The sequence below is a fragment of the Candoia aspera genome, chromosome 2 (genome assembly GCF_035149785.1).
Source record: "Candoia aspera isolate rCanAsp1 chromosome 2, rCanAsp1.hap2, whole genome shotgun sequence".
In the NCBI taxonomy this organism is placed as follows: domain Eukaryota; kingdom Metazoa; phylum Chordata; class Lepidosauria; order Squamata; family Boidae; genus Candoia; species Candoia aspera.
This window is the reverse complement of record NC_086154.1, coordinates 235,646,130-235,790,308: the sequence shown is the minus strand read 5'-3', so window position 1 is coordinate 235,790,308 and position 144,179 is coordinate 235,646,130. Positions and strand designations below refer to the sequence as shown.

Here is a 144,179-nt window from a genome sequence, read left to right as displayed (position 1 = left end):
GACTATGAGTTCTAGTCCCACTTTACGCATGAAGCCAGTTAAATTACTTTGGCCATTTAACGACCACTCACTCTCAGCCCCAGGAAGAAGGGAATGGCATATCACTTCTGAAAATCTTGCCAAAAAAACAGCAGGGACTTGTCCAGGTGGTCACTAGGTGTCAACACTGACTCAAAGGCTCATGCATGCACACACATACACACACACACACACCAAAAGGCAGAAAAGCAGTCTTAACTAGATTTATATAATAAGGTAAGATGCACTAGTCCAGTAAACATACTCAGGGATATGGATGTCATAGCATTTTAAGTACAGTATTGACCTCTGTTTCATTCAGTGAATTAGCCAGGGACCCTAGGAACAGATAGGACCAACTGGACCAAAGAGGAATTTGCTAGGCTAATGCTAATCAAAAGGAGTGATTTTGTCATTATTTTTTACAATGAGCAATAATATGCATAAGCAGAAGGCTCACCATCACATATTACCTGAGTTTATCCTAAGTAGTTGAAAATAAACAAGAAAAGTAGAAATCTTCATATCAAACAATCTTGTGTGCTTACAAAGAAATGCTGGCTGGAGTGTGATGAGAGGGAGGGAATGTAGCAGTTCTCCCATCCAACTCAGAACACTGCAGGAGTGTCAGGACTGGACTGCATCATAGTTAATTGGAAAAAAAGAAACCCCTTGCTTTGTTGGGGAGGACAAAGGTCAGATTTAAATACAGCATTTCAGAAGAACAGACACTGAAGATGTTTTTGACACTAATTTAGTTTAACACTAAAGTGAAAACAGACTAACCTCCACATTAGCTGAATATAAATACAGTAAATTATATGGTGGTACATTAAAAAACAGAGCCTAATTTATGATGATAGTACAACATTAAATATTTTGTATTTTCAGATCCTGGGATAGATGAACATTCTAACCATTGTTTTCTCTTGTTACAATGTATAATAATGCTCTCAAAGAACCTTTTCCAATTCCTATTGCTGAATTGGAAGGTTTAGGTTCTTGCCAGATTAGTAAACAGAGATTAAGATCCTTTTTAAAATTTTAGTCTACTACTTTATTAGTAGACTTCATGTATAGTCATGCAAAAAAGTAAGTTCACCCCACTGAAATTTTTGACTTTTTCAACATATTTCCACGTACAGGTATTTGATCTTTATTCCAACAATATTGATAGATAAAGGGCATATAATATAACAAGTATCATGTACCATTTACATTTTGTAGTCCATTGTATATAAACATAAATGCAAATTTTGCATGTGGAAAAAATACACCCTTACATTTATTATTATCTCAAATACTGAAAATTAGAATCAGGTACACCAGATCAGGTACAAATGATTAGAACATTGTTAGAGAGTCTGGGAGGAACCTGTCTTATTTAAAACTCAGACTTTTAGTTTGATTTGGCCTTTGTTATTGAAGCATGTGGTATCACCATTCCTAGATTGAAAGAGCTCTCTGAGGCCTTCAGAAAGAAGGTTATAGATGCCTATGAGTCTGGGAAGGGATTTAAAAAGATTGCCAAACAATTGGACGTCAATCATTCTATTGTCCAGAAGATCATCTGCAAGTGGAGAAGATCTCAAACAACTGCCAACTTGCCTGGGCCAGGCCATCCTATCAAGGTAGCCCAAGAGCAAACCACAAGATGCTAAAAGAAGTCTCTCAGAACCGTAGAGTTTCATCACATGACCTAGAGGTAGCTCTTACCACTATTGATGTCAAAGTGCATGAGTCTACTATTAGAAAGAAGCTGCTTAAATTACACAGGAGGTGTGCCAGAAGGAAACCTTTGCTGTCCAGAAAGAACATCAGGTCAAGACTAAAGTTTGCTCATGAACACCTAAGCAAAGACCAGGACTTCTGGAACAACATGCTCTGGACAGGCGAGGCAAGGATTTGGCCACAATACTAGAAGACATGTTTGGCGAAAATCAAAGAGAGCATTTCACTAGAAAAACCAGATACTAACTGTAAAGCATGGTTTTGGAAATGTTATGGTTTGGGGCTGCTTTGCTGCATCAGGGCCTGGGCAGCTCACCACCATAGAATCCACTATGAATTCTCCCTTGTACAAGAGGGTGCTTGGGGATATTGTGAAACCATATGTCAGATGATTGAAGCTCAGCCGAAAGTGGACCTTGAGACATGACAGCGGCCCTAAATGTTCCAGTAAATCAATCAAGGAACAGCCAAAACAAAAAGGAAAGGAAAGAAAAAAGAAATGGAGGGTTCTGGAATGTCCAAGTCAAAGGCTCGATCTAAATCCCATTGAGATGCTATGGTGATTTGAAAGGGGGTTGTGTGTGCAAGAAACTTCTCAAACATTGCACAGTTGAAAAAGTTCTGCATGAAGGAGTGGGGAAAAATTCCTCCCACTCAGTGTTAGAGACTGATAGAAAATTATAAGAAATGCCTCTTTGGGGCTGTTTCTGCCAAAAGGGACAATACCAGGTATTACAGCCAAGAACGTACTTACTTTTTTCACAGATGGAAATGGCAATGTTGATTTTTTTTTTAATGAAAGATTGCAGTCAATTTTTTCATAGGTTTGTTGTTATTGTTCATGTGTATTTACTTTTTCACATGACTATTTGGTAGGAAATGGGCAACAGTATGTTGGTTTGCAAGATAGTCTCTGCAATAGATTCCTGGCTTGCAGAGAATAATGTGAGCATGCTTGGAATAAACCTGGTCTTTGGTTGTACTTGTGGCATACTGGGCAAAATGCAACAAAAACTGACTTCTCCTTACAGTTAGAAAGATATTCTATATGTGGCATGGGTACAACTAAGGCTTGCACCTTCTCTGTCTTACAAATAATGCTATGTGAAAGTCTTGATGGACCAAAGCCATTGGGGGGGTATCAATATTTATGGGCCCATCTGATTATAACCATGACTTATGGTTGTGACTTGGAATGTAAGGACAATGAATAGTACAAAGCATGAATTAATAAATGAAAGAAAGAAAAAGGTAGGTACATTGTGTGTCAGAGCAACTAAGAGAAAGATGATGGATTTAATAGATCTGGGGGGAAAAAGTGGTCTAATCTTGGGGAATGCAGTTGATAAATGCATGTAGGAAAGTGGTATAGATTTAATTATGAATGAAAGACTTAAAATATATGTCAGAAAGAATGAATTGAAGTAATTTAGGCTGTTGTGAGTGTGTATGAAAGTAGGAATCCATAGGTGGTTGTTAGTGACATGTTACATTCCACTGAATGGTGGTTTTAAAAAAAAATGAATTTTGGAGAAAATTGTGCAACATTTTAAATGAATGCAAATGAGGGGAAAATTATTCCGTTAAATGATAATGAACAAATGGGAGGACCAAGGCAAGAAAGTATGGGGAAAACAATTGGTCTATGAGGTGACCTAAAAATGAATGAGAAAGGCAGATGGTGAGAATTAGTTAGACAAATGTCTGTCTGTTTTGAATATGTGGTTAAGCTTAAATTAAGCATAAATAAGTTTATGCCAAGCATATACACTTGGCAAAGAAAGTACAATTCTAAAAATATGATTGATGTGATTGTGATGAAGGATTGAGAGGATTAGTGAAGGATACAAGGGTGATGAGAAGTTTTGAATGTGGGAGACACCATTTTTTGGTAGTGTCAAGAGTGGATCTTGGGGGGGAAATGGACATGGAATTAAAATGAGTAAGTAGAATGACTGCAGACAGAGAACGTACAAGTCCTGTATGAAAAAAATAATCTCCCAATATAATAAATGGAAAGTTAATAAAATGTGCCAACTGCTGTGTATCTGCTTTGTTATGTGAGAGTTGAATATGCATCTTTTCTATACAACAATCACTTACCAATAAGGGTTTGCATTCTTCTGAAAACTTTCAGTGCTTGTGTTAATTCAGAATTATCAAATATTTTTATACTGGTAATTTCAGTTAGGACTCATTTAGCCTAATGGTGAATTTAAGTTGAATTAAATTCTGAGGTTCTCTAGAAGCACTGTTTTTGAAGATTTGGTATTAATGGTATTAATTATAGTGTTCAGCACTATTTTTCTTCAACTCTTTTTTCATATATTTTCAAGTTAATTTTAAGGTACTAATGTGTAGGGAAGGTCTTCTTAAATAAATAGAAAATATTTGTCTTTAGACACAAAATGAACACGTTTGTAGGTTTTCTGTGTACCTATTTTGATTATGAAATGGATATGAAATATCTTATGCCATGATATGCTTTTAATGATATACTAGAATATATTATTCATATATGATTTTTTTAAGGTTTGTTGACTATCCACCCAAATTTTGTTTATATTTGCTTTCTTATCTGCATTAGCTGTTCTTTATATTGTTTTAAACTTGTACTTTGAAAAAAATGGTCAGATTTGTGCTTTAAATCTTATGTATGCCTTTTCAATGAAGAAAAACAATGTAGCCTGATTCTTACCTGTTTTACAGGTGGTATCGAGCACCTGAACTACTGTTTGGAGCTAGAATGTATGGAGTGGGTGTGGATATGTGGGCAGTGGGCTGCATCTTGGCTGAATTGCTTCTAAGGGTAAGGCCTGAGAGTGGTTGACAGATTAAACTTTCTTCAGTTCTTGCACCATTGTTCAGTCTGTTGGTGCTTTACAAATAAGACTTGATACTGTCAGCCTTTCAAGGTAAACCATAGTAGGAAACCAAAGTCATGCTGGCCAATGCTACTTTTATTATAAAGTTATGGTAACAGAATCTTGTAAGTCTGAATGTGCTTCCCTCCCCCCTGCCTTTATTATCGTGAGAACTAGGGAGGGTCTTGTCTGAGAGGTTTTCTCAGGTTACAGTTCTGCCCCGGACTCAGGTTTCTTTTAGCTAACCATTGTCTTGGTAGAGGCTGTTCCTCGAGGTTATTCCTTCTTCCCATTACAAATACAACTGGCCAACTGTGGGGAATGTATAGAAGCAAGCAGGACAGAACATCCTCATTACTAAAACAGAAAATCAGTTGTCATACTTCTCATAATGACAAAAAATAAAAAATAAAAATAAAACCAAAGCCAGATGAACCCCACCAATTACTCCAGGTCCCAAAGGCCCACTAAAATAGAACTGCTTTGAGGGTAAGAGTCACACCTTTGGGGGTGGGAGAGTATTCCATAATCATCTTTGGTGGCATGAAGTAACAGTGTCTCCAAAAAGCCTAAGGACTTTCTTCTGTTGAGGGTTGCTTCCCTCAGCTCATACTGATAATGGGTGGAGCCTGAGCCACATCTGAGTGGGACCACCCTGTCTTTCCTTTTGGCATGCTCTTTTCTTTCTCACATCACTCTTAAGTGAGGCGGTGAACAGATTGCTTGCAGAGGCCTTTTCTTCCTCCTCCTACCACTCCAATCATTCCAGGTTTCTCTCCTTCCTCCCCTCATCTGTATGAAATTAAATCAGGAGCTGCAGATTCCCCAATTGTTGCATAAAAGAAAATCTCTCAATGTAGAGAATATATTGCCAGGGCTTGAATTTATTGCCCAGAAAACCTGAGACTTGTTAAGCCAAACAATCAAAACATTTTGAACGCCAGTGTATTCATCTTACTATAGGTTCCATTTTTGCCAGGAGATTCTGATCTGGACCAGCTCACCAAGATTTTTGAAACCCTTGGTACTCCAACAGAGGAGCAGTGGCCAGTAAGTTGCTTGATTGGCTGAAGAATTAAATTATACTTACAGATGGGGGACTATTTATTCTATAGTAGCTGACCTTTTCTTCTTCTCTTTGTTTCCTTTTCTTCCAACAGGGTATGACAAATCTTCCAGATTATGTTACTTTTAAAAGTTTCCCTGGAATGCATTTTCAGCACATCTTCAGTGCTGCTGGTGATGATTTGCTGGAATTACTGCAAGGCTTATTTCGGTTTGATCCTTGTACTAGGCTTACAGCTACTCAGGTATTTAAATTTACCCTATACATTACTGCTAGTGTACTAAAATATTTTTTTGTTGGCAAAACTGCCCTATTTTTAACTGCGTGTTATAAAAAACAATACACCTTCCATGCCTATTGCACTTTTCAGGGTGTCCTCTTGGCAGTGAGCTTGTTTCTGATATTATCAGCGAGTGAGTAGCCTCTCAGTTTGCATTCTGACAATTGATTCTCAAGATACAGGTAAAGTGGGTAGGTGAAAGGCCAGTTTGAATCAGGGTGGTGGCTAAACTGTTATTCAGTCAAAGTGAAAGAAAAACAGGACCACTTCAGCCAATGTCTAGGGCAGTGTTCCTCAACCTTGGGACTTTAAGATATGTGGATTTCAGCTGCCACAATTCTGGGAGGGGGTGGCTGCATGGGGAACTCTAGGAGTTGAAGTCCAGACATCTTAAAAGTTCCCAAGCTTAAGGAACACTGGTCTAGGGTCACAAACTCAAGCAACGGGTTGGGTAAAGCAGCTGAGTTATGGAGAGGAGAGAGAAGGCAGCAAGGCTTGGTTCTTGTTAGTGGAAAGGAGGAGGAAGCCTGACCTGTCAGCACTTAGTGGCAAGGAACCTTTCTCCCTTGGCTCAGGCTGCAAAGAAGAAGAATGGGCACTGAACCAATAACTTCCCTTTCTCTGAAGCCCCATAAGTGGCTAGAGTGCTTGCAACAGAGTTTTATCCCATGGGGATGCAAGTAGCACTGAATTTAGAGACATTTATTCCCTTGTTGGGTTTGAAATTGAAAGCATGTGTTTTAAAATCTTGGTTTGGTGTGTTTTTAAATTAACGCTACTGAAATGAAGGGCCGTTTCAGACCTTTTTCCTAAACCACTCCTTGAGAACTCTACATGAACCAATGTTTCCAAATAGAGCTGCTTTTTCTTTTTTAAGACTGGGAACCGCCCAGGATCCCCTGTGTTGGGGAGATGGGCGGTGGTAAAAATATAATAAATAAATAAATAAAACTTCTAATTATATACTCCAGCTGTTCTTGTGGTCTTCACTGTTTCTCATGTCACACTAAAAGTTTTTCCTGGCATAGATTAAATATTTAGAAATGTATTTCAGTTCTGTAGGCCCCACCAGAAAGAAAGTATGAGGGGTATAGTTGCAACAAACTTGTCTGTTAAACGTATATAAATAAACTATTCTTTTATGAGCACAGCTTTTTGTATCGCACTGATTTTATACAAAATGTTTCGCGGTATACAGACTCTTGCTGCTTTTGTCAGAATGGTGAAAGCAGTGCTCTGGCACTGCACAACAAACCCTGCCTTTTTTGGAGCATACATGCAATATCACAACACACATAGAAAAGGGACCTGCACTGTGACACTACTTTTGTTAGTCCCTGCAGACACCACTGAGTATGCAGTGCTCCTCTACTTTATTCCATGCCCTGCCCTCGCAGTCATTCAGCATCTTATGCCCCCTTAGCTTTTTCAGCCCTCTTTGGATGTTGGGTGGGGAGAATACAATATTTTGTCAACTTGGCAAATCTGTTCATTTCCCCATTCTGATATTTCTGTCATGTATAAGAGCTGTTGGTTACATAAAGAATAGCACTGAAAGGAGCTTCAGTTTTTGTTGTATAGCATGTATTAGCACATACCAGTAACTTAGTTTGTTCATAGTTAATTAATTAGCTAACCTGCCTATTTCTAGTTTCCTGAGAATGAACAGGCTTTGATGTGCTCTGCCTGCTCAGTCTTACATTTGTATTGAGGTAAAACTATCAACACAATAGATAGTTGTTTAGTGCAAGTTAGCTGGAGATTAAAGATATCTTTAATCTTAATTAATTAAATTATTAATTAATTAGCATATCTGGAGGGCACAAAGTTGCTGGAGGCTATGCTAGTATGATAATCAACTCTGTGTTCCTAGCTTGCCCCAAACAAGTCCAGACTCTCCAGCTCTGACTGCAGCAAATATTGGCAACATGTTTTTAAGTGTGTCAAGGCTATAAACTTGCTGCTATTAACATTTGGACTTCTTATTGCCTTCTTTCTTTTACAATGATGCCATATTCAAACCCTGTGCCACTTCTTATTCTAAATGGAATATATAGAACTGAGGCTGTACTCTCTCTTATTGCCACCATATTTCTTTCCAACTCAGGCAAAAACTTTTTAATTAACAAAAAAAAAAAGTTCATACAACCAACACATTAAATACAGCTCGTATAGAGAAAACTCTTGCTTCAAAGATGCACCTTACTTTGTTCTTTTGCCTTTAAGGCACTGAAACATGATTATTTTAGTAATCGACCAGCACCAACACCTGGAAGTCAGTTGCCAAGACCCAACTGCCCTGCAGAAGCTTTGAAGGAGCAACAAAATCCTGTTCCTAATTTAAAAAGAAAAAGGACGGATGGAAAAGATCAAGGTAAAAATATGAATAGTTGTTTCTTCAATTTTGTGTTAATCTAATTTATATCCTTTTTCTTTTTCATATGGAGAATTTTATCTCCACAGCAGCCCTGTGGGTGGGGCTGAGAGGGGTGGCTGGCCCAAAGTCTCCATGCCTGAACTTAAACCTGAATCTCCTCTGTTATAAATATCTTAACTACCACATCCAGAGGTGTCTACAAGGAAGGGTTAAGAAAGTCATGATTGCAGCTGCATCCCCATCTATTTTTATGTGTGCTGCATATTCGACACCCATTTTATTTATTTATTAAATTTATAAGGCCGCCCAACTCACACACGGTGACTCTGGGCAGCTTACAGAATTAAAAACCATAAAAACAATAGACACCCCCCAGCGGCAGCAAACACAGTCATATCAGCCATTTGATTGGCTCCGAAACAGCCTGGAGTCCACACACACAAATAGGAACAGAGCTTTGATCACACAGTTGTCATCTCTACTTTTCATGCATACGCACACATACACACAAAAGTTGTTGACTGCATCATTCTAGTGTTTAAAATAAACATTTTTTATGATTTACCCAAAGTAAGGGAGTAGAAAAATGGGTTTTCCATTCCTGGTTTAAAAGTTCAAGTAGTGCTGCCATTAGTTAAAATGTTTTTGTGTAAAACATTTCTAGGGTACTTTTTATCAGAAACTTGCTAGAAGTCCTTACAGTTTGATCTGTATGAGAGAATATAAGAGGAATTTAGCCATGCTCTGCTTAGATTCGATTAAATGTTGATGCATTATGTTTCAGAAACGGGGGGAAAATCCATAGATTACATATCTGTTTCCAGTCCTAAAACTAGAGAATCTTTGCTGGCATTGTTGAAAGAGCAGTAAATTTTATCACTTGGAAGCACACTATATTGGACTTCATGAGAGTACAGATATAAAGCAGGAGAGCATTTGTATTTGTTGAGTATAATCTTTTTATTTTAAGATCAGGAGGGAAATTCCTCATCTCCACAGTCCTACATTCAGATTGGGAATGGATAATAAAACCTGTATTTCATATATTCCCAACTGATTGTAAAGATTAGCAAGAATACATAAATATAATAAAATTTTGAGAAGGATCAGAAATAGTAATTTGCTAAACTATGTATATATACTTTTTCCACCCAGGGTTACCCAAAAAACTGGTTTTTTGACAACTATGGAAATGAGGATCTTGAATATTTCTGCTGCTATGAAATCTGAAAAGACCAAATGTGAGAACTGAGGTGTCAATTAAAAATGGGTGAAAGCTACATTTGTAAATGTATGTAATATGTGTGTAGTATTTCAATACATAACAACCATGTATTATCACTTTTTTTAAAAAGGAAAAATAAAAATACTAAAAATGACTTGGTGAGTAAAAATGTTTTAAGTGTGAATACACAACACTCAGTATAGTTTTCTGCTGAATGAATTGGAAAATTTTAAATAAATTGCAAAGGCGAAGATTAGAAATGAAACTTTTTTCCAGATACTCATGTTAGGCAAAGAGAAGGCCAAAATATTTTTGTTCTAACAGTATGCTCCAGTATATATGATAAAGCTGCTTGCTTCTTGAGCAACGAGATTACCAAGCAGAAACTCAAATATTTTGAACATGATGTAGAGCAGATGTTGGATCAGAAAAAAGAACTGTTTCACAAGGTTGAGGAAAGTAGAGATATAAGAATGGATAAAATGGATGAACTAAATCAGAGAGATTACTGGAATGTCCCTGGAAAATCTGTGGATGTATTTATTCCATAACAATTTTATGCTTCCCGCTCAAGACACTCTAGGATTTTCATGTCTATGAAATAGGGGTTTCTTCACTGGGATTTATTAGGCCTGTGCCAAATATTTGTAAGAGATGTTTTGCAGCTCATGGGAGCAAGAATGGAGCACTTTTCAAATCATCAAAGCAACATTTTTGGCAAGGCTTCCACAGATATTTCAGAAGCTTCTCCTTATGCATGTGCACAGTCACTTCACGTTCTTCCTATGGAAGCAGCCACTCCACTCCATTCTCTTGGTAGTATAGTGAAGTGATGGCAGATGCTGGTGATGAGAAGACAGCTGGGAGCAGCTTCTGAAGCATCCACAAAAGCCTTGCAAAAAAGTAGCCGCTTTAATTATTTGGAAAGAGGTCTGTTATACATATTCCTGTGCATTACAAAGCATCTCTTTGCTCAGCTTTAGGAATTGTGTAGCATACATTGAAAGAGGTTAAGTTTTTGATTTCTCCATGTGGGAGGAGATCAGATTACCTTACCTACACTAAAGTGGAATGCCAAATTCTCACAAGCTAATGTTTATGGTTTTGATTTGGTTTACCATGACATGTAAACCTGTTGTTATAGTTTATGGCTTAGCACATTGAATAAACTCAGCCATTTGTGGTTTATTCCACAAATCATGGTTTGTTTTAACACTACTACTCAAGTATATACGTAAGCATTTTTTTTTTTCTGTAGAAACAGCATTGGCTTGTTTTCAATATTTAAATTTCATTCCCAGGAGTTAAATTGAATGGCACAGGGCTGTTAGCTTGATTGCATATTGGAACTGTGATCCATCTTGCCTTTTCAGGGAATAATATCCCAATAGTATTTATATGGTTTCCTCACTAAAACCAATAGGGCCTGACTATGAAGAATTTACTAACCATGCTTGAGTGACAGAAAAAATAACAGGAAAGAGGAGGAAAGGATAAGATTTAGGTTCTACCACTGAATAAATAGAACCTAATTCATACATTTTCTACTTGTTCCATTTTTTTTTTCAAAAATATCACACATATTTTCACGGCCAAGTATTGAACATGTATTTATTTATCTACTTCTTTGCAGTGTATCTTGTATTGTGATCTCGATTAATTACTTTGTTCTTTGGGGTTTTGCTCCATTAATAGGCATGGTGCAATTTAAGATGTGTTTGCTTGACAGTATGTTTTTCATTAAGGAGAGCATAAAACTACCATGCTAGATCAAGCAGAGGCCTAATTAGGGCAATATTTTGTGCCATACAGTACAACCTTATGCATGCATTAAGCCCCAAAACAGGCTGGGGGATTGATCAGCCATCTTCCACTGCTATCTCTAGCAATTGGTATTTAATTACTATAATTCAAAATGTAATTACAGAATTGTTTGTTCAATTTATATGGCCGCCTACTTGTCAAGCAACTCCGGGCAACAGACTAGGGTTAAAACAAATACAAAGCAAAATGATAATTAAACATAATAAAACATATTGCACCAGGGGACAGACTCACAACTCCCATAGTTACAACAGGTATATATACCATCTTGGGCCAGTGCCTGGGAGAAGAATCAAGTCTTCAGAACATTCTTAAAGGCCAGCAGGGCCAGGATGAACTGAATCTGCAACGGGGAGGGAGAGAGGTTATTCCATAGGTCAGGTGCTGGGAAGGAAAGGGCATTCTTGGATCCCATAAGCAGACACACTTTAATTGATGGTACCTGAAATGTACTAACCCTGTCAGATCTTACAGGACCAGCAGAGAGAACTGGAGATAAATGGTCTCACAAACATCCAGAAGCCAGTAGAGCCAGTAGTGGTGTTACATGAAGATACTGAGGTGAACCAACTGTAGCTTCTGAGTAGTCTTCAAGGGCTGCCCCATGTAAAGCACAATGCAGTAGTCCAAGTGAGAATTAAGGCACGAGTGACTGAGTAGCAGCCCAATTCAGGAATGTAAAAAGTTGAGACACAAGATGAATATGTACATAGGTCACAGCTGCCATCTGCTCTTTTAAGCAGGAGACAGAAGTCTAGAGGACACCCCAAACTGCACATCAGTTCTGTCTAGGGTAGTGTAACCCCATCCAGAATTAACAATGAAAGCATCAGAAGTAGCCACTGATGCTATTGTCCATGAATGGTCTGATTCCCTTTTAAAAGCATCAGTATTGGTGGTGCTCATCACATTGGAGGTCGACAAATTCTATAGTTCACTAGGTGTTGGCTAAAGAAGCATTTCGTTTTACTAGTCCCGAACATCCCTGCATTTACTTTTAACCTGTTCTAATCTGGTGAAAACATTGTAATATTTCCCACTGCATGCACCTATTTCCTTAGCTGCTGTCTAGTCTGAGCCCAACACTGTAGTTTTTCCTTGAAGGGGATCTTTCTAATGCCTTCTGCTACATTTTTGAGGTATATAGTATTCTTTTATGGTTACTCTTTAGAGCAGTGTATTCCCAACCTGGCAACTTTTAAGATGGGTGGCCTTCAACTCCCAGTGCTAGCTGGGGAATTCTGGGAATTGAAGTCCACCCATCTTCAAGTTGCCAAGGTTGAGAAACACTGGTCTAGTCGAAGATACTGAAAACTGTTGAGAGATCCAGGAATAGAAAAACTGACAGTTCTTACATTCAGCGCTTCAGACTGCTCAGAATTCCCTTTGTATCTTTATAATGCACAGAATCAGGGCCGCAACTGGGGGGGGAGGGCAACTGGGGCATGTGCCCCGGGGGCCGCGCTGGGTGGGTCCCAAAATGGGCGTGGAATCCATGTTTGCCCCAGGTGACACAGACCCTAGTTGCGGCCCTGCAAAAGAATTCTCATTTTTTTATAGAACTACGCTGACATTTTCACGTCTTCCTTGACTTGAACATTTTTTTAAATCAGTCATTAAGTTGAGAGCCAATGGAGGAATTAACACCACCAAATACTGTACGTGGAAAAGAAGGAAAATTGTGTAAGGAAGACTGCATTATAACCGAGTCTCAATGCATTTCGAGGAGATACCTCTTTGTCAAGGGACTGAAAAAAAAAACATGCTTACAACACCGTAAAATACACTACAATTGTGAGTAGAATACACAATACATGAAATAATTTAAACAATTATAAGACATATGTACAAAGGGAATACAAAGAGACAGGCTCTATCAAGAGATGGGGTCGTCCCACAAAGCTTGAAAAAATGAGAAGCTCCGAAGCTTTCCTTGCAAAAAAAAAATACAGACCGAGAGAAGCAAGCTCCTGCCTCACCCAGCAGAAAGGCGCTTTCAGATGTAAAATAAAATGCAAGGAGTGAAGCGAGTCGCCTTACTAGCGGGGTCCGCCAGGCATTTTCCTCCCTGAAAACGATGGGTGCCCTGACCACCCCAGGAGTAGCCCCACCGCAGAGCGGCAACCACGGAAGCCACCGGCTGACTCTCCCCTTCCCTCTCGTAAACAAGCGCACTCCCCGGCTCCAACTCCTCCCTCTCCCCCCTTCTCTCCCGGGAAGCCCGACCGCCTGGCTTCGCGCCTGCGCTTCACCTCCGAGCCCGCGAGAGTCCCTGGGCGTGTGAACGCGGACAGGTGGCCTGCTGCTGGATTTCCCCGATCCTGATCCTCTCCCTCTTCTCTAACACGGCCCCCGCACCGGAAAGCCATCTAGCTCCTTAGATGCAAACTGACGACAGCGGAAGCCTAATCCCACTGTTTGGGCTGGGCTCGAGCTAGCAGCTCCTCCGCCCTGAAGATTGCACGCAAGAACCGGGTCAGCCTCTGGAAGGCTGCGTGTCGGGGCCACGCCGCAGCAGGCTGCGCTCGTCGTTCTCTGAGCCGGAGGAGACCCCGCAGCTGCCCGCCGTCGCCGACTTGTCGGGCGAGGCCGCCAGGCGCCTGAAGGGTGCGGGCAGGTGCGGGGAAAGCGCTGCGCGGCGGCTACCATGTCTGCGCCTTGCTGTGCCGGCCAGGTAAGGCGCGTGCGAAGGTTTCTCTCTCGGGGTGAGGGAGCCTTGCTAAGAAGCTCCACCCTGGCTGCGTGGCAGGCAGTGTCCTTGGGGGCTGCGCCAACGCTTCTTTTCTCTGGACAATGTTCCCCCGCCGCCTTCGCGTCGGGCAGGGGATGCGCTGGCGGTGCGCCTCTCTGGGCAGAATCCTAACTCCCGACGAGGATTCTCCAAGCAGCGCTAAATGGCTGGGGTCGAACTAGGATCTAGCTGAGCGCGTGATCTGATTTCCCAGCTGCAAATTGCTTTCCCTGTCGGTCGAATGGGCGTCGGGGACCGCTTGGCGTTTTCACAGCCCTGCTAACCGGAAATCAGGGCCAAGCTGATGCTTGCAGACTCGGATTCAGATATTGCTGATTTCGTTTATGCTGCTTTGTTTTTCTCTGTGTCACTTTGCTATATAGTTTATAAAGGATATGTCCTGCTTTATGATGGGAGGGCTGTCAAAGGAATTTATCAAAATAATCAAGAGGATTGCACTAAGGAAGATGCTGCTAAAATCCGTGTGTTTTGATAAAACAAAACAATAGTTACTGTATTTAGTTACACTGATGCTACTCAGTTGTCATCGTGCAAACCAATCCCAATTTAAGTTGCTTGGAATTTGTCTAAATTCAGTCGTATGCATTTTTTGTAACTATACTTCCATGCCTATATTATATTTGCTTAGTATATTATATTTAATTATAACACTGAATCTTTTAGGTCATTGTGCTATGATTTTAAAAGTTGCTAATTAGTAGCAAATTCCGAAGTTTCAGTGGTTATATTTTCTGTTGTTTCCCTGTCAAATAAATCTAATATAGTTTACATATGACACCAGAAGAGCTTGTGATGATATATTTTATTTTTATTTGAATGTTGTTAGTGTCCATCAGGCAACAGAAACCAATAAATTAAAATACTTCTTGCTGTTTATATTAAATGACAGGTAGGAAAATAAGAAAGCACCTTTACAGTATAGTAGTGTCATACACAAAAGTCCTCTTTAATAAGTTAGTTTTTTCTCTAACAAGTATCATAAGAAAATAATTTTTTCCACTGTGGGTGGAGCTTACACATTCTACTGAGCTATAATTTACTGAATAAAGCATAGTTGCTTTCAGTAAAGCACAAATAAAATTTTTGGTTAGAGCGACATGTGAACTAGGTTACTATAATACCTTGATCAAGTGAAACATTGTGTGTAAATGTGCTACCTTCAGGCATCCCTTTTGTACTGTTAAAAATTTACACCCTTTCCCAAACAGGTATTGAAGAAGAAAACTAACCATTCTTTAATCTGAGGAACAGCAAATCTCTACTAAAAAAGATGCATCTACTTCTGTATTATTTCTGTTTCCTATATTGTAGTTAACATAGACCTGTCCTGGAGATGGAAGAACTTGACCGCCCCCCCCCGCCCCCAATTCTCCATTCTGCCTGCAGAATAAGAAATCTTCTAAAATAGAAGCAGGGATTTTCAACTCTAGATCCAATTCTTCCTATTTTCATAAGTCATAATCTAATGAAGGAGTGTATAAGTGCTTACATTTTCTAACTGTGCATGTGAAATATGTTACTATATGAAAGGATGATAGAAATTTGATAGCATCTTAACTTGCAACTGGTGACCACATGTGGTAATGGCTTGTATAGAATTTGGAGTCCTGTTGTTGACAGTCTAGCCATGTGCATTTTTTTACCTTATATATTTCATATCCAGTAAGTATCTACTAAAATTTTAACCCAATGAACAGACTTTTTTTTTGGTAGTAATGTTCTTAAAGTTTATAATTACAACAGTAAAAAACTAATACAAACTAAAAAGTAGAATAAAAAAGGTGCAGAAAAGAAAGGGGAAAAGGAAAAAAAGAAATAGGAAAGTAAGAATATGGTAAAGGAAAAGAAAAGATATAGAAAGAAGTGACTTCCCACCTTCATCAGAAGTATAAACAATTTTAGTAACTTACCACCTCCTCTTAAAGTACAACAAATGATCTCTTCTTCCCATATCCCAATAATATTTTACTGTTGTAATTATAGTCTTTACTACAAAAAGAAAATCTGTTCATGGGTTAAAGTTTTAGTTTTATAAACCAATCCATAAAGCATTGTCATTTCAGTCCTGGTGTTAGCAAGAGTCCATTAAGTTTTACCAGAAAAAACAAATCTATTTTAATCTTGATCAAATAAACCAATTTTATATTCCTTCCTTTTACTTCTAACAATCTTAATCTTTAGTCCACTCAAATAATGTCCTAGAACTTGATTTCTTTTTAGTTTTTCTTTGTCTCTTCTCATGAGATTCTTCAAAACTTTAGCAAGGCTCTTTTGTAAATCCAATATAGGAAAATTATCCAGGTCACTCTCTTGGTTTATTGTTTGTATATCCCTTTTAATTATTAAAACATCAGCTGGCTTCTTTTGTATGTCCAGTGTAGCATCTTTTTCCATGTCATTCTTGTAGCCTGTCATTTGTAAATCCACTTTCAACTCAGTCTCAATCTTGTCAGGTAGAACTTGTTTGTCTTCCCTAAAATTTTTTAGACAGTCTCTCCATAGAGGCAGATGTCTCTGTTGACACTATTAAAATTAACTTCTGAGTCCATTGTTCAAAAACATCCTTCAATTTGTCCAATGTTAAAATATTTTGCTTCATTCTGTAATTGTAAGTTGCGTTTATGTATTCTTCTCCTTTAGTTGTAATCTCTAGTTCCCTCCAATATCCAATTTTTAAAATCTTATTTTTTTTTAAAAAAAAATTCAAAACAAAAGCATTTCCCCCCGGGAAGGATTCTATATAATTAATTTCAAAGTCTTATTTCAGATTTATCTGGACCCTTAGTCCATTTGTAAAGTTTAATCACCCTTTTGCTGTCTATTTGAAAAAAAATATTAAGTTCTTGTAATTAAAATTTTCTTTCACTAAGGATTTAAGGAAACTCACCCAGTGTTGTCAAACTTGTTGATCCAAAGGTTCCTAATAGCTGAAAATCTGTTAACAAGCAATTTCTGAAAGTAATTAGAAAAGGGGAAGTGTGCAAACTCAGTGTCCTTTCAAAGGCACCAACTGCGGTTTGAGCAAGATGGCTGTTCCCTCATCTCCCAGAGCTCTAAACCTGTCGGAGACTGCTGCCTTGTAGTCTCCTTGCGCAGAGCAGCTATCTGGAGTACTTGTGAATGATCTCAAGTCCTCTCCTTATCTGGAGAGGAATTATGTAGAGCTGGTCTACTCACTGGCTCTTCATTCTGCCATGGTCGTCGGCTCTGCTTTTCGGAGCAGTCTTTGGCCACCATTTCTTCCGCCGGAAGTCCGCCACTGAATAGATTTTCTTACATTCTACAGAAATATTTTTTTGCCCATCTCTAAAATCATTTGCGTCAGAATGAAAGGCTAACAAAAAGCCAGAGCAATGGAGGATTAGGGTGACTGTGTTTGTATTTATTGCATTTATAATTGTATTGAATTTTAACGTTTTTATTGTAAACCGCCCAGAGTCCCTCCTTTGGGGGGGAGATGGGCAGTGATAAAATTTGATAGATAAATAAATAAAATAAAATAAAACCTTTGAGTCAGACTTTGTTTTTGGTGACTAGATGGATATGTCATATTGTTTGCTTAGCAACAACAGAAAAGTGGCTTACCATTCTGGGGTGTTATTTCAGCTTACCATTTTGGTTTACATCTCTTTGATTTCCTAGTGGTCTCTCATCCAAATAGTAAATACATCCAACCCTGCTTAGGCTCAGGTCAGTGTTGTGTTGTGTTGTGTTGTGTTAGAAGTTCCCTCATCAAGACTGATTATGCCCATCACAGTAGCCATTTTCTAAATGAACACCTCTCTGCCATGACAGCTATTTTCTGTTAGTACTCAGGATAGATGGACTGGTAAGGCAAGCTTTGCTCTTGAAGACTTCATGGATACATGCATATACTTTTTATGGCAGAAGTATTAAAATGGTTGCCATTGCCGCCTTCCAAGATTTTTGTAGACTCCACAGTCTAGCCTCTAGAGCCCGGATTTCCTTGTGGTCTCCCATTCAAACACTAACCAGGTTCAACCCTGTTTTGCTTTTTGTTCTGAGCCAGCTACCTCTTCTTAATTGGACTGTTGAGTTGTACTTAGTCACAAAATAGTTGACAGCTTTTTCACTATCTTACTGCCACAAGTCTAAATTATGTTGTTTTTCTATCATATGATGACAGAGAACAATTTAAAGCTAGCTTATCTTTTTGGCTACATGCACTGAGCTAAGCCATGCTTTGTTTACCAAAGATTGATGAAAAAGCCGGAATTGAAGGGGTTCAGCCATTGTGCTACACCAGGCAAACCATAATATGGCTTAGGCATTACCTTCTTCTTGACAGAGATCACCTGTCTGCCCTCCAGCTGTAGTGAACCAAATTCCTCCATTGGAGAAAGATTTTTTATCCTTTGAAAGAGAAATAACTGCCCTGTTACTTGCACAGTGGTGATTCGTTTTTGCTTATGTTTCACAGGAAATGGGAATTTACATGTGGCTTTTCTATATAGCGTCTCTTGAGACTAGAAAGTTGACCTCTATCTTAAATAAAGCAGCTGCAGTGGAAAACTTTAGTTAATTTGTTTTTCAGGATTCATTGTATATAAATGTAATATAGACATGAGGTTGGCTGTATGACTATACTTTTATTTACATTACATCTTGATTTATATATTTTTAAAAAGTAAACTGTAAGCTTGCTAGTTTTGCGGTTCTGTTCTTTAGTTAGTATGGGGCTAGAAATAATGCTTTAAGATAAAATTAAGGACATGCATTTGTTTTTAGTAGAAACTTGCAGAAGGAAATCTCTGTTGTGAGTTTTACTCAGGAAATGTTTGTTATACATTTACATTACATGAAGAAAAAAATTTCAGTTCCTTTTTTTGGTTCTGAACATGAGCTCATGCCATACAATTTTTAAGAAATATTCTTAGGAATAGCAAATAAAATTTATCCTCCTCTCCAATTTTTAGTGGTTTTCTAAATCCTGTAGCTCTCATCATTGCTTATACTCCTAAAATAACTACAGTTTTCTCCAAATCCTAACCAGAAAATAAAAAAATGTTCCCCTAGTTATGCCTTCCAAATGTATTGGCACTACAAGTTTTAGAATCCTGAGACATCATGAGAATTGGCTTAGTTGGGGAGATATTAGGTTAAGGAAGAATGGCTTAAAGGAAGAGTGCCAACCTGTAATATTAAGAAGTAAGCCAACTAAAAGTTTAGACAGATGTTAGTACTCAAAATATATAGTCCTCCTGTCTTAGTGAATTGTAGTTAAATAGTTTAGGGCTTGCTGCTGTTTGAAATAAAACGGGTTCTTGATAGTATAGATTGTCTAGTGTTTAAAAGTTTGTATGAATTGTTCTGCTCTCATTTTTTGAGTTGATCCTATGAATGAATGAATTGCCCAGCTAGGTGGCAACACTTAGCCAACTTTGGGTGATCTAGAAAGCTAAGCAGGATTGGTCTCCCCATTACTAAGATCCAAGGCTGTGCATGAGACTGGAAAGTTGAAAAACATTCCAGAAGAATATAATGGCAAGCCATCTCCCTGTCATCTCCAGGAAAACTACATGGATGTGTCCATGTAACTCACCAGGAGTCAAGCTTTAGTTGTAATGCAACTTTTTAAAAAATACTGTGATTTGCTGTGGTTTATTGACTTACTTAAAATAAATACATCCTGTTTAACATTAATGTTCAGTAAAATAGGATATAGGATGAGCAACTGAAAACTTTATTTTTGCGTGGCAAGACCTATAGTCATTCTTTACTATTAAACAATGGTTGCAGAGCTGCATTCTGTTCCGAAACGTAAGTTTAATAGTGTGAGTTGCCTATAGTTTAACAGAAAGGATACTATATTAAACTGAAAATAGATGAGTTTGGGATTTCAGATTTCTTGATAACTGTTCTTGTAGGCTAGCTTTACGTGCAGTGCCAAGCTATGGTTTGTTTTAACTTGGTTATTGACTAAGCCATAATTGGCTCGATTCACATTTTACACTAAGCCAAAACTAACCAAATCACATCATGGCTTAATGCAATGTACAAACCCAGCTATAGAGTCAAATAAATCACTGTTAACCTCCATGAAAGTGATTTGCTGATCTTGCATGTGATAGAAGCCTGAAGGTTATCTTGTATAAGTCCAAATATACTTACTGCCTGATCCCCTGCGGTGAACAAGAATCTCCTCCAAGTAGCCCTGTAGTTGAAAGCTCATAAATTTAATGTAATTCTCAATGATAAATTAATTTTGGATTAGCAGCTTCTATCAGTAATCACAAATTACTGTTCTACACATATGCAAATATGTGGGCTCCTTATACTGTACTAGCAGAGGAGTAGGGAATCTTTGGCCCTTCAGCAGCCTCAACTGCTTAGCCAAGGGTAATGAATGCTGTAAATTGTGGCTGTACAGACTCTAGAGCTCCCCAGGCCTGCCTAGCACTCCAGGAAGTCACTGTGAGAAACTAATGGAATGGTCTCTACAGGTTCCAGTTCTATCACATCTTAAAAGTACTCTACAGCATCCAAGAAATTAATGCCTGTCAACATCTTGAGTCCAAGAACAATAAGGTGTCTGTATTAGGGAAAAGCAGTCTATAATACTGAGTAAAATATCTGCCAGTTTCAAATGTCTAATTCAGCTTCCATAAATTTAGTGTATTTATTGCATTTTTGCACTTAAAGAGAGGCATTTATGACTACACTAAACAGACATGTTTCATGCAAAAGTCTAAGGGCAGAATTCTCCATTTTTCATGGGTTTGAGTTAGGTAGAAACATAACATACATATAGATTCATACACAAATGTGCACAGGTGCACACAATTCACATTTTTAATTTTCACACCTTACTTAATTGGGGATGGTGCGCATGCACACGTCTTCAAGTCAGCATTGACTCCTGGCGATAACCTAGTCTAGTCCCTGCAGTCTTCTTGGCAAGGTTTTTTCGTAAGTGGCTTGCCGTTGCCTCCTTCCTGGGGCTGAGAGAGAGTGACTGGCCCAAGGTCACCCAGCTGGCTTTGTGCCTAAGGCGTACTAGAACTCACTGTCTCCCAGTTTCCAGCCTAGTGCCTTAACCACTACACCAAACTGGCTCTCTTAATAGACCTATATTAGGATTTACTCTACATTTTTTGTATATTTAGAGTTTCAAAATGGTGATGCTGTTTATTAGGAACTGCAGTCAGAGGAGGTTCACAGAAAAGGAATTTTGGGACAATATGCAGCCTGAAACTGAGTTTCCTAGCTCTGCCATAAGCAATTAACAATCAGTCTCAGGAATTTGGCCCAGAAAACAATTACATTTTAATGGGATGACAAAAAGAGTCCTTGAATTTTCTAGATCACACCCATTTATTTGACTGGTAAATCTATTAACTGATACTCCACCTTTCCCCCAGGAGTTCAAGATGGTATACATGGTACTCTCCTCCAGTCCCCCACCCCCCACCCCCCTGGCAACAATCCTGTGAGTAGCTTAAGAGAATTTCATTTATAAAAAAAGGCTCATTTGCACATGCAGTCTGGAAGTAGACAAAACAAATTGCTGGTTCCTTTCTAAAACATAGGAAATATTAATAGTTTTTAGCAAGATATTTCTCTCTTTCCGATAATAGCTATAACAGGAAATCCAGGGAATGCAATTTAATTAGTCTGGTCCAAACATTTGGCTGTGAAAATGGTGCAGGGTGTGACCTATTTCAGGAATGGATCCTGACTTTTGATGTATGGTAGGGCTCAGCTGGCCTTGTGTTTTCAGTTCAGTGTCTGGAGATCCAGGGATACTCGCTAGCTGTATAAGTTCTTGTACTTTACAGCTCAAGGCAGATCAATATAACTCAATTAAAATACTATGTTTAACAAGATTCATCCTTAATGCTAGTTGACAACTAATTTATTTCTGCTGCCATATTAAGGATAGTTTTTCGTATATTGGCCCTTTCAGAAATTAGCCTACATCTCTGAAATATATAACATTCTAAGCAAAATGGTTGTGGAGATGAGATGCATAGTGCTCAGACTGCCAACAAAAATAAATGTAGAACAACCATATTGGATAGAGGCAGAAATTTGGCAGTGAAAGTAACAATTACACATCCTATCAGCTGCCCCTGATATCAAAGGCCAAAATACACTGAAGTTACTTCTAGGTTTTATTTTTAATTCAAGATTGTTCAGATATAATAGATAACCACTGTGTTATGTTCCACAGTAATTTGGACTGCATTAGCTATGACTCATCCCGGCAAGCCATATTTCACTCTAGTACACACCCATAAAAAATAAATATATCATTGTCTCATTCACAACATGAAATTCTCACAAAATTACTTTGAATGTGAAGTACTGTCCTAACAGCCAGGAAACACGCTGAGACAAGGAACTGGTCTTTGAATGGCTGACCAATTCCTCGGTGCTACGCATGCGCTTAACAGTCTGGATGGGAGCCCCCTGCTCGCCATCCTTACTCATGACAAGTACAAATATAAACACATGTTAGTTCAACAAGGTGTACTTCTGAGAAAATAGGGTGCCAACATTCAGTATTCCTATCTGGCTTTGTACATTGTATCAAACTTTAATGTGGTATATTGTTTTTTGCTTAGCGTATTGTGTGAACACAGATAACAGAAGTTTATAAAGCATGGTTTTTTGGATACCCTGTTGTGACATCCACTCAGTTGTGATCTACTCAATCAGCATTCATCACATATTTGTTTAATAACTGAAGCATGTTTTATTGATTTGCTTAATTTTTAGGCTATTGGGCATAGCACTGTGTGTAGACTCAATCACTTGGTGGACTTTTTAAAATTTTATTTTAATCCCGCCTTTATTGTTTTTTTTTATAAATAACTCAAGGCGGCAAACATACCTAATACTCCTTCCTCCTCCTATTTTCCCCACAACAGCAACCCTGTGAGGTGAGTTGGGCTGAGAGAGAGGGACTGGCCCAAGGTCACCCAGCCGGCTTGCAGGACTAGAACTCACAGTCCCCTGGTTTCTAGCCCAGCACCTTAACCACTAGACCAAACTGGCTCCTATTTTCACAGTAATATAGCAAGCTTACATTGAATAAAGACACACTGAATTAGTGGGATTTAATTCTGAGTTGACATACATGCTTATTTTTAAAAAAGAAACCCAGCAAGAAATTTTTTTAAATGTTTCTGAATCCATGGTTTGAGCTATGTTTTAAGTAGTTATACTACTTATGTAAATCTAAATTAGCTTTTGATTTTGTTTTATTTTAATCTGAAATCTGATATTTTTAGACTATTATATGTACCACTCCATGGAGTTCAGATTTTTTTTACTTTTGATGTTAACAAAAAATTGTATGTTTTTAAACTGTTTTTATACAAGAATACAACCATAATGCCTCTTTAAAGAATGCCAGTCATCTTCAGATAGTTATTTTATCACTCTATTAATTTTTGCTTATCTACTGTATGTATTATTTCCATTTTTTTGATGTCTCATTTATTTTTGTAATTTTCTTACATTGAAAGAAGCAGTTCAAAAGGGTCGCCAAGGGCAAGTACTGCTGAAAAACAGGATAAGCAGATGCTTCCAGAGCAGCTCATACCTTGCCCTGTCCTTAGTGTTCCTCTGGAAAACAACCTGGGCAAATTAGCGTTCTTTAAAAAACAATGTACCCAGTTAGAAATGTAACCCAGGAAGTAGTATGTCTTTTGCTGCATTAAGTGTCTTGTTTAACTTAAATTAATTAAAATGTAGATAAATGTCCTGGTGCAACCGGTTAATAAATAGAATATTTGAAAGCAGCAGAGCAACTTTCTTTGTGTGGGTGAAGAGAACAATCTGTTCTCCTCTTGTTCTGATAGGCAAGAGGTGAGAAATATTGCTTAATTTGACAGCCTTTTCGGTTTGAAGGCTTCAGGCCAGCCTATGAGTGCAGTATGTCCTTCCCTCCTTCCTACCTGCCCACATACAGTACAGGCAACATTCCAGACACTCCCACTGAATGCTAAATTAGCAGAGATGCATTTGGATGGAAAAGAAAAAGGCTAAAAAGTACTGTATTGTTTTTGCTACCAATGGTGTGAAAAAACAGTGTTCTTCATTTAAAACGTGAGATGGGGAGACAGAAAACAAACTGCCTGTTCATTCTGTTGTTGTTTATCCGTTCAGTCGCTTCTGACTCTTCGTGACTTCATGGACCAGCCCACGCCAGAGCTTCCTGTCAGTCGATGCCACCCCCAGCTCTCCCAAGGACGAGCCTGTCACCTCTAGAATATCATCCATCCATCTTGCCCTTGTTTGGCACGTCTTCCTTTTGCCTTCCACTTTCCCTAGCAGCAGCATCTTCTCCTGGAGAAGATGCTGTTCATTCTAGCACAAGGAAAAGAGGCTAAAATTGCTGTATGTTTGCTGTTATCATTTAGTTCCTTTTGCCTGGGAAGAAGAAAAAATCTTCCATTTTCCCTGTTTCTCCTAGTGAAAATTGAAGTGTATTTGTATGCTCAGGCATGCATATGAGAGTGAGATCATTATGGGAGGCTGGATTTGTACCTGTCCTAACAGTGAGACACACGCTGAGACGAGGAGTAGTTCTCTAATGTTTATTTCTGCTACATAAACAGAATCCTAACAAACTGAATAAGCGTGGGAAAAACCCAGACATATAAACCCCAAAGGCTAAGGCAGGCCTGATCTGTGTCTCTTTTTGAATGGCTGCTTAATTCCTCAGTACTACGCATGCGCTTTACAGCCTGGATGGGAGCCCCCTGCTCACCATCCTTACTCACGAAAGTACCTTTGAGGGGCAGGTTTGCATGTACGAGGGTAGAGCTTAAGTCCATCTCCTTATACATAAGCTCTTGCAGGTGTGGCTCCCACATGTGAGTCTTCTTTTCTGAAAATCATGTTTTATAAAAGAATGTCCATTTGTTACATAGGTATTGCACCTGCCTGAAAGATTCAGCTTTATTAAGGAAAAAAGAGGGTAACTCAGTACCATTTACTAGCAGCAAACTTGGCATTAGCAAATCAAATTGTCCTTGGATCATGGCAGATTCTTCAGCAGGCAGGAATTTATTTCACCTCAGTAAAGCTTGTAATAGCCTGCTCTTGAATGAGTGGTTGAGAAACCCCAGAGCAAAATTCCAGTTTTTGTGTGCATTTGAGAAAAAAGATTATAGGGTGTGACTTTCTTCTTATACTGTACTACAACATCTGTATTTTAATATCCAGTTTGCCTCTTCTGTGCCATTACAGTAGTTCTGTAGATTGTGTTTTTCCCACTCAGTCTAGATTCATGTATTACGTTGAGCCAAAAACAAACTATGCTATCGCTTTGCTTGATCTTGCCTAGGATTTTATCACTACCTTAACCAATTGGGTGCCAAATGAGATGTGAAGTTATTTGCATGAACAGTTTATTAAAGACAGCAATATTTTTCATATTTGCCTCCTGTCACTTAGGCAACATATTGAGGAACAATGAATAAAATGTGTTCTGTATTTCTTTTTAAATGTTATTTGTGAAAATATGAGTGTAAATTTGCAATATAAATCCCAAAGAAATACAGAATTTGTAAGTCATCTGCTTTTTGATTATTTGGATTGATGTATTCTTTACTTACAAGTGTGGTCCCATTCTTCTGTATTTCATTCATTACAAAAACATAGTAGTGTATAGTGAATAAAAAACATTCAAGAAGATAATTAGTCAATTGCTGCTTGGTTTTAGAAGATGTTTAGCAGAAAAGACAAGCTTCCTGATTTTTGTTTGATCAGTGAAAACCTTGGTGGAATTTTCTGAGTCATAAATACAAAATAACTCTGACACAAAAAAGGCCATCAGATGTGGGGCAGAGTTAATAGGCTTAAACTAAAGAAGTGTTTTGCCTTTCTGTGATGTGGGAGGTAGCAGAGGTATATAAATAGGTATTTTTGCTTTTTTCATGCAAAGAGCACTGAGGAAATAATTATATCTATAAACACCTTAGAAGAACCGTTGCGGAATAACAAATCCTACTTTTTCTAGAAGTTATTAAGACAGTTTCCCTACAAATAGCAGACTATGTAGCTTTGTGTCCTCTTTCCTTGTACAGAAAGGCTGAGAAGCTGCAAAGGCCGGTAAGGGGATAAGCGAGGCATAACAGCCCAGGAGGTAACTAGCCATAACACAGCAGGGAAAGGTGCTAAGATGCCATCAGTTTACTATTTATCACTGTTGGATTTTTTTCCTCTTGGGAAAAGTCAGATTATTAAAGAGGATGGGAAAGTCTATTTTCCTTTCAGATAGTGATAAAACCTCAAGAAAGCAGAGATAAAGGTAGTGTATGCACACTCCCCCCCCCCTTTTTAAAGGCCTGGTAGATGCAGTCTCAGGAATTGGTAGTTTTGAACAGATGTGTAGCTTAGAATGCTTTAATATAGCTTTAAAGCCAGTGGCATGGAGGAATATACAAGATAGTTTAAAGTAATAAAGTAACATATCTCTGCTTTAGTTCCAGGGTTGGGAATTCAGCGTGATTTTTTTTTTCTTATTTCAGTTCCCAGTATCTCTCCAACTATGAAGGCTGAAAACAAACAGTGTATTTTCCCACTGTTGTGAGGAAGACATCACACTAAAACTTGGTGTAAATACTAAAATGGAGATAACATGGTTTAAGAAACCAAAGGCCCTACAACCCAAGGAAAAAATAGTCCCTTCCCATAGGCATAACCCAGCCCTGCCTATGTTGCATTGCACCCTCATTCCTCAAAAACTGTTAAATAGCGCTCCCCCCTCACAGACAGCAAAAGATTGCCCATCCTTGTGGAAGGGTACTTTAGATATACAGAAAACGAGGCCAGCTGAGAATCCATGTTTGAATGGAATGTAACCTCTTTACAGGTTTCCCCTGCAAGTATCCTTTTCTGGTGAACATGATGGATAAAAAACTTAATAAACTATATGAGGCATACTCAGTCTAATGGGGTATATACAGCCCCTCTGAACAACCAGGTGCATGGAAATGCAACAGTGTGCAAGGGATGGAGTAAAACAATTACGTGCCAGAGACCAGGAGCAGATTTAAATATGACTGATGGATAAAAGTACCATGAATCAGGACAGGTTCAAGAATTGCTCAAGATTCCTCCACAAATTGTCCTCTAAATAATAATGCTGTTCTCTGATGGACTGATAAAAACCAGCAGATCAAAGTCCAACTCTTTTGGATTATAAAATAGGAGGCAAAGAGGACCTGCTTATGTAAGCTTGATGAATGTGTACACATGTAGTAGGGAAGAGCCACTCTATTCTATAGCTTGCTATTTTATTTGTTGTTTTTTCCTGTTCCTTCTCTCACTGAGGAATCTTTCTGAAATCAAAGAACTACAAGACAACTTACAGTAACATTCTGATTACTAACGTAGATTACCCCTCTGTTTACATAAGTTGGGAAAATTGCATTGAACAGCAATTGCTGAAACTGGGAATTTATTAAAGCAGAGGTTGGCAACCTACAGCCCATGGGTCAGATCTGGCCTGCCACACAAAATAATTTAGCCTGTAGTCCCAAAAACAAATATCATATCCACCTGGCCCAAGGCGGTACAAAAAAGGAATTCAGGTTTATAATTCTATCTCAGCCCTGATGTAGAACCACAGTATTTTAATAAAATGTAACAGTTTGGATGGTGCTATGAGCCCATATATAAATACCTTTCTTTACCCTTCAAGGACACCCTATTGCTTTGGGTTTTTTTTTTAAAAATCATTTTGGTTTTTTGGACCAAATAAAGCTGTGAAAACATTTCACAACCATTTTAATTTTCATATTTTTATTAAACATTTTTGAGAAAAGAAAAAAAAAAGATAAAGGAAAAAAATAAAAATAAATCAGTGAATAAACAGAAGTTACAAAGACATGTGATTGGGGGATGGAACAGATTTTGCTGTTATTTTGCCATATCAAAATAAAATCTCATTTTTCTTTTTTTCTCCTGTAGTTGGCCTGTTGCTGTGGTACTGCTGCATGTTCCCTTTGCTGCAATTGTTGCCCAAAGATAAAACAGTCGACCAGCACCCGCTTTATGTACGCCTTGTACTTCATCTTGGTGGCCCTCATTTGTTGCATCATGATGTCAGAGACCGTAGCAAAACAAATGAAAGAACATGTAAGTAAAAGCATTTAATTACTGGGGATCCGTGGAGGGAGAAAGAAGGAGCTGGAAAATGTTCTTGAATGGGATATTTATATATAAATTGGATAAATAAATAAAATAAATACTTACACAGTTTGAAGGGAATTTCCAGAATAAACCACTTAATAGGCTTGAGTTTTGTAAAATTTTGGAAGAAATAATGATGAATACTGAATTGTTAGACTCATTATTTATATCGCACTCTAGCATTACAAGTTTTTTCTAAAAAAAAATTAATATATTCATATGCAATTATAATAAACTGTTTCAGGCATTTTGAAAGACCCCAAACTGTGTGTGGTTCAGCAGTGCCAAGTGTTTCATCCTGTGTTTCACTTGGAAAGCTGAAGAGTAGGAAGAGCCATACAAAGGATAATTGTTTTCTCAAAGACAAAAAATTATTGCTCTGAAACTTGAGTGTTTGGCTGCTTTGAATGAGAGAATGCAAATGAATCCTTTGTTGGAGCTCTTGCCTGTTTTCCAGTCCTCTAAGATTACAGTAATTTAGGTTCTACTCCACGATTATTTTTTAAAGTAGTCTCCTTCGAGTCAAGCTCTCAACCTTTTGACACTGAGGAACCCTTAAAATATTTTTCAGGCCTCAGGGAACCCCTGCACATTCAGGCTCAAATATAGGCTAGAAGTCACAAAATTATTATATTCATTTCACGTGTAGGCCTGTATATACGCATTAAGAGTGTTCTTAAACTAAAAATAATGAATGAAATTTACCTCTTTAATGTGAAGCTGCCCAAATTTGAACTAATTTTTTTAATAAATCGAGATCTCCCAGGGAATCCCTAGTGACCTCTCATGGAATCCTGGGGTTCCACAAAATCCTGGTTGAGAAACCGTCCTCTGATGACTTAGATAGATCAACACAGCTTCCTTCGAAACAGCACAGAGGTTGTTCAAGATGGCTTCTGGGATTCTCCTTTTCTTTTCCTTTTCTTTCCTTAGTTGGACTTCTCCACCTAGCCTACAGATTTGGTATTTCCTGGAGCTCTCCTGGAAATTTTCAGATCCATCCCTCCTTAGCTTCCAGGGGCTACTGGAACTGAATATTCAAGGGTTTCCATGGACTGTGTCACTAAATACGATGCACCTACTGTGGAAACAAATAATGGTTTTCCTGCAGTTAGTAACTCGAAAGATTGCCGCAGTAGTTTTTCTGTGAAAAACGTGAGCCGAGCTGACCAGATTGTGCAGACAGCCTTGTATGTAAATGTTGCTGGTGAAGCAGCATGCTATCGATTTCTCACAATGAGTAGCATAGCCAGCTAGTGCTTGTCCTTTTTTGAAATTTCACTGTGTTGAGTCTGAATGTTCAGTTTTCTGCTGTCTTCAGATGCAGGATATCCAGCATTTGGGGGGAACGTTTGCTAATAATATATTTTTATAGTTAGTATATTTTCTCAATTTAGTGCTGAGTATAGTTGCAGCATTAAAGGCCACATGTAGCCAGGACTTTCAGTGAGCCTCTGGCAAGCTCTCCTGGCAGAGAGTAAGCAAAGAGGGCTGTGTGTGTGAGAGAGTGGGGTGGCAGAATAAGGTAAAATGGGTTTCAACCTTCTCCCTCATCTTGGACAGATCTTCTCGTGACAGAACTGAGTTTTGGCAGAAAAAAAAATTCTACTCCTGATCAATTGTTGGATATAAAAAAATCACGAAAACCAGACCAGAGATCTCTGAAAAGGAACTTACTTTATTGAGCGGTTTGCAAACCGCGGTGGGCACCTCGACCAGGCTACGCAGAGTCTGATCGAAAGGAGAGATGCCACACCCAAAATTACAAATACACACTTTCTTATACCTTTCCCTGTCCAGCCTCCCCCCTCCCCTTTCTGGCCTGTTTACCCATTGGCTGGGCATTCAGACGCACAATCTTCCGACCTCCTCATTCCCTGGACCCCTCTATCTTATTTTGCTTTTGCTTGTAAAAGCCTATTTTGAAACATTTGAAACATTCCAAGGTTTTCACACATTGAAATCCTCATAGGACAATATCTCATATGGTTGCATTTACTCTATCTCCTTGCTTAGCACATCCTGGAGGAGCCTTTGTTCATATGTCTCCTCTGTTGGTCAGTGTTAGGCTAATTAGTTAGAGACCAATTGCTTCCCTTTGTTTCTTTTGAAAGCATTCTAAGTTGTTACCTTACTTGTAAGCCTGCCAGTTTTCACCTCATTATCCCAAGGCTTTTACACATTTAAACCTTTACCTGTGTTAACTGTCTCTTTCTGTCTTCGTGTTAGTTTAATTATTTAACATTGTGTTACTCACTAGCTTACACATATTGCTTCTTTGCTATTAGCTAATATTAGTATTTACACCTTAAAATCTCCCCAACCAAGATCTATATGATATTGCCTTATATGGCTATATATATATATATCCATAATAATTGGTATTATTATTATTTTTACAAATTGTATTATTTCATATACCACAAATTAAACGTGGTGTTACTGTGGTATGGTTCTGTATCTGAAAAAGATTAAGAAAACATTAGCTATGTTCCTGGTCTATTACTGTTCTGGAAAAATGTTTCCAGACATTATTAAAACAATTTGGAGCAGTGCACTTTCTCAAGTACATAGCAAGGAGTTGCTAACATTGGCCAAGAGAAGTGGAAATGCATCTAGACTTTGCCTTGCCATCCAGTCTTTTTAAAATTTTCATTTCATCCTTGATATTTTCTTCATTATGCTCTTTAATTTTGTAATTACCTTAATTAATACTCACCGTGAAGTCATTTTGGCTCTTAGCAGGCACATATACTTTTGATAATTGTACATGAAAGTACCCATGATTTTCTGTTTCTCTGTTTAATCCTAACAGTCATTGATAAAGCAGTGTTTCTCAACCTTGCAACTTGAAGATGTGCGGACTTCAACTACCGGAATTCCCCAGCCAGCATTCTGGCTGGGGAATTTGGAAATTGAAGTCCTCACATCTTCAAGTAGTTAACGCTGAAAAGCACTGATCTAAAGTCATCCACTGAGCTGTGTGACTGAATGCATTCTCTCCTTGTCTGACACATTAACCATTACAGTATACTGTGCTGGCTCTTTGCTCACAGAACTTATTTTACGTTTGGGGGGCTGGGGGGAGGTATAGTCAAAGTTTGGATCTGCTGCCCTATATAAAAGAAAACTAGAAGTACTTCTCCTAATTTGCAACAGTATGTTCATTCTATCATGAACTGTCTATAACAGCTTCCACATTTTCTTAATTTACACCCAATTTAAGTTAAATTTATGTTCTGTGTTGTTTTTTCTGGGTCTTTCTGCAAACTGAGTTTAACCATGGAAAATGCTTTGAGCATGGAAGGGTTGTCTCTGTTTATAGTCAAAAAGAAGGAAAGGAAAAAGAAAAAAACCCAGCTATGTTAATGTTCAACTCAGTTGCTGCTTTCAGAACTCTGTCCCTATGAGAATATAGAGAGGTTTTTATTTAACTGTAAATAGCTGTGTGTGTGCATGTGTGCGCATGCGCATATGTATATATGAGTGCATATTTATATATCAATGCATCTATTTACAGACCATTCATTTGTGAGAGGGAGGGTACAAGTTTTCATAGGAGGCACAGCCCAAGGATGTAAGCCAAGGTCACAGAAATGTGCTTTTAAGGTGTTTTCTGAGTGTTGCTGCACATTAGTGTGGTGATCTTGAGGCCAAAAGGGGTGAGCAGCTGATCTTTTTCCATGGGTTAAAGTGTGGCCTCAAAAGCAAATATTTAGCAAGTAAGGAGAGGGCCACAATTTTCCCATTTTTCTGGTATTTTAGTTTTGCAATGTTTTAAAGACATCCTAAGAGTTCACAGAACATCAAGAAATAACACTTTACAGGTAGTCCTTGCTTAACAACGGTAATTGGAACCAGAATTTCCATCACTAAGTGATGCAGTTGTAAAGCACAACATCACATGACCGTGCCACTTAGCAATGGCAGCACCAGCAGCCAGCAGTTACTGTCATTAAGTGAGGACCACATGGGTCATTAAGCGAGGACCTCACGTGATCGTGACTTCCAACTTTCTGCTGGCTTCCCTGTTGACTTTGCTTGTGAGAACCTGGAAGAGAAGGTAGCAAATCATGATCACATGACCATGGCTCACTCCAATGGTCTGAAGTCTGGGTTGGTTGCCAAGCTCCTGGATCATGATTACATGACTGTGGGGGTGCTGCAGTGGCTGGAAGTTCAAGGACTGGTCATAAGTACCACTCATTCAGCACCATCACAAATTCAAACATTCACTGAAGGAGTGGTTGTTAAACAAGGACTACCTGTATAGCAGAGGTTGATAACTTATAGCCCAAAGGATACGTTTTGCCTTCATAATTTTCAAAGTTCTCTGAAAGAGATCAGTTCAGAGAAGAGGGTGGCAGAAAGAAAATGAGACAAGCAACAAAAGTTGTAAGGAAGGAAAATAAAGAGAATGGATGACATGGATGTCCTCAGTTCCTTTTGACTCTGGCTGCACATGCTGCTTGCTTCAAGCTCACTTAGCCTATGGCTGGGTTGCTCGCTCTTGTTTTATAAAACCGAATGGATGAATGAATGTGCATGCAGCCAAATATTATAGAATCTTACAGTCAGCACACACAGAAATAAGTAGAAATCACATTTCTGTAATTAATCATGTAAAGCCAAATACTGAAAACTTTTTAATCCAAGTTCTTAGAAATTAATTTTGTATTAATTATTAATGAAGTTAACTGGCTAATTCATAGAATAATGACATGAAACAATCTCCAAACAGCAGTGAATGCAGCTCCAAATATTTTTAAGCTGAAGGGAACATGGCTATTAATTCAAGGGGGAAAAAGATTTAATTTCTAAAGAGTTAATGTATTTCAATCACCAATTCTCTTTTGCAAAACTCTGGATCATTTTACAAAGCCATAACACACAGGAGTTCATATATAATGCAAAAGCATGTTGTATGAACCAGAAATGCAATTGCTAGGAGATGCAGATGAAGAAGCAGCATGGTGGCTTGACAGACTTGGAAGTAACACAGTTGTCTCCAAACTGCTTAAAATTGGTGTCATCATACGCAGTTATGTATATCTTATCTGCTTCATTGTGTGTTTCAGATTCACTTTTATGAAACAATATGTCAACGTATTCAAGCAGGTGATTCCTGTGAGAAGCTGGTGGGCTACTCTGCCGTTTATCGAGTATGTTTTGGAATGGCATGTTTCTTTTTCATCTTCTTTTTACTCACAATTAAAATCAACAATAGCAAAAGCTGCCGTGCCTACATTCACAATGGGTAAGCTGGATGGATTTTTTTCATTGTGGTTTTAGGGCGATACTCACAATGCTAAGCATTTGCATTTCTTCACAATCTTAATGGCATAATTTATCTCCTCGTTATTTGTTTTACTTTTATTTACTTTCCATGTCCTTTTCTGTGCTCAAGTACTAAAGGTTTATTGGTGTTTTCCTTATAAGGTACATCTGTATATATTCATAGAACTGAATGAAGGTGTATGGCAATAAATGCATAAATGACTGTATTATAACCCTATGACTGTATTATTCCTCTGCATTTCCTCCTGTGTTTGCAGGTATTTGATTTCCTGCATTTTTCAATAAGATCCCTCCCCTCCCTTTAACATGTTTAAAGTACATACAAGGTGAATTTAAGTTTATCTTAAGTTCTGACCATTGATTGACCATTGACTTACAGTCAGAAATGAATGACAGAATTTATGATTATGGGGATTCTTTTCTTATTTTTCCACCCTTTATCCTTGTGTGAAACTGTGGTCCTTTCTAGGCCCTATTTATTAATCTTGCGTGCACAACAAAGGCTATATCCAATCTTGCCTTGTATTCTTAAGATCTATTGGTGATTTCTAGAATTTCAGTATCTTCCCATGCAGCCAAGAAATCCTGGGAATTGAGTCCAAAAATACATTTGTAAGGCACCCAGATCAGGGAAAGTTGTAGTAGGCATATGATATACAGCAGAATACACTGCTTGGCCTATCTATTACTAAAACCCCACATTGATGTAATTTGTAGATCTTATCTCTGCCTACCTATGCTGAAGAAAAGTTTGATGTAGAGAGAACAGGAGTGAACAGTGGCCTTTTTGAAATTGCTTTTGAATGTTTAATGACATTTTTAGAAAGATTTTATCTCATGTGTTTACTAGCACCATCACTTCTCCTACCACAAGTCAATAAACAATAAATTTGAATTTGGGAGTTTTTCACTTTTTGCAGTTCAGTAATTCTATTTTTTTTTCCTCTTTTTTTTTTTCTTTTCCAGATTTTGGTTTATTAAACTTCTCATCTTGGCAGCAATGTGCTCAGGAGCCTTTTTCATTCCAGATCAGGATACCTTTCTTAAAGGTACAAATTTTTTTAAAAATTGTCTTATGTTTTTCTGCGTGGTCAAATATATACAGGTATTGTCCTAACAGCCAGGAAACACACTGAGATAAGGAACTGGTCTCTAATATTTATTGCTAGTACTTAACAGGAATCCTAACAAACTGAAGAAGCGTGGGAAAACCCAGACAAATAAACCCCAAGGGTTAAGGCGGTCCCGATCTGTGTCTCTTTGAATGGCTGACCAATTCCTCAGTGCTACGCATGCGCTTGACAGTCTGGATGGGAGCCCCCTGCTCGCCATCCTTACTCATGACATGTATCATTTTACAGGAGATACATTATAGGAAAAGAACTGTGTTCTTTGGCACTTCCAAAAGTGACAGTTTTGGAAAAACAAAACTAACTGGGCAAGAGATTGCATCATTCACATACATCAAAAAATTTCAGGCAATCTAAGAAGGTTTCAACAAACACACAATTAACACATTACAAATGTTAACTGACAAGGTACTTGTAATCTGTCTCACATGTAATCTGCTTCTAACCCATCTGCCTTCTCCTTCCCCTCTCCACTTTACCCCAATTGAAATCCTTCATCGATCTAGCTACTACATGCAACTGATGAAGTGAGTTACATCTCACACAAGCTTATGCCTTCTAATCCATTTGTTAACAGGAGATACAGGGATGCTAAATGGGTTATAAATTCAGTCTTTCACAACTATTGCAGCTGTTGAGAGAAACAGCCATAGAATGGTGCCTTTTTATACCAGTCCAGTCTCATTCTGGGAAAGATGAACAGAAGTTGGCATCTGTGCTCCAGACACAGACATGGCAAAGGGTCGTTAAGATTGTAGAAGGAAGCAAATTAAACCAAACTTGTGCGTTATTACCATTCACAGTTAAAACCATACAAAAACTGCCTTGGAAATTGTTATTTTTAGTGGGTTTTTTTTTTTTTTTGCAGATGTTACGCAGCTGTTATTCCCCATGTCCATCTCAGTTTAGTTAGAAATTGATTGCAAAAGACTCAGATACAAGAATTTTACAGATAATATATGTCGATTATGTGTACTGTTTGGATTGTGCTCTATCCTTTAAACCATGAAAAATAGCAATATAATAACAGCAACATTAAAATCTCAGTGTAAATTAATTCTTCTCCTTTTGATAATGGTTCAGATGATAGATGCTTCTTGTGAGGCAACATTAAGTATGAGAATATAAATCTCTGGCAAACTTAGACAATTCCAGCTGCAAAAATATAGCCCATATTTCACCTTGGGCCAAACACCCAGGAAATAGCAGAAAATGCAGGATGCTGCAACTAACGATACATGTAGCATTGTATACAAATTCAGAAGGCAAAGCCAATGTAAAGCTCCCTTTTTATTTCATAAATTTGTCTTATCTAAATTAAGCTGTTCTTAGTTTAAAATAGCTTTTCTCCAAAAGGACATAACTTTTTCTTTCTAGGTTGTTTTTCAATAGCACATTTTGCAAAATTCAAACCAGGAAGCCATATAATAGAAGGCCAACTGTACAAGGCATTAAAAGCCTGCCACAAGGGACATGGTGGGGGCAGGGGGAGCCCGAAAGTAAGACACTGCACAAGGGGGAATAGGCTAAGAATCTGTTGGGGAAGTTGTTCTGTTCTCAGCTTAAATCCCCCACTTCCCTAAAAGTCTACTCTGCCTTAGCAAGGAAGCTGCTGTTGAGCCATAACAGCTTCTCTGTCTGGGAAAGAGTATTTAAAGTTGGGGTTTTCATCAAATGAAACACCCTGTCACAGTAATGCTCAGTTACTGTGCAGCTGGGACTATATAGCTTGCAGAAATTAAAGTTTCAATCAGTTCCTGATGTGTATCAATTGAAGCAAACTGCATTTGATCTTCTAATGGGGTAGATCAGTAGCCACTGCACTTAAAGATTCCTGCAGTTCAATTAGTCTTCAATTTGATTACATTTACTTTATAAAATTAGATTTCTTGCATAGCTTCCATTCTGTTACTAAAAGAATCCTTCTCTGTAGCAGTATCTGGCAGCAGTTCCAATTAATCAAGGCAATTTGCTATAGTCACAAATGCTAGTAGATGGCATAATCCAAGCTCTGTGGGAAAAAGAAAATAGAATGCTCAGGAATACATGCAGCACAATCCTGATTCTTGAATTCAGCAATACTTTTATTAATTTAACTTAGAATCTTTCAGGCCAGAAAAGTTTTTCAAACCATTTCCACTTTTAAGTTGAAATAGCTTACAGAAGTTGCAAGATATTATCCTTGCACTAGGGCATTTCTTTGAAAAGGGCAGCTTGGTTCACATCTGAGAGTTGTAGCTCTTGGAACACCAAATGAACTTTAGTTTGTTTCTTTAGTCATTCAGTTCACAGTCCAGGATCTGGAGAGCAAGCCCCTGATACTAGCACAGCATAAAACATCAGCCTTCATTATGAATGCCAACCACAAAGAGCTTTCTCTCTCTCACCTAAATTTATAGGTCCTAATGTCATCGAGCTAAGTGGTATTGCGACCACTCTCTGCATTCAGTTGCTCTTGTAATTGGACAGGCACTTCTTGAATTCTTTTGAAGTATGACATAACATGCATTGCTGATAGCTGATGCCAATTTTATCTGTGAACTAGGAGCTGCTTTAATTGTAGAGTAGCTTTCCATTATGTGGGGCTCTCCAAATGTATTGAAGGCAAGCTCCGGTAATCCCCAGCCAGCGTGGCCAGAAGCCAAAGTATCTTAGAGGCAGAAAGAAGGCTATTTCAGGTTGTCCATTTCTGCATTTTCTACTGTGAATAAACTGTGCAAGTAGATAATGTACTTCATTACAAAGATGGACATACAGTATATTCAGGATGATTTGAGGGTTTCATAAAACAATAAGTAGATGCTTTTTTCTGCTGATTGGATGACAATGCATATATGTGTATGTGTGGGAAAATTTATCAAATTTTAATCCCACACTGTAATGTGGAATGGATTTATATAAAAGCCTTTTAGGGCGCAAGCAGTTTTTTTAAACCTTTCATTCTAAGTATAAAATGCCTAAAGTAGATTTTTAAAAAAAATTCTGCAGTTTTGCAAAATAATTTAATTTGCTATAGGTTTGTCTTCTTTTACAAGATAAGTGTGTGTGTGTTCCTTTAATGTTAGGTGTGCAGTATTCCTTTCTAATATTCATGCATTATATAATGGGAACCTTTGTTTAAAAATATTGATAATTAATTACGCTAATCCTGCTTTTTCTCAATACTTGGTAATAATAGCAGTCCACAGTGCATGGAAGTAGCTGGTAGAAAGGAGCATGATTTTGTGCAATATTTTTTGAGCAAATATATATTCATCTGATGAATCTACTTTAAGTATATCCTCCTTACCATAATTTAATTGCTTTATAAACTTAATGAATAAAATAATCCTTGTATATGTCAAAATTAACCAAACAATCCTTTATGCCTTCTGCAGCATGGCGTTATGTTGGTGCTGTGGGCGGGTTTCTCTTCATCATCATTCAGCTTATCCTCCTTGTAGAATTTGCACACAAATGGAATAAAAACTGGTAGGTTTCTTTCACATACACATGCATGCTTGCATATAAGGGGAAGGGGAGCAACAGTGTCCTTTTAGCTGAATTCTATTTTTAAAAAAATCAGAATCAGAGTTGATCTATTTTAGAGTTTTGCAGCAGGCATTCTCATTCAGTTTCTCTCTTCAATTGTTTCTTGGTTTTTAACCATCCAGCTTCCTCTGTAGCTTTTTATATATATCTCACTTCCTATTTATTGCCTATTGTACTTTTTCCATGGCTAAATAAGCCTGCTCCAATATTCCCTCTGCTGGTTCTCTTAGTTTCAGATATTAAAAATTTGTGAAGTCTATATGAAAACTAAAATCTAAACCTTCATGGAGTTTAAAAGCTAGTGAACTATCCTACCTTGCTTATTATGTCGGAATCTTCCAAGGTTCTTAGATCTTGTTATTGTAATCATCTGTAAATTTAGAAGAAATAGCTTTAGTCTTTCCAAATACATCCTGAAGCAAATTTTTGATCATCTTCATCCTGACAAATACATTTTAATTTTTATAAAGCAAAGCAGTGTCTGTTTTTAGCCTTGGAAGTTTTACTGTCCTGATCCCACAAGTTAATCTGTGTACATATCACACTTTCCTTGCTTCTGATAATGAAGATATAACACCTTCCTTTTTAGAAATATGCATCTTTTAAGCTGAGCTGGGAAGCCACCTATCTGTCCCCTCCAAAGTTTTACTTCCCACCTCCCCAGCATAGTTCAAGACAAACCCAACATTAAGCTGATCAGTAAGTTATATGAGACAATGTTCTTGGAGAGTGAAACAGTTAAATAGTACTCTGCTCCTGCTGGTATAACTAGACGCAGTACAGACTAATACAATACAGTAATCTGAATGGCCTATAAATTTAAAATAATCATTAACACCCATGTCTAAAGAACAATAGCTTTCTGCATAAACAGTTAATTCTTAATCCACTTCACAGAGGCCTAATGAACTAACCTCCTTTGGATGCTTCTTAAGGCAGTTGCTCAGTATAATTTGTTTGAGTTTAATGCATAATGTGCTTTTCTTTCTCAAACAGGACATCTGGCACAAAGCACAATAAACTTTGGTACGGCTCCTTAGCTCTTGTGACTCTCATATTATATTCCGTCGCTGTTGGAGCTCTAGTTGTGATGGCTGTCTTTTATACCCGTGCTGATGGCTGTACATTTAACAAGATCCTGCTTGGCGTCAATGGTGGTTTGTGCTTGCTTATTTCAGTGGTAGCCATCACACCCTGTGTCCAAAACCGTAAGCAAGCTTTTCTTTTACTGTCACTCTGGTCTTGGTTTGGAATTGGAGATAATTTCCTAGACATGATCAGCCCCTGTAGTTTTATCTCAAATCATAGTCTGGGAGAAAATCAAATGACCACTCAAAGAGAGTCAGGTCATGGGGCCAATGACAAAACCCCCCCAACCCCATATTCTCTCTGGACTGATGCAAGCTTGTTGGTGTCCTCCCAACACTGAGACTGCAAACTAAAACATTGTTTTGTTTATAAAATGCAGCATTTGTAAGCTTATACAAGATTAATTTTATTGCTTTAATTTTAAAAATCTATCTTTTTTCCACAACAAAATGGTGTTTATTCTGATGTAATGGAGAGTCCACCGTAAGACCAAACTCTGGAATTACTAACTGCCATATTGCCTGACTTTCAGTAACTCAGTTGAATTTTTAAGTTTTTGTCTTATCAGCCATGGACTCGGACATATTAGCCAAAACCTCTTTGTGCAAGGGAATCATTTTGTATCCACTGGTGGTTTTGTCTGTCCATTCATATAAAGCTGCCATGTGGTAGTTAGGTTATATCATTGTGGTAACTCAGTGGGAGAGAGCATGTTTTCCATGAAGATGGTCTCAAGTTCAATCCCTGGCATCTCCAATTTAAAAAAGACCAAACAGATGGTGATGTAAAATACCTCCTCTAGAGAGCCCAAAGACTGTAGCTAATCAAAAGATACTTAATTGGCAGGTTAAACTAAGGCAGTTTCATATATCCCTATGGGAATTTTTGCATTATTATTTACTATGCAGATATCCCCATGATAACACTAAGTTTTCAAAATTAAAATCAATTCTAATATACAATATATAATTAGAGATGGTTGATACATGTATTGTGGGAAGCAGGTATGTCTTACTGCACCTGGCAATTTATAGCCTAAGACTCCAGATTGTTCTTTAAAATGAGTAGTAGCAGGAATTGAAGATCATTTTAAGGATTGAGGAATGGTGAGGAAACAACTCCTTTACAGATCAAATTCCATTTCTACTTATCCATGTTTAGAATAGTCCAGGAGTACACAGTCTTCTTCAGGTCAAGAGCCATACTTGGGTTTTGAGTTCTGAAGACTACACTCCAAGAAGTGAGTGGAGTGTGAAAAAGAAGTGGGTGAGGCAAATAAAAAAACTGGATTTGATTACTCTTAATTACATTAATTTAAAACAATATGATTACTCCCCATCATTTAATCATTTCCCTTTTGGTCACATTAAAAAGTTTAATTCTGTGCCAATATCTGAAGGGGCTCTGGGGATCTACTAAGACTTGGAAGGAATACCCATCCCTGAAGAAGATCCTTTGAAATCAAAGGGACTTCGGTTAGTCACAACTGCTTCATGTTCACTGATTTCAGGGAGTCTGCTCTAAACATGACTAAATCTATATCTGAACCATAGTGCTTGGTGTGTGTTTAATTTCCCCAACACCCCTCCCCCCAGTATGGTTATTCTGGGGACTGAAAGTATATTTTTGTGTGTTAAACAGAGGTTTAGAGTTCAGATTAGACTTGAATTTTGTCAGCTGTTTGTATTTTCTCAAGATTCATGTTATCCTCTTGAATTTTTTATGTGCCTTTGATGACAGAAAACATAATTCAGGAATTGCAGTGAGTTTTCCCTTCTTTTGATGGGCTGGCAGAATAGCAAGGAGAAGTAATTTAAAGGGTATGTCATTGACAGCTTTCAGAGAGATCTAATTCTCATACATTTTGTCTTGTGACTAAACAGGAACAGTGGTTCCTGTTGCTATTCCCCTAAAGCACTCCTTCCATTCATGAAGGGAATCCTTGAATTTAACTCCACGAAACATTTTTTATAGTATGAACCTTTTTACCAAAGAAAAGCCTACAGATGTATCCCTGTTTTAAAATTATAGGTCAGCCTCATTCTGGCTTGTTGCAGTCAGGTATTATCAGCTGCTACGTCATGTACCTCACCTTCTCATCTCTTTCAAGCAAACCTCCAGAAATCAGTAAGTTACCTTGAACAGGAATTAACATATACATGTGCACAGATTATATGTGTAAAGTTAGCCTTCTCCTAACCTGAAACTTTCCAAATTACATTGTCTGTGCTAATTGGGAATTCTGAAAGTCCAACACACCTTGAAATCACCAGATTGGAAACGCCCAGAAATACCATCAAAAATGTATTGTTTAAGATGTACTATATCAATTAATACCTCTAGTCAAAGGAAAGGGAATAGCAAGTTTACCTTCTCAGTTACGTCTTCAGATGTTTAAATCAAATCAGTTTCAGTGATATTTTCCATATTTAAAAGTAATTTATTTTTAAATAGAATAGTCTCCATCTGCAAAATCAAAGGAGGGGTCAATCCTGCCTCCCCCCAGCAGTCCCCATTCACTTCAGCTGTACAGATTTAGAAGATCTTCAACAAATTGAGGGATGCAGGAAGCTTGAGGGAATTGGACAGAAGGGAACACTCCATTGTCCAAGCCAAAGCATATGTGAATAATTGGATAAAGTCATCATTGAAATATAAAATGAATTGTGCTAATGGTGGGCTTTTTAAAAAGTTTTAGATGGGAATCAGAAGAATATGACAATCTGTGTGCCTGACTTTGGCCAAGAGCTGCAAACGGATGAAAACTTGGTGACTGGGCTGGGAACTACTATTTTGTTCTGTTGCATTTTATATTCCTGGTAAGTCTTGAGTTCAGCTGTAATACAAGCAGAAGTATAGTGTGAAGTTTCCACCTATGTTCTTGGATTAATGCAGACTTACCATCCCAAAGAGTAGATGATACTGGAGGCCTGCACAACTCATAAATTAAAAATCCTCATGGCCCAGAAGTGTCTGTAGTGCTGATCAGCTGTTCCATAGCTGACGGAGCAGTGGAAGCTCTAGAGCTGGTGGCAGCAGCTCTAAATTTAGTACTTTTTAAAAACCGTCAATTGCACACAGCTGCTTGGAAGGCCACATGTAGCCTGTGATACGGGTTTTGTTGAAAGAAAAGGAATAATTTCTTCTAGTATTTTAATTGAAATAATGTAATAGCATTTACACAACCAAATATATTATCTAATGATTCATCATAATGCTGTCGTTTTTCTTGATACTATACAGGGTTGTACCAATGTTGCATTTCCCTTTCCTTGTTGTCAATTTCTCACTATATCCATGGGAACATAATGCACAGAGGAAGCAGCACTCTTGCCAGATACATTTAGTCTTACCAGCAGCTTGGGGGCACATGCGTTTATGCAAATTGCTGTTGAGAAGTAATGGTTGTATCCATAGATTTCTCTACACAGCTGTATCCTTAAAGACTATTTCTTATGGTGTTCAAAGGTGTAAAACCAGCCCAAGACTTTCTGTTTGGTTACATACAGTACTGATTTTATTGAGTCATTTAATTGGCTAAATATCTGCCATCTTCAGCTAGAACTCTATTTAACAGGATTAATTTAAGTAAAAGAAATTCCTTTGTTGGAGAACAGGACAAGTGTGTACTTTGAATCTAGTTTCTCTTATATGTAGCAAACTGTTGATAGAATAGACCATTTTTGTTCAAGTCTGTGCTTGCAGAAGGAATCTGCTCTCCACAGAAGAGGCAACTGCCATGAATCAAGGCTCTTTGAACTTCAGAGCTTCTCAGTTCAGTTTAATTCATAAGAACTGGCATCTTGTTGAAACTGTTTTATAGTGGTTAGGAAAATAAAATGTCCCTTGTACAGCAATATTCAGTATTCCTACAGAACTGTCTTTCCTTTCTGCTTTTTCTCTAGTTTGACCTCAACAACACGAGCAAGCTCTGAAGCACTGAGAGGGATATATGCAACACCTGAAACTGAAGTGAGTGAGCATTTCCCTTTGTCACACAACCCATCTGCTATAGCCAAAAGCAGATGGCTTCTTGGTGAGAGTTCCATGTCTAGTCATTCCTCCCTTTCCCTTCCACTGTTTCTCCATTTTCTGATTAGCTTTTAAGAGATGGCCAAGTCAAATCAGAGTAGATTCTTATTACATCCCAAAATAGAAGACTGTTGAATTACCACTCTTAACATAGAAGCTTCACCAAGCAGGCTAGGCTGAGGTTAACTGGAAAAGGCCCCATCTGAGTAGATGGTTCTTTTCTTAGGCCTTGTCATCTTGTTGGCATAATGCCCCTGTTCCCCCTCCCCAGTAAAACAGAAGTTTGCATAGTGAAGCTTCCCCATTAAAGCTGAATTATTTATACTTATAATACTTTATATTATACTTCATAAATATTTTGTGTAAATATTTTGCACATCTAACAACTGAACAGAGTTTCACAAATTATGAAAACTGGGGAGTGTGTGGGGGAGGATTCTAAATATCCTATAGTTGAAGCAGGCTGTTTGCTTAGAAGAAGAAACAATGGAATAAAGAGAGGTGGAAAATATATTTTATATTGGGGTGTATCTGTAGGTATTGATAGCATTAGTGGTTCATAATCCCTTATTTGTTGTGTGCAGTCACACGTGGAGAAGGAAGAAATAAATGGAGCATTATAATTTGAAGGAGGTCAAACCACAATATTCAGGGTTATAACATTACACCTGTGCTGCTTCATTTTTCCAGTGCAAGTCAAACATACAACTATCTTCATCTTGGTCTGGCTTGTATAAACTCAAATACAAACAAAATTCAGTTTTTAGTATGTGATGTTGCCACCTTGTTTGACCTAACAGAAGATCTAAAACCGGTTTTATGTTAGAATCTCACCAGTTGGGGCTTTCTGCAGGTGCTCCTGAAATGTTAGCACCCAAAGAGACATTTCAAAGAGACTTCAGTGTCTAGTGTAAGCAAGAGCCAACCCAGATGGATGCTGTCTGGAACGATAGTCCGAGCTGCATGGGAGAGCCCAGAAATGTAGCACTACAATGTACCATAATAGCATTATTTTTAGATCATTTGCTCTTAAAGAGCACTACAAGAACCATTGTAGGGAAACATAAAGAAAAGACTAGCAGCAGGCAACTAATTGTAGGTCTTATTCTTCCTTGTGACAGAAGCTCTTTTGTCTCCTGATTAGAAATGTAAACATAATTCTCCAGCTGCTTCTGTTAAATAGAGAGGCTTTCTTGCATCTGAACTTGAATGTTAGTCACATTGTGAAGTGCTGTTTATATGCGTGGCAACATTGCTAATTGCATCTCTCAAGGCTTTCCAAGACCGCGATATCTGCTAAACGTAACTCTTTACATTGCTATTTTAGTGTTCGTGCTTATTTGGAAGGTCTTAATTAGAGATTGTCAAAATTAAGCATGTCCATTTACAGAATTTACTTTCTTGCGTTAATGAACATTTGTCAGAATTGAGGCATATTCCTTTGCTTTTAAAAAATACTTCATACAGCTTTTTAAAAAAATTACAATTAACTTTGGTTTAAAATGTTACTTATTAATATGTATATTAATATGAACAATAAACCATATAGCTAACTAACCACAGGTAGTCGTTGCTTACTGACCACTCATTCAAAGTTATGATGGTGCTGAATGAGGGGGACTTGACCAGTCCTCAAAGTTGCAGCCATCGCAATGTCCCTGCAGTCACATGATTGTGATTCTGGCGCTTTTATCATAGTTGCAGTGTCCCACAGTCACGTGATCGCCATTTGCAACTTTCCTTGCTGGCTTCCCACAAGCAAAGTCAATGGGAAAGCCAGCTGGGAAGTTTGCAAGTTGCTCTGGTAAGTTGGTTCCGCTCCCACCACTTTTTCTCTTAAGTAGCCCCTGGGAGGCAGGCGAGCAGGTGGCCAGGTGCACTCCCGTGCACCCTGGCCCTGCTGTTCTCGCGCCATGCACCCCTGGCCCTGCCACACTCCTGCCTACCCACCCAGCCCCACTGCACTCACACCCCACACTCCATAGCACTCACCTGCCACCCCAGCCCCCTTGTGAGCTGCCTGAGAAAAAAGGCTTGTTGTGACCAGGACTTGAAACTTCCTGCCAGCTTCCCCATTGACTTTGCTTATTGGAAGCCGGCAGGAAGTTGCAAGTCCCGGTCATGTGAGGCCCTAACTTAACAACCTATTATCCTCATTAACAACAGCAGCGGGGACTGCTGGGATTTCCATCGCTAAGTAATGCAGTCATGTGACATCGCGCTTTATGACCTCATTGCTTAGCAATGGAAATTGCAGTTCCAATTATCCTTGTTAAGTGAGGACTATCTGTATATTACTATTGTATAAAACAATCTCTACTGTAAAAGAAAAAAACTAAGAACAAAATCCATTATTTCCAAGCATATAGTCCAAACATTTTCTTTTATTTTTAATGTAAGTATTGACAAATAAAAGAAAAAGTTGCAGGTATAAAAATCATGGCATCATGATCCTTTGTACTGAAATAAATGAATGTACTTCTCAGCAAAATACTATTTATCTAATTTCAGAAAGGCCCCAAAATAATTTGATGTTTTAAATTCATTGTACAGTATTGGATAAATCCAGTGTTGTCCTTCTACTAATAGAATGCTTCATTGAAATATTTTGAAGAGTATCAGTGTTAACTTATTTGTTTCTGAATTAGTGGAAGAAGCCTTTTGGTTTTGTGTCTCTGTTGTAGGTAGCTCGCTGCTGTTTTTGCTGGACTCCAGATGGAGATGGTAAGAATTTCATTCTTTCACACCAGTTTTCCTTCTGTGCAGATCTGTATTTTTTATAACAGAATGAGCATATTCTATATGTGAATGCTCATGCTACATTTCTGATTCTGTTTTGTGGCTTTTGGATTTGCAGTTACTTTATTTTTAAGTTAATAAATTATTGCTACTAACAGAAGTACTACATTTTATTTTTTGGATTAGTTTGGAGTTTTCAACTGCCAGTTATTTGCCTACCCCTGTAGGAATTGATACCTAAAGGCTACATGGGAGTGCTAGTTTAACACTTACCTATTTGGGGTGGTAGAGAGCCTGTTTGGCATATGGCAGCATTTTCAGAAACTTTAAATGCATATAGAATCTCTTAAAACTTGAGATGCTTATACATTAAAAAGATTCTCTTGAAATACTATTTTATTTTTGTCATCCTAAAGCACTTAAGTTTTCTTTTTTAGATTTGCTTCTGTATGTAGAGAAACCATATAATCACACAAGAAGCATAAAACTTAAAATACAAGTCATAACCACAAGCATGTTGATTGCAGGCGCAACTTTAAAAAGAATGTATTTGTGGATGGAAAATGGCATTTTCATTCAATGTGTCAGTGGAATATATTTTCTTCTGGAATTAATTATAACAGATTGCCATTAAATAGAGAAGAAAATTCCCCAAAATGAGAAGGGTTGTAGTTCAGTGGTAAAGCTGGTTGTTTGTATTCTTGTGTCCTCCGTCAAGTGGGAAGGACATCAAGGCCAGGGAAAAATGAACCTGAAGGCTTGCATCAAGCAGAAAGGTAGCCACTTCAGAGAGCTTCCTTTGGCTCTTTTCCAGTCAGTGAGCCTACTAACAATTGCTCTGGATCAGGAGTGCTGAACTGCACTGACTTTGTTCATTGACCAAAAACCAGCAATGATCATTTCAAGCAAAAATACTCTTAAGGGAAGATCAAACTAGCTTGAAAGGGACATAAATAAATAAGGTTTAGTTGTGGCACATCACTTTAAGAATGGATCTTCCTCCTTTTCATTGTTTGTCCAATCTTTTTAGCTGAGTTTCAGTTTCATTCAAGGCAACCCTAGCCATGTTAACACAAAAGTAATCCCACCTGGTTCGTTAGGGATTTTTCCCAGGTAAGTGTGTATAGTATGGGTGCGCAAAACATTCCCAGTTCAAGTGCAAAATGGCTGTATCAGTTTTTTTCAGAAGTGTTTTGAGGTCAAAACAGCTGTTGCAAGCTTGAGACACTTCAAAAGCACCCTGAAACAGCCCATTCCATGCTTAAAACAGCTGTGTCAAACTCAAAGCTGGGTTCTTTTGCATTGTTAACTTTATTCTGAGTGTGTGTTACTGATTTAGATCTAAAGCATATCATATTTTTTATGTCTGTTTTACCCAGCTGAGGTTGAAGAGCATACTCGGAAAAAGAGCGGTCAGAAAGTAATTTATGATGAAAAGAAAGGAACTGTGTACAGCTATGCTTATTTCCACTTTGTATTCTTCCTGGCATCTCTTTATGTGATGATGACTGTTACCCATTGGTTCCAGTAAGTCCTTCAGAAAGAATGTGTATGGTTTGATGTTGTGTGGTTGGAACCCCTCTGTCCTCCTTTCTCCCTTCAGTCCCTTCATAACCACCCCAAAGCAGTCTAGGCTCCTGGAGATGATTTTGGGAGGACTGTGTGGAATTTAATGGGACAAAATGAAATCACACTCCTGACTGGATTGATGGACATAATTTTGTTAGTGGAAAAGCACTGGGCTAGTGATGTATTTATTTATTTCAAGTTTTATAAGGCCGCCCAACTCAAACAGTGGGCAGTGTACAGCATAAAAACAAAGAAGGAAAAAAGCACACAATAAATATATGATATATAAATGCCAAATATAAAATGGCAACCGTGCACATAACAGAACAACCACAAGGGGACTCCCACTCAACTGGCCCCCTAAAGCCTGGGAGAAGAGCCAGGACTTGACAGCATTCCTAAAGGTAAGAAAAGTTGGGGCCTGTCACATTGTGGGGTGGGGTGGGGAATCTTTCCAGAGTAGAGGAGCAACCACAGAAAAGGTGTACTTTCTAGGTCCCATAAGATGACAAGACTTAAAAGAAGGAACTTGGAGCATGCCCTCCCTGTGGGAGCATGTGGGGCAGGCAGATGTTCTTGGGAGAAAGCAGTCCCTCAAGAAACCTGGTCCTATGCCATGTGATGCTTAGGATGACACAGGAGCTTCTCAGTTAAATTTCACCTTCCACACAAACTGCTTGGTGGTTTTAGGCAACCATTTATTCCTTCAGCATAAGCTTCATTCCCTGCAAAGTAAATGGTTCTGGCTAGTCTTATAAAGATTACTTAGATGATGCAATTAGACATTTTAAATGTGCCACATAATAATCCTTGATATAGTACAACTTAAGTATAAATCCACCTTTGTGTTTCTGTAAGCAGGTTACATCAAATAGAAGTTTCAGAGAAAAATGTTTTAGATTTAATTGTTGCATTGCAAATTAACAAATAATTGGTGATGACTCACATTTACAGAACTATAACCTGAAACAATTTATTTTTTAAAAAATTATTAAAATCACATTTTTTATCACAGGTTAACAAGAAATACAATAAAAATTAAATTCTGAAGCCCATCAGTCTGATGTCCAGCCTGCACAAATTAGTTGAAAGCAGAATCCTATTCAGGGATTGTTTTATCTGGGAGAAAGTAGCACTGAAGTTGTTTGAATAAGCACACATTCCTTAGCTAGAATGAGGAAACAGGATCCAGACAAGATCAGTATGGTTTCTCTGAAATGAAGTTCTGCTAGAATTGCACCATCCTTCTAGAATTGATTTGTGTGTCAGCAAATTAGGTAACCTTCACTCCCTTTCATTGTAGCTATGAAAATGCTGCAATTGAAAAATTCTTCGCTGGAACCTGGTCCATCTTCTGGATTAAAATGGCTTCTTGTTGGGTGTGTGTCCTTCTCTACCTGTGGACTCTTCTAGCACCTTTCTGTTGCCCAACCAGAGAATTCTCCGTTTGAAGCTGCCTCTGTTACAACTCCATTGGTTTAATCAAGTTATCTGTATAATCATTTTCCTAACATTGATGGTTAGGATAATGTTTCTCTCATGGAACATTACACCTTGAGACCAATTTTTTTAAAAAATATTTTCATTATCTAAATTTAAAGGAGTCTGAAAAAACACATCTAGTTCAATGTGGCAAGTCAGCCCAGATCTTGAATATATATGCATATTGTTTGATACTCCATAATAAGTAAATAAATCTGATTTTTATTTAGAATTATAAAAAGGAGATAACACTTGACTGGGTGAGATGTCATATTCAGTGGGAAGAGTATGAAGTCAAGGGTTTTTTTTCTGTAATCTCATGGTAAATTATTACAGATCTGGATTGCGAAAGAAAAGGATTTGTGGGTATAAAAATATTTATTTATATTAATGAAAGGCACCTTTTATGAATCATGGGTGACATGACATGGAACCTGAAATTTTGACTGGGATGTGCAACACTGTAAATGTTGGTGCAATTATCTATTATGAGCCACTCTGGGACTAAATGCATCTAATAAAGTATTCAGTGTAGGAATAGTGGACAACAAAATAAGAATTTTATCTCATCAAAGCATTTTTAGTAAGTCTGTGGAATCTTTTCTCTCTCACGCGCACGCGCGCGTCTTTCAGATTTTTGGTTTCATCATTAAATATATTCTGATGCAATTATATTTAAATTCAGTAGTAGATAAAATGGGAAAAACAGTTTAATTCAGTGTAATTTTAATATCTCAGTTTGAACGGAATCTTTAATGGAAATTAACATTTTGTATTTCCAATTCCTAATTTGGCATATGTTCTCCTTCCTGTGCCTATCAAGGTTCATTTGGAGATTCCTTAATTATTACAATCAAAACATGCTTCCTTGTCTGGAAGTAAGTCCCATGGAATGCATCAGAACTGGATTCAGATTAAACATGTTTAGGATAACACTGCAAGCTATTCTAATCATAAATTCAAAGGTTAGCTTGCTAGGAAATGGGCATCATCGCTTCCTTTTGATTCAGCTGTGAAATCTCAGTTGCCGTGTTAGGAAAACTGCACTAGAATTGGTAGTATGATGTTCTCAAGGTTTAGTTCTTACCAATTATATTATTTACAACAGCTGCTTCCATTTAAAATTTTCAGATAGGTGGAAGCCAACCACCTCTTGATGATAAAAGAAGTGCCTGTTTTCAAAGCCAAGCAAACTGTGAAGGACTGAACTAACAGACAGTATCGCTATTTCTTTTTTAGTGTACTTATCTCCCTTTATGTATGCATTTATTTCTTTGGCATTCTATGAATTCAGCCTGTTTAAAAACAACACATCACCTAAATGCCTCTTGCAAAACATGCCTCCCTGTTTCCTTGAATCATTTTTGAATAATTGAAATCTTTGAGCACGAAGGTTTTAAGACTTCCTAGATAATCTGATGTTGTTAACGTGCTTTTTAAAAAGCTGAGATAAGCTCTGACTGAGGAAAGGGTACTATTGCTACAAAAAATTAGACCGTTTCCAGCTCCTTAGATTTATTCCTAGGATGGCTCTTTCAGCCTCTACGTTATTCTGTCTGGTGAGGACAGAATCAACCTTTTAATGCATTATAACTATTTCTCAAAGAAGAGGGGGCAAGGGAGAGAAAATGTCAAAGGGAATCGCAGGGACCATTTTAAAATGTGCTGAACTTTTCACACTACTGTTACCTTCCCTTGGTAACGTGCCTTTGTATTTTACAGCAGCAAAATTCCGCAGATATTAAGGAACAAACATTTTAAGTCTAAAAGGGGCATTAATATACTCAATTGAGTACTGTCCTTTACCGTATGATGGGCAAGATTTGGGGTGTTGGCTTATTCTAAATGGTGTTCAAATGCCTTGAAACTGATCTTTGCGAATAACAAGAACTGGTCATGTGAAGTATGTCATCCCACAAAGTAAAGCTTTATTAAGAAATCACATCCTGAACTTGTTAGGTTCCAAGCAGTTGGTTCCCCCTGCTAAATTCATTTTGCATATGTTAATTATTGTAATTGGTGAAGTATTTCAACAAATGCTTGTAAATCATACACGTTTTTAAAGGTTAAAACCTACTACTAGCCTATTTTGGGTGCCTATTTTAAGGGGGGGAGTCAGTGGTTTGTGGTAAAGCAGTAGTTTTTGCCACAGTTTTGCCAAAAGTTTTTATCAAAAACAAAATTAGGACGGAAAAATAGAAGGTTATCTGTGCAACATTGCACATAAGTCTTAATTACATTTTACTGTACTAGTAAATGTTTCATGACAGTGTTTAGGGCCTGACGTAAAGAAAGCTTGGAGCCCAGGTGTAGCACAAATACTGTTGCAGCCAGGGGCATCTGCAGGGGGATTTCCAAACAAATGAGAGGGTGGCTGCAATTGCAATTGTGTTTGCCATCTTTCCTTTTCTTCTCCCCCCCTCCCCCCTTAGATGCGCCTGATTGCAGCTTTCCCCACACACTGCTGGGGAAAACTGCTCTATTAATGTAAAGGTCAGTTATGAAAGGGGTAAGATTCCTTTCCCTCCATACTCACTCATTTCTATGAAATAAACCTCCTGGTAGATTTATAGCTAGAGAAGGATATCCAATGTGGGTTTTAAAAGTCCAGGTGATCACTGGCTGGCAGCAAGAGTTAATGCTTCCTGCATCTCTTCTGACATCTAGTGGATATCTGGATGTTTGCAGCCCAACTATGGTACAACTAAGCTATGCCATTTCCTAAAGAGTTCTTTAAATATACTACCAGCTTTTAATATTTTAACTTCAGAAATGAATAATTCCTTTACTATTTTTATTTACAGCATTTTCATCTTGGGATAGTTCTTCATAAGCAATTATTTTTTAAAAAAATTTAACTTTTGATACAATGTTGATCTTTTCTAAATACCTGGGGATTTTATTCAGAATTGTACCTAAAACATTACTGTTTTTACTGCATCAAATTTAAGGCTATATTATGGGGTTAATGGTTGAGACTTCGAGATGAGTCCATAGTATAAGTCAAGCAACTTGTGTTTTTAAAGCATTTTGTTGGGTTTTTCAAAAATAAATTCATATTCAAAAAGTATTATAGATGTACTTCTTTGATCAATAAACTTCAGTTTGTTAGAAATTTCTGTTAGTGGTATGTCATATATTCATTGCTGCGTTCATTCATTTATCATATTTTTAATCCAATTATCTCTTGGTAGCTTATCTAGAAATCATTTGAACAATTTTAATCAAAGAAACCGTTTCCAGTAGAGCAAATATTTCACTGGGAGGGGGATGTAAAATTCAAATAAGTTTCAGAGGACTCCTCTTAAATATGCCCAAGATTAAAGAGCAAAAATAAAATTACCATTTTAAAATCCCACTTTGCAGCAAGTTGTTGGGTTTTTCAGTCCTTTGAGGCTTTAATTCATAAGTCAAAAAACTAAAATGATCAACTCTACAACTTGTGTTCTCTCATCAATGTTGCAACAAAACTTTTCTGTCTTCCATTGTATATTTAGACCTCTGAATCTCTTTCAAACTTTGATATCTTTAATAATAATAAAGTATATATACATATCTGAATAAAGTATTAGCAAGATTTTTATTCATGTGGTGATTGATGACATGATATAACAAACGATACCATACCATTGTTGATCTGCACTTATTCCTAATGAATACAGGTAGTCCTTGTTTAGTAACTGCCTCGTTTAGTTACCTCACAGTTATGACAGTGATGAAAAAGTAACATTGCTACCAGTCCTCGCATTTACAACTGCAGGTCTGTAAAGCAAAGGAAAGCTGAAATAACATCATAAACACAGTTTGGAGCTTCCAGGGGAGGTATGTCAAACTGAAGACGGCTCTGCAAAAGCGGCGCCAATGACCATGGCAAAGACCAAAGAACCGGTGAGTAGACCGGTTCCTTGGAACTCCTCCGAATAAGGAGAGGAGGAAAGATTGCCCACATTTGCTCTGGACAATTGCTCCTTGCAAGGAGACCCCAGAACATCAGTTTTCCATGAGTTTGAGCGCTGGGAGACAACAGGATCAGCCATCTTGCAACCACAGCTGAAACTTTTCAGGGACACGAAGTTCGCAAACCTCACTTTCTAATCACTTTTGGAAATAGCCTGTTAACTATTCCAAAGCTATTAGAGAACTTCAGAAGGACAGGTTTGAAAAGTCTCCGTCGGGTGATCTCCAGAGTTGATCTTCAACTCTGAACAAAAGAAAAATTAATTACAAGCTTAAGAACTTAATTTGAAATAAAACCACAAAAAGCAAGTAAGATTTTGATCTAAGAAAGTTAAAAACATTAAGGGTCCAGATAAATTTGGAATATTGACCTTTGCACTAAGATTTTGGAATTAACTATAAAAAAGTAAACCTCATGGGAAACAGACTTATTTTGATTATCCTGGCAATTGCAAGTCAACAAAGTGTTTATTTTTAGAAACTGGACACTAGAGGGGACTAAAGGTTTTAAGCAGAAGAAAAAAAAAATACAAGCCTGATGTTAATTAATACTGGGAATTACAGAACAATACAAAACATCAGAAATACTACAGGAGATCTTTGAAGAATGGAGCCAGAAGTTAGTAACTACAATATCAACACTATCAGTAATGATGTCTACATCAATGGTTCGACTCTGTCTAACGGATGTTAATGAAGGAATGACAGATAAGGAACAATTTTTATCTGATAAGACAGAGAAAGCATCAAAAATGGAACTACAAATGACAGGCTAAGAGAATGATTTAGAAAAGGATGCTTTACAGGATATACAAAAGAAACTGCCTGAAGTTTTAAAAATTAGAAGGGAAATACAAATGATAAACCAAGAGAATGGAAAATGTTTTCTTATTGGATCTACGAAAGGCTTATTAAAGCCTTGAAAAAATCTGTGCAATGGGATAAAGAGAAATCAAGTCCTATGACAATATTTCATTGAATTAAAGATGAAGACTGTTAGAAGTAAATGGAAAGAATATAAAGTTGGTTTGATCAAAGTTAAAATAAGACCTTTTTTTTCTTCAATGTTCTGGCAACACTATGGACTTTTTGCTGACACCAGGATTGAAAAGTTGATGTTTTATGGATTTGCTTATAGATAAAGGATGGGATATAGGATGAAGAGATACCTGCTTAACCTTATAGGGGGTGAAGTGTTATTAAATTTGTTTATACTTGTGATCAAGGTTAGAAGTCACTTTATATATTTTTCTTTTTTCCTGCACTTTTTATTCTTTCTCTTTTTATTCTCTTTCTCTAAGTTTAGTTTGTATTAGCTTCTACTATTGTAATTAAAATTCTTAAAGTTATATTTAAAAAAAAAGTTGCAGTGTCACTTAGCAACTGCTTTGCTTAACAACCAAGTTGCCAATCCCAATTGTGGTTGCTAAATGAGGACTACCTGATACAACAAATCATTGGAAGATCATTGTATTTTATATATAATTTTTATTAAATAAATTTTTAAAAGAATAAAAGCAATACAAATTTTGAAAGAAAGTAAAGGAAGTAAAGAAAAGTAATAATTTCTTTTATTAATAAAGTGCAAAGAAAGAAGTAGAGAAGAGAAAGGAAAAGGGAAGTTACAAAGAGGCGGCTTCTGGTCTTAACAGCAGTTACAAGTACACTTATATTTACCCTCTCTCGGGTGACAACATAATTTCCTTTTTTCTATAGTCTACCCTTTCTAGCCATCAGACCCATAAATCACAAGTTTCTTTTTTCTTTTTTTAGCAAAAAGTCCATCAGGGGTTTCCAGTCACTAATAAATGTAGTTATTGTCCTTTTTCTAATCAAACTAGTCTATTTTGCCATCACTACTAATTCTGTCATCTTCACCAGCTATTCCTCCACTGTGGCTATTTCAGTATCTTTCCATTTTTGTCCATATAATAATCTTGCAGCAGTTATCATATATAAAAACAACCTTCCATACTGTAACTCTTTTCTAATTGTCTATCCATTAGTTCCAACAAGAAAAGTTCTGGTTTCAACTGAATAGTAACCTTTAAAATTCTTTGTATCACTGTATGTATCATTGGGATATCCCTGGAATAATCATTGGAAGATCATTTTAGAAAACCATATCCAAATTAAAACATTTGCTATGTAGAAACTTAATAAATGACATTAGGTGTTGACTGTGTTTATACAATATGTTTAATCATGTCAGTTAAAGCAGCTACATTTGCAAAACACGGAAGCTTTTTAGTATCTGTTTAGTATTCTCTTAATTTGGAAGGAACTCTAGAATTGCTTTTTAGCTGAAACTATGTGAGGCTGGAGAAAGCCACAAGTACTTATGCTTCCATTGCTAATTATCATGTTTTACATAGCTTAATATGGTGCAATGGCTCATTAATCCTTACTGGGTGTTTTTGGATTGCTTTTCATTTCTTAATGGTGTACTTTTAACTGACAAACCTAATCCACCTGGATCTGATGTAGTATGATCCTAAACATACATATTCAGAATCAAATCTCCCTGAGTTTAGCTTAGTAAACATCACTATAATTTAATGGAGACAGAGTACAATAAAGCAAACCATAAAACCATGGAAAATTAGAAAAAAAGCTAAAACCATAGAATATGACTGAAGAATAATAGGAACACTGTTTAGCGTGTAATTTAGGACAGTCTTTCGACTTGAAAATGTTAAGCCATCTGATGCAGGCTTTCCTTGTTGACTGCTTAATTGCATGATATAATTTACTGTGGACAGATTCTCCAACAGCTTGTTTTGTGGTTGCTAAGTAGAAGGCTTTCCTGGTTATATTTAAACTGAATCACTGACTATAATGTTAAGAAAAGTATAGGGGGGTTTCTTCAGTGTATAATAAACTAGGTTTCTAAAAATAACACTTGATTGTTACAGTGGTTCTTGCTGACCTCTAAATCTAAAGAGCACATGGAATCTAAATAGCAGGGAAAACTCTCTAGTTCTTTTGATCATGAAACATTTTGAATAGTTAAGAATGGACTGCAACACTGCGTTTTCAAATTACTCTTGTCAGAATGTCTGCTAAAACCAGAATAGTGTTTGGAGGGACATTTGGGGAATAAAGATGACCATCAGACATGTGAATGTTATGCTAAATTATGCATAATTTACTGCATAATTACTACTGCATCTTGTTTTGGAAACAAGGTAAGCCATCACAAATTCAAGTAATGGTTTCATAGTTAGGTGCTTGCTCATTACCCATAGTAATAATAATAATTGTCGTCGTTAGAATTTCAGAACCAGAAATCAGATGAACAAAGGCATCTGCTACTGTAGGTAATCTAAGTCACTTAGTGCTTCTAAGTCACTTAGTGCTTCAGCCATTGCTGAGTGTGTCAGTTAAAAGGAGGGAAACAAAGAAACTACCTATTATCTCAATGTGTATCAGAGGATAAAAAAGAGTTAAGGATATTTATGAGAGACCAAGTATGGTCCATCAAACTCCTTAGACAAAAAAATAAAAATTGAAACTTTTCTAAGAGATAAAGTGGAAACTTCTCTTTGTAACTTCCATCCAAGAGGAAACATACATTATATGACCCATGAGTAAAAGTCTTACCAGTTAACATTCAGCAAGGCAAGGCATTTAACCAAAATTGATGGAGTGTGCAACATCATGTATGAAATGTCCTGATGTAGATCTGGACTCAGCTTAACATAAATTGGAAAACCTAGGCTAACTGTTGCCACCTAGTAGGAAGTTAAACTTTCTACAGTAGACTCTCAGTTAAACAGCACCCATGGGGATTGGTAGATGCTGGATAAATGTAGTTTCTAGTTGCTTGAGAGTTACTATTAAACCCCAATACCCACTAGATGGCAGCAAAGAGATCCAGATTTTTTTGCCAGTTGCTTAAGAGTGCTGGGTTTTTTTCTGGTTGCTTGAGAGCCAGTTTTTTCCGGTTCAATTTTTGTGCTGGTTGCTATAGTTCCAGTTAACTGAGAGTCTACTGTATATGATCAGCAGTTCCTCTCTTTCCAGAGTTGGAGAAAAAAGGATAGATTTACTACAATATATCTTTACCCTAATTTTTATAAACCACAGGTTAAGGAATTAATCACTTCTGCCCCACATGGCTGTATTCATACAACCCACTGAGCTAAAACACTGTTGGCTGGTATGTTACTCAGTGTACTGTGTGAACTTGCCCACTGTACTTTTGGTTTTCTGTGTTGCATGAACCTAGACAATTAGGTTAATTTACTAAATGTAGTTCACTTGATCAGGAGATAGCATGTTGTACAAACTCACTGTGTCCTCAAAGACAAATGGAAGCTCAAAGGAAGAATGGCCCTCATGAAAATAGTAATTTTATGATAGGGGAAAAAAGTAGAAGACAAATATTCTTCCTAGTGGCTAATTTTCTGTGTGTAAGGAATTTGCAACCTATCATCTGAATGCTGCATCATTTTATCCAATGTTTGAGATTAATGGGCCTTTATTAGTTTTTTTCTTCAATGTGAGGACTTCTTTTATTTAGTAAATACCTAGTAAATTCTATGGGGGATTTATTAGAATTATGTATAATTCAGAAGGTAAGAAGAAACAAAATATATTTCAAAACCAGTTCCAATCAAGCCAAATTGTATTTTTGAGTTTTGAGACTTTTCATCAGCTCAACAGCATCACAGGATAACCTTTGTTTACACTGATAAGACTATCCAAGGCTAGTTCTTACACTGATAAAGTTTGGTCTCTTAGCAATCAGTAACCTAGCTTTCCCCAATTTGGTGCTTATTAGAAGTGTTGGAACTGCTATTCACAGAATTCCAAATCAGAATTCTGGGAGATGGACCAACACATCTAGAGTGTCAGATTAGTGAAGGTTGAAATTAACTACTCATAATCTTCACATGGGCATCTATGGAGAGCAAGTGACATCATATGCAGAATGTCATTGTGTTAATGATGTGAATGATATACTCTATGTCATTTGCAGCATGACATAATGATGCATTTGACATAAATTACTTAATTCATATGATTTGTGCAGTGTTATGAAATGTGTAACCAAACACCTATGACCCTATGCCATAGTGAGTTCAATAAGCCACTTGGATTAAAGTTTTGCAATCTGTTTTAGGCAGAATATACGTTCTGAATGTTCATCATCAAGATCTCAAAGAATGTTCTTCAGAGTGTTTCATAGGAATGGTTTACATACACATCTTTCATGACCTCCTGACACATTAATTTCTAAGGAATAATGGCAAATTCCCTTTTCACAGAGAAAGCCACTCATCCAGTTGTTTCTAGATGAAGAATTAAAAACAATGATAGAGCAAACATCAGAAATTAAATATTTGTTCTTGTAAAAAATGACAGCAGGAAAGTCTTTATAGACCACCAAAGTTTTCTTCCTGGGCTAAAAAGAAGCCTATATAAACTTTTCTTTGTGGAATTCTGATTGCTGCTTTTATGAATAGTTGCGACACTGCTATAGTCTTGAAGAATCTTTAGATAATCTGGCTTTTAAAAACCAAGAGAGTTATTTAGACTGCCATGCTTATGGACAATTTATTATTATATGGAATATATGAAATAATATACCCCAAAGACATTGGAATTAGTGACAGTGGGCATTCTTGTTGGCAATTCTATAATATAGGATAGGCACAAGAAAAGGTACTCTTCTGTATCATGAGCAGCTGAGTAATATCTTTTGCCCAGCCTCTTGTTACATGGCTTAGGCTTCTTTTTATGTTAAAAACTGACTTTTCCTACATTGTAGGAAATCTCAGCAGCTAGCTCATCCTATATGAAACAATAAACTTTATCCGCTATCACTGTAATAGTGATTTCTCTTTGTAATCCTGTACCTGCATAAGTGGGTGGGAAATTTCAAATTCAGACTATTGGAGCTGTGAAACCAGGAAGCTGATACGATACACAAAGAACAGCACATTTTTCTGCATCCTTGAGAATAACCTGCAAGATCTACTAGTTAATAACTTTTCAAGCTGTGGTGTAAAGCTTGCAGTAATCCAAAGAGTGTGTGTGTATTCGCACATACACACAAAGGTGTCTGGTGAGAATATATAAACACACTCCAGCACACACTCTTGTGTGTCTCACCATGTGCTGTGTGGGGCAAGGGTGGGGGAGGAGGAACACTTAAGGCCATTGAATGAATGCCTCTGCTTAGCAGCTGTTTCAGCACTCAGCAAGTTGGCTGACTTCATGTGAAAGGAAGCCTTGGCTACTTTTCATGTCTTTGAAGCCAGTGGGGACCAGAAGAAGATCAGCATGGAAGTTGGGAATGGAGAAAAGATAAAGGGATGGGGGAGGAGCAGACAGCTCAGTGAACAGTAGTTTGTTTGCAAGCTATGTGTTTAAGAATCGTATATGGAAACTGCAGGGACACAGTCCTTGCCTTCAACCCCCCCTTTGAAAGAAGAGAGGATAAAATCTTTCCTATCCTCTCAGATTCAAGCATCCTTACAACCCTCAGCTCTTAGATCCAAGTAGGCAGTTGTGGGCACACCTGTTTTGTATGGACAGCTGCCCAGCAGTTGGTGATGTGCTCATCATTATATGCTACATGCTTGCATGGGGAAGCCTCATGTATATACACATCCCTAGCCGCACACATCAAAAGCTGTTACATTTTTGCTGTGGTTATATCTATTCTGTCATATCAGGAACTAATTACAACTCAATCGACACCACAGAGTTTAATGAATGAAAATAAGTCTGCATAATCTATTGGTAGAGTTCTCGTTTCTGATTTGTTTTTTCCAATAAATGTGACAGCACAGCACAACTAGGGGCACCCCAATGAACTTGGCCCATTGTGTTTATTTCAGCAAACCACATTTAAAGAAACTATGGATTACTACCATGCACAAATCCAATTCATGTGTTATATACATGTGGCTATTCTGGCAGGAGGGGCTTTAGAGAGGAGAGGTGATGGTACGTACTAAAGGTAGTAGGCACCAATGATGCATTTCCAAGGTCAGTGTGGGATTGAACTGCTTTAGAGGCAGAGTCACCCAGAGATTATATACAGCAAGAAAATACACGAGGAACGTCATCTACCATTCCCTCTCAAAGGAGTTTCTTTAAAAAAAAAAGTTGGAGCATTATTTTAGAGGTATTTTTAGGTGTGTCAGCCCCACTAGCCAGAGCAGACCAAGAAATCAACTCTACAGGCAGGCTAAAACTACTTTTATTGAGATTGGCTGTAATAATGGAATTTTGCAAGTCTGATTCTGCTGTACCTCCTCCTCCTCCTTGCAGTTCAGTGAATTAGGGAGGAGTCGGTCTGAACTGCTTCAAATGTTATCTCACTATTCTGGGCTTAAAAACGCTTCAGCGCCTTACCCTGCATATCTCCATCAAGATCATCTTCCTTAGTCTCCACAGTAAGCCCCAGAGTCTGTCTGCCCTGTGAGTTACAAGGTCTAAGGGGTGGGAAGAGAAGGCCCAAGTGTTGTGCTACGTTTAAGTGGGCACCACCAGTTAGCTGTTCCAAAAGTTGTACTCAACGGTTCTTGTTACCTGCAAATTCCAGGTTGGGAAAATGCCTGGGCCTCTTCCTGATCCAATGGGTGAGCCACTACTTCCACTCCACACTGTTGTTGCCTACAGATGGATTTTTGCTCGTTGCTACCAGGACACTGAGAGGCTGTCTGTCTTGATCTGCTCTGCAGCTTCAGTGTTGGCTGTTCTTCCTTGTGGCTCCTCATGGAGATGTGTTCAGAGATGCTACCCTCATTCTGGGGCAGTGCACAAATGCAGAGCCCCATGGTGCTGACTAGGAACAGGAGGAGGAAGCAGAAGAAGCACAAAAAAGGAGCCATCTTGAACCTGCTTTGTGGCTCAAGGGAGGCCAACTGCAGAGATGTTGTCCAGCCTGCCTGTTTCTTGTGTTCAGCTCAGCTCTGCTCACTCTACCGGGATCCCAGCCTTTTTGCAGCTTCCATATTACAGGTGGAGAGGATTGATGAGTCAGAGGCTACAACTTAGTTTCCTGTCATTCTAGGAGACCATCCAGTGATGTAGCAAAATCACAGAAAGGGGCTGGAAGGACCATATTGTTTTCTGGTCCTTCCCTGCCCCTGCCCCCCAGGGCTTTAAGGGTAAGAATGGAAACAGGAAGCCACCAGAAGACAAGCCACCTTTAACCTTCCATCTCTAAAAGTATTGGTGTGACTTTGGGTCATTCTGGAGATGGAGAAAAAATTAACCTCAATCCTACTTTTCAGTTTGAAAACTGAAACACTGTGTTGCTGACATGTGGCTTTTTTACACAAATTTGAACAATATAACATCAGAATGCTGGGAGGGGCACATACCCACCAGTACCAGAGAAATGCACAACTTTTTCTAGACCAAAGGCCACACCCACTGCCATTCTAGGCACAAGTCTAAAAAGTAGGGTGTGGCCAGAAATTGAATTTTATTTCATTTCATTTCAGTTTCAGCATCATTTACATAATGTCAAGATAGTCAACCAAATCAGCTATAGATAAACCACATTTACACATTATTCAAAGGAGACAATGCTGCACAGAGTCACGTTTAGTGAGATGGGCAGCTATATAAATTTGCTAAATAAATTCGCAAGGCAAGCTAGCAGCAAACCCCATACTCACTCACACTGATGATGTTACCTAGTCGGGCAATGAAATATCTGTAACCAAACAACCAAGCTCAGAGAGCACCAAGAATTCCACAGTTCAACCCTGAGCTACAGTTATTCTCTTCTATTGGAACATTAAAAATTGCAATAGGATAATAACTTCTGAAGATCTTGTGGGGACCTGCTCTGCACCTGAGGCTCAGCTTCAGCACCTCTGCTGTATAGGATGCGTCTTGCATCTGGACTCTACTGCTTCCAGTAAGTTTGCAGAACACAAATTGAGAAGGAATAGAAACTATCAACCAGGTGTTCAGCAGGGTTTAGCCACATAGGAACACAAAAGTTAGGATCCTTCCCCTCCTCTTGCTAAATATTTCTTGACTTTGCCCTCGTGTCTGTTCTTGCCCAAAAAACGGTTTCCAGGTGATGAAGCAGCCACTGGTTTTCTTCAGAGGGCTGAAGTAAGTGGGTTTTCCCCTGGTGGGGTAAAAGGGAAGGGACCCTCCACGGTTGGTTATATTAGGAGGCCAGAGCGGTAACATAAACAGGGAAATGTGTTTGATCAGGGCAAGGTGAGTTAAGTAATGCTGTGATCTAAAATCCCCTTGATCTCATTCAGGGTTATTGGATGACATCTTGCTCTTCTGATTAGTTACCATTTGGATGGGACTTGAAAGGAGTCATTAAAAAGAAATCCTACCATCCACCCTACTTGTATGTTTTTATGACTAATCATAACCATTGTAAATCAACTATAGTTGAAGAGGAACATGAGACTTGCAGTGATCTATTGTGGGGTTACCAGTTTACTGAAAAATTGGTCTTACAGGGCAATTTCTATGGGAAATTAATTTACTAGGCCTTCCTCATGTGAAATTCAAATCAATTATTGCATTTAGTTCTGGATTTGAATCAATATATAAATTAACATGCACAATTTTTTGCACATCTGTGTCTAATAAATTCATTATCCCAAATCACTTACATACAGACTCTAATTTCAGATGTTTTTGTGTAACACTTTATTAGTCCTTTCCTGTTACTGCCCACAAAATCATACTGGGAGTTAAATCTTACTTTATCACAAAAGAAATTGAAAACAAAAAGAAACCCTAATCTACTTTACCTTTTTATTTACCAATCATAGCAAGTGTACTGGGCACTTATACACACACATGACTGTATAAGAATTTAAACTGTACTGCACTGTTAGTCACCATAATTGCATTCTTGGTTCTCCTTAAATATCTCCAACTCCGTACTTCTGAGCTTGAAATTCCTGAAAGTCTTCTGGGATTGTATCTGAAATCAAAAAAGGAGATAAAAGACCACTGTCTACTGTAGTTATGGAACTGGTGAATCTTTTATTTTTAATTTGCAGGTTAGGAAATGGTAGAGATAGCTATAACACTTTTTAAAAAAATGAATTGTTTTCATTTCACTAATTAAATATGTATTTAAGAATGTCATTTCTTGTCTTCCAAATTATAATTCTGCTAAAAGGGGAGAGAGAGCTTCTATTGGAAGCAGTGGAAACTTCCCGCAATGCCACACAGATGATTTCTCAGATAGAACAGTCAAAACTTCCCTCTACATATTCTATAATCCCAATGAAAATTAAGAGCAGAGATGCACCTCCAATTATAAAATAATTTTAAAAAGAATTAAATAACAGAATAATACTTTATTGTATTTATATCCTGCCTTTTCCTTTCTCTGAGCAGTTAAGCTTTCCCTTAATTTTATCCTCTCCAGTTTGCTTGGGCTGAGAAAATGACTGCCCAAAGTCACTCGGTGATCCACAATGGTCAACAAGGATCTGAACCTTGGTTTCTCTGGTCCATGTCCAGCACTTGAACCACTATGGTTCACAGGCTCTTAGTGACAAATCTGGTGAATGACAGATTTAGTTTGAGTCCTCCAGCACATCATTTAGTGGCCATTTCAGTCTCCACACTATTTACCTATGACACATCTGCAGCAATCTACAACTTGGGGCTAACTTGCAACCAAAGCAAAAACTGTAGTCACAAACATTCCTCATTTCTGAGCAACTATTCCACTGTGGCTTCTCCCAAGGGAAGGCCAATAAAAATCACAGATGGTGGAGGTTGTGCTTTGAAGCTAGGTGGAAAGCCTTGAACCAATAATGCCCCATCCTGACTTTCTCTTTCCAAGCAAAGGAAGACACTGTTGTTTGGCCAGTTTGCTGCCAAAGAACCCCAGCTTTGGAGCTGAGGAGATATGGAATATCATCTTGCAACTGCTGGGTTGATCTGCTACTTCAGCACTGGAAAGTTTTTTTTTAAAGATTCTTTTAGTTAAAATAAATAAAGCATCATTTTTTTTTTTAACAAGAATACCTCTGGGACTCACAAAGGCACCATATGCATTCTTAGAAATGAAAAATGGTGGGTTGCTGCAGCCCAGTGTTTGTGCAAAATGGTGGTCAAAGATTCCTGTAACCATACTAAAGGAGTTAGCCTTTATTCAGTTGGTCTTTTGATTATGCAATGAAATAGATGGAAGAAAAATGCTACCGTTACAACGATACTTCAGATTGGACCAAATAATGTTTTCCTGAGAGAAGCAGAAAACACCAAGTCTTCCTCCACGCATGGTTGTGTCTATGGTTACTCCAGAATCTGCTACCAGTTCAGAACCTTCATAAAATCTTGCCCTTTTGAAATGGAAACAAAATTAAGTTAAAAATGTCAATCACTTGATTCCCTGTATAGCAACTGCCATTATGTTCAATGGAGCTTAACACAAAGGACATTATATACAAAATGTTTAATTTATTTAACTTTATTCATCATTATATTTATTAGAGAGTTGTGAATCAAGCAAGATTCAAGCTGAATCATCAGCTTGATCCTAAAAGTCTATTTGATTCACTTCAACTTTGTGATTTGCTTCAAAATATTGAATTGATTCGCTTATGAGTGAGGTTCTGTGGCAGACTAGATGTCCATGAAGGAGCGAGGACAGCACTGTGGCAGAGATCGGCAACTAGACAGTGAATTCTGGCTGGTGCAGTCTTTCCAGACAAGGAGAGATCATGAGATTGCCCACTTGCACTCCGGACAGCTGCTCTTCATGAGGAGACTGCAGGAACTGATGTTTTTGTGGTCAACTCATGAGTTGAGAGCTGAGAGTTGAGGGATTTCATTTTTTATTTATTTATTAAATTTATACACCACCCATCTCACTATAAAAGCAATTCTGGGCAGCTTACACATAGAAAAGGAACAAGCCGAATTGAATAAAACTGAAATTGGCTTGCAGGTGGATTCAAAAATGATAGCAAACAAGAAAGAGATGGAAATAATGGATTTACAATTAAACTGGATGATGATTTAATAATTTAAAAAGATAAATAATAAACCAGAAGATAATTGATTTATTATCAATAATAATTGGTTTATTAGTGGATAATTTTTTTACCGTGGATTTAAAAAGGGATTTGATGAAGTTGCCACACTGAAATTAAAAAAGAGGCTTGACAAAGTTGCCAAGAATTTTGAGAGAAGAGATAAAGAGAGTAGGAGAAATGTTAGAACTTTCTTTGAGGAATCTAAAGATTGTTGGGAGAAAGAAGAAAGAATATAAAATCAGTTTATTTGATCAAGGTTAAAATAAATGGGTTGCTATTTCTGGTAACGTTCAATGGTTTTTTGACTGGGATTAGATGACGATGTCTTAAAGATTTTGTTTATTTGAAGAGAAGAAATAGGGGGGATACGTTTAAATAGAAATGGATATATAAATATAAAAGGAAGGATTCAAATTGGGTTTAATAGATGTAGTTTGTAATAGTTATGTTGTTATTTCTGATAACCTTTAATGGACTTTTGCTGATTAATATGGAGAGATGAGGTTTTATAGATGGGTTTATAGAGAATGGGATAAGGTATGGGATGAAGAGTTGTTTGGTTTTTAGATAGTGATAAGTTGTTAATGTTGATTATACTTGCTGGGGATAAAAGGGGAGGTTTCTTTTTCTCTTCTTTCCTTTCTTCTTTCCTTTTTTTTCTTTTGATGATTAGACAGGATAGATTATAGAAAGTAGTGAGTCATGATATAACTTTAGAGAAAGAGGTAAATTTATAATTGTATTTATAACTGCTGTAAAGATTAGAAGCCACTTCTTTCTTTTTTCTTTCTTTTCTATTTTTCTTTTACTTTTTTTCCTTTCTTGCACTTTTAGCTTTCTTTGATTTCTTTTTCTTTTTTCTTCTTTCCTTTATACTAGTTTGTATTAGTTTTTACTTTTGTTTTTAAAACTTTTAATAAAATTATTTTCAAAAACCCAAATATTGAATTGATTCAAATCTTTCACACTGATTTGAGGATTAGATTTGATTAAAGTGTATGCACACACATGCAAAAAATCCCCTCACCTACCAGATTAATTTGAAGGCGCTCTATTCAATTCAGCAAATCTAACCAGTTGTGGGTATATGTATATGTGTGTAAACACACATGGATGCTAATTTGTGGGTGGGTGGGTACAAATACACACTAGTTAATACCATGAAGATGTGTATAAAACAGAAAGGCCCTTCTTGCCTCAAGGCTTTACCTAATATATCCAACCTGAGGCCTGTGTTGTAGGAACCAGCGATAGGAAACTTTATCTTTCCAGCCAACGTTTCGTGGGTCTTTCCATAGCAATCGGACTTGATCATTAGTATCTCCAGTGTGCCAAAGTGAATTTCTGAGGTGTTCTCCAGGCCCAGTCTTTGACTTAACAGCCTACGCACATACAAGTACAAAGACAAGTTGAAAAGAAGAAATATCCATCAGCATTTTTTTCTTAATTCTAAGGAAAGCCAGAATCTGTAATGATCTTTCCATTCTGTAAAGCATCCCAACAAAATAATGTTGTAAAACACAGATCTTGGCAATTCTGTCAGCCTTTGTCTTTTTGCTCAAGCCAGTACCTTCAGCTGAATTCCGGGCTCTGCAACAGCTCGAAATGGAGTGGCTTGCCAATAGGTCTGCTCAGTCTGTTTCCACATTACCACATAAAAGCTGGAGCTGTCTTGATAACCAAAAATGAAGCCTGCATAGTCATCATCTGTCACTGTATTCACATGGAAAGTGCCTTCAAAATCAACTCCATTGAAAGCTGTATAACCTGTTCAATAGATGTAGATAGATGCATCACATCCAAACCAACCACAGTTATATAATCTGGTCAACGGATATGATCTCCCCCAACCTGGAGTCCTCCAGATGAATTGGGACAATTCCTATAATTGTTAGCTGGTGTGGATGAAAGCTGGACAATTATGGGAATTACAGTCCTACACGTATGAAGAACATCCTCACTGGAGTTATCATTACAAGTGACTAGTAAGTTCTTTGGATCCAAGAGCCCCAATCCACCTGGAAGATTTATCAACAGATACCAACTGTTTTATGCTGGGCCCGATGGTTGGCCATCAAATGCACTACTATCTACTTTTATTGACAACAGCACTTCAAGGCTCAAATAAGGATTTTTCCAAGTCCTGCTCCTCTGTTAGCCTTTAACCAGACATGAAGGGATTAAATCTTGCCCTTTATAAATGCTTTACAAGAGATTGGTTCTCATTCTTCATTAGATTATCTGTGATGAGCACTTTCTATCATTTTGGATGAAGGATTATAAGGAAAGATTCAATTAGCATTCCTATTATAAACTCAGCTGGCTAAAGAATGGGTGTGAATTATTGTTTAAGTTAATTATCCCCAAACATTTCTTTTTGTGGATTTGATGTCAATGTCTCCAGAGAAATGGGTATATACCTACGGCAAGTCCAGGATCACTGTTCATAGTTTGCACAATCTCCATACCCTGCAAAATGTAGGTAACACAATTAGTGAAACAAAGAATAGAAGAAACGAGATTTTGTTTTCTACAGTCAAATACAAAATCTCAAACCAATGAATTCACAAAGGTCTCTTTTGTAAATGTACACACACACACTTTTTTTTTTTTTGGTCTTTATAGTCAGTTTTTGACTCCTGGCAGCTGCCTGGACTAGTCTCCTCAATTTTCTTGGCAAGATTTTCGGAAGTGGTTTGCCACTGCCTGCTTCCTTGGGCTGAGAGACAATGACTGGCCCAAGGTCACCTGGCTGGCTTTGTGCCTAAGGTGGGACTAGAACTCACGGTCTCCTGGTTTCTAGCCTGATGCCTTAACCACTAGACCAAACTGGCTCTCCACACACATACATACCTATCATACTATTCCCTTTCAGAGTAGGTGATATTATGCAAGTAGATGAATTTGTGTTCCTTGGCAGAATGTTTTAGGGGAGTTGGGTTATATAAATACTAGCTCAGCCCTGAGAAAGAGGAGGTGAGAAAGAAACCAAAGATTACTTCATCTTTATTTATTTATTTTGCATAAGAGGGTGCAGTGAGAAACTGTGTCAGGCTTTCAAGATTTGCATGTGGTCTGTTGTGAGGAATAAATGGCTGTTGAAAAAAACATATATGAATAAGACAAAGTAAAATCTTTTGAGACTCTTACTTCACTATGGTTCAATCTATCAAACTGGTAGATTGAACCATACCTTTTAGCATCTTCAAATAAGTAGCGTAATTCTAAAATAATTGCAGAAACAAGGGGGAATCCTTAAGAGTTATGAACAATTAAATAAAGATACACTGGAAAACTGTAATATTTTTTAAAAATAATTTTTATTGAATGTTTTAATAACAATAGTAAAAGAAAATACAAACTAAACTCAGAAAAAAGGGAAACTAAAGAAAGAGAATAAAAGGTGTATAGAAAAAAAGAGTAAGAAAAAAAAAGAAATATTTAAAGAAGGAGCTTCCAATCTTCATCACAAGTACAAACAAATTTAATAATTTATCACCCCCTATAATGTTACATACAAGTAACTCTTCTTCCCCAAACCCAATGCTTATCCATACACAAATACACAAATCATTAACATTTCAGTCCTATTGTCAGCAAAAAGTCCATAAAGGGATCTCAGATTTATACAAACATGTCTTATTTTAACCTTGATCAAACAAATTTTGTACTCCTTCCTTTTGCTTCTAACAATTTAATCTTTAATTCATTCAGAGGCTGTTGTAGGATTTGATCTCTCTTCGATTTTTATTTTTCCCATCCCGAAGATTTCTTCAAACTTTTAACCAACTTCTTTTGTAAGTCCAGTAAAAAGTGTTTATCCAGGTCAGTCTTATCATTTGTATTTCCACTTTGGTTGTTTTCTCTGTCTTATAGTCCATAATTTTTTATTCTCCAGTTATTTCTGCAAATTCTTTATGTTCCGATATTTCTGCATCAGGCAAAATTTGTTCCAACCCTTTATCTTGTAAATTTTCCATGATGTTCTCTTTCCCATCAATAATTTCTTCTTTAATATATTTTGGACATAATGTATTCATAAAAGTATGCATCATTTCTGAGATTGAAGCTGCTATTTTTGGACCCCATTCAAAAATCTCAAATATTTCAAATGCCATGGCATTTTCTGTCATTTTGCAAGTTCCAATGCTGACCAAAGACAAGAGACAGACTTTTAACTTTTTTTCCTTTTCCCTTTCTGCCTGGAATCTTTAGTCCCCTCTAGTGTCCAATTTCTGAAACCATAAAGTCTCAATTTTCTGTTTGGCTTAAGCTATACTAAACAAATTGGTTCCCACAAAGAGCTGTTCATTTATATAATTATTTCCAAAATCTAATAGCAAAAGTCATAATATTCACTTATTCCAAGTTTGTCTGGTCTCTTAATTCGTTTATAACTTTCTTGAACTGGATTCTTATTTAGCTTTTTGCCATTTATTTCTAATTCTGTAAGCTCTGAAGCTTATAGTTAATTTTTATTTTATTCAAGAACAAAGCTAAACTCTCCAGGTGGCTTTTCAAACTTGTCATTTTGAAGTTCTCTAATATCCTTAAAGTAGCTGAATAGGTAGTTTCCAAAAGTGATTAGAAAGTGAGTTAGCGAGCTCAGTGTCCTTTCAAAGGCTTTGCCATGGCTGAAAGCATGAGGATTCCCTTCATCTCCCGGCACTCAAGCCCACTGGAAACTGCTGTCCTATGGTCTTCTCACAAGGAGCAGCCATCCGGAGCACAAGTGGGTTATCTTCTGTTCTCTCCTTATCCAGGGAGGTTCCGTGGGATTAATCTACTTGCCAGTCCTTTGGTTTTAGCTGCAGTCATCATCTCTGCTCATTTGGAGACATCCTAGCTCACCATTCCTCACCTGGAAGCTCCAGGAACCTATAATCTCTATCATATTTTAACCCTTGTTTATTTGTATTTTATTCTTTTATCTTTTCTTTTTTATGTCTCTCTCTGTATTTCTTTCACATAAACATACATACACATACAAAAGAAAGAAGCAACTACTGTGTATAAGAGGGTACTTCTGTCCTCTTAATAATAAATGAGAGTTGCATATGTCAGGAAATCATAGAAATAAATTCTATGTAATGTGTATAATAAAACAAGAATAGATAGGGTCAAGAATGAATGAGTGATGAATGAATATGGGCTAAATAGAAAAGTGAGCGACCAGCAGAAAAGAAGGGGGATTGCTCATATAGAAAAAATTGAATTGCATATCAAAATATGAAGAGTGAATAGATTGAGAAACGTAAGAAGACAAAAAAGTCTTGTGATTGAACAGTGTTTATAAGATCCTCATTAATATAAAAGACAGAAGTCTAAAGAAGAAAAGGCAATGTATGGACATGGTGAAAGTAAGAATGGTGTGCAAGGATAGAAAAGTATGGAAAGGTTGGTATAAACTAGATTTGGTATTGAAGGACATACAGCAATATACCAAGCTAGCACAGTGTTTGTGTAAACTAAATTGAGTTAGAATTCCATTTCTTTTCTCTTATATCCTGCCTTTATTTTGTCCACTTCTCTCTATTTTTCTGTGCTTTGCATAACATTGTTTAACCCAAAAGGGAATGTGACAGGTCTGTGTGTATATATGTGTAAAATAAGGAATTCCAACATTACATGGTTACTTTTTCTCAATGTTTCTACTACTACTAATTCCTCAAGTCTTCCCAATAGAATATCATCAAGTCAAGGACAGTTGATCTTGTGCTTTCTCCATTTTCTAAAAAAAATGTTATTAGCAAGGCAAGTCAGAAATTTCTTATAAGGTCCAGAATATAGTTTGTCTCCCAGCAAATGTTTGGGCAATTAAAGTCTCCTATCACTATGATTCTATGCCTCTTTGAAAGTTTTTAGAAGGCATCATCTACATCTTTTCCTTGATTGGCCAGACAATAGCAGATACTAACAACAATATTGCGTTTATTTGTTCCTCTCCTTTTTTCTTAAACCAGATGCTTCTACAGCATTATCAAGTTCATTCATTTAGATTTATGAACAAGAATGCTTATTCTTAACACACAGTGCAAGTCCCCCTCCTTTAATGTGCTTCTGTCCCATTTAAATAAACTATACCCTTTAACTACTATATGGGAATCATCCCAGCAGATCTCCATTATATCAGTGAATTCATATCTGTCCTTTTGTGCTATGAGCGGACCTCATCTTGTTTATTTCTCATGCTCTGAGCACAAGTGAATAGATAATAATGATCATACACTTTGTGAGTCAATGTTCTTTCTGTTCTTTCTGTCGTTGTTGTTGGGGGGTTTTTTGGCTTAAGGATCCTTACTACAATATTTTTACTACAGCATTGTTCTTCTCTACTCTCTGCCCTTTAGGAATCCACCACCTGGCAAAGTTAGAACAAAACCTGAAATCAAAATGGACTGTTACAGTAACAAAGGCTATGTGTTAACTGTTCCTCCTGTCCCAAAGCAGGAAACTCTTAGCCTGTAACGTAACTCTGGCAGTAGAAAGAGGTGCACAAACATAAACCTGTTTTTGCAACAAATATGGCTTGCACTTTATTCTTGGCAGTTGTTAGATTTCTTCTTTAATGGCTTTTCTAGTGCTTGCAATAAACAGAGTTTATCATCTGTTCTGAATCATTGGCTTTCAGTATTGGCTAGGTGAAGCCTGACCTATCCTATAGTTTATTTTTTCAACTCCTGACCACTCCTGTTTTATCTGCAAAGGCCTGAAATTGTTCCTGAGTTCTTGCAGAGCACAGTGTCTTCTAAATCTCTTCTTTCTGGTTGTTATTCTCAGCCACTGGGCTTGCTTCTCTGTCATTCCATAGAGAGTTGCTTCTGCAGTCAATTTCTGCTATACTGCCACCTTTCTTTGAACTTGTCTTTTGTCATCAGCCAAACTGTGACCTCTGGCTGCTTAAACCTTTTAACTTTTTCAAAGACAGCTACAAGCTTGCCTTTGCTACAGATATATGCCTGTGGTTTCCAGGCAGGAAAAGAAACATGCCATAAGCATGGCATGTTACAGTTGCAGACTTCTGTCCATTCATTGGCACTTTTAATTCTTAGAGCACCCCCAGTAGAACGGCTTTTATTTCTTTTCATTTACTCCTTAGGTTCTTATGTTAGCCAAGTACTAAGTCTTGCCTTGTTCAGGTGATTTACTTCTAGCTTGTTTGTGGACAACTCTGGGATTATTTACTAAACAAATAAAGGGTCAGATTATTTTCCTGAGAATCCCCCAACTCATTTCACTGCTAAAGACATAATCAGTTTTAACAAGTTTGGAGACTTGGTCGTTTATCATTGCAACTGTCCATTCCTGGCTGCTTTTAGATATTCAAAAATTATTTACCTGGTTCAGAACCACCCAGTTTGGATCAATCTGAGCATCACCTTCTGGATCCAGGACGACAGTCTGATAAGCTCTGAAATCAGTCAAGGTGATCTCTGCATTCTCAGGACAAACATCAATCCGGTCTATCACTGTATCTTGATCATAGTCTGATTCACAAATATCACCAATTCCATCACCTGCAAACCCAGATTCAGCATTGTAAGGGATGTCATTTGATAGCTGCAGTTTAAACAGATGCTTGAAATAGTTCATTCGCCAAAGTATAGATGTAAAGTATATGCAAAACTGACTGATTTGGGAATGGAACATTTCAGAAACTCCAGAATGTTTTCCTGGTCCTGCTGAACTTCCTCCAAGCCAAAGCAGTTCAAGATGTCCCAGATGTGGCATTCTGGATAAAACAGTCTGTTTCATGGCTAGACCACCACTGGGACACTTCAAACTGCTTCCTGTTTCAAGGATTTACTTCCCAAACTGTTGAACTGCCCTGCAACTACAGAGCGTGGAGGAGATTTGGCATGATCTGGAGGGGAGACAAATTGGTGAGTTTTGCACCTCCCTTATGTAAAGGAATTAGATGAGAAAATTATGGCAAGGACTCATTTTTAATGCCTCCTATAGTAAAGAGGAAGGCTAGAGAAACCCACGAAAGCCAAAAGAGGTCAGGGCCATGAAGCACCAAGTCATCAACAGTAAATTCAAAAACAAAATCAGAAATGAAGTGGAAGGACTGAAAAGAAAGGGGAAGGCCTCACTGTTCTCATCTTCCTGCCCTGCATTAGGAACCAGCCGGCAATTATCAGGCCCTGGAGGGACTTGGTCAGGAATTCCATCATCATCATCATCGTCATCACATTCATCCCCCAAACCATCCTTATCAGTGTCAAGCTGGGAGCTGTTAATGACTGTGGGGCAGTTGTCAGTGCTGTCCTGGTGTCCATCCCCATCACTAGGGTATAGCAAGGTGAAAAAAAAACATACACAATTTGTTAGTTCCTATATCTATGTTCCCAAGCAACCTCTTCCAACCTTTCCCCCCATATTTACTTATTAGTTTATATCCTACCATCCTTCCAAAATTTCAATGCAGTTGAGGTAATATTCCATCCAACAACCTTCTGAGGTAGATTGGACCAAAAGAGAGTGACTGGTCCAAAGACACCCAATACACTTCCCTGGCTGAAGATGGCTTGAGCCTGGTGTCCCCAGTCCTAGTTCAACACCTTAATTACCACACTTGCATTAGTCTTAAATGTAACAAGACTACAATTTCTATCATTCCAGCCAGCACAACTAATAGTGAAGCTGGATATATCAGATGCAAGTCATATTCTGTCCAATCTAGAGGGCACCAAAAACAGGGAGTCTGTCCCCAAGTGTAAGAATTTAGGCTATATTCTTATATGGGTAACAAGCATGGCATCATATCTTAATGTGCTAGGAACTTCACCATTCATATTACGCTTGATGATGTAGATAGCAGAGTATGCCCTGAAGGACAAAAAGAAGAGCCGCTACCAGGGCAACAGACAGGTAAAAGGGGCCTGAGTCCGAGGCAAGAATGTAATGTGAGTAAATGTCTCAGACAAATTCCTCCCTATTTCACACAAAGATAAAGGGAGGAAGTGCAATCAGACCTGCAAGATTCTGTTAAATAGCTTTACAATAAAAGTAGTACAGAGCCACATGGCGTTGATTTCTGAGTCTGGTCTACCTTGACAGGCTGACAGATATCACTACTACTTGAAGCCAGACATGAAGATAATTGCCAGTAAAGTTTATTTCTGCTCTAATTACGCTAAAAACCTGAATTGTGGTCTTCAGCCAGATATAGAATTTCTTCATTGGTGTATGTTTATTTTACTGATACTTCTAGAGTATGACTGAGAAATGGGATGGGAAGGCTCAGTAAATTACGGTGTAACTTCAATTTACCAGACCTCAGTGCAAGTCTTCATATGGAACAGACCAATTTCCCACACTGATACATGCAGCACATGTAAAAAAGGGGTGGAGTTCTGTTCACATGATTCTTGACTTCTTTAACACTCCCTGCAAATGCCCGTTAATTACGTAATTTTAAATGACATAAATAATGCAAATGGCATACATTGATACAAATGACAAACATTGAAGCAAATTATGTAATTTACACCACATATAAATGACATAATTACACAAATGATACAGATGATGGATGAGAACTCTCTAATTTAATGGACATACGTTAACAGCATACACCCTCTCTTTCCATTTAGCCCATTAACTAACCATGGCTTTAACTAGGGACATCCACAGTGTTGAGAAGTTACAAAGAAGAAGGAATGCAAGGGCAGTCATGTAAACACCAGTTTATCCCTGAAAGAGAGGAGGGGGTGAGAAACTTAACCAACTTGATTCTCTTGGGTATAAGAGGGGAGATCAAAATACTCTGTCAGGCTTTCAAGATTCTGTTACTATATGCTACAACAATAGAGTAGAGTTCCAGTAGAGTCTGTTCCCTGACCTGGCCTAGCTTGAGGGGCTGACCCACAGCAAGCCAAGATTTTGTCAAACTCCACCCCTTACCTACTTGTGAGCAACATGACACAAGTACAAAAGGGGCAGTGTTTACACCATGACACGGTGATGCACGTTTCATTATTTGCTTCCCTGCTCTCCCTCAGATGCCCATGACTTTAGAGTTCAATTATTTTTTTTCTTGTTTGCACATAGCTAAACCAGAATGGGTTTTGTTCTGTTTGCTTCTTTCTTTTTTGGCACCTTCTTCAGCTGGGGATTCTATTTTCTACATGAAGCAGAACAACATACAATTGTATGCCTCTTCCATTGAAAAAATGCTGAAAGTCTGTTGAACAGTTCTGACCATTAAGAAGCTCTCCCTAACATGAATCCAGAATCTGCTTTCCGGAAACATTATTCTGCATCCTATATTCTGTGATGAAAGAGAAAAAAAAATCCCTTTCTTCTCTTTGACATCCTACAGCTGTTTAGAGTACTACCACATCCCTCCTCAGTAGGTTTTCTACCAGGCTAAACTCATCCAATACCTTCCATTTCTCCTGTAGAATTTCATTTCCAGTTCCTGATCATCCCAGCTGCCCTGCATTGGGCCTTTTTCAGTTTAAGAATCTTTCTTAAAATGTGGTAAGGTGAATTAGACACAGGGTGGGTTCTGACCAATGCTGAGTAGAGCAAAAGTGTTATTTCCTGTGATTGTAAACTGTACTTAAATATTTGTCCCATAAACCACCCAGAGGCCTCCGACAGGAGGAGGAGATCGGGGATAAATTAGACAGACAGACAGACAGACAGACAGATAAAATCTGTCTGGGGTGCTTTAATTTGGTTTCCTGCTCTGAGTGGAGTAGAGTCAGTGGTTTGCATGGCTGCTTCCAACTCTCTGATTTTGTTATTCAAAATACTGATTTCAACAGTCAATATAATGGATTGAAAATAATGTAATTATTTATTAGACTTCAGTGAAATCAGGAGAAATGGAGTGGCTTATATCAGGCTGAGTTTCATTGGGCCCTATCTTTCTAATGCAGTGTTCCTCAACCACAGCAACTCCCCCCTTTGGGGGGAGATGGACGGTGATAAAATTTGATAAATAAAATAAAATAAAATAAAATAAAAAATAAAATAAAATAAAATAAATGTGTGGACTTCAACTTCCAGAATTCTGGGAGTCAAAGTCCACATATCTTAAAGTTGCTGAGATTGAGAACATGGTTCTAATGCATATTAAAGTAAACTTTAACTTACCTGTCTTGGTTGGTGTCACAGGAATCTCCAACCAGATCATTGTCAGTGTCTGACTGTAAAACCCAGTAATAATAAAAATAGATTACGCTACTTACATTGCAGATGAAAGATTATGAATACTGCATACCATGGTTTCTCAACCAGGTTTCCTTGGAACCCTGGGGCTCTGCAAGAGATCCCTAGGGGTTACCTGGGAGATCACAATTTATTTAAAAACTTATTTCAAATTCAGGCAACTTCACATTAAAGAGGTAAGTTTCATTCTTTATTATTAGTTTAAGAACACTGTTAATGCATATATACAGGCCTACACATGAAACAAATATAATAATTTTGTAACTTCTGGACTATATTTGAGCCCAAATGTGCAGGGGTTCCCGTAGGCCTGAAAAATATTTCAAGGGTTCATCCAGGGTCAAAAAGTTGAGAAAGGCTGCTATATATTATCTTGTAGAAAATAACTGCAACACAGTACTTTCAAGAATTTATATGAGCAGGGAATTAAGCCCTGAAAATATAGAAAGATAGACTGAATTTAAGATTGTGCTTAAATTCTGTGTTCTTGAAACACATTATTATTTCTATCTATCTATCTATCTATCAAATGGTTAAGTCCTGTTAACTGATGGATACCTTTACTAATTAGATCCACTTTCAACGATCTGGGAAAAGAGAGCTCAGAAGAACATGTAAAAAGTTACATGTTCAAGATGCCATCTTTAGTTTAAAGCTCTCAGGTAAAAGTTCTAGGAAAGATTGAAGAGTTTGAACATCTGATACTACTTAAGTTAATTCATACTGAACTAAATAGATTCAAAATGGAGTGAATAAGATAGTTTCATGTTAAATATTGCTATCATTGCAGTAAACCTACCTATATATTGTTTTATACTGTTTTATTGTTGTAAGCTGCCCAGAGTTGTTTTAAGATGGGCAACTATATAAATGTTTCAGATACATAAAATAAATACTCAGTTAAAATATTAACATTCGCATCTCTATAGGAAATACACTGCACTGAAAAACCATATCTATACCTGCTTTCCCAAACTGGTATGCTACAGAGAATTCTGGGGCAGTAATCCACCTAACCTATCTGAATGTATTTGGAGAAAATTGTCTGAATGAAACTTTTCACAATGGACTTTTCTTTCTTTCTGAATATTTGTGGTCAAGTGAAACTACCACCATTACCTTATTAATGACATTCTAGAAGTTCATAAAAGTCTTCCTTTCCAGAAAGCACTTAGGGAGTCATTTGCTTGGCTATTAAAAACTATTCTCATTTGGTATTAATTCAATATTCTTGACTTAGCTGCAAGGCTATGAAGATAAGGTGGGATAGCAATGGCTTTGAATACATATTTCAAAGTAATTTTTTAACGGGCTGAAGTAAGATTAACAAACATGAAGCTTTATAGCAAATGCATTCTCATTTTTAATTCCACTGAAGACTGATGCCCTTGACACACCAGCTATCTGCTCACCTGACTGGGATTGCTAATATCAGGGCAACTGTCGCATACATCACCAACACCATCATTGTCTTGATCTTTCTGCTCCCAGTTGGGTATTCTCTGACAGTTGTCCAAAACATTCTTAATCCCTGAATAAAATTGTACACATAATTAATGTCACCTTCTGATCACTGAAACACCAGGATGGGAAAAATTTGTTTCCATAACTCCCAGAATGTTCCCAGATCAGATCACAGAAATTCAAGGCACAATGACCAATTTTGACATCACAACTTTTGCTGAGGTTTTTTTTCCTTGGGGGACAGGGCAAAAATAAGGGTGGGATTTCTTAAACCACCGCAAAAAGTACTATTTGAATGCATCCATGTAAAAAAAAAAAAGGCTGACATTTTTCAGTTCCTGAAACAAATCTCCCTATGGCTAGAAAAAAAAAGGAAAAATAAATATTGAGCCTAGCTACAAAAAGATTGTTCACCACTGATCTACCACTTCACAATTCTTAGGATGGCCTGGTAGACAGAATATAGAATGAGTCGACTGGGCAGACTTTTTTCAAATTAGTACTTGGCTTGCTTTTTATATATGTTTATATGCAATATTATTTTAAAGAAATGGTAGAGAGACAGAGACAATCACTTGTGAATTACCTTTTGCAGGATCGGGATGAAGGTGGTGTATCCATCTTGGCCCTACTTGAACTCTCAGTTTTTGATACTATCCCTAGTAAGACCAAATGGTCATGGGTTTTAGAACTTCCTGGATCTGGAGAGCTTCCGTTGTTGGTTCTGGATGCAGTGGCTTCCCCAAATGGATCCTCCTAGCCACAGCTACCATCTGCTCTTTGAGCAGGAATTGAGAATCTAGGAGGGCTGCCAAGTTTGTGTGTGTGTGTGTGTGTGTGTGTGTGTATGTGTGTGAATCCATCTGTGCTTCATATGGCAAAGTGTATGCCTGACTCAAAATATATAATACACCAATATTTAAAATATAAGACAATATAAAAGTAATATTCAATAAAACATTCATTAAAAAGTGGGAGCAGGAAAGAGAAAAGTACTTGAAAACTTTGGGCCAGCTGCAACCCACCACCATCATCTAATATGCCTCAAAGAGTTCTTCTAAAAATAAAATGGTAAGCCTCAATGTGAGTTCCTTGGAAAAAGAGAGATAAAACAGAAGCAGCACATGATGGGGACAACAATAATAATGTAAGTCTGGTTCTGAGAAGCACCCATGTGCTGGAAGAAATGTAGCCTACAAACATATAATTCTGGGAAGATATTCCAGGGATGACAAGATAATTTAGAGTGTACTTTCTGAAGCAAGAATAAGAGGACCAACCAGAAATCTGATGCTGAAAATCCCCTGCTGCACATTGACACTGTTTCCAGACATCTGTTCAATGTCAAGAAACAGGGAAATAGAAACATGATGGGTTTAGGTAGAGGTGTGCTGGAAGAGAGGCTGAATCCAAAGCCTTGCCAACCCTCAATCCAATGCCTCCAGCCCAAGAGGCAGGGGTGAGGTGAAGGCGAATGAATAGGAATCCCTGCAACCATCAGGAAGATTTTTTTGTTAGTTAAATGAGCATCCAGGAAAGGAAAGATTTGTCAGCTCTGCATCTTCAGTTTTGTGCTGCTGCTCTGTTACAGGCAGGGCTTTAGAAATGTCAGTGCCTCCAATATCAGAGCAAGGAATGAATGAAGATGCTTTGTCTGGGTCTGCCTGATTTTCAGTTTAAGGCTGTGTTCCCATCCCCATCCCTTGCCCATGATGTAGCAATGTGGTCACTGCATCTCTGATTTCAAAGGTAGCTTTCTGATTAACTGATATGAGAAAGAAGGTCTGAAATGCTCCACAGCACGTACAGTTACCTAAAGATGATTCTTGATGTGCAAACTACAAAACCCTAAATGCCACATGTAGTTGCCTACATGACTTTCAAGTATGACTTAGTAATGAAGATTGACCCACCATCTCCATCCATATCATCATCACAGGCATCTCCTTTGCCGTCTCCATCAGTGTCCCGCTGGTCATTGTTTAATACCATGCGACAGTTATCACAAGCATCACCAAAGATATCTTGATCACTATTCCTCTGGTTAACATTAGAAGCCAGGACACAGTTGTCCTGAAATAGAGTTAGATAAATCTCTCTTAGATACAATCTGTCTAAAGCAGAAATATTCCTTATAAGGATTGTGCAAAGCATTTGAAAGGGACACTTCATAGAGTAGGCAATTAGGTGGTCCCAGCCATGTCCCCAACCTGAAATATGATTATCAGGATCCCTTTCAGTCAGGTTTTAGACCCAGATAGAGTACTGAGATAGCATTGATCATGCTGGTGGATAATCTCTGGCAGGATTGGGATGGAGGTGGTGCATCCATCCTGGCCCTCCTTGATCTCTCAGTGGCTTCCAATACCATGGATCATGGAATCCTTCTAGACCAGCTTTGCACAGGGCTCTACCCTCTCCCCACTCCTACCTAATCTCTGTATGAAGCCATTGGCTGAGGTCATCTAATGGTACAGGATTAGATATCATCAGTCTTTATATATCTTTACCCCAGGCCAGCCAAGTGATGCCAACACTTTCTCAGTTTCTAGATGCTGTGGGGTCCTGGATGGGGAGAAACATCTCTAGTACAGGTAGTCCTTATTTAGCAACCACAATTGAGTTGTGCAATTGCAACTGCAACTTAGTTGTTAAGTGAAGTGGTTGCTAAGTGAAACCACAACTGTGCTTATGATCTTATTTCAGCTTTCCTTTGTTTTACAGACCTGCAAAGGTCATAATTCCAGGTGCAATTCAAGGTGTTGATTGTCACCTATAAAGTCCTTCATGAGACAGGGCCAGATTATTTGTGGGTCTGTTTGCCTCCAATTATTCCTGCCCCTCCCATGAAGTCCAATAGGATGGGTATGCTCTGGGTCCCCTTGATTAAACAATATCATCTGATGGGATCTAGGAAGGGTACATTCTTTGTCACTACCCCTGTCCTGTGAAACACCTCCTGAGATTCAGATGGCCCTAACCCAGATGGCATTCTGCAAGGCATTAAAAACATGATGGTTCTTTGCAAGCTGTAAAGACTTGCAAATATGTAAGCATATTTATGCTCACTGCATCCTCCTGTCTGAATAGGTAAGAAAATAACCAAAAGACCTGCATCAATTTTGGATGTATTTTGAAGTGGATTCAGAAGGGTTGGATGAAGGAATGCTGGTAATCTAAATTCAAAAGTTACCTGAACAGATTAGTTGGTAAGAGAGATACACTAAAGAAGATGCTGTTTGTAGGCATCCAGTAGACTTCTCTTGTCCCCTTTGGCCCTCCCATACCAATGTTTTTCTTTTGTTTGACAAAACCAGGCTAACTATCAAGAGCACTATCTGTTACCCAGAGCATAGATAGATGCAGAAGCCTTTACAATTACTAGAAAGTCAAATCCAAGAGATGTAACTCCTTCCCAGCTTGTAGTCACTGATTGTTATTTTGCATAGCAAGATTAATAGTAAAAAGATAGGCATACTGAGAACCATTTACTTTCTTTAGTCACCTTCTTATTGCCCATTTTTTTAGTTTCCATGCTCCACAAAATAAAATAGGTAACATTTAGTAAATACATTGTGATTTCAGACTAGAAATGTCCTTTTGAAACTTTTTTTTAAATTGCAATTCTTAAGGCCTGTACAGAATATTTTTGGAGAACAAAATGCTTCCCCACCCCCAATTCCTCTCACCATTTTTAATATCTGTCTTGGCCCATTTAAACTATTGCATAAAAATACATTTTTTAAATCTCTAGAAGTGCCAAAAGTGCTGGTAGATGATGGTAAAAATTAACACAGAGATGGATTAATTTTTGATACAATGGTACCTTTTGTCCAGATTGGTAGCAGGATTGCTTAAATTCAGAAAACATGCTATTTCTAACCAGTACCTGATCATTAGGAACACCATCCCCATCTGCATCATCATCACAGGCATCTCCCACAGCATCTCCATCAGCATCTTCTTGTCCAGAGTTTGGAACGAACTTGCAGTTGTCCTACACAGAAAATAAAGTACACATATAGAGCACTCTTTTCCAACCAGTGCCACCAGATGAGATGTACTACACTGTCCGTAATCACCAGCTAGCACAAATGGGAGGTATAGGTATTGTATTTTAATATATCTCTAGGACACCAGGTTTACAGTTCTCTTTTTTATCAGCAGTTCTTTGACAAAATGTTAGTGTAACACGAAACAAACATGAAACATACTCATCTTGTCACCCAGGCCTCTGCTGAACTGCTAACCTTTTTGCAGCTTTCAGCCGAGCATGGAAGTTCTTCATCAGGATAGCCATCAATGTCAACATCTTTTCCACACAGAAAGCCATCACCAGCCCAGCCAATGCCACACTGTGAGCAAAAGTATTACAAAATGAAAGCAACATTGAAGATGCCTTCGTGGGCATAGTCTTTGCTATTCTTTCTTTTTCAACTGAAGTTAAAAAAGAATTTGATTTCTGTCCTAGTATGTCAGCCTTCTCCATCTGATGTCCTCTGAATGGGTTCAGTTGGTAGGCCCTGGAATTTCCAAGTGCATAGCCAATGAACTGGGAGCTGCAGTCCCATAATAGCTGAGGATACTAAATTGGGCAAGGGTGTAGTATGTCATAATGCTATCCTATTTAGAACATATCCTAAGCCTTCTACACACATACATACTACACCTTTCTCCAATCTGGGTTGCTTCAAATGTGAAATGTCTGCAACTTCCAAAATTCTCAGGCAGCATGAGATGATGACTGATGATATGGCTGACATTCTGCAGTCCCAGCGCATCTGAAATGTACCAGACTGGGAAAGCTAGACAAGCTAAGACAAATTCTTTTTAAATGTATTAACGCAGAGATCTTTTGATAAAAGCCAAAACCCAAAACAAAATAAGTTACTTCCAAAAACCACTATAGCACATTTTAAAAATAAATTACAAAATATAATTTCTTTGTCAAATATGATTTTTTTTGCTTGCCCTGTTTAAGTTATATATTTTTAAAAAAATTATGGGAAGAGTACTGACTTACAACACACAAGATGTCCCCTTGCCTTATTTCCGAACAATGGGCATGGACACTGCAAGGGTTCAGAACACGATTTCTACAGCTTTGTTCAGCCCTGCACCCTCTGACTTGGTCTCCAGTAAATCCTGGCTTGCAAGCACCACAGTGGTAAGAACCCTTGGGAAAAGCAAATAAATCCATAAACTAAACACTGCAACTGAAGAGATCCATTGAGAAAAGCCAACCACTGCCTGGTTAAGTGGTTCAATTGTTCACTTGCTAAACATTTTTTCTAATGCTTAGTTGGAATCTGCTTTCCTGTATCTTAAAATCATTAATTTGTTATTATACTCTGGAAAGACAGAAGACTTATTTTGCGTGACACCCTCAGGAATCCCAGGAATATTTTCCCTCTGTCTTCTCTTCACAAAATTAAACATTCCCAGATCCTCCAACTCTTCTGAATAGGATAATTCCTAGCCCCATGATAATCTTTACTGTCCTTCTCTGAACCTATTCCAATTTATCTACACTTCTTAAAGTGTGATGTCCAGTACTAGATATAAAACTCAAGGTGAGACCAACACAGAATAAAGTAGAATTATTACTTCCTATCATTTGGGAATTACATTTGTTTGATGCATCCTAAACCTGGATTTCCTTTATTTTTCAAATACTGCTGTCTTATTTTCATTTTCTAACTAAACAGTACTCCCAAACTGTTTTTATGAGCGCTATTATTCTGTGTAAGCTGCTGAGAGTCTTTTTGATTGTGGCAAGATAGAAATACATGTAATCAATCCATCCATCCATCTAAACCAGATAACCCTGATTCTATGCTTATATATGTGCATCTATTTTCTAAGTGAATAATTTTGCATTTCTCTGTACTAAGTTTCACTGTATTACTTTCAGCCCATTTATAGTATCTAACCTGTTAAGATCACTTTGAATTTTATTTCCGTATTCTGAAATATTTGCTGTCCCACTCAATTTTGCGTCATCTGCAAATCTGGTAAAGATTTATTTATTTATTTATTTAGTCCCCACCCATCTCCTCCCATCAGAGGACTCTAGGTGATTTACAATAATTAATTAAAACAACCTCCATACAATAAATTATATTATAACATTCCTTCCACCTCCAGATTATTAATAAAATGATGAAGAGTACAGGCCCAGGAACTCTATACCTCAGTTCCAATTTGACGAAGAACACGCATTTTCTGAAATACGATTTTCAAATCATCTGTTTATCTACCTCATTGTCATGCCATCCAGTCCACACTGATTAACTTGCTAATCAGAATTTCACAGGACGCTTTTCTCAATTGCTTTGCAGAAATCCATATATATTAAATCTGTAGCGTTTCCCCAACTTACTAAGGAAAGTATCTAACCAAAAAATGAGATTCCATTGGGAACATTTGTCTTGCCAAATCCATGCTGACTTCTGGTAATTATTGCATTGTTTTCAAGACGGTTAATAGATAAATCTTTTTACAATCTGCTTTAGAATTCTTGTGGGCATTTTTGTCAAACTAAGTGCTCTGTAGTTCCTTGGATCCTCCTCTTACTCCTTTTTGAAGATTAGGTTCAAAATTTGTTCTCCAGTCGTTTGGCATTTTCCCATTTATCTAAGACATCTTAAGGATAATACTTAAACATTCAGCTAAACTATCAGCAAGTTCCTTCAATCTCTTACAAGCAGCAGCAGCTGCAACAAGCCATTATGAAGTATGATGATTATACACACATGCTTGTGTCATGATGCAAACCCTACCCTTACACACGTGTCCCAACACCTGATGCAAATATGGAAGTCATGGCATTTTCATCATGATGTATATTTCTTCACTTGACACCCCTCCTGCCTCACAAACAGAGGTTCATGTCTTATATGCAATTCATCTAGCCTTGGAGATCAAAACTATTCAAAGTAAGGAGGTATTTCATCGTTGTGCTTCTATCAGTCTCAAGCTTTAGCCTTGCCCCTTCATCCTGCTCTTCCTAATTACTGAATGGAAGAAATACCCTCTACTCGGAGAAGACTGAGTCAGAATAGGAGCTAGGTTTGTCTACCTTTTCTTTGTATTTAGCATATCACCATCCATTGAATAGCTTTTCCTTTTTCTTTCCTTCCTTTCTCCTTGAAGAAGACATTTTTATGTTATTCTTAGCACCCTCCACTAACCTCAGATCATTCTGAACTTTCAGCTTCCTGAGACCAGCTCCAAAATTCTGCCTTGTCTTTCTGTATTCTTCTTTTGTGATTCAGCCTACTTTCTGTTTCTTACAAATACCCTTTTTTCAGATCTTCACAAAGCTTTAGTTATAACCAAATTGGTTTCTGATGTCTTGCATTTTTCCCCTCATTGGAATTGTTTTCACATGCATTTTTTCAGAACTAACCCCTATCTTGAGCTCATTTTCCCATTAGTTTCTTCTGCTAATGAGAGGAATTAGTAATTGCTCTGAGTTTATGAGTTTCTACCTTCTTGAAATATGCATTTGATTGCACTCAAATTTAGTTCCTTTAAAATCAAGAACTCCAGCAATACTCAATTACTTTTTCCTCACATTTCTACTACTTCCATGTCCTTATCTGTTTTTACTATTGATCAGTATTAAGTCAAGGATAATTGATCCTCTTGTGCCTTCCTCTATTCACCAAAGAAAAAGTTGTCAGCAAGACGACTTTACTGCTGTTTTTGAAACATGAAGAATTCGGACAACTGTAAGTCCTGCTTACCATAGTGTTTATACACTGGGAATTTGGGACACAACCTTCATTTCCTATGCGCTGACATTCATCTATGTCCAAGCAAACCTAATATAATAAAAAAGCAAGTTAACTCCAACAAACCCAGTATTTAAGAACAAAGTGGTTATAGCAAGGAATATTTAAAATATACAAAAAAGAATATTCTTTAAAGAATTATAGTATTAAATAATAATTGAGATATAATGTAAAAGTATAATAAAAAGTCAAATCATTCTACTGCAGCAGGTGTATTCAGTCTGATGAGAATGGAAATGGTACGAATTGAAATAAAGGGAACTAATACTGGGTCAGCATCTGATAATGAGCCTGCATATGAAAACATGTGTAATGAGCCTGTATATGAGAATATGTGTATTTGTGCTGAAACCTGTATTCAATGTCCTTGTCAGAAGTGATATACTTTTACTCAATGACACCTTTTTGTAATTTTTGAAAACAGCTGTATGCTTTATGATTTCCTTGCTTGCTTTTGTAATCTCTGAACACAACTATATGTTTTGTGATTGATTTCCATGTATCCTTGAAGATAACTGTATGATTTGTGATTTCCTTGTATGAGCTTGACCTGGAGTAGGGATGCAGGAGACCAGCTGTGGCCAGTCTGATAAGGTGGGTCATGGCTTGGGCAGCTGACAGGACATACAAGATTGATAAGTTTATGATTTTGTTCCCAAAATTGCTTAAATTGTAAGAAACCAAACAGTCCATACAATATAAATGAATATATATTTCAAAGACTAGATGATTTAGGACGGAAGATACAAGAGAGGGGACTCAGCTACTAAATTAATTGTGGAACAAATGAAAACAGTTATTGCAAATGAGCAAAACATTTCACACAGAGCTCACAATAATTCTATATTAGCTCTTTGTGGAGATGTCTTTATTTTGAGTTGCAGGTCCTTGTGAATAAAGACTATAGACATTTCTTTATTTTTTAAAAATATAAAATCCATATTAAAACATTAATCTTTCTGAAATCAACTTAAGCTCCCAAGATAATGGGTGAACTTTTGAGGTTCCCAGAACTCTTCATGAGGCAGGATGATAAACAAAGCAAAAAACAGACAAGGGAAAACGAAGTGAAATTTAAGCCACAAGGTTTCCTTTTTGTTATAATCTGATCACAGAACATCGGAGAAGGCTGCAGGCCTTTGGATTAGGGCAGTGTTTCTCAACCTTAGCAACTTGGATATGTGTGAACTTCAACTCCCAGAATTCCCCGCCAGCTTGCTTTAATTCTGGGAGTTAAAGTCCACACATCTTTAAGCTGCCAAGGTTGAGAAACACCGAATTAGGGTCTAGAAAGAGGAAGGGGCAACTTGAAACCTCAGGGACACCAGCAGCCCTCAAATCTCCTTTTTGCAACTTTCACAGCCTTTTCTGGTCATAAATGCTGGATGGTCATGAATGCAAGCCTCTGAGGTGAGAAGCAGATGAAAACAACAGTTAAATTATTAAAATAGGCATGATACTTTAAAAGGAAATCCAAGAACCTCCTCTTCATTTTTTCTAAAACTCTGTCTCTCAATCCCATGGATGATGTGGCCATAGGAGCCTGGGGAGAGGGGGCAGGGAGGCAACTAACAAAATGCATGACATGTATGATGCCAACACAAGAGACCAGGGTTTGCACGGGATGTCATGACACACGTTTCCTCATTTTCACATTATCACAGTTCCAGATGCCTATGGACGTTCCTCCTTTGTGCTTTCCACCTTTCTTTATCAGGGGCTGAGGTAGCACAGAGAACCAAGCCACATCTTCTGTCTCCTCCATTTTTAGAAATGGAGTTACTTGAAACTGCCCATCTCTTTAGGTGAAATAGCTAGGTTTGTCCATCCATGAAAAGACAGAGGCAGAGCAAGCAAATTAGTTTTTATGGGAACAAAGCACCATTTTAGATGGTGCACAAGATGAAGAAAAAAAAAAAGCCAGCAAGGAACAGCCTAAGGATACATGTGTTGGACCAGCCCCAAACAATGAGAAAATACTTTTAAAATGTTACAAGGCCCTTGGAGGCTTTGGAATGAGGAGGCCATCAATTGAAATAAATAGTGTGCCTATTAATAAAATAAATCCACATTTTGCTGTATATACAGAAACAATGCAGGCATTTGTACAGAAATTACTAATTAGATCTTGAAGAAAGATTACTTCAGCTACATAAAGCAAAATATTTATAGGAACCAGACTGTATTTGGTTGGGGAAGAACAGCATTGAGATGACAAACCTGTTTGTTATTTTTGGCAAAGTTTACTCCCATTCCTTGGATGATCTGCCCAATATATCCAAGTGGGCAGGCCTCACATCTGAAACCTGGAGCCATGTTCACACATTGCACTCCTCGGAAGCATGGATTATATTGGCACTGAAAGACAAACATCCAATTTATACTGCATACTTATTACAAGGCATCCAGCCAACCGAGTTAAACACACAGATATATGTTAGGTGCCCCAGTTGGCTCACATTTCTGAATCCCTAATACTAATGTTAACAACACTTTAAAAGAGAGCCCCACAATTTTCCTCTTTAAAATAATGGTGTCATGAGTAAGGATGGCGAGCAGGGGGCTCCCATCCTTACTCATGACAATGGTGCTCTAGACATCGAGAAATTATCCTTAGCTAGAGAATGAGGAGACAGCTTGGATTCCACTGCATGTTCCTGACTGTCTGCGCAGGGCGAGCCCTACCATAAGGCAGAGTGAGGCACCTCCCACAGGGAACAAATGCAAAGAGGCAAATGTAGTAATTCTCCTCTGTTCCCCTCCCTTGGAGGACAAAGCTACCTGTGCCCTGACGCCTGCAACTTTGCCTGCTGCCTTTGGGTGTAGTAGAAAACATGATTCTCTTCTAAGTTAGCTTCTGTAGACAGCATAGCCAGGGACACACCTGTGTTTCAGGTAGCAAAATACCGCAGGCTAGCCCTGGGGCTTCTCTTTAAAAACACACGAAGAATAGCTTACCTCATCAATATCTGTGCAAATAATCCCATTTCCAGTGAAGCCTTCAGGACAAGGGCCACACTGATACCCATCTGTTGTTTCCGTGCAGTGCACCCCTTGGAAACAAGTCCCGGCTTCACATTTGGGTTTGGGGGGATGTGGGGAAGGAGTGGGGAAACTTCCAGTTCTCAGTCCTATGGTTATAAAGTACAGCATTTTAAATCAAGTAAATCTTGAGGCAGCTAACGAGAACATTACCCAGGAAGCCAGCAGATAATTTCTCCTACTGAATCGGAGCAGTTCATTTCTGCAGTTACTATGTGAACAGCAGCATGCACAGGTTGGGGCTATTAAATTAATTGCTATAGTAATCACTTAAGGCTATGTGCATAATTCCACAATTATTTAAATGGAAGGAAGCCCCATAAAAATCAGTCATCTCATGCCACCTAACTACATACCTAACAGCTAAGCCTAACAACAGGTTTCTTGTGGTTTAATCGTAAAGTTTATAAAAATCATATTTTAATCCAGGAGGTCAAAAGGACTTACCACATGCCTGGCATTCAGCTATAGTATTCCTTAGAAATGCTGTTTCCTTAACCTTAGTTGGATAAATAAAATGTATTAAACAGAGCCATCTATCTCAAATGATTCTGTCATCATTACTTATTGTCCAGAAAAGGCACATTATACAATTAATGCTATAGCATAGCTTAGGTTTGTAAATGCTCAGCATGAGATTGATATGGCCTACTTATTCATACTGAACTTATGACAAGTCTATTCCAAGTAAACAGTCCCAGTTTCATATTTTAGCTCTCGAATTTAGCAGAAGTACATAGAGTAGCTAATATTTAAGTCTGAGTTTAGAAGCTTACCTCTCTCAAGGCAAAGTATTAATTTAAAATTTACACCTTATCATTTCTATGAATATTACCTTTATTGTGAGTTCAGCTTGATTGTTGAATTAAAGTTCCACTCCAGCATCTAAATCAGCATGTAGTGATCTAGATTCTTACTAAGCAGTGGTGATCAGGCAGTTCAATACCTTTAGAGTCTGGACTAAACCATGACATACATTTCTTGCTTCATTTTCTTTTTTCATTATCACCCTACATAGCTCTAAGGTTCTCCATAATTTTGGCAGGTCTAAAAGTGTTTGAAAGATTGGGCTCTCTGCTGATAAATAATTTCATAAAATTAGGCACATCTTCATGTTCATTTTCAATTATGTGAATGGAAATCCAGCACATGAAAGAAGAGCATCAAGTTGGGGAAGACTAAACCACCTTGTGTACATTTGAACACAATCAATTCCTTTCCTAAAACTATTTATTATATGTTTTTCTTAATGCAAAACAAAGAAGCTGTTACAGAAAGCCCACATGTACCTGCTGTCTGAGGAGATCTTTCACTTCACCTAGTATTTGGTTCATCTGCAACATGTGACTTAATAATTGCCTGTTAAAGTCACCTGTAGAGACACATACGATAATCAGGCCTTAAAATACAGGTTTATTTTTTATATTTTACATAATCCACATACAAGGCATGTTTTACATATCATATTTCCATACAGCAATTTATCCCAGAAACCTCTGTTTATAAAGAATTATGACATTATGGCACACCTATGTATCAGATAACTTAGTGTCAACCACCATTAACTTCAATTAATACACAAAATATACAAATCTTATGCATCCATGTTTTTTTAGGTTTCACTTGCTAGAGAAATTCCATTGAAATTATTTTGGGTTGTTAAGGCTTGCTAAGAAAAGAAATACTAAGAAACATGCCCACCAAGCAAATAAATTTCTAAGAATATGCACTTCCATTGTTAAAGAAGGAACAGCTTCCTTATGTGCCTGCTTGCAAAAAATAAGAAAAGAACAAGATGTTGATGCTTTCTGCTGAAGTATTTCTCATCATTCCCCTACATGGTTGCATCAAAGGAATGCTTCCATCATCCACTATTCCGGAAAAAGGAGGGCAAAGGGAGAAAAAGGGGCCCAAGAACCACACACTCGAGTGATCCTGCTGCTGTGGAAGAGCATTCAACATATGGTGAACAGACGGATTGGAGCGCCAGATAAAAGTATAGCTGTATGAAGCACCCCTCCCTCCCTTGTTGTTTCTGAGGACATTCTTTGATGCAGCTACCTTCTTAAAAATGATCCACCAATGATGAGGTTGGTGGGAGTGCCTTCTCTTGGCTAAATGTCAACAAATAAACATCAGATAGGTGCCAGAAAAATCAGCAACTGCTAAGTGCTGCTTTTTCCACATGTCCACTTGTTCCATTGTCCTTGTTGAGATAACAATTGCCTCTCGCTGTTCCTCAACTGTCACCTACTGTAGGGATACCATCCAACCGACTCAAAAGAGAAATAAATCAAATAAACCCTGCTGAAAGCATACTTGCTTTGGGACACCCCAACTCTCATCCAGCCAATAGCTACAAATCAGATGGAGTAAAATCCCAGTTCATCATGACAAGAACTACAACTTTAGAACTGGAGTCTACACTTTTTTAAAAATTTCTGTTCTGTTTGCTTTTCCTTGTGTGTCATGTCTTAAGATTGTAATCCTCAGGACAAGGAATGTCTGATCATGGATATTTGTAAGCTACTCTGGAAGCCAGGTTTTGGCTAAAGAGTGATACAATTATCAAAGATACAATGATAAATCATTATGACAAATATATGACAACTAACCAAGGCTAGAAAGAGGTGTCTGTAGGGCATATCAAAATTTTCAGGTTGGAGGGGACAGCAATACAGTTCAAGATCCTCCCCTCTTGTACATGCACATCCACAAGGAGTGCATCATCCCCATCATCTTGCAGATTTTGAACCCTCCTGTAGATGCCCCTGGAACAGCAACAGACCTTAGAGCAAAGGAAGACCAAGAGCTCTCCCTTGCTGTTCCACAGACTGTCCAGTCCAAACCATCTGAATTTTCTGTTCCATTAAGTGGGAAGTTAGCATTAACCTTAGCAACATCTTTATTTCCAAGAGTGCCACTGGGCCCCATATAAACTCTATGGAGGTAAGTAGAAAGTTATATAGGTAGAAAGGTAGGTAGGGTAGTGTATATAGGTATATAGGTTGTTGTTAGTTGCCATCGAGTCGTTTATGACTCATGGTGACCCTATGTATAACAGAACTAAATGTTGTTTGGTCTTGCACCATATGCCTGACTGTTCCTAGTGTATATAGGTAGAAAAAAATACAGCAATACAGTCTAAGACCAAGAAGGGAAAGAAAACTGTAAGGCCAACAGGAGAATATAAGGGCAGACTCTGCATGGAAATTCTACTGGCTGATTATAGAATATTATCTTAAGAGTGAGTCAGGCTGGGGTTCCCACTTGGTAGTCTATTAAAAAATGTCAGGAATATTTTTCTGCATTAGGCTTTAAGTAACAGTTTCGTGCAGGGTTATTTAATCTACCCACAGTAGATATGTCAAAGTTACCTGAATACTGAACTGGTGGTTCAATCTGTGGGAGAAAACAATCTTGTAAACTTGCCACTTCGGACAAGGACCCCCTCACGATCAGCTTCAAGTCATCCAAAGTCTCCTGGACAATAAAGATAGGTGGGGAGGGGGCAATGGAAGGATGGTTTTATTGCCTTGATTTTGTTTTGATTTATACCTTGCCCTTCTGCCTACTGACATGCAGTACAGTATATGCAATGAATACGGGCACTGAACATATGAACCAGCCTAATTTTTCCTTCAGAAACCACTGCTTCTCCCTGAAAGGACAGGTTAGGTCTACACTGATAGTTTCAGAAATGGTATATCAGCAGATATTTCCATGCCAGGGGAAAACATCCAGCCTAGAAGTTCAGTAACTTCACAAACAGGTAAAATTCTTTCACATAATCTCCATACAGTATGGGGAAACCATACAGCTGTTATTTCTGCCTCTCATGCAGACAGCATATGTCTGTCTATATAGGTACTTGCCATGAGAAAACAAGGCAACAAGATCAAATGCACCATTCTGCATGTTGTATGCATACATATTATGATTATTGTTCTCCTGTGGAAACGAAACAGGAAAGAAGCAGGCAGCACAACAGAGCTCTCGTTATGAGAGGAAATGATCCTTGTAAAGACCTCACTCAAGAATTATGCCAAGGGAGTTGACCTTCTGGTGGATTCCATCTTCTTGCCTGGACACTCTGTCCATCCTATCACATGTGCCGTGAGCATGGTCGGAACACATGCTGTCCCACAATAGTTGGGGCAGAAGAGCAGCGTATCTGCACAAAGCATAGGCCAAGGTTTGGGGTTAGGATGTGAACTGTTCTCCCTTAGTTGGGATGAAAGGGCACTGTGGGCTGTAGAGGACATGGCAGCAATGCAGCAACTTCACAGGAGGACCAGGCTGAAATTCTATTCCATTATTAATGTTTGGGAGGGATTGATAAAGTCTCTTTTAAAGCAAAATAAGCATGCTAAGATAGAGGAGGCTTCACACATCTGTGTTAGTCTTTGCTTTATTAAAATAAAAACTCTGAAAATCATACTACCAATCTTGCTACCATACTTTAGTGATGAATGTTGGGAGATTCCAGGCATGCAAATATGTGTCAGGGAGTACATTAGCCCATGGGCCACAAGCTCTTCCCTAGTCTACGTGAAGATTTTGTTTTTCTCCTTCGGTGCTCACCTGTGCTTTCTTCTGGAGTGTTCGTAATTCTATGGAATCTGAGCTTTGCGGCAGTCCAGAAAAGATTTTAGGCAAAACTTGAACAGAATCCACCTGCACGCAGTCCACATACAATTCAGCTTTAGTGTTGCCGTGCTGCACTCCACTTAACCGGAGAAGGACTGTATGGGGCTTTCCATCAGCCAAAGGCACATTGGTGAAGATCACAGCATTTAATTTCCCATCATTCCTCAAATATCGAAGAGAAACTAACAGAAAATAACATCATTGGAAAATGAGAATAACATTCACAATGTATGGCAGAAATCTCAGTCTTTTTGAGAAGAAAATTATAGCAATCCTTTGCCTACTCAGCCGTTCTTAGGTAAAACTTCTGTTGCAAAATACTGCCCTTCACCTGACTTTACAACTCATCCATATGCATATCCATGTCTACATTTACATATATCATGCCCTGGTCACCTCCCAGGTAGACTACTGTAATGAGCTCTACATGGGGCTGCCCTTGAGGAATATCCAGAAGCTTCAGCTGGTACAGAATTTGGGGCGGGGGACATTATGAGTGCTCCTAGAGTGGCACATGTTGGACCTCTGCTCCGTGAGCTGCATGGGTTGCCAGTTTGCTTCTGGCTCCAATGCAAGGTGCTGGTTCTGACCTTTAAAGCCCTTCATGGCATGGGGCCGGGTTATTGAGGGATCGCCTCTTCCCGATTACATCTTCAGGTCCAGTAGAAGAGGTATGTTGCAGGTTCTGTCTGCTAAGGAGTTACGTTTGAGAGGACCAAAGAGACAAGCCTTTTCTGCCATGGCACTCCCTCCCAAGGTGAGATTGGCCCCATCTTTGCTGACCTTCAAGAAGTCCCTTAAAACCTGATTGTGTCAACAGGCCTGGGGGTCGCAAGGGAATGGTGATCTGATGAGGTGGCTCCATCGTTCATAATCTGACACTCTCTCTTTGCCTTTTCATAATAATATTAATTTTTGTACTTTTTGTAAGTTTTTAAAATTGTTTTTTATGGTCTGTTTGTATGCTGCCCAGAGTCATGTCTGGGCAACCATATAAATGGGCGGCCATATAAATATGATAGACAGATGAGATAGATCAATAGATAGATGATTGATAGATAGAATATTCCTTTGTTTATTGTCCAGATGGATGACCTAAATACAGCATCCAATACAGCTATCTTCCAACCTAAAGCCCTCCTATAAAATAATTCAATGTTTCTAGAGGATCTAACACAGGAAAGGCTGACTCAGGTCTGCTCCACACACTGTAGTAAACTATGACATTTTATTTAATAAACCAGAATGAGTTTGTGCAACACCAAAGAAACCACCTTTTGTCTTAGCATGAATGAATCCAGAAATCAGTATTCTCTTAGATATGGATAAGGAAACAGTAGTGTGACCTTGTAACCAGAGTATTGGACTTGAATCTGAAGTCAAAGAGTCACTGGATAGCCTTGGCCTAATCCCCCAAATCTAATTTCTATTTCCTAATTAGCTCTATAGAAATAGAAATAGAAGTAGAAGTAGAAATAGAGGTAATGATTTGCTTAATATATTTTAGTGCCTGGGGAAGAACATTCAGATAACTTTGTCTCTTGGCCATTCTAAGTACACAATACTATATTAATCTGTTTTCTCCTTTTCATGTTAGTCCAAATCTAGCTCCTTAGGACCAAACTAGGTATGATATGAGAGTCAGTACATCAAACCTGCACTTTATTCCTCAAAATTAAGGTTAATTCTGAAAATTCAAAGTACCCATGTAATTTTGAGCCAAAGAAGATAAATTAAATACATTGAACTTCTCTTATTTTTATTTTTTAAACGAACAAAACAGGCAGGGTAGGCAGGGTGAAATGACTTCAGGACTGTGTTAAGCAGAGATGGGAGTTTTGGGCAAAACTGCTTCTCAGCTTGCTTGGAGTTTAGATTCTTTATAGCCACTTGGGGCATGATGGGGCCGTAATTCTGTTCATTGTTCAACAAATGAACAGAAGAAGCTTTTTTCCCTCTCACTGCATTGGGAACTTAGATGAACAAACACTGGGCTTTGAATCTGGCTGGTCTCCTGCATACCTAACTGGAACTGGAACAGGACTGAATAAATGCAGAGAATCAGCGAGTAAGAAAAAAACAGAAAAGGGTAGAAGAGCCCAGAGTTGGCAAGGGACTGGGAGACTGGATAGCCTAAAGGCAGCAAGATTGGATGGAAGATCAAGGCTCATCTGAGGGGGAGGAATCTTGTTTTTGGAGAGAGCTGGAGGGAAATGCTGTCTAGGACCAAAGGCATAATTATATTTAAAACATCTGTGTTTCTGTCCCCTTGTGCTACCAAAAAAAAAAAAGTTTGAATTACTGGGGCCAATAGACAGTGAAGTTGCCTTCATTGTGGAAAACCCAAAAGTCCCTGTTCTGTTTCTGGAAAACAGTGTCCTTTGTACAAAACGGAAGATACCAGAGATCCCATCAGATAGTTGAATGGGTTTCAAAGCACTGTGGTTAAGTGAGGTCACACCATTTGTAGGAGACAGTTTTTAAAGGTGAATTGTTTTGTCTCAGAGAGAACTGCAGGTGGTGATGGGGAGAGCAGATGTAGAATCATCTGCAGAGATTACTGCCTACCCCAGAAGGGGGTCTTTAGATACACAGATGCTTCTGTGATTATTTGCTTCATTTATGGAGAACACTGATAATATGCTTTTTTTTTTTAACCCAGTCACCCTTTACGATCTGAAGAAAATGAAATGAGAACCTTAAGACAAATTGCATTTCTCAGTCAGTTACACGTTTAAACTACTCCACTTAGATCAATGTATTTTTAACAATGTACAAAATCTGCTGTATTTTGAATGGAACATGTCTACAGATTTCACTATGACAACAAAGACACAGTCCAGTGATGTTACCCTCAATGACTATAGTAGGTAACACACCCTATTCTTAGGGTTATGTGGGTAAATTCCTTATCAGTATGAGAGCATTATCCATAGTCAGCTTCATTAGTTCATAACTCTATGCAGGTGTAACAGCAACGCATTCCCCAACCACTGTTTTCCTTTATTAGTCAAATGAGCAATGAAATAAATCACTAACAGCTTTCTGCCTTCTCAAGCATTCTTTTAAAAGAGAGAAATCAACATCTTCTTATAGAAGAATGCTGTATCAAAGTCAAGCAGATCAGATTATAAGCAAGTTCTGCTTTATTTACATTCATTTAAAACATCCAGTTCATACATAAAAAGGAAAGGAAATTTTCCAGACTGGCCAGAAGAAACAAAAAACCTCTCCTGCAACTCTTTTGTAGTTGTGTTCATGTAGACTGCCTTTTCCAGGTACAGACTGCTTATTCAGAACCTATGGCATAAATTAAATTTTAATTTTAATTTTAAAAAAGGGCTGACAAATTCTAAAAGAAATTCTAGACGAAGCTTTATTGCACAATTACCTTATCTCATAAACTTTATGGGACATAAAGGTTAGCATCTGCCATCTTTAACTTTTTGTATATTCCCACCACTTCTTCTTCCTCTTTTTTAAGCAAAGAAAATGCAACAAGGTAGAAAAGACTGAAGAGCTATAAGATTTATTTTGATGTGTAGATCAAAATTATTTTCAAAGTATGAAGTCTCTGGAATAGTCGCTTGGCGAGATGGGCAGTGAAAAAATGTGAGAAATAAATAAATAAATAAAATCTGTTTTATGCTGTTAAAACATTTGCTTGCTTAAAGCAGCAGAACTCCAAGATTTACTTATTAAAAAATAATAATTTTATCAATATTTTGAAATCTATTTGTCTGTCTATCTCCACCACCCTTCTGGTGCTTACATAATCTGAAATAGTTTACAGCACTTTTGTTAGTTATAAAATGTATTAACATTCCATAAAAATATCAATGATATAACAAATATGCTTGGGAAACTGTTAAGACACTGCATAAAAAATTATTGATCTAAGAAAACAAAGGCAGACAGAAATAAAAATTGTTTACCAATATAAAAATAGCCAATATACATTTATAAAAGTATGTTCTGCTCTGCTTTTTTCCTTTTATGATTAATGAGATCTTTTCCCCAAATCATCTGTCTGAAAGACAGATTCTAAAGTGATATTTAGTTTTCAGATTATATTGCTAAAGTTCCTTATTTATTATTCTTTTAAAATATTTTTGTTATGGATTTTTTGCAATGATTTATCTATTTTTTATTCTAATAAAGAGTTTAAATTAAAAGCAAATGCTAGTTTAGCCTCAAGCATGCTCTCCTCATCAGTCCTCTGAACATGATTACTAAAAAGTTGTTTCTCTTTCTGATCAAACAGGTCTCTCTCATAATCAGGACACCTGATTTTTAAAAATGGGTAGGCTGGTATGAAAACAGGCAATATGAGTTATCTTGCACTCAAGATGACTGAAGCGTATTTGATTGGTAGCCAGTGCATCTATTTCAAAGCAGGTAGAAAATCATTTCTTAAGTAAACACCCACTAATATCTTCACTACCAGCTTTTAGATCAACTGAAGATTCAAAAGACTCTTCAAAGATAGTCCCATGTAGAGCTGATTAAAATAATCCAGTCTAGAAAAATTTGTATGGTTGATAACCAGGGATGTTGAGGGAGGAGGGAATGCTAAAAGAAGTCAAGATAATGGCTACAACTGCACAATCAAAGCCCTGTCCCTTTTACATGTGTAGTGCCCAAGGGCTTTGATCAGTCATGGCTACCATCTTAACTTTTTTGACACCTCCCCCATGGACACACCTGGTAACAACACACTCTAAAAATAATGAATAACCACATAATTCAAGGTATATGCTGAATAGTTCAGGAAACAAAATGTATCCATCCCCATGACCAAACGGCCAAGGCTTTGTGTTTGAGCTGAGCTGACTCTACTCTGAGAAGGACTTCCATTCTGATCAAACAAAGACATCAAAGAAGCTTTCCTCCAATGTTAAAGTAGATCAAAAGCATTGAGGTGTCTTCACTGAATCCTTGTTAAATCTCAGAGTCTGAGGATCTAAAGCAGATCAGTAATATTCCCAGGTTTTTGGTTCTTCTTTGTTCTGTGATTAAAAGAGATCATGACTTCCCAAGGGATCCTGTAAATGTTTTCACAGACTTTAGAAGCAGGTGCTGCATTTTCACCACTCTCTGAAGCCAGACCACATCATATCTGTGTTTGACTAAAGCCAGGAAACTGGAAAGTATCAAGACATATAAATGATGTGGGAAATATATGGAGGGGGGGGGGTTAGGTGGACAGAGACAAATTAGAAGATGTGAAATAGAAGAGGGAATGAAAGAGGAAGGGAAAAGACTAAAGGAGAGAGGCCAGAAGAGAAAGAAGCCATGAGGAAATAAACAGTGGACAGGAAGATACAAGTAGAAAAATGAATTGGGTGTAGTTCAAGCTAGAAAAAGAACCAGAAAGAAGAAAAATCTCAAAGGAGATAATAGAAAGTGAAATTCATAGAAAAAGAGACAAGGAAGTCAGCCAGGCAAGCTGTAGATCAAAAGACTCCTAGAAATGCTTTCAGGGTACACTATATACAGAGAAGCGGGAGGCAAATTCAAGGCTGAAAGAAAATAAGCATAGAAAGCAAGTTATAGTGCCAAACCTTTCCCTGGAAGAGAAACCTGGACTATAGAAAACAGTCTATTGAAAAGCCTCAGACACAACCAAAAAAAGACAGAGGAGGATTGGAAACGCGTTCCTCCAATCACATCTTTATGAGGCAAACTGAAAGAATGCCATAGTATCAACCACTGAAAAATCCAGCCAAAACTAAAAATGTTGTTCTATACCTAAATTCCAGCAACTGCAGTGGTAAGGGACATTTAAGTTCCAAAAGCAGCCTGGTGCCTCAATGAAATGAGTCTACATGCAATTGTCAAGACAGCTATGATGGCTACAAAATTTAAATGTTAGCCTGGCCTTTTTATTTTAATACCTTCAATTAATAGCTTTAAATCTGTTCTCACATCTTTCAAAACCTGAGTAGGTCACCTGAGTTGCAACATCTTCTCATTTTCCATGAAATGGATATTTGTTTCATTATCACCACTGAATGAAATAGATCCATATAGCTGTTCTGAAGTTTATTTTATATTTGTTGTTGTTCAGTCATTAAGTTGTGTCTGACTCTTCGTGACCCCATGGACCATAGCACACCAGGCCTTCCTGTCCTCCACTGTCTCCTGGAGTTTACTCAAATTCACATTCATTGCATCGGTGATGCTATCTAACCATCTTGTCCTCTGCTGTCCCCTTCTCCTTTTGCCTTCAGTCTTTCCTAGCATCAGGGTCTTTTCCAGTGAGTCCCTTCTTCGCATTAGCTGGCCAAAGTATTTGAGCTTCAGCATCAGTATCTGTCCTTCCAATGAGCAGTCAGGGTTGATTTTCTGTAGGATTGACTGATTTGACCTCCTTGCAGTTCAAGGGACTCTTTAAGATTCTTCTACAGCACCACAGTTCAAAAGCATCAGTTCTTCAGCGCTCAGCGTTCCTTATGGTCCAACTCTCACAGCCATACATTATTACTAGGAAAACCATAGTTTTGATTATATGGACTTTTGTCGGCAAGGTGATGTCTCTGCTTTTTAAGATGCTGTCTAGGTTTACCATAGCTTTCCTCCCAAGGACCAAGCATCTTTTAATTTCATGGCTGCAGTCACCATCGCCAGTGATCTTTTTATATTTATATATTTTATATATAATTAAATAATTTAATATATAATTATAATATCTTAATGTCCTGACTTAAGCAAAAAACTATGCTGAGACAAGAAATTAGTCTCTAGTATTTATTAACTGTTATAGTAGACAGAAAATCCTACCAAACTGAAGGAGCGTGGGAAACCCAGACAGATAAACCCCAAAACTCAAGGCAGGTCTGCTCTGAGTTTCTTTGAAGGACAGTTCAAAGCTTCTAAACTATGCATGCGTTTTCCCCCCTGGATAGGGGCCCGCTCCTGCTCACCATCTGTACTTGTAACAATACATTATATTAATATATAATTACATTAATTAAATGTTAATAATATAATATAATTTAATATATAATTATATATAATTAAAATAAGCATACAATATTTTATATATTGTATGCTTATTTTAATTTGGCTCAGATGGATTAAACATTTTCTTATATTTTTTTTAAGCAAAAGTCAGAACAGGACTAATTCAAGACATTTAAAACACACCTTCCATACCACTCTAAAATTCCAGTTTTTGAGTCATATGTTTGTATTTTGAAGAAACAGCACACTAGTGATCTACACAATTCACACACATATTCTTTATTCCATCATAGACATGCCTACACTTTTGTTTCATACCAAAACACCTGCATATACCCATTCAATACAAAGATGTTAATCCCAAGCTGTTTTTTTTCCCTTCAAATTTACTCTTCCTCATATGCCAAAATTTCAGGGGCTGGTTACAAAGCTCAAGCAAAAAAAAAAAACTATCCATACTTTAGTTTTATATGATGTATGTCCAACTCATTAAAGCAAGCATCATCCTAGTAATGGCATTCCCTCTGCTTGAGAGAAAAGGCCTCTTTAAAAACAGTGCTTCACACTTGCATTTTTTACTACTTTGCATTAAAAAGAATAGGATAGATACAGACTAAGTGAGCTGCATCTAATTCCCAGTGAAGATTGCAATTTCCATACCCATAACTCTGATCAAGGCCTATTTACTTCAATGAGGCTTACTTCTAAATATGTGGATATGTAAGGCAGCACTGTAAATACATCTCACCAATCATTTTTTAAAAATTAACTAATCTATTAAATGTTGCGGGATGGATTTAACTACAATCAAATGAAGTAGTCAGCTTGATTGCAATATTAATTAGAAAGTTCATGCACATTCCCCATTCACTTTTCCTCTTGATATCAACTTTGTGCTTTTTTCATGCTGTACATTCAAGAATTTACCATATTGTGACATAGACACATACAAGAAATTACTTATTCACAAAGCACACAATTAACTGTGGAATTAGTTACCATAGGATGTGGTGATGGCTACTGACTTGGATGGCTTTAAAAGAGGAGGAGATCGAGTCTATCGAGGGCTACTGATCTTGATGACTCAGTGTTACATCTGGTGGTAGTGTGCCTCCAAATGCCAGTTACAGGGAACAGTGGTGACAGAGGGGTATCTCTCTATCTCCTGCTTGTAAGCAACCTGGGAGCATCAGGTTGACAACAAACTGCTAGACTAAGATGGGCCTTGTCTGATCCAGTAGAGCAGTTCTAATGTTTCAGATCTCTGCTGTAGCTCTAAACTACATTCGGCTCAGGCAAGCACCTTCTTGCTCAAGTGTCTGATTTTATAAGACATCTGCAACTGGAATGTTTAGCTTCAGTCAACTAAACCAATTTCTTTCATATGCAGAATTCAGCATGTTTGTGTATCTGTCAAATTCTTCAGTAATTAGAAACAGGATTTTCCAAGGAGAAAAGAAAGTAAGTAGAAAAAAGCTTTTCACTTATATACTGTCCTGTTTGAGATATCTTGGCTGACAAAGAGAAGATAATACCCATTTCCTTACTGAAGGAATGAATGCTGATGAAGATCATGCAAAATACAGAAACAGGATTTTGCCATAAGCTAATGCTCACATTTCCTGGAAAGTGAAAAGCAACAAGTACCACGGTGAACAATTTAAAAAAATAGGAAAAAGAACTGTGTTCACATGTTTTCTAATCTTAGTCCTGTTAACATTTCTTCAGCAGTATTGCAGTAACCCCTACTGTTATCACAATTCAAGAAGAATGTCAACAAATCTGAAAGAATTAAGAAAAGCTCTAAGAAGCTAACAAAATGAACCAGACCTCAGATAGCCAAATTATTTTCTTTCATTTTCCTCAGACTACTTTGGGAATAAAACACTTTTTTTCCCTCCCCATTTTCCCAGGTCTGGGACGCTAACATATGAATGAAAAGAACAATCTCAGAAGTGCAGGGCCGCAATTAAGGTCTGCGTCACCGGGGCAAATATGGATTCCGCGCCCATTTTGGTGTCCCCCCAGTGCTCATTTTGGCACCCCCCCAGCGCAGTGCCCAGGGCACATGCCCCGGTTGCCCCCCCCCTAGTTGCGGCCCTGCAGAAGTGATGTTAGGCTAATTACTATTTCAGTCTCAGTTTAAACAAGCAGGCTTGCAGAATTAATATAAGTGTAAGACTGAGAAGAATAGAAAACCTGGCACTTAGCCCCGTCACAGAACATTTGAGTTTAAATGAATTGCATTAATTGATTCAACAAGAGCCACCCAGAAATACAGGGTAACCATATGAGTCTTCTTGCCGGAAACCTTCTTGCAAGGCTGTATCCTACATTTGTAGAATGTGTCTCAAATCAGTTAGCAGATATAAAGTACGTAGTGTTTTCATTGCATACAACTTACCTTTATTTACTCGCCCCATTACTATGAACTCAAAATATTTCTTGTTTTCATTGGAGGAGTATAACCCAAATATAAGGGCTGTACTTTTTGGTTGCAGTTTGAATGTTGAGAGCACATATATTTCATTGAAAGTAGGATCAGCCAATGTCTGCTGTAAGTAGGTCTTTACTAGTTTATGGTTGGGTGTAGAGAGGAGATCCAATACTGTAAAGAGAGAAAAAGGAGTTTAAGAGTTGGTGATTACAATTTCCAAGGAGAGCCTGCATGTGATACATCAAAAAAGGGCTTAAATCATGCAATTGCATGTGTCATCTTGACTTATTTCACAGACACACAGATGCATATGGCCACCCCTGACTTGCAACTAAACTTTTCTGGCCTCAAGGCCACTCTTACATGTAAATAAAATAAAATATAGTTAAAGATGCCTACATTCTAGTTATATATTTAATCATTTTCCCCTTCTTTCCCATTAAACATAATTTGGTCACAACATTTGGAGAAAGATTTGTACTTTTATTTTTAATGCACCTACAAAATTTCACTGGATCATGCCCAAGTTTATTTCAAACTGTTCTTTCTCCAAAAATAAATTCCACTGGCTCTTATTAAGAAACAACATGAGAACATTTCAACGATTTAATAAATATCTTTCAAAAACTCCTCATCACTAATAGAGGACTCTGGTCATTTTCTCTCAAGGAGGATCATCAGATTTTACCCAAAGCTGAACTTTCTCAGTTGACTTGATAAGACTTCCTCCACTTGGTGACCATTTGTCCACCTTTACAGAATACAGTCCTCCAAAAGGCACCTTCTATTTGAAGGAATACCCAATTAAAGATGAAGAGAAATGAGGACTTGGAATTGTCCTTCCACTTCATCAGCCGCAGACTAAGCAGACCCATAAATCATTTGGTCAGTCTTGCTCACTAATGGGAAATATATTAGATTTCAAGTTATGTTATAGTACTTTAGAGCTCTGCCTATACATTAGTACAAGCAAATCTTTATCCATTTTTGCCATTCTTTTCTCTCTATTTTTGCAATATATTTCCTCCTTTTAGGTGATGTCTGGAAGAAGCAGTGAGAACTTTTCCAACAGGCTCAAGATTCTATATAATTTCTGGCACTGGAAATACTGATTTTCTTAAGTAGCCTTTCAGAAAATGTGAAATATATTTCGTTGAACCCTATATGGTTTTGTCCCTGTTTCTATTTCTACTCTTAAATTTTGTTCATCTTTTGGCATGTTGGGTTTTGTGGGTTTTTTGCCACATCATTCTATTTGACTTTTTTATTGCTTTGCAGTTCTAGCTAAGTGAGGTATCATTACTTGCTTTGTGGTTTTTTTACAACAGATGGCAGGGTATGATTTTGAATAAACAAATAAATTTGGGATAAGCAATCCTCTTTACACTTACCCAGGAGAACATCACATTGTGATTAATAAGGGTTTTCATTAATAGATAATTATTTTTTCTAGCACTGCTTTGCACAGGATACTTAGTGGGATTAAGTTCCATTAAGTCAGTTTCTACATAGGATGTACCCTTGCACAAGACTGTGTAATAACATAAATCTTTTAATTTTTTTTAGCAATAACCTAAACACACTGCTTGGAATCAGAGAAACACAACATTATTTATGCCAATGGTGTTCATATAGGACATCTTTGTAGGAGCTCGAGCTCTTTAAAATATAATTTTGTTAACGTTGTCAGCCATTAACAAAAAGAGGGAGGAAGAAGCAGAGATTGCCAAAAGACAAACAAGTGTGTGGGTCTATCTCAAAGAGCCAGACTGTTCACAAGAAACAATGAAATTTGTTCCCCATACCCAAAGACCAGAGATCAAAAAGCCTGCTGAAAGGATTATTTACCGTATTTGTTTTAAGAGTATTCTTTTAAAAAATGCTGTAAGAGAAAAGCTAAGAAGGTATCCAAATCTGAATTCGAAAATGAAATTTCTGTAACATCGCAATTTGAATCCCCCTTTCCCACGGTGTACTTTTTGAAAAACAGAATCTTTGGCACCGGCGATCTCTAAATTAGAATTCTTCCACATTTCCACTGCAGGGCAGACCAGAGAGGAAGGAAGGAAGGAAGGAAGGGGAAAGTCACTTAGCCCTTTTTCTGAGGATCTTGTAGCTGCCCTGTATTTCCCATCCAACTGCCTGCTCTGGACAAGCAGGCACTCAGGAGTCCACCTGGGCGTAACTCCACGGCCGGGCAGCCTCTCCGCCTCACCCTTCCCTCTCCCAAAACGCAGCTGTAGCAACGAGGGGAAAAAGAAGAAAACTTTTTTCCCGCCTCTCTTCCCCCGTCCCTCGAGTCTCCCAGAGGGACCGCCATACCTTGAGGGGCGAGCTGAGCACGAAGGGCGGGAGAAAAGCGCAGCAGGGTCTGCAGCAGGAGAAGGAAAGCACCCGTCCTCATCCCGCCCGCCTCCAGGCCCGCCGAGAGCCCGCTTGCCGGCGCAGCTGCTTCGGTCCCCTTGGCGCTCCGCTTGCCTCTGCCTGCACGTGCGCGGGACGGGGAGGCGAAGCCCCCGCTTCCCCCCTTAAGAGAGGGGCGGAGGGGGGAAGCCACCTGATGCCAGGCCCCTCCCTCCTCGACCGGCAGCAGCCCCCACCCCGGCAAGAGCTGGAGAATCGATTTAGCAAAAGGGTCCGAGGCTGGGCTCCAGTGGCCAGCTCGTGCGCTTCCGCCGCCAGAAACTGGAAGAATCTCCAGGCGGGATCTGGAAGATCGACCTCTGGATCATCAAGATGTGCGAGTCAAATGAAGGATGAAACTGCCCCTAATCTTACCGTGAATACATTACAAAGCTGACAGAGAAGGGATGATGATTTTACCTTGTTGTTGTTGCTGGTTTTAAAACTCCATTAAAACATGATGCTTATCAGCCGTTGCCCCAACTTGGTGCTCTCCACATGTAATGGCTTTGATTCCCATTTCTGGAAGACATGCACATCTGGAGGGTGGCAGGACAGGAACAGATGGATGGATAGATACCATAAACAATGTGTAGTAGACCAAATCGACCTGTGTTTGGATTAGATCAGACTGCATTAAAGGTGTTGTTTTTCTTTCATTCTTGTATTGTTCTAAAGCAGTGCCATGTCTTTTATAATTTGCAATCTACAGGCAGGATGTTCGGTGCCAGATTTTGAATAATCTGGTTGGACTGTGAGATGGAATTCTCATTCTTTATGGTGCAACCCTATGCAAAGATATCTTGGAGAGAGTCCCATTCATTTATTTCTTAAATATGCAGATGATTGTGGGATTGGGTTTATTAGTTTTTAATTCTCGTTGGAGTTTATTTTGTGTGTTTATAAGCGTGAGTCTATTATTGTCTGCTCTGCACCTTTGGGTGATGTGTGTGTGTGGGTTGAGGTCTGTTATTTCTCTCTGAAAATACAACTAGAAATCCATCACTGTCTTTTCTCACATGACAATAACATCGAGCATTTATAGAAACCATCCATGTAGTTTTCATGAAATGCTAACGGGCTTGAATTTTCGTTCACAACTTGGTTCCTGTTTAATGTTTTATAGTGAGACTGAGGGCAGGATGCATATGATAAACAGCAGAATTCAAACATTATCCAATAATTATGGCTTTGTAAGAGCTTTTTGGAGTTTGGAATTAATTAAATGTGTGTGGCCCACAGCTATGAGATGCTATTTCCTCTTGTTTAGCGGGATCATTAGCCACATCATCAGAGCAACAGTATCTAAGTTTTAAGGAAGGTTTCTAATTGAGTTTAATGTACAGATATGCAAGTGCAACCTGCTAGAAAATGCTGTAGGTTATCCATTCTCTGCCTATTCAGAATTCCAGCCAATCATTTCCTACAAGGAGAATGTTCCATTCTCATTCATTTTTCCTGTTTTTTCTCCCAGCTATCATTCTAAATTTTGTGGCTAATGAGCACAATCCTTTGGCTTTTTGAGGGTTTGTGGGCTTTTCCTTTGCCCCTTTGGCTGATCTCAAATCCACTAAGGTAAGTCAAGCCTAGTTAGGATTTGCATAGGAGACAACCAGGAAATCCAAGGTAAACTGAGAAATTTAAAAAAAAAACTCAGAAGAAGGCAACGGCAAATCACTTCTATATTGTTGCTAAGAAAACTATGGGTAGTCAGTTGGATTTGAGCTCAACTCAAAGGATACTCTGCTTCTTTGTCTGCAAATCTTGATTTTCCCTGAATAAACTGGTACATCCTTCTTGGGAGGTTTGGGCATTCATCAACCAAGTGTGCTTTTTGAAGGAGTTCTTGTTTCCACTTGCAGGTGTAAGATGTTGGTGCTGCTATTCCATGTAGATTAAGAGAATGAGGGTGGATGGCAAAATCAAAAACACTCTGTTTAGCAAAAAGCCTATCTGGAGGCTGTATTACTTTCCTATCTATTCTAATGCATTCTAAGTTTGCTGGAGTATGCTGTGACTATTTGGCTGGGGTGAATATTCTACATGAATCTTTTTGGTCGTAGCCTCCCTGCATTAACTTTGTATGGAAGGAAATAAGTAGAAAATTAGAGTGAAAACTTCACATTGTTCTAATTGGCCCAACTCTAACCTTATTGCTTAGTAGTAGACTGTTCATATTTATTAGATTGCATGGATTGGTGTGGCAGTTAAGGCACCAGGCTAGAAACTGAGAGACTCAGAGTTCTAATCCTGCTTTAGGCATGAAGCCAGCTGGGTGACCTTGGGCCAGACATTCTCTCTCAGCCCTAGGAAGGAGGCAATGGCAAACCACTTCTCAAAAACCTTGCCAAGAAAACTGCAGAGACTTGTCCAGGCAATCACCAGCAGTCAAGACTGACTCGAAAGCACCCTCTTCCCCCAAAAAAACCCTAACAACAAAACACCCTATTTATTAATAGTTATGTTACACTACAAGATTAATTTGCTAATTGTATATTTTTGTCTCCTTTAAGTTGCTATGACTGTTACGTTTTTTGTAGTTTGTTTAAAAGGAAAAAAACAAGAATTAAACATTTTGAAGGATTATAGCAGGCCTACTTAGACTTAGTTATAAGTAATGACTTATATGGAATGAATATCTGTGATTTCATTGATTGGACAACACCACCAGGAAGGCAAGGGAGGAGGAGGAGGAGACCACCACCCTACCACCCTGGCCTATAAGGAATCCAGAAAATAATATTGTACATACTAAGCTGTTAGTACTTTGAGACTGGTGTGAGAATAAGATCTACTTATAAATTTATATTTATGCTGTCATATAATTATGGTAAAAAATAGGAAACAGCAAATATCTCAATTCATAGATGGCTTATAAAGAACTTGTTATCTCAGTGTACTTTAATGTCATTTTGTAACTTTTAGGTATTCCTTTTATGTATACTAATTAGAGTGCAGCCATATGCAGTCAGCATGAAGTCTGTCTGTTTCAAAATGATTTGGAAACAGTGTTTTGTATCTTGGACAAGTGCAAGCGTAGCATCTATTTCTAGTTCATTTACCTACCTTGACTATCTTTCAGGGTTTTGATTGAGCCTGAAAAAAAACAGCATCCCTACTTTAAGAGTCACATTAACTGTAAAGAGTGGGTTTCTTAGAGCACAGAAGTCTTTAAAAAGTTGGGCTACTTTAATTTATGGCAGAGGTGCTGTGGTTATGTGAAGTCTGAAGCACTTCTTTCAACTGGTTTTGGAAGTGTGCACAGCCCTAATGTCTAGTATTTCATTTTATAAAGGTAAATTCTTGACACTTTAATCCCCTAAGTTAAGAAACTGCCAAAACGGAACATATATTGCTGTTACTGTAGTTATTAGCGTGAGGAACATATTTAAATCCACGCACATTTGTAGAAGTTCCGTTATCTCAATGAACTTTCCAAAAATACTTTGGTTGAAGTTGGCTAGCACTGCTAGTCTTTGTTTCAGGTATTGTTTATGTTTTTGCTGCTCTTAAATCCTCATTATTGCTTTGTTCCATATAACTGGATTGTTGCCATTGAACTGATTTGTGTTAACATGTACTATATTGGTGGTCAATAGTAGGGTTAGGTTATGTATAAGATTCCAAAAGGTGTTTAAGGCTAAAAGAGGAATGAGCTGCTTTCAGAGGTTTCATGGCTGGACATTAGAACAGAGTTTTTCAAACTGTGTGTCTCAGAACTTGATGGAGATTCTCAAGAGACTAAGGATATATTATATATATCAGGTTTTTTTTTTAAACTAATAGATTCCACAGCTTAAAAAGTTTGAAAACCCTGCACTACACAAACCTTTGACTGTTACTTTGCACAAGGAAAAGTTTACTGCATTTTAAATCTTTAGCCTCTGCCTGTGAGCTAAGGTATGAGTTTTAACTCAAACCTTACAATGTTTGTTTCCCTTCCTTTTATACAATCACACATTTTTGTTTGCATCTTAGGCACACAGAAAATTGGTCTGAGTATGTCGCATTTATTTAAGAAAATCTCAGTGCTATGAGAAATGAGTAATTGATTAAGACAAGTTCTACAATTGATTCCTAGAATAGAACAAAAGGCCCTTTTTCTTTTCTTAAAAATGGTTCTGAGAAAAGCAGGCATGTTATTCTCAAATTGCTTATTCTGGATCATATCCCAAGGAGCTTAATTTAATCTGTATGAATGTAAGGAGATACAGATCATAGTGACTTCATGTTTATGTAGAATTGTTGAAGTCATGGCGTATGAAGCTGCTTCCTGCTGAGTCAAACCATTGCTTCAGCCTAGGGCAGGTGTGGGCAATTTGCGGCTCTCCAGTTAATTTCATGCAGTCCTTGGCCTAATATCAATTCCCCTATGCCAAGTTTAGACCTCTGGTAAGAGCTGCTTGCCTCTTTCCTGGGCAGAGGGAACAGGATGTCACAAAGAGCAAAAAGGTGAGCATCAGACACAAGATACTTTGGGTTTTGACTCCACTCACTACTTGCTGTAGGACCACCCAGTTTGTGTCCCAAAACAGAAGATCATTATGCATTTATGGTCCTTAACAGAAAAAACATTTTGCCTATCCCTGGTTCAGCTAGTCTGGAATGAACTGTTACAAGTGCCAGCATCTTTTCAGGTCCTAGAAGCTCCTGTCTGGATAGGTAGGGACTGTGGGAAAAAGTCTGTATGTCAGCTGCTAGACTGTGGTGAGCTGGTTGTGTGCCTCCACCATCTTCAGGATTCAATTTCTGCATTAAATGTTAAATTTTGCTTATTCTTTTTTTAGTATGTGCAGAAGTGTGCCAAAATCTATGGTCTGGGAGCCAACATACATAAACTCTACTACTTTTTTCTAACTACTGTGTGCTTGATGGTCACATAAATAAGCTCTGATTTTTTGATTCTGCAAGAGTATTATTGCTTTGGCTTTTATTCTTAAATGATATCACTTACAACTGTTTAGTGCAAATAGTGACTTAGGAGCTAGGTGTTACACCAAATACAGAAGTAGTAGAGTTCCTATGCCTTTATAGTTATAGAGTTACCATTATGGCAACCTGAACATCCTTGTGCCCAAGAATGTTCTACTGACCATGCTACAAAATTTCATTAGAGTTGCCTAAATTTACCTTTGAGGTAAGAAAACAAGAGAACAGTAATGCAAGCCATAAAATGGGTAATTTAAAATTATTATTATTTATTATTATTTATTAAAATAAATACATCTTCCCCAAGGATGGAAAATCCCAGTTTTCATCGCTACCTGTTCATCTGCATTTCTCAACCTTTGAAAATCTTCAGTGCAGCCTCTGGCCATAAAAACATTCTCCACTGTCAATCTCTAGCATAAGTGAGGAGCTTGCAACCTCCAGATGTGGTTAAAGTACAACTTCCAGTAGTCCCAGCCACCCAGGCCAAAAGTGACAGATGCTATGTCAGCCATATATGGAGTGCCAGATCTATAACTTATCTCATACTCTATTTCTTCTAGTAATACTAATAAATGTGTATGCATGCATCTATTTGATTTCTGAAATATACTGTAATATCAGAAAGTGTGATATGGGTAATTTTTCTGAAAAGCTGGTCTAGCAACCTGGTTAAGGTGCTGGCCTAGGACCAGGAAGAACCCAGATTCAAGCCCAGATTCTGTTCCTCAGCTGTGGAAGCTCATTGGATGCCTTTGAGCCAAATGCTGCTTCTCAGCTCCATTTATCCATTTATTGTTGTGGGCAAAGAGTGGAGGAAAGATTGCTCTGTGTGTTTCTTTGACTCCTGAAGGAAAGAAAAGTTACACATCTAATGAATCAGTTAGTCAATCCTTACATCAAACTTTTGTTGTTAAAGTCAAACATTAAAAAAGTATTTCTTTGAGGAAAAAGAAAAAATAGAAGCTGATGGCTTCTTGGACACTAGTGATGACCAATTATTTCAAATTATTAATATGTAGATGTTTGATGAAAAGGAGGATAGCAGATGGGAGAACAAAGGGATAGCAGAGTCTTAGGCAGGCATAAAAATAATAAACATGTAAATAAGAGAGCAAGTTAACATACCCAGATGAGTTTAAAAGGATTTATTCCTGAATAAAGGAGTGGAGGTGTACCTCCTAAATGTACAATGTAGAATTTGAATCTGAAGTACCAAGGAGGTAAGTCAAAAAGTGTTAAATAGAAAGGTGACATTAGGAAGAAAGTAAAGATGATTTTAGCAGAGCTTTTCCTTACTACTTAGGTACTGTAAATTAGCACTCCTCAAATTATTGAGGAGTTCCCACATAAGTTTTTATTCAATACGAATATTACTATTGAGGGAAAAAAAGCAGGTGTGGAGGAAAGCATCTCTGAATTGTCAATCTATACATTTTAAAAACAGATCTTCATTTGTATAGAAATGTGGAACTTTCAATGAGCATTAGGAATAAATCATTCCTTTTTCAGAAATCCCTTTCCCATAGGCCATTACATGTAAAATTGTAATTTCAAGTTAGTTGTTAGTTATTAGAATGTAATGCAGAGAACATGAATATTGAAAGCAGAAAGTAACACTGAGAATATCAGGAGTCTTGTCTCTGGAGAAACTCCAAAAATCAGTCCTCTGTCTAGGTGTCCTACTTTGGCAATAAGGCTGGGGCTATCAGAGGGAAATCTTTTCTGTACAACAGTCTTCCCAAAGGTATTCTGTCACCTTGTTCATGTCTTTGCATAATTTACATGCTTACTTGAAATAATGGTTATTATATAACAGAACTGTGTTTATATATAACTTTATTTATTTACCCATTAACTTAACCAGATAGACAACACACATAGACATGTTACCACTGATATTGTGTTAACTGATCTGCTTATGATATAAGATCTCTTTTATTGCCTTACCAAATGATTACTTCACTGTCCAGTGGCTTTAATGGACATATAATTCTTTCACTTCATTTAATTCCCTTTACTAGAAATTTCTCACTTACAGTATATCTTCAGATGTGCAGTGAAAAACGATCCACAAAAACACATGCAAAGGTTAACTTGTAATTCTTAAACATGTGCATTCTTAATTCATCAGAAATGTGAAAAACAGCCAAATGGTTTTGTGTATTCTTTACTTGCTTCACTATTGAGGTTGTGAATTTCTGTATCCATGGTTTGTTGTTGTTTATTCGTTTAGTTGCTTCCGACTCTTCGTGACTTCATGGACCAGCCCACGCCAGAGCTTCCTATCGGTCGTCAACACCCCCAGCTCCCCCAGGGACAAGTCCGTCACCTCTAGAATACCATCCATCCATCTTGCCCTTGGTCAGCCCCTCTTCCTTTTGCCTTCCACTCTCCCTAGCATCAGCACCTTCTCCAGGCTGTCCTGTCTTCTCATTATGTGGCCAAAGTATTTCAGTTTTGCCTTTAATATCATTCCCTCAAGTGAGCAGTCTGGCTTAATTTCCTGGAGGATGGACTGGTTTGATCTTCTTGCAGTCCAAGGCACTCTCAGAATTTTCCTCCAACATCACAGTTCAAAAGCATTGATCTTCCTTCTCTCAGCCTTCCTTATGGTCCAGCTCTTGCAGCCATATGTTACTACGGGGAACACCATTGCTTGAACTATGCGGACCTTTGTTGTCAGTGTGATGTCTCTGCTCTTAACTATTTTATCGAGATTTGTCATTGCTCTTCTCCCAAGGATTAAGCGTCTTCTGATTTCCTGGCTGCAGTCAGGATCTGCAGTAATCTTCGCACCTAGGAATACAAAGTCTTTCACTGCTTCTACATTTTCTCCTTCTATTTGCCAGTTACCAATCAAGCTGGTTGCCATAATCTTGGTTTTTTTGAGGTTTAGCTGCAAGCCAGCTTTTGCACTTTCTTCTTTCACCTTCATCATAAGGCTCCTCAGTTCCTCTTCACTTTCAGCCATCAAAGTGGTATCATCTGCATATCTGAGATTGTTAATGTTTCTTCCAGAGATTTTAACTCCAGCCTTGGATTCCTTAAGCCCAGCTTGTCGCATGATGTGTTCTGCATACAAGTTGAATAGGTAGGGTGAGAGTATACAGCCCTGCCGTACTCCTTTCCCAATCTTAAACCAGTCCGTTGTTCCGTGGTCTGTTCTTACTGTTGCTACTTGGTCGTTATACAGATTCTTCAGGAGGCATACAAGATGACTTGGTATCCCCATACCACTAAGAATTTGCCACAATTTGTTATGGTCCACACAGTCAAAGGCTTTAGAATAGTCAATAAAACAGAAATAGATGTTTTTCTGAAACTCCCTGGCTTTTTCCATTATCCAGCGGATATTGGCAATTTGGTCTCTAGTTCCTCTGCCTTTTCTAAACCCAGCTTGTACATCTGGCAATTCTCGCTCCATGAACTGCTGAAGTCTACCTTGCAGGATCTTGAGCATTACCTTACTGGCATGTGAAATGAGTGCCACTGTTCGATAGTTTGAACATTCTTTAGTGTTCCCCTTTTTTGGTATGGGGATATAAGTTGATTTTTTCCAATCTGATGGCCATTCTTGTGTTTTCCAAATTTGCTGGCATATAGCATACATTACCTTGACAGCATCATCTTGCAAGATTTTGAACAGTTCAGCTGGGATGCCGTCGTCTCCTGCTGCCTTGTTATTAGCAATGCTTCTTAAGGCCCACTCAACCTCACTCTTCAGGATGTCTGGTTCTAGCTCACTGACCACACCATCAAAGCTATCCCCGATATTGTTATCCTTCCTATACAGGCCTTCTGTATATTCTTGCCACCTTTTCTTGATCTCTTCTTCTTCTGTTAGGTCCTTGCCATCTTTGTTTTTGATCATACCCATTTTGGCCTGGAGTTTACCTCCCATGTTTCTAATTTTCTGGAAGAGGTCTCTTGTCCTTCCTATTCTATTGTCTTCTTCCACTTCCGTGCATTGCTTGTTTAAAAATAATTCCTTATCTCTTCTGGCTAACCTCTGGAATTTTGCATTTAATTGGGCATACCTCCCCCTATCACTGTTGCCTTTTGCTTTCCTTCTTTCTTGGGCTACTTCTAGTGTCTCAGCAGACAGCCATTTTGCCTTCTTGGTTTTTTCTTTCTTTGGGATGTATTTTGTTGCCGCCTCCTGAACAATGCTGCGAACTTCTGTCCATAGTTCTTCCGGGACCGTATCTACTAAGTCCAGTCCCTTAAATCTATTCTTCACCTCCACTGCATATTCCTTAGGAATATTAGTGAGCTCATATCTAGCTGATCTGTGAGTCTTCCCTAATCTCTTTAGTCTGATCCTAAATTGTGCAAGAAGAAGTTCGTGATCTGAACTACAGTCAGCTCCAGGTCTTGTTTTTACCGACTGTACAGATGTCCGCCACCTTTGGCTGCAAAGGATGTAGTCAATCTGATTTCGGTGTTGTCCATCTGGTGAAGTCCATGTATAAAGCCGTCTCTTAGGTTGTTGGAAGAGAGTGTTTGTTATGCAGAGTGAGTTGTCTTGGCAATATTCTATCAGCCTATGTCCTGCTTCGTTTTGTTCTCCCAGGCCATACTTACCTGTAACTCCATGTGTCATTTGACTGCCTACCTTAGCATTCCCGTCTCCTGTGATGAAAATAACATCTCTTTTAGGCGTGTCGTCCAGTAGGTGCTGCAGATCCTCATAGAACTGCTCTACTTCAGCTTCTTCAGCATCTGTGGTTGGGGCATATATTTGGATCACTGTGGTGTTAGATGGCTTGCCCTGAATTCGAATTGAGATCATTCTGTCGTTTTTTGGATTGTATCCAAGCAGTATCCATGGTAGAGAAGGAGTAAACTGAAAAATAGCTCTGGGAAAGGGGGTTTACTGAAACCACAAAATATTTTAAGTCGTTTTGCAAAGACTATAAACTCTCCGTAAAACTTCTAACTCAATATAATATGTTGCAAATAATGCTGTATGTGTGCCTCAGAATTGTTATTTTTTGTCTATCCCCAGGTGTACCAGATATTTTGTCCCAAATCTTCTCTTTTGAAGTTGCGGAACATATTCTCTGAGGGACTGCTTTTTTGAAACAATGGGTCTTCAAAACTTCATGTTCACACAGAACTTTTGATTGTGGAATGGTATTAAAAAAAATTGGGTTCATAATGTGCTTGTGTGATTTTGGCTTAGTTGTACAATCCAGGCCATTATAGTTTATAATGTGTGAACCAAATTGTGTTGTTTATCAACAAACCATGTTTAAACAATGAACATTTAAAACAAATAATGGCTTAAAGGTTGAGATATGATCTACAAATTTTGAAAATCCAAGTTCATTTCCCATTTAGCTGCAAAGCCATAGGCCTTGTGATGATCTCTCTGTGTAAAGAATTCCACAGATTTCTGGTAAAGAAAAAATTGGGAGAGAGGAAGAGAAAGGAGAGCTAATATGTTGTATGTTTAAGCACTGCACTGACATTGGAAAGACCCAGTGTCATGTCCATCCTCAGCCAAGGAAACTCAGTGGACCAGCCATTATCTCACAGTCTAACCTATCTGAGGATAAAACTGGAAGAGGAAGTGGTATATATTGACTTCAGTGCCTGGGGAAAAGGCAGGATATAAACTTAACAAATAGCCATTTATTTGTTGTCTTAGCCTTCTTGGGGGAGCATAAATTAATAATAAACAGTGACGTTCTTTAAAGCCAGATAATGATACTTGCAGTAAAACCATGAAATTCTGCTTCAGTGACATATACCATGATGTCAACATTTTTTTCACAGTATCAAGAAACATCTGATGATTACAGAGCTGTTTCTTGCGGAGAAGCTATAAGTGGACAGTGAATAAATAAATTCAGTGGGATTTTTTTTTTTGAAAAAATGTTCCTAATGATTGAGCTGAGCATTGTTGAATTCTATCAAGGAAGCTTCCTCCTGTAGGAAATTCCAGCCAAGGGAGTTTACACATAACTCTGAGAAGATCTAACTGGAAGTACCTTGCAAATTTATGCATGCTACAAAGTTGCGCTCCATTTCACTAACACTGTTTTGCATGTGAAATATGAATTTGTCAAAAATGACGCTCCTGAAAGCTAAGCAAAAGTTTTTAGCACAGCAATATCAACTGTGCCAGCGGTTTGCCTTTGTTGCTTGGAGAACTGCAAGAGCAGCTTTCCCCAAGGATTAACTTTCACGTGGGTTGGACTTGAACCCCCATCATTCCCCAAAAGGGGAAGGTGGCTGGGGAGAAGGGAAGATGAAGTCCAACATATTTGAGCACTACCCGATTTTTGGGAACTAAGAGTCAGGCGACAACTAGATGGCAGCAAAGAGATTCAAACACGAACTCGCTGCTCCCATCTGTGGCAGCCCATCTTTCGCACCCCAGAACTTAACGAGAAGCTTCAGCGTGGGGAAGGCGCCTGCTTTTCTAGCATGCCTGTCAGAGAGGCCGCGCGCGCGCTCTTGACACGGACACGCGCTTCACTCGTCCACGAGACCGACGGTGGTAGGCGCGAGCGATAGCCTTCAGCGCCCAGCCTACGGGGAGGCGAGGTCAACTCGGGGGGTGGGGCTTCGCGAGGGCAAAGGTGAATGGTGTCAACATGGCGTCTTCAATGAAGCTAAGTTGCTGGGGCGGCGACTGGGGGTTGCCGTCGGTGCACGCCGAGAGCCTCGTTGTCATGGTAACGGGAGACTGGCCTGGTCGCACGAGCGATAGCCAAGAGACTTATGGGGAGGGGAAACGAGGAGCTGCTGCCAGAAGGCTACGTGCTACGGGAGCGGAGCGATGCACGGCTCTCCCCGCTGTGTGCCCGGTGTAAGAACCGGCCCAACAGGCACGGTCGCCGTCCCTGGAGTGGAACTGGGGAAACGGAACTTCAGCGTTTCCACGCCCGTTGTTGGGCTGGCTTCCCCGGAAAGTTTGAAACGAGTCGCATAAGTGGGGCATCAGTTCTGGAGGAAAATAAAAACCGATTAAGTATTGCGGCGTAACCTTTCGGGGTCTGTAGCTTTGTGCATCTCAGGGACGTGATGTAATATCTCCCAGACTGAATAATTAGGAATTGCTTTTAATGCCGGGCTTAATTTAATCCAACAACGGTGCTTGACAGTGATGATGGATGCTATAATCCAACTCATTTGGAAAGCATGATGTTGGGAAAGCTGGGGTAACCTGATACCTGCAGCATCTATTTACTGAATAAATAATTAGATCTGTGCTTTCCATCTTCAGGCTGCAAATTTCCTCCGACCTAATTTCTGGACTATTTTGTTCTATTGTTTCCTTTTTTAAATGGGATGATGGTACCCTGGAATTTGCACTTTTGTTTCTTCAGGGACCAGCATGGCTTTTTCCCTTAGACGCTAATTCTGTGATGGTCACAAGAATTTATGTGTCTGAAGTACATTGTATGTGCGTGTGTGTGTGTGTGTATAATATTGTAAAAACATACACATGGGGCCGAACTGAAAAAGTTACCTGTCTGGTCTCTGAAATAAGATATGCTTCTGTGCACATCACAGAAGCTCCACAGGAAATAATGTTACTGACTAAAACTGCCTTTCCCAAACTTGCGCCCTTCAAATGCTTGTACTACAAATCCTAATATCCTCTAGCACTGTGAGCAATCTTACTGAGATTGATAAGACTTGCAAATGTAATATACTTAAAGGCATTGGATTGGGGAAAGTTGTAATTTCATTTAGAAGTCTGGACTTCTTTCAGGACTGATTCTGAGGCTTTAGAATGCTGAAATAATGACTTGAAAAAGTGAGTGTCAGCATTTGTGACTGCTATATGGTTTGTCTGAAGATAAACTAGCCTTATACTGTGGAAAAATTACAAATGGATATTTTCCATTTCCATATGTGTGTATTTACAATCTCATGAAGTGTGAATTGGATTTGCCTTGCTAAATGTTGGTCAATGTATTTTAAAAACAGCTCTTTTAACCTAGCTCTCTTCTGGTGGCCAATTGATATCTCATGAAAATCCACAGAATTAATGGATAATTTCCTATTAATTATTGCAGCCTTGATGCTTACTATGGCAACAGCATAATGCAAGCAGGTACCATGAACCTTGAGGAATAAGTAGCTGCTGTTTTTCCAAGCTGACTAGTTATTTTCACATTTTAAAAAATTCGGAAGGGTATTTTATTGAATTGTGTTTTTTTTAACTTTTATTACAGACTTATGCCAGGTTTTCAGGTGCACCATTGAAAGTCAGCATAATAGATAATGTATGGAAAGCACCAAGAGGTATTGCTTTAGTATTTTAAAAGTGTATATTAGCTTTTTACATGACATTTTAAGTAATGATTATATATACAGTATACTTAGAACTGTCTAAATAAGAACGTGATTTGACTTGGCTTATAGCCCAGGCTTGTAATTTGTTATACAAAGCAAACAGAGGATGGAATCAAAGGAAAATCTGTTTTTACCAGCACCATGTTTCAAGGCAAGTGCAGCAAAATATTGAACAAATTGCTTTGATGCAGTTCTGTTGTTTAAAATGTAATTGCACTATGCAAGGCTATGTATGAATCAAATGTGAGGAATTATGGTAAGGTAGTAGTTGTCAACATTTAGAGTTATTATATCTATTTAGCAACAGAATCAAGACCTATCCAGACTCATCTGGTACATTGATACAATATCACAACTACAAAATATAAGTATTATTACAAAAGCATGAATTGGATATAAACACTAAATGTCAAATAAGGTGAGATAACAATGTGATGTAGCCCAGACTCTAGATACTGAACCCATCAGTATCTGACACAATCAAACTTTAGGGTTTGTTAAGTTAACCATTAATACAGTTCTTTTGTTTATATGATCTTGTCTGACTTAATCTTTTTTAGGGAGTATACCATTATTGATATCAGATGACACTGTTATTTCTCAGCCAGCAAAAATATTAAACTTTTTAAGAAAACAGGTGGGTTTTCATAGTATTACTTATTTCAGTATGTTTAAAGATTAAGGAGGCTATACTCTTGGCTTGTTTTATATTTGTTATGAAAGGTGAAAGGTCCCCTGTGCAAGCACTGAGTCATGTCTGACCCTTTGGAGAGACACCGCTTTCGCAGCGTTTTCTTGGCAGACTATAGCGGGGTGGTTTGCCATTGCCTTCCCCAGTCACCACCTTCCCCAGCAAGCTGGTGCTCATTTTACCGACCTCGGAAGGATGGAAGGCTGAGTTGACCTGAGCCGGCTACCCAAGAGAGAATCCAGCTTCTGCTGGGATTGAACTTGGGTCGTGGGGAGAGTTTTGGCTGCAATACTGCCACCTACCACTCTGCACCACGAGGCTCATTTTATATTTGTTAGTATATAGTTATTGTCACAGGAATACTAGGGAAACTGGTTCCATTTCATTTAATCTTCTACATTAAATGGACAGTATCAGTAGTAAACTATTCATACTTTTTCTGACTTAGTTATATGAAGTTTGGACTACTACAAACAATAGCTCTATTAAGGGTCTAATAGAGAATTGGAATTTTTGGAACTGAAGATTCTCCAATTATATCACATCCGTTAGTTAGTGGCAGTAATGTATAACACTATTTCATGAAGTGACTGCAAATTGACATATGCTGAAATAAACATTCTTGCTTCCAAGCAAATTGGCAGGTTTATTCAAAGCATTTTAAATCTAATTTTCAACTAAAAAGGGTGGCTTATAAAAGATCAATGAAAACAAAAGAGTCCCTATTATCAGGCTTACAGTCTCAGAAACACAAAGAAAAAAAAGGTTAAGGAAGGGGAAAATTACATTTCTTGATTTTATTCTTCCTCTACATTATTGACTAACACTGTATGATACAAGATTGTGCAGTAATCCAGATTTGAAGGGGAAGAGGTGATTTGAAGTGTACATATGCATGTATATCACACCTGTCGGTAACTCATCAAAGAAGCTGCATCTTTTCCTGGGCTCTGTCATGATGCCCCAAAATATGTGTTTAAGAAATGCTGATAGGAATGATCTGCATGCCCATGCATGCTCTAAATCAACTTCATCTCTTTGAATCACAATTGCTTCACAGCCCCAAGATATAATAGAATGTAATAGAAACAGCATATGTGCAAACATTTTGTTGTGCCTAACAGCCTGAAATGTCCACGTGGAAAGAAAGGTTGAATACTATTTAAAGTCTAAAATTGTAGTCTTACCTTCTAGCATATATGAGTGAATAGAATCAGGCTAGATAATCAGTCTCTAAAAGAGTCAAGCAGAAATTAGAAACCTAGAAAACTGCCTTATCACTGAGTCAAATTTATGCAAGTATTATGGACACTGACCAACAGATTTTCAGGCAGAAGTTTTTTCTTATGCTCCTGGAGATACATAAGACCTTCAGCATGTAAAGCCAATGTTCTAATACTGAGATATGCCTTCCCCCTTTCCTGGTTGCTGTTACATCAGGTTTTTTAGAATTCCAAACCATTAAAGAGAAGGCAGGCAGTAAAGTAAACAAAAAAGAGGGGGAGGAATCCCAGGTGCCAGTAAAAAAGAAATTTTATTTGGCTCAGGATGTTTCAGAAAATGTGTTCTTTTTCAAGGGCACTTCTGGAATGTCCATGAACAAATTGACAGAGTCAATTCATGGACATTCCAGAAGTGCCCTTGAAAAAGAACACATTTTCTGAAACTTCTCAAGCCAAATAAAAACCATGTTTTATTGGCACTTGGAATTCCTCCTCCTCTTTTTTGTTTAACTCTTCTGCTAACAGAAACTAGCATACAAAAGAGCCAGGGGAAAGCAAGTTTTCTCGTTCAAATCACAGGCTTCTGCTTAAAGTAAAATTCCTGGATGGTGAAGCAGTTAGGATTGGCTGCAGCTTGATTTGTACTATAGCATCGGGTCAGCAGAGAGAACTATATTTTGCTCCCATGGGGAGCTACTCTGAAACTGGATCTTGGTATGCATATTCACTGGAGAGCTCAATTGTGTCTCCTAAATCCACAATTTCATCAGAACTTTCTGATGGAATACAGTTTTGAATGTTTTGAATGATCCATCATAAAACAATAGAAACTAGAAAGGAGCCACTTTCTTCCCTTTTCTTGTTATGGACCCGTATAAGTAGTAGTTCATGCTGTTATGTACTACCCAACCTTCAGAAAGGTCAGCCAAGAGGATAATTTTGTAAAATATATTTTTGAGATTCCCATTGAATCAATGTAAGCAACACTTATACATACCTTTTGCAGGCTACCTAGACAGTCCTAGAACTGAGCCAGCAAAGAATAAAAAGAATAGAGTCATTTCAGCATAGTTCACAAATAATACAACAGCAAAAATATGCTTTTCTGCTTATGACCTTGAGGCTTCCTGATAATATAGGGGCACAGAGGGAACATTTTATATTTATTATTGGTTGAGAAAATGTGTATCAAACCAGTGCCATTAAGAATTCTGGGCAATCTGTAGGTAAAACAGTAAAAACAAAATTAGCATCCATTTTGAAAAAAAGCAAGCAATTAATTGATACAAAATATGAAAATTAAAATAATGTCATTAAAACAGTTGAGAAGATATAGTTTGAGCTGTTTCCTTAACTGTAGTTTGAAGAGAGCTTGTTTCAGTCCTGTTAACAATTTATTTCATAATATGGAGTCCACCACCAGAGAGAACTGAATTGATTCTTGATGTCAACTGTATCCATAACGAGACTTGCTGAAAATGCCTCACTGATGTTTTAAGAAATAGGAAGGACTGAATGAGAATAGGTGGTTCTGTTAGTTGCTTGGGCCTGACAACCTGCCTTTATAATTCAACAAACAGACAATGCAACATTGGTTTTGTATTTAATAGTTTGAAAGGAGAGCAGCATAGCAACATAATCTAGAATGCATATGCACAGTATGCAGTTTGGTAGGAAGATAGATGCTTTTGAACTGTGGTGCTGGAGGAAAATTCTGAGAGTGCCTTGGACTGCAAGAAGATCAAACTAGTCCCTACTCCAGGAAATAAAGCCAGACTGCTCACTTGAGGAAATGATATTAAAGGCAAAACTGAAATACTTTGACCACATAATGAGAAGACAGGACACCCTGGAGAAGATGATAATGCTAGGGAGAGTGGAAGGCAAAAGGAAGAGGGGCCGACCAAGGGCAAGATGGATGGATGATATTCTAGAGGTGACGGACTTGTCCCTGGGGGAGCTGGGGTGGTGACGACCAACAGGAAGCTCTGGCTGGTCCATGAAGTCATGAAGAGTCAGAAGCGACTAAACGAATAAACAAAAAAAACCTGCCTGAAAAATAAAACACATACAGAGCCCATAGAAACAACAGCATTATATTGCAACCCATGTACTGTAGTTTAACTTCCTCAAAGCAAAAAAGTTAAAAACAGCAGTTAATTTACCTACCAGCAGACAGCAATTCATGTTTAACTGATTCTCCCTCACACCACTACCACCTCTCCCCTCAGCTAGCTCTATCCAGTAGCAATAGTGATGAAACCTTTGCCTGTTGTTTTATAGGCTAATGCATTCTCCAGGTCTCCTTTGCTTAAATAAGTTTTTAAAAATGACAAACACAAACCAGTTGTAGACATCAGAATGCACAAAAAGCCCCATTGGTTTCAGTCTCAAAGCAAAAACTGAAAACAGAATGTTCCACGTTCAGAACATTTCAAACAGGCATTTCAAGCTTGTATCATTATATCATTATATTTTGAAAGACTTATCAATTTCAAGGAAAAATAAAGATAGAAATGCTATTTTTATTTACTATTCCATGTGTTTAGTGAAATACAAAACGTATAACTAACTTCAATTGTTACATCTAGTTTCTTTTTAGGAAGTTTCATATGACTCTTTGCTACCTTTTTATTGGCAGAAGTATAATGCTGATTATGAATTGTCTTCAAAGGAAGGAGCTGACACACTGGCATATGTTGCACTGCTTGAAGAAAAACTACATCCTGCTATGGTAAGAGACTGATAGTCTCTCAGCTTGTACTTAACACAGTTGAGTCATTTCCTCTCCTGTCCCCGCATTATTGCCTTCATCTTGTCCCTGGTCCACAAGTGTGACTGACAGACTTAAATTGTACATAGGTGTATCAATGTTAAAGTAAAGTTTTCCCTCTTACTGTGACCCAGCAAGGTGGTTACGTTTCACTATCCTTGATATTGGAAGTGAAATCAGGTGATTAGCAGTAGTTCTATTGGATGTTCCAGGTGATGCAGGCACATCTCCCCCCTTTGGTTCCTAGTAAGCCTCTTCTGTCACCATTCTACTATTCATTTCCAAATGAGCTTGAGAGAGTTATTTTAATCACTTCCTGACTTTTGTGTTGGTGTAAATACATCCATAAGGGTGGTGCTTGTGGTCAGACTCAGCCTAAAGGAAACTGTGTTTCATTGGATGATTTCATTGGATTTCATTGGATGATTTCATTGGATGCTTCATTGGAAGCGTGATACCTGGAGCAACACAAGGGACCTGCAGTTGTGTCAGAAGTTGGATAGATTTGCACTATGGCACTAAAAGATGGGAGAGATGGGTGGTGATAGAAATTTTAATAATAATAATAATAATAATTTGTTTGTTTTCTTGGCTGTCCATGGTATTCTCAGGAGTATTCTCTGATACCAGAGTTCAAAATTGTCGATACTGTCCCTATCCTGCTTCTTCAAAGTCCAACTTTTGCTTCCATAGAATGGTACAGATCCATTCTTTGTAGGTATAGACACATTGTGTTATCTGAACATCTTTTCCAAGGCCGCCTTAGTTGCTCTACAAAATGCTAATCTGCAGTGTATTTCTTGACTACTTGTTCCTTTACTATGGATGGTTGATCCTAAAAAGCAGAAGCTGTCTATCACTTCAGTATATTCGTTGTCAAGTCTAAGGCTGGTTGTTGAAGCTGCTGTCATTAGTTTGGTCTTGTTTATATTTAATTTTAGTTTTAAATTTATTTTTCACTGTACTCTTTAACCTTTAATATTAGAGTTTGCAGATCCTTTTCATTTTTAGCTATCAAGAGTACTGTCATCACTATAGTGCAGGTTATTGATGTTTTTTCCTCCAATTTTAAAACTATGCTTATCTCTTCCAATCTAGCTTCCCTTAATATATATTCAGCATATAGGTTGAATAAATAAGAGGATACATCCTTGTCTCACTCCTTTGCCAATTTGGAGCCAGTCTGTTTCGCCATATTTTGTCTGTACTGTGGCTTCTTGACCTTTATATAGGTTTCACATTAGGAGAATAAGATATTCTGGGATCCCAGTTTTTCTAAGCACATCCCACAGCTTGATATGATTAACACAAATTTAGCAACCACCTCTTTTCTATCACTGAAAGTAATGGGGCTTAATATAGCATTGGTATTTGTGTGTATTCACTATGAAATACTTAACAAATTGTGGAGTCCTTGGTACTCTCTGAGCCTTGTTGTTTTCTTGCCGACGTTTCATTGCCAGGCTAGGCAGCATCTTCAGTGTGAACCGGGAGTGGGCCTTGCTCTCTGTTTATATACTGTCCAGCTTGTGTTGGTGGAGGTGTTGTTCTCTCCTTGGGAGTTCCTTGATTGGGATGTTGTTTGCTGCTTGGTTGATTGACTGAGTTAATAGTTCATTGATTAGGGTATATTGTGCTGTTTGATTATTCCTCTGGTGTTAATCCTGGTGTTAATCTTTGCATATGTGGGTGTTGATTGCTGGCGAGGTGGTGTTCTGGTCTTTTGGCTTTTCTATTGTCTCTTTTGTAAGCAACATTTTTGTAAGCAACATTTTTGTAAATGTTGTTTACCTCTATGTATCTGTCGATGGCTGCTTTGTCTGAGTGCCAAGCTTCCAGGAATTCTCTAGCATTTTTGGATTTGGCTTGGTTTAGGATGCTCACAGTTTATCAGTTGAAAGTATGGTTAAGTCTGTCCATGTGTTATGTGATTACCAATCGCTTTGATTGATACTTAACAAATTGTCTGGTTAAAATCAACATTTATAATTGAAAACGAGATTTAATTTAGTCAACTGAAATAGAAGCTCAATCAGCTTTGTAAGCTACATTTGTATGGCCTTCTTAAAACAATGGCTTAACCTAAGTCTGGACTGTGCTACTTCAGACTGTGGATTTGATTAAAAATCTTTCAAAAGGAAAACTAGAAGGTGGAAAGGGTGCTATCATTTATTTTATTAAAATTGTATATGCTTTCATACAAAACATAGAACTGCAAATGTAGAAAAACAATTAATCACGCAACAGCAATAAGCAGTAGTTCATTAGTTACATTGTTTTCAAAATAAGTGGATTTTATATTGTCTGTGAAATGGCATAAAGCAAGAACAACTACTAATGTCCTTGACATTTTCATTGTGTGGGTTTCTGTCTGCAGTTTGTAAAAATGAGTCCTGTGATGTCACAATCATTTAGCTAATTACAAGGTTCTTTGGAATTTCAAAGCTGCATTCATACATCATACTAAACCATAATGCTTTTTATTTTTATTTTGGTTAGCATGATTCATGAACCCTGCCATTATGGCTTATTCTGATTGAACCCAAACTGCTATGGCTTGTTCAGCAACCATGATCAAAACAATTCATGTGTTGGTGTGATATATGCTCAACTATTGTTACCATGTATGTTTTTCAAACTTACTACTTTTACTACCTAATTACACAAATGATATTTCAGGAAGAATATGCCCTTAGAGGAAGAAAAATGATATTTCTAACCATGTAATTATAATCAGTGTGCTCAATTTTACTAATCTACTGAATTGTATGTATTTATAAATGGTTAGATTTTGAGTCTAGAGATAAAAGCTTCAGCAGTGGAGGCTGTGTTTAGTTTCTAAAATTAAAATAATGTTGTGGTTCTTTATATAAAGTGCCTTCATTCTTGAATATTAACATTCTTTGTCTTCATGGTACAGCTGTATACTTTTTGGATTGAAGCTGATAATTACTATAATGTGACAAAACCATGGTTTGCTTCAAGGATTCCATTTCCCTTGAGTTGGTACCTGCCTAGAAAGATGTCCAGGGAAGCTCTTAATAGGATCTTGCTGACAAAGGGAGGGCCTCCACTCTATAGCATCACTGAAGTAGAAGTTCAGGTAAATTTTCTTAGTCAATTAAAACTGATGCAGATGTACCAGAACTGCATGATAAATGAAATGTTGTTTATTTTTCTCCTTTATGTAGTGGTAGATGCTTAATCTTCAGCATGTAGTGGTGTCTTGTTTTGTTTGACATTATTTATAGAATATTTACCTTTCTATCAGGACAGAATATACAGCCTTTTCTTGTGTCCACATACAGTATATTGTTCTGAGGAGGGAGGGGCCTAATTTTGTGGGAGGGCACCTTGATTTTTGGCAGAGCTATATAGGAAGATAAGCCCATTTGCCTTCTAAAACAGGTTTTTTTTAATCTCCCCCCCAGCACTTTCCCCAGTAGTTTGTTATTAACATTAGAAAAAGATTAATCAAGTGTAGTGCTATACAAATGAAGAAAAAAATGCAATTGCTTTAAGGAGTTGCAGACATGTGCTCTGTTTATACCTCTGTCTACTCCAAAGCATTATTTTGGAATCAAATCCAAAGCACTGCACAGGCTTTTTTCAAAATAGAAATTAAAACAAGTGAGAATAATTGTTTGCCATACAGGAAATTTTTCCAGAGTTTCTATATAACATTCTTTGCAACCTGTTCAGCATCAGTATGAGAGAATTCTCACCACAAAAATAGTGCTAAATAAGTGTCCACAGTTGTAAAACCACTTCACAGACTTGTTTTATCTGTGTTGCTATCATTCCTACTGCTTTCGTGAGACCTCTGAGCAGAATATCCTCTGATACGCTCCATGTATTGGAAGCTAATATGAATTAGAGTGTCTCTTTAAGTAAGAGATGGCCTGACTTAAGTTATCTGTGGGGTTTTGTTTTTCTGTTCTATGCCTTTTTAAAAAATTTTAACCACTACAGCCCACCAACACAATACACAAAGCAATAGTGCAGGGATGGGCAGTCCATGAGCCAGACACAAACCCCAGTACATCTATGGGCCCCAGAGCAATATTTTGGTTTTTTTTTAAAATTATTTTGGTGGATGGAAGGGTTTAAGAGGCGATATGGGCAATTTCACCCCAGAACATCCTGAAAAGAACAAAACGAGTGCTTTGGCCCTACCCACTCTGGTGATACTACTGCATCACTGACTACATGTTGCGGCTTACTGGGCAAAATGAGTGGTATGTGCCCCAGCGCTTCCCCTGCAGTAGGATATGTGCAGAGTCTCTTACTAATAAGGCATAGCTGATCTATGCTTAATGATTTTCAGTATAATTTCTTCTGAAGAACTTGGTTGTTTAGTCAAAATTGGCAGGTTCATAAAATGGCACTCTAATTTTAGCACCAGTGCTTTGAAATCTGCTAATACATTTGACAACTTGTTCAGGTGGAAAAATACATTCAAGATATCTATTTTGCTGCGTTTTGTATCAACTGAAACATTACAAAATCCAGGGGTTCCTTGGAAATTATGGTAGATAAACTAGGTTATCAAGGATGAGCAACTTTTTGGTGGCTGAGAGTTGCACAACATTTTTGGGGAGCTCAAGGAACATAGTAGATGGAACAGAGATGCAACATGAAGTTTATTATTATTTTTCCATTAGTTTTGGGAGGATTCTGAGTTTTGTAAACTATGGTAGGCCTATGTTATGATATTGACTCCAATTTTAATTTATTTCCTGTCTCAAAATGAAATGCAGGTTCCCTACTCTTGGTATGTAGGAATAATATAGTAATAAAATGAATCAGCAAGAGAAAAATCCTGTAAAAACATAGAAAATAAGATAGTATATAATGGAGTAAGTACAACTGTGGTGTTTTGCATGTTTCCACAAATGAGAGACAAGTTCCCAGAACTGTTTTAAGATTAATAAAGATATTCTGTAAGTGTTGCATGAGGGAACAAATGATAGCATGTGGATGATGGCATTACCATGCAAATGTTGAAACTTACGTAGTTGTGTTAAACATTGGGACAAAAGAGTAGGATGGTGGCATTTGCGTGGTGACATCATCAAGTGCATGTCATTTTGGCATCATTGTTTGGCTGCAGATGCCAGTGCCTGTAATGGCACATATTTAGTTCAACAAGCTGTATATTCTTTAACATTATGATATAGGATAGATAGTGTAAATACTAATACTTCACTGCCTGTTATGCAGACACTGCATTGATTTGAAATAAGTATCTGGAAAAACTTGTGTGGATGAGCTTTTTTCCATTTTAGATCTACAGAGATGCAAAGGAATGTCTGAATCTTCTGTCAAATAGACTGGGTTCATCTCCATTTTTCTTTGGAAATAAGTGAGTACAGAATGTTTATACTGTTTGCAAGGCATTTTTTAAGGCTGTTTTAAAATTTAAAATTTAAATTTTGTGTTTAAAAGATATGTTTTTATTTTACTTTGTACATTAGGAAGAATTTGCCTGACTTGCCAGCTTTTAATATTAATTCTTGTTCAACTAGTGATCACCATAAAGTAAATGATGAGTTATTTTTAAAATTATTTTTTATTAGTCAAGAATAGGTGAGGTTGGCTTCCTCCAGATTCTATATGAAATGACATATTTGCACACTGAATATCAGTGGCATAGTTTTCCACCATTTTGAGTCAAAAAAGCAAGAAAGCTACAGCATAAACTCTAAAAGAGGCTTAACAATGATTTTAAAAAGCCAAATTAATCACCAGGATCCATATGCGTAATCACCTACACACCATGTATAAAGTATGGCCTTTGATCATCAACAGGTTACTTACACCTAATCTAGCCATTTCCTCCCTCTTTCAAGCAGGCAATGGACTCATTGATTACCATTTGAAAATAATATTACATTTCTAGATCCCTCTCCAGTTTGTGGAATTTTTTTAGAACTAAATTGTAGATAGCAGTAGTCTATTCCTATGCATGATAAATCTGCTTTCCTGCTAGGGCACTTTCTTACGCTGCTATTGGTGAACGCTTTAGGGGGAGATGGGAGGTGATAGAAATGTGAATAATAAATAAATAAATAAATTATTAAATCCAGACAGTGACTGTCCAGTTCTTTCTAAGGATATATTTATTTTATTATTTATTTATTAAAGAGATTTATATGGGTGCCCATCTCACTCATGATGACTCCAGCCGGCTTACAAAAATAAAACCCCAAGTACAAAACCCACTGTATATCTGCTTAGAACCTGCTCTGCAGAAGGCCCTCACCACTCTGTGTGTTTCCATTTTCAGTGCACTGCATGCTGAAATGATGTTGATTTTTGTATAGCATTCAAGATGCTGTTTTCTTTCATCAAGCATCTTTTCCATAATTATATTGATGTGCAGAAAAACAATTTAGCATATCTGAATCAATGATGCTGCCATATTAGTAGAGATTTATGTAACTTGTCTAAGTTGTGTGGTTTCTGATCTAGGTTTCCTGGAGCAGCATGGTAAAGATTTACACTGAAGCAGCTTTCATCTGTTTAGCTTTATATAAAGGTCAGACTTGAGTTTGATGACCTGTTGATGAAATGTAGGTTACATTCTACTCATCAAAATCTGGCTTAGAGCTATTCAGTTATCAATTCCTTTATATTAGGACCATCTGACACTATGACAGCTGATATTACTTGCTGTAAACAGTCTTTACACCTCAGAACAACTGCTGCTTTATATGTGCAGCCTGTAGCCAATTGCAAACTGCTTAGTTAAATGTTGTAACTGATTGGTTTAAGTCCATTTGATGAAGATAACCTGTAATCGTTATCACAAAATACAGTCTTGCTAGACTGTTAAACTGCCATGAATTAATGACACCATATATTTCTATAGTTAAACATGTTGTTTTTATGAAATCAACCTGTGAGAATTTTCAAACATAACATTTCACTTTTCTATTTCTAAAAGTTTTTAAAGGTATTTGAGATAATAATGTCATGTATTTATTATATCTAGACCCACAACACTTGATGCCTTCGTGTTTGGTTTTCTTGCTCCTCTTTATAAAGTACCATTCCATAAAGTCCAGTTACAAGAGCATCTGAAGCAGCTTCCCAATTTATGTCGCTTCTGTGATGATATTCTGAGTTGCTACTTTAGACGAAACTTCTCAGGTAAATGATACACCTGTCAATACACATGTGTGTTTTGAAATCCACAAATTCTTATTTGCACTAAGTCTATACTGGAAATAAATTCTTCACCAGAAAACTTGGAATCTCCCTTACAAATTTTAAGAGCTTTTAAAATGGTAAAGGCTTAGGACTCAATTAGCATACAGTATGTGCCACTTTTTCCCTGTGAAAATTCTTGAAAAGTTTTGTAAAAGGACCTTTGGTTGCTTCTAACTTTCTTTCTCTTCCTGTGTGTTTTGCCTGTTTAGGCACTTCTCCAGAGGGTCAAGATACAGTTGATGCGAATCTCCAGAAACTCACACAGCTCGTGAACAAGGAATCTAATTTGATTGAAAAGGTTCTTGTTCATTCTGATTTTCTAATTGACAGATATGGATCAAATTAGCCCTGATGATAGTAATTTTGTCTTTAATCAGCTAGAAAGATAATCAGAACCAGAACTAGGAAGGGGCACCCAAATGAGGACAGCAGAACCCATCCCAGATGCTAGGATGCTTCCAAAGCATCTGGTTTCAGCTGTTTTTATGTTAATCAATCTCTGATGCCTCAAGTGACCTTCCCTGCAGAAAAGTGTATGAGAAAAGCAGGCCGTGAGAGTGAAGAAACAAGAGAAGGATGGTTTGCATGCATCATCTTTGTGTTGCTTTTTCTTTTAATATGGGAACTTTACCTCATTCTCTCTGCTTTATTGAGGCAGTTCTGTTGCACAGATACATGAAACTGCCATTGTCCTGGATAACAGAATGCTAAATGATTGTTTATCAATACTTTAGGTTATGAGGTGACTGATAGTATTCAGTATTAGATAATGTAAGTTTAAAAATTCAGCATTTGCGCTTGATTTAAAAATGAGGGAGTAGGCAGTACTTGAGTTGATTGTATTTTCTTCTGTAGTAAGTAAATACATAACATGGGTACAGCCCGGACAAGCCACATAATACCAACATAAAATTCTTGAATATATATAAAATATATAAGCCACTTACAGGTGTAGACAGATCCACTATAATCTTTGGGTGGGTTTTATTAACTAACACTTAGAATCTAGTACCTAACAAGTAATAACTTATGTGTATTTGATAAAGGACAAGAAAAAAGTCATCTGAACATTCAGGGAGATATAAAATTGTCCTGTATATTTCTATAAAAATGCAATATGGGAAAATGTAGCCAACAATTTCAGCAGTTCCAGAACCAGAAGGACAAATGTGTTTAAAAGGAATATTACTGAATCTAACATCCATCAAAGCAGATGGCCAGGCATTAGAACATGCCCTGGAAAATGCTTTTCAGTATTTGGGGATAGTTAAAATTGTAAAAATACAGAAGGTTGGTTTCTGGCTGTGATTCAGCCTTCAATGTTTGAAACATTTGGGTACATTTAAACTATTTTGATGTTCTAGGAAGGTCTCGTTAGCCTTTTCATAGACTATATATAGTAGGAATGCTGGCAAAAGATATATGAAAACAGATTCCCTAAAGAAATCTTCATCCAACTCAACTAAAAATTAGTAGTAAATACTAAAAGAACCAGCTCAACTAGGATAAATTTAACTTTAATCAATAATTAAGCATGGGTACACAAACTCTGTCTTCAACCCTCAGCAATATCACTTTCAGTACAGATTTATATATTTATTTATACACATTTATGTAGCCATCCTTCAGCAAAGGATCGTTACCTTGTCGTGGTGCTGGAGCTTGAGCACCTCAATGATGCCATGAGCTAAACCGTGAAGGGCCACCCAAGACGGGAAGGTCATGACAGAGAGGTCAGACTAAATGCGATCCCTGGGGAAGGTAATGGCAACCCACCCCAGTATTCTTGCCGTGAAAACTAAATGGATCAGTACAACCAGAGATATGTCGGTATACCATCGGAAGATGAGACCCCCAGGTCGGAAGGTGGTCAAAATGCTACTGGGGAGGAACAGAGGATGAGTTCAACTAGCCCCAGACGTGATGACGCAGCTAGCTCAAAGCCGAAAGGACGGCTAGCGGCCGACGGTGCTGGTGGTGAACGGCGAATCCGATGTTCTAAGGATCAACACACCATTGGAACCTGAAATGTAAGATCTATGAGCCAGGGCAAATTGGATGTGGTTATTGGTGAGATGTCAAGATTAAAGATAGATATTTTGGGCGTCAGTGAACTGAAATGGACTGGAATGGGCCACTTCACATCAAATGACCACCAGATCTACTACTGTGGACAAGAGGACCACAGAAGAAATGGAGTAGCCTTCATAATTAATAGTAAAGTGGCTAAAGCAGTGCTTGGATACAATCCAAAAAACGATAGAATGATCTCAATTCGAATTCAGGGCAAGCCATCTAACATCACAGTGATCCAAATATACGCCCCAACCACAAATGCTGAAGAAGCTGAAGTAGAGCAGTTCTATGAGGATCTGCAGCACCTACTGGACAACACGCCTAAAAGAGACGTTATTTTCATCACAGGAGACTGGAATGCTAAGGTGGGCAGTCAGATGACACCTGGAATTACAGGTAAGTATGGCCTGGGAGAACAAAACGAAGCAGGACATAGGCTGATAGAATTTTGCCAAGACAACTCACTCTGCATAACAAACACTCTCTTCCAACAACCTAAGAGACGGCTTTATACATGGACTTCCCCAGATGGACAACACCGAAATCAGATTGACTACATCCTTTGCAGCCAAAGGTGGCGGACATCTATACAGTCGGTAAAAACAAGACCTGGAGCTGACTGTAGTTCAGATCACGAACTTCTTCTTGCACAATTTAGGATCAGACTAAAGAGATTAGGGAAGACCCACAGATCAGCTAGATATGAGCCCACTAATATTCCTAAGGAATATGCAGTGGAGGTGAAGAATAGATTTAAGGGACTGGACTTAGTAGATACGGTCCTGGAAGAACTCTGGACAGAAGCTCGCAGCATTGTTCAGGAGGCGGCAACAAAATACATCCCAAAGAAAGAAAAAAACAAGAAGGCAAAATGGCTGTCTGCTGAGACACTAGAAGTAGCCCAAGAAAGAAGGAAAGCAAAAGGCAACAGTGATAGGGGGAGATATGCCCAAATAAATGCAAAATTCCAGAGGTTAGCCAGAAGAGATAAGGAATTATTTTTAAACAAGCAATGCGCGGAAGTGGAAGAAGAGAATAGAATAGGAAGGACAAGAGACCTCTTCCAGAAAATTAGAAACATTGGAGGTAAATTCCAGGCAAAAATGGGTATGATCAAAAACAAAGATGGCAAGGACCTAACAGAAGAAGAAGAGATCAAGAAAAGGTGGCAAGAATATACAGAAGACCTGTATAGGAAGGATAACAATATCGGGGATAGCTTTGACGGTGTGGTCAGTGAGCTAGAGCCAGACATCCTGAAGAGTGAGGTTGAGTGGGCCTTAAGAAGCATTGCTAATAACAAGGCAGCAGGAGACGACGGCATCCCAGCTGAACTGTTCAAAATCTTGCAAGATGATGCTGTCAAGGTAATGCATGCTATATGCCAGCAAATTTGGAAAACACAAGAATGGCCATCAGATTGGAAAAAATCAACTTATATCCCCATACCAAAAAAGGGGAACACTAAAGAATGTTCAAACTATCGAACAGTGGCACTCATTTCACATGCCAGTAAGGTAATGCTCAAGATCCTGCAAGGTAGACTTCAGCAGTTCATGGAGCGAGAATTGCCAGATGTACAAGCTGGGTTTAGAAAAGGCAGAGGAACTAGAGACCAAATTGCCAATATCCGCTGGATAATGGAAAAAGCCAGGGAGTTTCAGAAAAACATCTATTACTGTTTTATTGACTATTCTAAAGCCTTTGACTGTGTGGACCATAACAAATTGTGGCAAGTTCTTAGCGGTATGGGGATACCAAGTCATCTTGTCTGCCTCCTGAGGAATCTGTATAACGACCAAGTAGCAACAGTAAGGACAGACCACGGAACCACGGACCGGTTTAAGATTGGGAAAGGGGTATGGCAGGGCTGTATACTCTCACCCTACCTATTCAACTTGTATGCAGAACACATCATGCGACAAGCTGGGCTTGAGGAATCCAAGGCTGGAGTTAACAATCTCAGATATGCAGATGATACCACTTTGATGGCTGAAAGTGAAGAGGAACTGAGGAGCCTTATGATGAAGGTGAAAGAAGAAAGTGCAAAAGCTGGCTTGCAGCTAAACCTCAAAAAAACCAAGATTATGGCAACCAGCTTGATTGATAACTGGCAAATAGAGGGAGAAAATGTAGAAGCAGTGAAAGACTTTGTATTCCTAGGTGCAAAGATTACTGCAGATGCTGACTGCAGTCAGGAAATCAGAAGACGCTTAATCCTTGGGAGAAGAGCAATGACAAATCTCGATAAAATAGTTAAGAGCAGAGACATCACACTGACAACAAAGGTCCACATAGTTCAAGCAATGGTGTTCCCCGTAGTAACATATGGCTGCGAGAGCTGGACCATAAGGAAGGCTGAAAGAAGGAAGATCGATGCTTTTGAACTGTGGTGTTGGAGGAAAATTCTGAGAGTGCCTTGGACTGCAAGAAGATCAAACCAGTCCATCCTCCAGGAAATAAAGCCAGACTGCTCACTTGAGGGAATGATATTAAAGGCAAAACTGAAATACTTTGGCCACATAATGAGAAGACAGGATACCCTGGAGAAGGTGCTGATGCTAGGGAGAGTGGAAGGCAAAAGGAAGAGGGGCCGACCAAGGGCAAGATGGATGGATGATATTCTAGAGGTGACGGACTCGTCCCTGGGGGAGCTGGGGTTGTTGACGACCGACAGGAGGCTCTGGCGTGGGCTGGTCCATGAAGTCACGAAGAGTCGGAAGCGACTAAACGAATAAACAACAACGTGTAGCCATCACCTAGTGACTCTAGATGGCTCAAAATAAAAATATCCCAGATAATTTTAGGGCATGAAGGTCCATCTCTTTTCAGGCAACTACTGTAATTAATGTATTAATACAAAAAATTAAAGTTATTGTGCTAATATACAAGCTTTGTCCCCTTTCAGCTGCTTAATGGATTTTTTTTTATATCAAAGACGGAGACTTCCAGCTAATCAGGTCATGAATCAACAGCAGTAACTGCCATGCTTATGACATAGTGACTAAACATTGGCTTCCCAGGCTCTGGGTCTATGGCAGGCTGCTTGAGGCCTAACAAGGCCAAGCTCACCTGCAGTAATTCATCAAAGCGTGGCTGTATCCCTTCACTCCAGAGAAGCCAAATTTATTTGACTAAAGTCACTGACCAAGGTAAGGAAAAAAACCTCAGAAGCAATGACCAGATATATCAAAGACAATGTAACCATCATATAAAACCTAAAAAATTAAGACTTAAAAACAAGAAGAAGGAGAAATTGAATAAATTATAATAAAACAATATAAAACATAAAAGAGAAATGCAACAAAATAAAACACTTCATAATGCCATCACTCTAAGATTAGGACAACTTATGCCTTCTTATGGAAATCACTGAAAATAGAAACTTAGCCACCATATTGGTGATGGTAGAGTTCCAATCTGTGAATAGGAAATGGATCACCTCTCCCTCATAAAAGATTGTGTTTTTGTAAAGGGGTGGTGAAGGTTTGATTGCGCATAGTGTAGTGAAGTGAAAAAATACATGCAATAGAGAGCCAGTTTGGTATAGTAGTTAAAAGTGCTGGCCTGAAAACTCTGAGTTCTAGGAGTTCCTCAGGCATGAAAGCCAACTGGGTGACTTCGGGCCGGTCACTCTCAGTCCAACTCTTCTCACAGGGATGTTGTTGTGGAGAAAATAGGAGGCAGGAGTATTAGGTATGTTCACCACCTTGACTTATACAGCTGGTCCTCAGGTTATGACAGCAATTGGGACTGGAATTGCCACATTAAGCGATGCGGTTGTAAAGCGTGACATGTGACTGCATTGCTTAACAACAGCTGTTCTGGCAGTTCAGGCTGCTGTCGTTAAGTGAGGACAGCACAGATTGTTAAGCAAGGAACTCACTTCCGACTTCCTGCCAGCTTCCCCACCGACTTGCTTGTGGGAAGCCAGCAGGGAACATTGGAAATAATGATCACATGACTGCAGCTTGTTGCAATGTATTCGTGAGCAGGCACCAAACACCCAGATCATGATTGCGTGAGCACGGAGATGCTGTGACAGCCAGAATTCCAAGGACCCATTGTAAGTCCTCCTCATTCAGTGCCATCACAAGTTTGAATAGTCACTGAACAAGTGGTAGTAACCTGAGGATCACCTGTACATATTTAATTAAAAAGGTGGGATCAAAATATAGTAATAATAATAATAATAATAATAGGTCTCAGATTCATTCAAACCACAAGGATGGTATCTTTCAATGAATGGGGTCCTACTGTACCTCCCATCTAGTACTCCTGGGATAAGGTGGTAAGGTGTTGAAATGAGCCAAAAATAAGGCTCTATAGTATGCTAGGCAAACAAGGTTGAATAAGTAGTTTGTAGATATAAAAGGTTTCAATTCGAAACTCACAGCTGAAAGTTGGCTATAGCATCCATCTGTCTGCCATATGTTATCAAAGATTCTTTGACAGATTTTGGCTTTAGCTCTCTCTAAACCTAGGGGCAGCTCAGATTAGATAGAAAACCCTCAATCAGGTCAACTGAAATTTTTTCTTTCCACCTTGATGATGTCCACCTGAAATCTACTTCCTTGTAATTTAAATTCATTGTTTCTTGTCCTGCTTTCTAAACTACTGAACATTTTTGACCATCTTCTACATGAAAGCCCTTCAGATACTTGAAGATAGCTATCATGTTTCCCTTCAGCCTTCTTCAGGCAAAACATATAGAAATCCTATAATTATTCCTCCTAGGTTTTTCTTTCCAGGCCCCTTACTGTCTTGCACTCCTCTGGACGTCCTCAAGTTTATCAATACCCCTCCTAATACCCTTCCTATACGAACAATTATTTCTCTTGGCCTCAGTTGATTAGCTTCTAGAGTTAAATTTCCTTTTTGCCATAAAATTACATACACAGAAGGGTATAACTTAATACTAGGAAATTAGCAATATATATCTCTACAATGTTTGATCTGTGAATGCATATATAAATTAATGAGTTTTTAATGAAGCATTTAAGCTTCAGCAGCATTGTGGGCATTCGGTGAGCATAACAGGGTGTCTTAATAACATCCACTTGAAATTAACAGCCATAAACCACCCCTGAGTCTCATTAGGGGAGGTAATGATTCAAATATGACTGCCAACTATCTGTTCTCATCTTTCCCAGTGCCCAGGTTTCTTGCAGAAATGAAACATCAAATTTAGGTAAAGAATAAAAGAAAGATCAGAAGTAAATCCATGAGATAAAGGATGTTCCATAAATATAGTAACTATCAATCAAGATGGTTAGAAGCAGTGATCTCCTAACAGAAGTTGTCAGATTATAATCTAAATTGAAGTGTTAATAGAGGGAGACACACTACAGATCCTTTCTCCTTAGTTTCGTTCTGGTTATTTATCTAGATCAAGTGATGTATTTTCCCTAAAGAGTCTTGTTAGAACAGGTTGAGAGGGATAATCAAAAAGAATAACCAAAGGTAGAATTAAATTATCTATCCATTTGATGTCAATACCCTTCCACCTTTTCATTTAGATGCAGTTATCTATAGCTTGGTTTATGGGGGAGGGAGGTTGACAACTAAGATAGAGCAGTCAACTTTTGAGTATTTGTTTCTCTCTGCAGGCACTATTTTTTTTTAAGCATAAGATTTTAGGCATAAGATTTGTAGCTTCCTGTCTGGCAGAAGGCAGAACTTGGTTTGCTTTATGTAACAGTAGATATTCGTCTGTTTGTCAGAATCAGTGGAGGAAACAAACTTTTTAAATGATTGGGCAGTGCTCAGAATTGCTGTCTATATAGAGTCTAATTTCCCTCTGTAGTTAAATGAACACTTAACAAGCTCATTTCCTGTTTTGTTATTGGCAGATATTCTAACTTTATTAGTGGTGCTTTTTGCTCTCCATTGTTTGATCTCAGGGAAAATGTAGTATTAACTCTGAGTGGTCAAGAGAGTATTATCTCTCATTTTTCCAACTACTTATAAACTGCTTTCATAACTGAGTTGGGAACTGCATGGTTTTTACACTTAACTCCCTGTGAGAGGAGAAAAGCAATTTGTGCAGATAAATTGGAGAGTATGTTGTCATTCATGTGATGACATAAAATGATGCAAATTATGTTATTGGCATACTTTTATGATGTGTGATGCCATTATGCAAATGATAAATTGGCTTACATCATGTGTACATGGTAATGTAATTTGCATCATGACTTCATTATGCAAATCACATGAATCACAATGAAAATGTGACCCACTGCACATGAAGTCCATTTCATCAAAGTCCAGTAAGTCAAGGTTTCTTTGTATCCTCTTATATCCATTACAGGGAGGCATCCAAATCACTTCTAGTTCATCACATAAACTTTGGGACTGCATCAATTGAGATAAATATTTAATAATCAATCATTGCTATTCTATTGCTATTCTACTATGACATTTCCATTTAGTGACAATGTTCTTCACTATTTGCAACAGCACTCTTTTTATTGAAGGCAGCAGTGGTATCTTTGGTTTCCATTATCATTAACTTTATCAGACACTTGCCTCAGCTTAGAAGAGGCTAATCATTTTGCATATGATTTTTCAACCTCTTTTTCGCTCAGGGATATTTTCTGCTGCTCCCAAGTTCCATTTACACTTACTTGTTCCTCCTCTTCTTGCTTTTCTAACAGTTTATCTTCTGTTCTGGATTAAAATCTCTATTAAAGATTTAAACTCATTAATTTTGTTAACAGCTGGTAAAAGTTTATCATTAATTGAGACTACTGTTTAACCACTCGGTCTAAATTAGACTGTCAGGTAGAATCCTCTTGAAGAAAGGATGATTTAAAATATAATCTGGACTATCCATTCCCTAAATTATCATTAAAATTCTTTGAAGTATTTTGATTGTCATCTTCATTATTTAGCTGCCTTCAGTTTTTCAGTAAATAAACTGAGAGCTATAAGAAAAGTTTACTTCATTAAATGGGTGTTTGGAAGTTTGCAAATCAGATCATCTACGTTTCTGCTGCTTTGATTTCTTAGAAGTCAGTTGTTTACCCAAATTCATTTTGCACTCATTTATTTGCTTTTGAAGCTTTTATTGTTTTGTTAGTTTTATTTCTCATTTAAACACTAAATCATCACCAGAGCCCCACTTTCTTGCCTCTCTGGGAAGGGAAATAAACCATAAAATGGGAGAGACCAACTAGATAATGCTGTCAGCATGTCACAATCTCTCCCTTCTCCCCTTTTCAGTAGAAATATCAGGAATAAACTTTGGATATTAAGTCATTATCATTGACACGCATCACATTATAGAGGTTGAGATTTCATTGATTTATGATTTTGGGTGTGACTTCAAGTAATGTTAGACAAAATGATATAACTTGAAATAATTCTGTCACTTATCCCAAGAAATTTAACATGCAAAGCCATATACACATATACCAGTAGACTTCAAAAAGGCTTACTTCTCAGTAGAGATTAGTAGGACTGCAATATTATCTGCAGTCATTTATCAGTTTGATATACATTATTTTCTTGTATATTTCTGCTAATCCTAGCCTATTGGGAATTTACCTCTTTCATCAGCTTTATTTCTGATATGCCTTCAGATGAATGAATAAGTATATATACACACATACATATATATAACAGGGGTCATGATCTTGCTAGGTGCCTCAAGGCATCAGATACAAGCATGAAAGCTTGTTTACCACAAACAGCTTAAATGTAACTGAAATGGTGTTTAGTCAGGTTAGCTTAATGAATCATGCCCACAAAATCAGAACAGTGGTGAAAAGAGGGATGCATTATAGAGAGCTGGATGGGAAATTCATAAAAAAGTACCTCATACATAGACAGGGTAACCTTTAAAGGACCACATCTCTGTTTCTTTTAATGGATAAACAAATGACATGCTTGCCAATTGCAAAATTATACATGGCATTAATAAGGTGATTCACTGAACTCATTAACTGGTCTGTTGTCCTTGAACTCAGAAAAATTGCCCTACTGAGTATATCTTGGGAATTACTTTGTAAAATAAGTAGTTGAACCTTACAAAGTAAATAATGTTAAAGTTATTTTATACAGATATCTGAACTGGCCTTTATGTTGCTTTTGCAGATGGATGATAATCTTCGCAAGAGCCCTCAGCATCCTCCTCGTAAGCTGACAGCTGTCAAACTTTCTACAGCTGAAGAAGGAAATGATTCACTGAATCGCTTGTCACCCTGATAGTTTTTAATTTCATATTTATAGATTAACAGTTTCTCAGAATGAATATATAATCAATTTTTGCACTAAATCTATGTGTATATGAATCTGTGACAAAAGATAAGTTGACATGGGTGCAGGTCCATTCATTTAACCATTTAACCAATTCATTGTATGGTCATGTTAAAAATACTACACCTAAGTTAACCCAGGCAAGATCACTGAGTAATTGTTAAATATACTGTGTATTGTCACCTTTAATGCTGCATAACGCTTGCCTTTTCAGGTTAATATGTGTCTTGACCAAAAGCTAGGATTCCCCTTTTTGGAATAGACTAACATATCAGCTTCTTCTGCTAGATTGGGTTTTCAGTTTTGACTGCAATCATGTTATGCCTCAGCTTGTTGTATATTGGAATAGGCACTTGATCACCACTTTTAGAATTTTTGTAGTTTTCTAAAATAGCTCAAATACTGAAATTAAAGTATCAGCATATACCACAGAACAATAGTGAATGGTATTTGCCATTTTGGAACATGTGCAAGCAATGGTAAATATATGCAATGTATGCTATTTTTAAAAGAATATAGATTTTTAAAAATTAGTCTTACTGCCATTGGCATTTCATTTCATATTTAAATGTTTATTCAAATCTGGTTTTATCAAGAACTGGACTGGACAAGCCTGATCAGCTTCCTGAAAGCATATTACATACAAAATTGCAGCCATTTTTACTGACTCCTTTTTTTCCTACTTTGCTCTCCCTTGCTTTTCATGCTTCTCCAGTAGTTTCCAGTTCTCTGGAACAGGGTGACGCAGGGTAAAGTGGAAAGAATGTCCTTCACACCCCATTTCCAATGTGAGGGAACTTCAACCATAGCAAGTCTAGGGTCCATACAATTGGCATTACTTCTTTTTAACCTGCTTTGTGCTCGAGGTGCTTCAGTTTTTGCTTTTATGCAGCTCATCGACACCAACCTGAATGACCTAGCCTTTTCCCTGGATTAGAATGCTTTAGTTAATGAATTAAAAGAGGATATTGAGCTTGTGCAGTATGTTGATCTATGCACATAGAGTTCCTGGTGGGCATGGGCTTCCCCAAGTACTTGAACTAACAATGGTAATGCACCAGTCAGAACTGCTGTTCATAGAGCTCTGTCCCTGACACTTTTTTGTTACAGTTTGTTTGTTTGTTTGTTTGTTTATTTCACAGGGCGTAGATGCCACTCTAATCCAAACTGATTCTGAGCAGCTTACGCACCTTATTTGTGCTAAAAGTTTAAAGCACAAATGACAATATAACAAAAACAGCACCGAAGAGAAATAAAATGCGGAAGCAGTGCACATAAAACTTCTCAGTATAGAGACAGAGCTCAGCATTTAGGGAAAGCCTCTAAGTCAGGCTCATTTTATAACATCTGTCTATAATGGCACTGAGAAGCATTTCAGCTTAGTAGTTTTGCCACAATTAATATAATAATTCTTATATTCCAAATCAAGGCTGGACAACTGTTAGTAGGATGAGCTGGATGGTTTAAAAGTCAGATGGTTAGGGATTGGTTTGCAAGAGGAAGGAATAAAGTTGTATAAGAGGTAGGATATTGAAATATTTAAGTCTTGAGATCTTTGAATAGTATGGACTTTTGAAGGTACATTTTGCAGGGATGTATTGTCAATCTTCTTGTACCTGCTTGAAGTAGCTCCCTGGGCCCCTATTTCTAACCTAGCTAGTGCTACAAAATAGGGCACATTAGTGTGGAAACCTATAAAACACTGATGGAATGGAATATGGAAGGTTGCACAAAATTGGGATGTGGTCTAGGCAAGGGCTTTCATTGATTCTCACTAAAATTTATTTCTGAATTTCAGTCAACAGAATATTTTTGGAAAAGGACTTAACCAAAATGGCATCTTCCTTTAATCAACTGATTTTTTGTGTGTATCTTAATTCCGTACTTTTCATATGTAAACAGCTTCCTTTTTGTTTGACTTTATTTTGCCAATAATACCTGATACTTTTCTCTAAATTACTTGGAGTATTCAGTGAATGTAGAGACATAGCTGTTTCAACAAGTTTGTAAATTGTGTATATAAATGTACTTACAGAATATTACTTTATAAAATAAAGTATGTAGCAAGCTCTTCATGTATCTTGTATTTATAACAATACTTTTGGATGTCTAACCAGAATAAAATTAAAGTTTCATGTTACTTCTGTAGGTGTTTCGTTTGTTGTCTGACTCTGCAGATGCCTCACAGATAATTATAATTGCAAGAGATACCTTTGAAAGGAAAACTGTTAACTTCTTTTCTTGACAGGGTGTTACAAACAAGGTAGGACTTCTTTTTCCCCCCAAAACGTTCATAATGCAACTTGACAAAAGCAATCAGGTTGACTATGAGAAATCCCAAAATCCATATTGAGACAAATAGAAAGGCCCTTTGAGTGACATGCCAGTCGTTCCACTAAATTTGATTTTGTTTCTTCTGCTAAAAATAATAGATTTGCTATGATTACTCATCAGAATGAATTTAATAAAGTTTTCTTTATATAACATTTGAAGATCCCTGAGGTCTTTCTGGTTGCATGTGGCTCTGGGGCTCCAGGTTATGCATCTCTGCTATATTCAAACAGGTTAAGGTTTACAAAATAGTGGCAAACTCTTCATCTCGGGAAAAAGGATGGAGTAAATGCTACTAGTTGATCTAAACAGGCCACTGAATTTCTTATTAAATGATCAGTATTCTGAAGTTTCCAGAAAAGTAGCCAGATGTGCTACAGCAATTGATTTTAGAATTCTCTGGATCTGAGCAAAATCCAGTTATTTTTCATTTCTGTTATGAATAAGGTTTTTATGTTGGATGTTTTGTGTTTTAACATTTTTTTTGTTCTATTCCCATAAATAAGCAAGCAAGCCATAGAATCAAATAAACTGGTACATTTTGCTTCATAGACTAATATGGTCTAGTAGTGTGATGGTGATGGTGATGATGATGATGATAGCAGCTACAACTACATTTTGCACAGTTTATCTGAGCTTTCTCTCTGGTCTTTTAAATACAATTGTTCACATAATAATCAAGCTCAAACCCAAACATTATCGCTTGGATGATATATGAACCTAGCTATTGTGGTTTGCATGGCAAAAGCATTTGGTATGAACCCAAGTAATTGTAGCTTATTACAAAATCATAATTACACCAACTATAATTTAGTAGGATATGTGAACCAATGTATTTACTGTATCTTTCCTTTTCCTTTTTCTCATTCTTAGAGATAATTCTATAGGATGTATTTTGGAATCACTATAAAATCATGATTGATAACACCAACATTCAGTAATGTAATTTTGGCTCTATAACCAATTTTCACTCTATATTAGAATTCTTACATATCTTACTTGCTACTGAGTGGTTGATAAATGAAGAGATAAGTGAAGAGTTAAGTCCTAAAATCAGTTTTGGGGGAATCAAAGATTAGTTATATCATTAGCAAGATAATCCTGTACATCTGCTCAAAAATAAATTCCATGGATTCCAGTGGTACTTAACTCTTACAGAGTTAGAATTCCACCCTAACAGATGTTATAACCATCTTTATGTTCAGGTTTTGGGCTCTAAATGCTGAACATTTGTGAAAATAAATTGCAGTTTTTACAACTGCTTTCTTGCC

The 144,179-nt window shown here is 37.9% G+C and overlaps 4 protein-coding genes across 5 annotated transcripts in view; 3 read left to right on the top strand and 1 right to left on the bottom strand.

The window, feature by feature from the left end:
• CDK7 (cyclin dependent kinase 7) overlaps window positions 1–9,618 on the top strand; it is a 22,637-nt gene extending 13,019 nt beyond the window's left edge. Inside the window, exons 8-12 of the mRNA XM_063295575.1 lie at window positions 4,459–4,558; window positions 5,577–5,663; window positions 5,774–5,923; window positions 8,186–8,333; window positions 9,492–9,618. Coding sequence (XP_063151645.1) covers window positions 4,459–4,558; window positions 5,577–5,663; window positions 5,774–5,923; window positions 8,186–8,333; window positions 9,492–9,517 — 511 coding nt within the window. The 3' untranslated portion in view covers window positions 9,518–9,618. The remainder of the gene's footprint in view (window positions 1–4,458; window positions 4,559–5,576; window positions 5,664–5,773; window positions 5,924–8,185; window positions 8,334–9,491) is intronic.
• Window positions 9,619–13,607: 3,989 nt separating this feature from the next.
• SERINC5 (serine incorporator 5) lies at window positions 13,608–52,298 on the top strand. Its single transcript, XM_063295573.1, has 12 exons — window positions 13,608–14,059; window positions 28,088–28,255; window positions 33,388–33,566; window positions 34,574–34,656; window positions 38,115–38,208; window positions 39,265–39,476; window positions 41,389–41,484; window positions 42,050–42,176; window positions 43,263–43,329; window positions 46,074–46,113; window positions 47,508–47,655; window positions 49,001–52,298. The coding sequence occupies exons 1-12, from the start codon at window positions 14,033–14,035 to the stop codon at window positions 49,146–49,148; spliced, it is 1,389 nt and encodes a 462-aa protein (XP_063151643.1). The 5' UTR covers window positions 13,608–14,032; the 3' UTR covers window positions 49,149–52,298.
• Window positions 52,299–62,931: 10,633 nt separating this feature from the next.
• On the bottom strand, window positions 62,932–105,262 carry THBS4 (thrombospondin 4). Its single transcript, XM_063295572.1, has 22 exons — window positions 105,009–105,262; window positions 102,654–102,857; window positions 93,218–93,465; window positions 92,011–92,116; window positions 89,923–90,005; window positions 89,081–89,132; window positions 88,550–88,722; window positions 87,812–87,949; window positions 85,544–85,621; window positions 82,816–82,968; window positions 82,043–82,147; window positions 81,682–81,789; window positions 79,706–79,865; window positions 77,741–77,859; window positions 76,254–76,306; window positions 73,241–73,434; window positions 72,483–72,661; window positions 67,565–67,613; window positions 66,715–66,911; window positions 66,354–66,526; window positions 64,309–64,448; window positions 62,932–63,070 (listed from the first exon to the last, which is right to left on the bottom strand). Exons 1-22 carry the CDS (start codon window positions 105,088–105,090, stop codon window positions 63,009–63,011), a joined length of 2,856 nt encoding a protein of 951 aa, XP_063151642.1. The 5' UTR covers window positions 105,091–105,262; the 3' UTR covers window positions 62,932–63,008.
• An 11,330-nt stretch (window positions 105,263–116,592) lies between these two features.
• Window positions 116,593–142,717, top strand: MTX3 (metaxin 3). Of its 2 annotated transcripts, XM_063295570.1 has the most exons (9): window positions 116,593–116,707; window positions 118,217–118,286; window positions 118,898–118,974; window positions 122,893–122,985; window positions 125,945–126,127; window positions 128,313–128,389; window positions 130,022–130,179; window positions 130,449–130,537; window positions 140,416–142,717. In XM_063295570.1, the coding sequence occupies exons 1-9, from the start codon at window positions 116,627–116,629 to the stop codon at window positions 140,524–140,526; spliced, it is 939 nt and encodes a 312-aa protein (XP_063151640.1). In that variant the 5' UTR covers window positions 116,593–116,626; the 3' UTR covers window positions 140,527–142,717. The 2 variants fall into 2 exon arrangements, with proteins under 2 accessions (XP_063151640.1, XP_063151641.1); XM_063295571.1 differs by lacking the exon at window positions 130,449–130,537 and having other exon boundaries at window positions 140,416–140,510.
• Window positions 142,718–144,179: the final 1,462 nt, after the last annotated feature.

Coding starts and splice junctions, on each gene's coding strand:
- MTX3 (XM_063295570.1), top strand. CDS start 116,627: ATGGCGTCTTCAATGAAGCTAAGTTGCTGGGGCGGCGACTGGGGGTTG. Junction 116,708..118,216: donor CCGAGAGCCTCGTTGTCATG/GTAACGGGAGAC, acceptor CTTTTATTACAG/ACTTATGCCAGGTTTTCAGG. Junction 118,287..118,897: donor TGTATGGAAAGCACCAAGAG/GTATTGCTTTAG, acceptor AATCTTTTTTAG/GGAGTATACCATTATTGATA.
- SERINC5 (XM_063295573.1), top strand. CDS start 14,033: ATGTCTGCGCCTTGCTGTGCCGGCCAG. Junction 41,485..42,049: donor AAGCAAACCTCCAGAAATCA/GTAAGTTACCTT, acceptor CTTTTTAAAAAG/TTTTAGATGGGAATCAGAAG. Junction 46,114..47,507: donor CTGGACTCCAGATGGAGATG/GTAAGAATTTCA, acceptor TGTTTTACCCAG/CTGAGGTTGAAGAGCATACT.
- THBS4 (XM_063295572.1), bottom strand. CDS start 105,090: ATGAGGACGGGTGCTTTCCTTCTCCTGCTGCAGACCCTGCTGCGCTTT. Junction 89,133..89,922: donor AAGATCTCCTCAGACAGCAG/GTACATGTGGGC, acceptor TATCCAACTAAG/GTTAAGGAAACAGCATTTCT. Junction 87,950..88,549: donor TTTGCACAGATATTGATGAG/GTAAGCTATTCT, acceptor TTTGTCTTTCAG/TGCCAATATAATCCATGCTT.